We start from the raw sequence: 144,179 nt of genomic DNA on the forward strand, positions 1-144,179 counted from the left end.
ATCAGAACTGGAAGAGGAGGAACCGGAGGAGGAAATAGAACCGGTGGGGGAAATAATAAAACGGTCAAGTAAAAGAAAATCCTCAACCAACCGACCAAGGTTAATTATGGTCAATGGTGTTTCCGCCAAGGAAGCAAAATATTGGGAGGATTACCAATTCTCCGATGAATCGGATTCCGACGAGAATTCCGATGATGTTATAGAAATTACCCCAACTGAATTTAAAAAGGCAAAAGAAAATAATAAGGGAAAGGGCACAAAAATAGAGAAATCTAATTCCAACCCCTATGAACTTTATATGTATCGTCAACCCCCGAAGCCCTTAAGTTGTAACAATGACCCGGGAACCTCTAAACCACCAGGTTTTTCTAAACCAATGTGGAAAACGACGGCTCGTATTAGGGGACATCATATATCCCTAGAAACTTGGCAAAACGAACCAAAACCGAAGAAGAAGAAACGAGCGAGTCGGAATAAGATAGTTGTATTCGTGTGGTGTAATATATGTAATATAGTGTGCTTATGCTTTATGACATATGTAAAAATTGCTTGTATTAATAAGTAATTTTTTTTATGAATCTAACTCTTGTCTATTTTACAGTTTAAAAACACAAAATGGATAGACAACCCAATATTTTAAGAGACCTACCCGGAGACATGATTGATGAAATCTTGTCTAGAGTTGGTCAGAATTCCTCGGCACAACTATTTAAGGCGAAATCAGTTTGTAAGACATTCGAAGAACGTTCCAAGAATGTCTTGGTTTATAAGAGACTTTCGTTTGAAAGATGGGGGATATCACATTGGGAAACCCATAAGTTACGATGTGTTTACTTTGACGCATATATTGCGGGGAACCCAAATGCTATTTTACGCAACGGGTTAAGAAATTATTTTCACTCAATGTATCCGAATATAGGACTTCATGATTTAGAAAAAGCGGCTAACATGCAACATAAAGAAGCATGCTATGCTTACGGGTTAGTAATGTTCGCTTCTCACCAAAGTGATAACAAGAACATCGGGCTACAACTATTAAACAAAACGTTCCCACAAGTAACGGAGTCGGTAATTGGGGTAAGAAATGAGATTTTTAGATTGTTACGGGACTGTTGGACATTACGTAACCCTCGTCCCTTTGATGACGTTACAACACGCTGTCTTATCAACGGCCATAACAGTTATGTTCCACAAGACCAAGGATGGGAAGTAGTCCTAGTAAAACCAGAATGCATGACTTGTTTCTGGACGTATGAATTACGTGTCTTTATTGCCTTTGCTGAACGACTTGTGTACTAGCTAGAATTATCTTCACAACTATCTTGTATCAAAGTTATTGTGTGCTATATTTCATGCTTTATGTAAAATAAGCGGTATTGTAAGTTTGTAAAATATTGTATAAAAGTTTGAACGCGAAATATTATTATAATCAGTTTTTCATATAGAATTGTAGTAGTTGAATTGTATATTAGCTACTAAGTATGAACTTAACGGGTAGGTACTACCCGAATTTAAACTTATAAAATGCTAATATGAAGAAAAAGCTTTTATAAATGAGTTCATATAATGCTACGAAATACTATTAACTACTCTTAATATTCTGTATGATTAACTTGTTCCATTTGACTATTTTGAAGGAAATGGCACCGAGTACTCGACACACCGTGAATATGAATGAAGAGGAATTCCGTACTTTTCTAGCTTCAAACATAGCCGCAGTACATGCTGCGCTACATACCAACAATAACCTTGGATCTAGCAGTACAGGAAATCATGTAGGATGCACCTACAAAGAATTCACTGCCTGCAAACCTTTGGAATTTGATGGAACCGAAGGACCGATCGGATTGAAACGGTGGACCGAGAAGGTCGAATCGGTGTTTGCCATAAGTAAGTGTACTGAAGAGGAAAAAGTGAAGTACGCTACGCATACCTTCACAGGTTCTGCGTTAACATGGTGGAATACCTATCTAGAGCAAGTGGGACAAGATGATGCTTATGCACTCCCGTGGTCAGCATTCAAGCACTTGATGAACGAGAAGTACCGTCCCAGAACCGAGGTCAATAAGCTCAAGACAGAACTTAGAGGGTTACGAACCCAAGGATTTGATATTACCACGTACGAAAGACGATTCACAGAATTGTGCCTATTGTGTCCAGGAGCGTTCGAAGATGAGGAAGAGAAGATCGACGCGTTTGTGAAAGGATTACCGGAAAGAATCCAAGAAGATATAAGTTCACACGAGCCCGCCTCCATACAACAGGCATGTAGAATGACTCACAAACTAGTGAACCAGATTGAGGAAAGAATTAAAGAACAGACGGCTGAAGAGGCCAATGTGAAGCAAGTCAAAAGAAAGTGGGAGGAAAACGGTGATAAGAATCACCAATACAACAACAGCAATTACAATAATAATCGCAACAATTATCTCAACAATCGCAACATCAATCACAACTACAACAAACGGCCCAACAACAACAACAACAACAGCAACTACAACAATCATCCCAACAACAATAACAACCGCAACAACAACAACAATCAGAAGCAGCTATGCCAAAGGTGTGAAAAGTATCACTCGGGGTTCTGCACCAAATTTTGCAACAAGTGTAAACGAAATGGTCATAGCGCGGCGAAGTGTGAGGTATACGGACCAGGGGTTAACAGAACGAAAGGAACAAATGGTGTCAGAACGAGTAATGGCGGAGCAAGTAGTGTCGGAGCAAGTTATGCCAATGTAGTTTGTTATAAATGTGGAAAACCGGGCCACATTATTAGAAATTCCCCGAACCAGGAGAATACGAATGGACAAGGCCGCGGAAGAGTTTTCAATATTAATGCGGCAGAGGCACAGGAAGACCCGGAGCTTGTTACGGGTACGTTTCTTATTGACAATAAATCTGCTTACGTTTTATTTGATTCGGGTGCGGATAGAAGCTATATGAGTAGAGATTTTTGTGCTAAATTAAGTTGTCCATTGACGCCGTTGGATAGTAAATTTTTACTCGAATTAGCAAACGGTAAATTAATTTCAGCATATAATATATGCCTGAATCGAGAAATTAAACTGTAACAACCCAAACCAACCTGCGAACAAACCACGTGAAAATACAAAATAAAAAAAAAAATTGCTGCACAGTGAACTGGCGCGGCGCGCCAGGATGGCCGCGTGGCGCGCCATTCGGGTCTGTCCGGAAAGTCTCAAAATGCGAAAAAGATTGACTAGTTCCCGACACTTTTAGATGAAACGCTTTTTACCATACCTCCAAATATGTAAAACTAACCTGTTTCAAATATAAAATCAATGTTTTACAAGCGGGGCCCACATCGGCCGTTTTACGAGTTTAATACAATTTACGAGTTTCGACCACCAAAAAGTTTAAGTTCCAAACTACACAATGAGCATGGCGTTTGGGATTAAACTACCCAACTATCGGTCAAACTCCAAGAGCTACTAAAGCCAAAAGCGTCCCCTAGCATCAAGCGGGATCTCTAGTCCAAAACGATGCCCTTACCCTTGTCCAAAACCGAACCTATAAAAATAGTAAACAACGAGAGGGTAAGCAAAGCTTAGTGAATGCAATAATTATACGAATACATATATAATTATACCTACTTGCATACACTTACACACCAAACCGCAAACACGCTAGCATACACATTTAGCTTATCGTCACAATAACAAGCTATAAATCTCCAATACCACACGCTAGCATAACAACCGCATATAAATATAACTCGAATAATATAATACGCTTACAACACAAATAACCATGGTTAACCAATAGTACAAGGGAACGGCGCTCGCGAAAACGCCATCGGTGTTCATAACATCCGTTAGGGCACTTAACACCTTGCACCACTAACCCCTATGGTGGCACCTTAACACCTCGGCACATCACCCTGAGTGGCATCTTAACACCTCGATGCATCACTCATTATTTTTACAGAGTGGTGTCTTAACACCTCGACACTACACTCCTAGGTGGCATCTTAACACCTCGATGCTACACCCGAGTGGCATCTTAACACCTCGATGCTACACTCTTCACGTGAAACGTGGTGTCTTAACACCTCGACACTACACATTTCACGCTACAACAAATAGATACATTATATACCTACACATATAATTATTCCACTCACCTTGTCGCCTTGAAGAATGCTACCGAATAATCTGCAACTCGTCAATGGAAAGTACCTATTCCATTATCACAAATTCAACAACACACTTAGATTGGATTTACAAACCAACCCAATTTGACACTTAGTGCAAATTTGACCCAAATGCACTTCCAAGTACAAACCGCGCCCAAAATTAACCAATAATCACTAACACAAGTGAGAATGGTCTTAATACGCCAATTAAACCCAATCATAGGTGTTAAACACCTATCTTTCCCATAAAGACATTTAAACCCTAATTTGACCCATAAGAAGTCAATAACACGCCATTAGCAAGTTTTGACACCAAAACATATTTAACTCGATTTTATACTTCAACTTAATCCATTTTAAGTTTATAAACCTTACTAAATCGACAATTGGGGCATAACCGTCACCAACCCCTAATTTTGACCCATAGTCAAAATTAGTCAACCAAATAACCCTAAATGGGTTCCAATACTTCCGTAATCACTAAACCTAGTGATTAAACCCAAATTTAAGTTCTAAACATAACCAATTTGTTCACCAACCCAAAATCCAACAACACTAACAATAAACCCGATTACTAGCATCACTAAACCCACTTCATGAGTCTAAATGGGTTTATCAACAAATCAAGTTCAGACCCTAACTTTGAATAGCAAAATCAACAATGAAATTCGGAGTTAGAACTTACCAATACCGCCAAAATGATGCTGTTGACGAGTAGAACAACTTTAATGCTTGAGGTTTGACCCGAAACAACCTCCTTCTTCTCCAAATGGAGTTCTCTCTCACTAGAACTCAATCTCTCACTAGGGTTTGAGGATGGGAGTGTTTGTGTGGGTGAGAAATGAGCTCCAATGGAGTTCTAGGTCAGTCTTGATGACCCCAAACCGACCCTAATTGAAAAGACCAAAGTACCCCTCATTTAAACCTTTTAAAAAGGCTGAAAATTGCCTCTGCAGCAATCGGCGCGCCGCGCCAGAAGGTGGAGCGCCGCTCCAAATAACTGGAAATTGTGGTCTAGCCCAAAACAGGTTTCAGCAACTTGTTTTGGCCATAACTTTTCGACCGTAACTCCGTTTTCGATGAATCAAATATCGTTGGAAACGTAATAAGATATTCTATCCAATGGTAAGGCTTTGAAACATCAACTCAAACTTTATTTAGGGTTGAAAAGATACGTACACACCTTGTCACTTCGGACAACGTCCAGTTTCCTTCGACGTTCGAGCAAGCAACACGTACACTTCATACACGCATCGTACACCATAAATATATTATGTACAATAAATATTTGGGTCTTACAACTCTCCCCCACTTAAACTCGATCACATCCTCGTGATCTTCTCCACTTAACCAATTCGGAACTACTCAACGGTCCTCAATTATAAGTCCCAATCCGACTTTTCTAAGCAATTCTTCCCAATGAATCGCCTTTAACAACTAAAATCGTCACCCGCGATTTTATCGAAACTAAAATCCGAGCACTAAAACCTGCTCAATCCCTCATACATCAGGAAAACTCAACCGATCTCGTACCGAGATATCAACCCTATAGTGTACCCTTTCCAAGTACAATGCTAAAAACAACCAAATATCGACCTAAGGTCAACAACCCAAATGATGAAGACCAAGTAAAGACGAATCCTTACGGATAACACTTACCATCTAACACCCTTAGTAGTGCGCAAACATAGCTAACACACAACTACCCAATTACGTGAGCAAAATACGGCTATTACATCACTAATCACACAACATGGTCCTTACGACCGAACCATCAGAGCTTAAAACAACCAGTGGTTCTCAAGTCCAACAACGCGAAGGTTAGTTCATACGAAACCCATGGTGTACAAAAACGGCTATCGTGATATATCCGTAGTGTGCAAAAACGGCTATTGCAACACTACCAACCATATGTGAGCGAAACACGGCTATCGCATCACTATTTATCAACGTGTGAGTAAAAATCGTCTATCACTCACAACCACGAGTGGTTAACGAAGAGCTAATCCTTCCGGATATCCCTCGTCACCTATCTTAAGTCAAACGCGGTCAACATAGAGATAACCCCAAATAAACACCACATAATCACCTTGTAGTTCACAAAATGGCTATTGTGTAACTACCACCCAAAGTATATGATAATGAGGCATCGTAACCTTTCTCAAAGTCCCATTACTCTATTCCCAAAGGTAACCACACGGCTATCACAATCGAGCCAAGAACCACCCACATTACTCATAGACACAACAATAATTCCCTAGAAGAGAATCCGGCATACACATCCCTTTACCGAGGGATCTTACCTTGCTAGTTGAACACGTAAATTATCTCCCAATGAGATTTACCACCTTACCACCGCGGTGATAATTTAAATCCAAAAACCGTAAGTATAATTTATTCCAAATCGTACTTTTACCACAATCGACCAATGTAGGTCTCAACACTAGCTTCGAATCCCTACGAGCATCGTCCAAATATCACTGCAATAGAACACCTTCGTGCAAGAGTACAAACTCCCCCACTTAGGACTCCGCTTCGTAACCACATCATCGAATAATAGCATCCCGTGGAATGACCACTAACCTAACAACTAATGCGCCAAATCGCATTACCGTAACTCCTATGAGAGAGACGAGGTTCACCCATCTTGCATCTCTTAATACGCACGTTACCATAATCTTGCTCCAACCTTGAGCATACGAAGGAATTTAACCTATCCTTAAACTCTTTGAACGAAGAGTCTACCACAATTTACACAAACCTTACACTTGCAATAATCCAATTGATATAGTTTGTCAAATTTCCACCTAGTCACTCATGTACCTAAGGGTTTCTATCCGGTACCCTAAGTACAATGTAGCCGCAACACCATCGGAGTCGAATACCACGCTAGTAGGTATGAAAGAGGCACCTAACGTTGCGTCCCGTAGACTCCATTTCCAACATACATCGAGACCCAAAACACTCGATCTCAAGGGTTCTATCCACCCGTCGAACCTCATGGTTCAACAACTTCAACACGAAAGCAAAACGCTCTAATAATCGAACACCAATGCACATACCTATGGCTTGGTAGAAACATTTCCTAACACTAAAGAATGCTTGGTTGCACCAAGTCTTACGCCATTCGCCCGACAACCAAACGTCATCATAGGGTGTTTCCATTAGGAATGCCACCCATTCTAATACTACGTATTACTGCCATGCATTCGTCCCCAGGGCGCATTTTCACGAGTCAACGACTCAAAAGCTACCCCGGTGCACTATCATCAAAATCGCTAACAAACCGAATCTTCACCGAGTTCACTAATCCTGCACCCTTATGGGTACCTTTGAAACATACACTCACTTGAGACTAATTAGACCACGAAACAAAGTTTAAGTCTCTAATACATACATGAATCCATCGGCACACAATAAACAATAATAAGGCATATTTGTTCCAAAGACGAAAATACCTGAAACATCATCGTTGGACTTCTGTGCTTCACTATCCATCGAATACTCGCGCTCTAACCTCTTAACTCGATCGGCGAACGATTCAGAACACTCCGACCTTTTGTGTCCCTCCTTCCGGCAATTAAAGCACATGATCGTACTTGAAGGCATATTTGCACAATCGCATGTCATATAACCTCGTTGTAGATGATCATAACCCGTAGGCGCGAAATCCCCCAACTTACAATCTCTTTTAGCAATCAATTTAGGACACTTTGGCTTTTGGTGCCCTTCCTTCCAACAGTAAAAACATAACTTCTTGCCCGACGGGCACTCGCGAGCCTTATGTCCCATTTGCCCACATTTGTAACACTTCAACCCACAGGGGCCCGACGCTCCCTTTTTCATGCTACTAGTCACCTCAATTACACCTCTACTTTGATTATTAAACAACTCAGGACACTCCGACTTCCGGTGTCCCTTTCTTCGACACTTGAAGCATATGTCGTCTTTAGGAGGCGCAAGCGTGCAATCACGCGACAGGTGACCCTTTTCAACACAATTATAACACGTAGGTACATGACCACCCTTACTCCTCTTCTTCACGTTTCCGACGCCTTCAGGCGCACTTCTTTTCCTCTTACCAGTAGCACTTGGCTCCAATCTTGCAAGTACATCCTCATTACTACTACCTCGAGGTTTAGAAAACCTCTTCTCAAACTCTTCCCTTACAACCTTAGTCACTTGGTCTCAGACCATTTCGGTTACTCGTCCTTCGATTGACTCTTTGACTACTTGACCAACTCCGTTGGCGAAACCCAAGACGTATTGCTCAATCGCTGCGTCAACCATTACCGCTAACTCGCCCTTCCTTTCATGAGTAGGCCCTTCCGTTCCGTATTCATCTTCCGTCTTCATTCTTAAGAAATGAAATAGATTAACCAATGGAACGAAAAGATATAACACGTATGTATATATATATATATATACATATACCACACTACCCCATCTTGCTCAACAATCGTTGTACATTGCTTGTTTGACATGATTTGCACCCGTAACAACGGTAGCTAGTCGTTGTTACGCGAGCACGTCGCGTTAACTCGCTAGTACAACGTCTATCTCGCTTGATGATTGCTAAACACAACACAAACAATTAGTACATGATTAGTTCACATAAACCTATGCACTAACCAATCCCGTTCCGACTCAAAGTCCTACAAGTCCCGCATAACGCGCACACAAAAAGTCTAAGTTTAGGCGCCTATCTCAAGTCACCTAAATCCCTTAGACCATGCTCTGATACCACTTGTAACAACCCAAACCAACCCGCGAACAAACCACGTGAAAATACAAAATAAAAAAAAAAATTGCTGCACAGTGAACTGGCGCGGCGCGCCAGGATGGCCGCGCGGCGCACCATTCGGGTCTGTCCGGAAAGTCTCAAAATGCGAAAAAGATTGACTAGTTCCCGACACTTTTAGACGAAACGCTTTTTACCATACCTCCAAATATGTAAATCTAACCTGTTTCAAATATAAAATCAATGTTTTACAAGCGGGGCCCACATCGGCCGTTTTACGAGTTTAATACAATTTACGAGTTTTGACCACCAAAAAGTTTAAGTTCCAAACTACACAATGAGCATGGCGTTTGGGATTAAACTACCCAACTATCGGTCAAACTCCAAGAGCTACTAAAGCCAAAAGCGTCCCCTAGCATCAAGCGGGATCTCTAGTCCAAAACGATGCCCTTACCCTTGTCCAAAACCGAACCTATAAAAATAGTAAACAACGAGAGGGTAAGCAAAGCTTAGTGAATGCAATAATTATACGAATACATATATAATTATACCTACTTGCATACACTTACACACCAAACCGCAAACACGCTAGCATACACATTTAGCTTATCGTCACAATAACAAGCTATAAATCTCCAATACCACACGCTAGCATAACAACCGCATATGAATATAACTCGAATAATATAATACGCTTACAACACAAATAACCATGGTTAACCAATAGTACAAGGGAACGGCGCTCGCGAAAACGCCATCGGTGTTCATAACATCCGTTAGGGCACTTAACACCTCGCACCACTAACCCCTAGGGTGGCACCTTAACACCTCGGCACATCACCCTGAGTGGCATCTTAACACCTCGATGCATCACTCATTATTTTTACGGAGTGGTGTCTTAACACCTCGACACTACACTCCTAGGTGGCATCTTAACACCTCGATGCTACACCCAAGTGGCATCTTAACACCTCGATGCTACACTCTTCACGTGAAACGTGGTGTCTTAACACCTCGACACTACACATTTCACGCTACAACAAATAGATACATTATATACCTACACATATAATTATTCCACTCACCTTGTCGCCTTGAAGAATGCTACCGAATAATCTGCAACTCATCAATGGAAAGTATCTATTCCATTATCACAAATTCAACAACACACTTAGATTGGATTTACAAACCAACCCAATTTGACACTTAGTGCAAATTTGACCCAAATGCACTTCCAAGTACAAACCGCGCCCAAAATTAACCAATAATCACTAACACAAGTGAGAATGGTCTTAATATGCCAATTAAACCTAATCATAGGTGTTAAACACCTATCTTTCCCATAAAGACACTTAAACCCTAATTTGACCCATAAGAAGTCAATAACATGCCATTAGCAAGTTTTGACACCAAAACATATTTAACTCGGTTTTATACTTCAACTTAATCCATTTTAAGTTTATAAACCTTACTAAATCGACAATTGGGTCATAACCGTCACCAAACCCTAATTTTGACCCATAGTCAAAATTAGTCAACCAAATAACCCTAAATGGGTTTCAATACTTCCATAATCACGAAACCTAGTGATTAAACCCAAATTCAAGTTCTAAACATAACCAATTTGTTCACCAACCCAAAATCCACCAACACTAACAATAAACCCGATTACTAGCATCACTAAACCCACTTCATGAGTCTAAATGGGTTTATCAACAAATCAAGTTCAAACCCTAACTTTGAATAGCAAAATCAACAATAAAATTCGGAGTTAGAACTTACCAATACCGCCAAAATGATGCCGTTGACGAGTAGAAAAACTTTAATGCTTGAGGTTTGACCCGAAACAACCTCCTTCTTCTCCAAATGGAGTTCTCTCTCACTAGAACTCAATCTCTCACTAGGGTTTGAGGATGGGAGTGTTTGTGTGGGTGAGAAATGAGCTCCAATGGAGTTCTAGGTCAGTCTTGATGACCCCAAACCGACCCTAATTGAAAAGACCAAAGTACCCCTCATTTAAACCTTTTAAAAAGGCTGAAAATTGCCTCTGCAGCAATCGGTGCGCCGCGCCAGAAGGTGGAGTGCCGCTCCAAATAATTGGAAATTGTGGTCGAGCCCAAAACAGGTTTCAGCAACTTGTTTTGGCCATAACTTTTCGACCGTAACTCCGTTTTCGATGAATCAAATATCGTTGGAAACGTAATAAGATATTCTATCCAATGGTAAGGCTTTGAAACATCAAATCAAACTTTATTTGGGGTTGAAAAGATACGTACACACCTTGTCACTTCGGACAACGTCCAGTTTCCTTCGACGTTCGAGCAAGCAACACGTACACTTCATATACGCATCGTACACCATAAATACATTATGTACAATAAATATTTGGGTCTTACATAAACTGGGTAGCGAAATATTTAAGATTGATTTGATACCAGTAGAGTTAGGGAGTTTTGATGTAATAGTTGGCATGGACTGGCTGAAGAAGGTGAAAGCAGAGATCGTATGTTATAAAAATGCAATTCGCATTGTACGAGAAGAAGGAGAACCCTTAATGGTGTACGGAGAAAAGGGCAACATGAAGCTACATCTTATTAGTAATTTGAAGGCACAAAAACTAATAAGAAAAGGTTGCTATGTTGTTCTAGCACACGTCGAGAAAGTACAAACTGAAGAAAAGAGCATCAATGATGTTCCCGTCGCAAAAGAATTTCCCGATGTATTTCCGAAAGAATTACCGGGACTACCTCCACATCGATCCGTTGAATTTTAAATAGATCTTGTACCAGGAGCTGCACCAATAGCTCGTGCTCCTTATAGACTCGCACCCAGCGAGATGAAAGAACTGCAAAGCCAACTGCAAGAACTATTAGAACGTGGTTTCATTCGACCAAGCACATCACCATGGGGAGCTCCTGTTTTGTTTGTCAAGAAGAAGGATGGTACATTTAGGTTGTGTATTGACTACAGAGAGTTGAACAAACTTACCATCAAAAACCGTTATCCACTGCCGAGAATTGATGACTTATTTGATCAACTACAAGGCTCGTCGGTTTATTCGAAGATCAATTTACGTTCTGGATATCATCAAATGAGAGTAAAGGAGGATGATATTCCAAAAATTGCTTTTAGGACGCGTTATGGTCATTACGAGTTTATGGTTATGCAGTTTGGATTGACTAACGCACCAGCTGTGTTCATGGACCTTATGAACCGAGTGTGTGGGCCATATCTTGACAAGTTTGTCATTGTTTTCATCGATGACATACTTATTTACTCAAAGAATGATCAAGAGCACGAAGAATATTTGAGAAAAGTGCTAGAAGTATTGAGGAAAGAAAAACTGTACGCTAAGTTTTCAAAGTGTGCATTTTGGTTGGAAGAAGTTCAATTCCTCGGTCACATAGTGAACAAAGAAGGTATCCAGGTGGACCCGGCAAAGATCGAAACCGTTGAAAAGTGGGAAACCCCAAAAACTCCGAAGCATATACGTCAATTTTTAGGATTGGCTGGTTACTACAGAAGATTCATCCAATATTTCACCAAAATAGCAAAACCCTTGACTGCATTAACGCATAAAGGGAAGAAATTTGAATGGAAGGATGAACAAGAGAAGGCGTTTCAATTATTGAAGAAAAAGCTAACTACGGCACCTATATTGTCATTGCTTGAAGGGAATGATGATTTTGCGATTTATTGTGACGCATCAAAGCAAGGTCTCGGCTGTGTATTAATGCAACGGACGAAGGTGATTGCTTATGCGTCTAGACAATTGAAGATTCATGAGCAAAATTATACGACGCATGATTTGGAATTAGGCGCGGTTGTTTTTGCATTAAAGACTTGGAGGCACTACATATATGGGGTCAAAAGTATTATATATACCGACCACAAAAGTCTTCAACACATATTTAATCAGAAACAACTGAATATGAGGCAGCGTAGGTGGATTGAATTGTTGAATGATTATGACTTTGAGATTCGTTACCACCCGGGGAAGGCAAATGTGGTAGCCGACGCCTTGAGCAGAAAGGACAGAGAACTCATTCGAGTAAAATCTATGAATATAATGATTCACACTAACCTTACTACTCAAATAAAGGAGGCGCAACAAGGAGTTTTAAAAGAGGGAAATTTAAAGGATGAAATACCCAAAGGATCGGAGAAGCATCTTAATATTCGGGAAGACGGAACCCGGTATAGGGCTGAAAGAATTTGGGTACCAAAATTTGGAGATATGAGAGAAATGGTACTTAGAGAAGCTCATAAAACCAGATACTCAATACATCCTGGAACGGGGAAGATGTACAAGGATCTTAAGAAACATTTTTGGTGGCCGGGTATGAAAACCGATGTTGCTAAATACGTAGGAGAATGTTTGACGTGTTCTAAGGTCAAAGCTGAGCATCAGAAACCATCAGGTCTACTTCAACAACCCGAAATCCCAGAATGGAAATGGGAAAATATTACCATGGATTTCATTACTAAATTGCCAAGGACTGCAAGTGGTTATGATACTATTTGGGTAATAATTGATCGTCTCACCAAGTCAGCACACTTTCTACCAATAAGAGAAGATGACAAGATGGAGAAGTTAGCACGACTGTATTTGAAGGAAGTCGTCTCCAGACATGGAATACCAATCTCTATTATCTCTGATAGGGATGGCAGAATTATTTCAAGATTCTGGCAGACATTACAGCAAGCATTGGGAACTCTTCTAGACATGAGTACTGCCTATCATCCATAAACTGATGGGCAGAGCGAAAGGACGATACAAACGCTTGAAGACATGCTACGAGCTTGTGTTATTGATTTCGGAAACAGTTGGGATCGACATCTACCGTTAGCAGAATTTTCCTACAACAACAGCTACCATTCAAGCATTGAGATGGCACCGTTTGAAGCACTTTATGGTAGAAAGTGCAGGTCTCCAATTTGTTGGAGTGAAGTGGGGGTTAGACAGATTACGGGTCCGGAGATAATACAAGAAACTACCGAGAAAATCATCCAAATTCAACAAAGATTGAAAACCGCCCAGATTCGACAAAAGAGCTACGCGGACAGTAAAAGAAAAGATATAGAGTTTGAAATTGGAGAAATGGTCATGCTTAAGGTTTCACCTTGGAAAGGCGTTGTTCGATTTGGTAAACAGGGGAAACTAAATCCAAGGTACATTGGACCATTCAAGATTATAGATCGTGTCGGACCAGTAGCTTACCAACTGGAGCTACCTCAACAACTCGCAGCTGTACATAACACTTTCCACGTCTCAAATTTGAAGAAATGTTTTGCTAAAGAAGATCTCACTATTCCGTTGGACGAAATCCAAATCAATGAAAAACTTCAATTCATTGAAGAACCCGTCGAAATAATGGATCGTGAGGTTAAGAGACTTAAACAAAACAAGATACCGATTGTTAAGGTTCGATGGAATACTCGTAGAGGACCCGAGTTCACCTGAGAGCGTGAAGATCAGATGAAGAAGAAATACCCGCATTTATTTCCAGAAGATACGTCAACACCTCCAACTGCTTAAAATTTCGGGACGAAATTTATTTAACGGGTAGGTACTGTAGTGACCCGAACTTTTCCATGTTTATATATATATTAAATGAAATTGTTATTTACATGATTAAGTGTTTCCAACATGTTAAGCAATCAAACTTGTTAAGACTTGATTAATTGAAATAGGTTTCATATAGACAATTGACCACCCAAGTTGACCGGTGATTCACGAACGTTAAAACTTGTAAAAACTATACGATGACATATATATGGTTATATATATAGTTAACATGATTTTATTATAAGTATGTATCTCATTAGGTATTTTAACAATGAGTTATATACATAAAAATGAGACTATTAATTTAAGAAACTCGAAAACGATATATATAACGATTATCGTTATAACAACGTCTTACTAGGTACATATGAATCATATTAAGATATTGATACACTTGGTTAATTATGTTAAATGATAAGTAAATATATTATTAAGTGTATTAACAATGAAATACATATGTAAAAATAAGACTACTAACTTAATGATTTCAAAACGAGACATATATGTAACGATTATCGTTGTAACGGCATTTAACTGTATATATATCATACTAAGATATATTATATATCATAATATCATGATAATATAATAATTTAACATCTCATTTGTTATAATAAACAATGGGTTAACAACATTCAACAAGATCGTTAACCTAAAGGTTTCAAAACAACATTTACATGTAACGACTAACGATGACTTAACGACTCAGTTAAAATGTATATACATGTAGTGTTTTAATATGTATTCATACACTTTTGAAAGACTTCAAGACACTTATCAAAATACTTCTACTTAACAAAAATGCTTACAATTACATCCTCGTTCAGTTTCATCAACAATTCTACTCGTATGCACCCGTATTCGTACTCGTACAATACACAGCTTTTAGATGTATGTACTATTGGTATATATGAAGGTATTTCATATGCCCGAGAGACATATTAAATTAACGTGGCTAATATGTTTTGATCCAAGTCGGGTCATACCCAATAACAAACTTACTGACACCTTATTTGTATTTGATTTTAACGATTGGTTCATTGATCAAATACGCGACACTTGAACTATAAGAAAAATGGTTTTCTTAAATATTACTTGATGTGTATTTATATAAATTATGGAATAATTTATATAATATGGATTTAATTATTTATAGGTTAAATAATTAGTTAATTTATATTACATTTTATATAAATTGGTTTTATATATATAATGTTTATATAAATTAAAGAATGTAAGTATCATTAAATAGTTTTATAAAAAAAGAAAATTAATCTTTTATAAAACTTATTTTAATGACTTATATGGAAGTGGCATGGGAGTCTTCATAAGCATGCCATTTTGACTTGCTTTTACTTGGTTACTTGTATTCTTAATGCATATAACCAAGGGAATTTTTGGAGACTACAACCCACATGCAAAAACACTCCATTACACATCAAAACTTGCAAATTTTCTGCTCATTCTCTTGCTGCTGCTGCCGTGAGTTTGAAGAGGGAAAAAGAGTTCCAAAATTTGATTTTGCAAGTCACATTCAAGTGTAATTAAATCCTAACCAAAGCTAGGGTGTTGGTGCACAAGTTTGGGGTATAACTACTTGAGGTTTCATACTTTTGGAGCTCCATTCATCATCATCATCTTCATCATTCATTACCTAGCTTGGAATAGGTATAACCTCCTTACTATCTTGTAGTTTGTAAGCATATATCACAACTTGATCCTAATTGGGTTTTAACGTTAAAAGGTTAAAGGAATACAAGTTTTAAATGGTAATACTTACATGCTTCCGCTTTAATTTGTTTCTTAAAATGTTCTAAGTATTATGAAACTTGTTAAATCCCAACAATGGTATCTAGAGCCGAAGTTGTTGAAATATGCTTCGAGATGGTTATTAAACCCACTATAATTTTGCATTCTATGAACATGCATGAAGTAGAATGTAAAATTTTGGGTTTTGGGTGGTTGTCATTTTGGCCAAAATCACTTGTGATTCTGCATTCTGTACTGCCAATCACTTGTGATTCTGTACTGCAAATCACTTGTGATTCTGTGTTGCCGATCACTTGTGATTCTGTGTTGCCGATCACTTGTGATTCTGTGTTTCCGATCACTTGTGATTCTGTATTGCCGATCACTTGTGATTCTGTGTTGCAGATCACTTGTGATTCTGTGTTTCCAATCACTTGTGATTCTGTATTGCCTATCACTTATGTTGATGATGTTCACAATCTAAGCCTTGACCTTGTGTTTGGTTGCATGCATGGTTGATTGATATTTATTCAATTGGTTTGTAATAATATTTATTCATTTGGCATGTAATAATTCATTTGGTTATGTAATTTATTTTATATTTGGTATGTAAAATAGATTAGGTTGTAATTTCATTTTTTAGACAAAATGTATTAGGATATATTTTGTAAAATGATGAAGAATGATGAAGACTTGAAGAACACATGAAGAAGCATTTGGATGCAAGGTTAAGTGGGAGATTTGAAATCTCCTACTTTGTGTAATTACCCCTTATCCGGTGGCATTTGTTTTCGGCTAAACAAATGTCTACCAAAATGGCTTGATTGTGAACATATTTGTTTTGCATGCATGGTTGTTTATTGTATGATTGTGGATTGTATGGTTGTTTGCTACAAGTTAATCACACAAGTTAACAACAAGCAAAATGGAAATTTAATTGGTTAAATTATACATTAATTAACGACATGCAAAACGTCAATTTAAATGGTTAAATTAAAAATGGCTAAAAGGACATTAATAAACGGTTATTAAGATCATGATTAGGATCATATATATATAAATGGTTTATAGACATGAAATTGGCTTTTCATAATGAACTATACACCAAATGCATGTTGGTGTATGACAAATGTTTTCTTAAACTAGAATTTATGAAAACTTAAAATCCCTTAACTAAAACAAGGCAAACAAGTTAAACGCCATCCTTTTGTGGAAACACTTAGACATATTAGGAATCTCTTGATGGGATAAAGGTCACCTAACCGTCATGAGTGAACTAATGTGAATAAGGTACACTTCGCATACATGTGGGATAAAGGTCACCTAACCACTTGTATGTTAAGTCTACATGTCTACACAAGTAGGACGACTTGATTTGGGAATCATGAACTTAGGGTCACCGAAGCATGAGGAACAAATAGGCGTTGATGGGATTAATATGCCATGCAAAAGGATTGCATGATCCCATAACTTAGAAGTTGCAAAAGGATTGCAATTGTCATTAAGACTACCTAGCTAAATCAAATGACGGGATAAAGGTCACCTAACCGAAATTTGATTTACCGTTGGATTCTAATATTTAATAAAACAAATTAAAAGGGTATTGTTTATTAAATTTGAAATCAATACTTAAAAGAACTTTGTTGAATTTTGTAGATGGCCGCTAATAACAACAACAACATGAACAACGCACCACTTAACTTTAACAACCTATCGTTGCGGTCTCTCCTCGAGAAAGACAAACTCAACCATACAAACTTTATGGATTGGTTCCGCAATCTTCGGATTGTCCTCAAACAAGAGGATAAAATGTATGTGCTTGAGGACCCCATTCCCGATCAACCGGATGAGAGTGATGTGGAGGCAATGGCCTCTTACGATAAGTATTGCCACGACTCCCTTCAAGTCTCATGCTTAATGCTTGGGACTATGATACCTGAACTCCAAAAGGATTTCGAGCATCATAGCGCATACGACATGATAACACAATTGAAGGAGATGTTTCTCCAACAAGCACGTGTTAAGCGTTTCGAAACGGTTCGGGCGCTTCATGCTTGTCGTATGGACGACACCCAATCGGTTTCATCTTATGTACTTAAGATGAAAAGCCTTATCGATCGTGCTAACCGTCTTAACCTTAACATATCTAATGAGTTAGCCACCGATCTTATCCTTAACTCCCTATCAAAGAGGTTTGATCAATTTGTAATTAATTACAACATGAATGGGATGGATAAGAGTATAGGTGAGCTTCATGGTATGCTTAGGACGGCGGAAACAAGCATGGGTAAAAGGGCTTTACCCGTGTTAGCAATCGATCAAAGTGGGTCTAAAGGTAACACCTCTAAGCCAAAAGTGGCTAAGAGAAAAGGACTCGCCCATCAAGGCAAAGGGAAGGGGAAGATGGTTACCCCAACCATCAACAAGGCTAAGAAGCAAAAGGTAGCCGAGAAGGCAAACCCCAAGGAAGACCCATGTTTCGGTTGCGGTGAGATGGGTCATTGGAAACGAAACTGTCCGGTCTATCTTAAAGAGTTGAAGGACAAGAGGGATGCAGGGCAAACCTCAGGTAATATATATATGGTATATATAGAGCTTAGTATTACTTCTTCTAATACATGGGTATTAGACACTGGATGTGGAACTCATATTTGCAATTCTTTGCAGGGGTTCAAAAGAAGTGATCATAAGGCGGGAACATCAAGTCTCTATATGGGCAATGGTGCAAAGGTGCATGTTAAAGCTCAAGGAGATTTTATTTTGAAGCTTCCAAGCGGATTGGAACTTATTTTAGAAAATGTTTTGTATGCTCCGGATTTGTGTAGAAACATTATTTCTATTTCTCGCTTAAAACAATGTGGTTACGTTGTTAATTTTATTGATGATGATATTCATGTTTCTAAAGATAATGTATTCTATTTCAAGGCTTCGCCTTCAAATGGAATTTATGAATTGGTTCATGATGACACATCATCTAGTAGCTCAATGTACCATACAAGCACCAAGAAACTCAAAAGGGATTTGAGTGATTCCTACTTATGGCATTGTCGCCTTGGTCACATAAACAAGAACCGAATACATACACTTCAAAAGAATGGACTTTTGAAATCAAATGAAATGGATTCGTTTGAAGTATGTGAATCTTGTTTACAAGGCAAGATGACTAAAACACCTTTCAAAGGGACCTATGAAAGGGCTAAAGATTTATTGGGATTAATACATTCGGATGTATGTGGACCCTTTAAACCCATGACTAGGAAAGGTGAAAGATACTTTGTTACTTTCATTGATGACTTTAGTCGTTTCGGACATGTCTACTTATTAAGACACAAGGACGAAACGTTTGAAGCATTCAAAGAATATCAAAACGAAGTACAAAATCAACTCAATAAGACAATTAAGGTACTACGTACCGATAGAGGAGGTGAATACCTAAGCGATGCCTTCCAAGATCATCTTAGGAGTTGTGGGATTATCTCACAACTTACTCCACCCGGAACACCCCAACTTAATGGAGTTTCCGAAAGGAGGAACCGAACCCTAATGGATATGGTTCGATCTATGATGGCAAGAAGCTCGTTGCCTCTATCATTTTGGGGTTATTGTCTAAGCTCCGCGGCTCGTATTTTAAATATGGCCCCAACCAAGAAGGTGGAACGAACTCCTCATGAGATGTGGTTTGGAAAACCTCCTTCTCTTTCATACTTGAAAGTATGGGGATGTGAAGCTTATCCTAAGCGTTATGTAGCAAATAAGCTACATGCTCGATCCACAAAGTGTATCTTCATAGGATATCCCAAAGATGACATGGGATATTACTTCTATGATCCATCCGAGCAAACCGTATTTGTTGCTCGGAAAGCGGAATTCCTTGAAACCAAGTTCCTTATGAAAGGTGATGGTGAAAGGAAGATAGATCTTGTAGAGGTACAAGATCAAGCCGATGATACACAATTGGTTGGCACTAGTACTCAACATGAGGATGTTGAAAATGATCAAGTGGATGATCAAGGTACACAAGACGTTCGAAGATCTAGTAGGATTAGTAATCCTCCCGAGAGATATGGGTTTCTCGTGGAAGGTTGCTATACGGTTGATTTGGATGAACCGACAAACTACAAAGATGCTTTATCAAGAATTGATAAAGATAAATGGCAGGAAGCCATGAACGCCGAGATGCAATCCATGTATGAAAACCAAGTTTGGGAACTTGTTATGCAACCTCCTAGCTCCAAGCTAGTTGATTGCAAATGGCTTTTCAAAATGAAAACCGACATACATGGAAACTTGGATACATACAAAGCTAGACTTGTAGCAAAAGGTTTCACTCAAACTCAAGGGGTTGATTATGATGAAACTTTCTCGCCAGTGGCAATGCTAAAGTCTATTAGGATATTATTTGCCATTGCTGCTCACTACGACTATGAAATATGGCAAATGGATGTCAAAACCGCTTTCCTAAATGGATATCTTATGGAAGATGTCTATATGGTTCAGCCTGAAGGTTTTGTTGATCCAAAATATCCTAAAAGGGTATGCAAGTTAAAGAAGTCAATCTACGGATTGAAACAAGCATCTAGAATGTGGAATCATCGTTTTAACGAGGAAGCCGAGAAATTTGGCTTCATTAAAAATGGTGATGAAGCTTGTGTATATAAGAAAGCTAGTGGGAGCACTATCATATTCCTTGTACTATATGTGGATGATATATTATTATTTGGGAATGATATTACCACAATGAAAGGAGTCAAAACTTGGCTAAAGAGTTGCTTCTCCATTAAGGATCTTGGAGACGCACAATACATATTGGGGATAGGGATCTATAGGAATAGATCCAAGAGATTGATAGGTTTAAGTCAAAGTACATACATTGATAAAATCTTGAAAAGGTTCAAGATGGAAAACTCTAAGAAAGGTTTGGTACCTATTCAAAGAGGAACCGTTCTCAATTCATCTCAGTGTCCTACCACGAAAGATGAACAAGAGAGAATGAAGAAAGTCCCATACGCATCTGCTATTGGGTCTATCATGTATGCAATGATATGTACTAGACCGGATGTGTCATGCGCTCTAAGCTTGACAAGTAGATACCAGAACAACCCAGGAAACAGTCATTGGATTGCTGTTAAAAGTATATTGAAATACCTTAGGAGAACTAAGGATATGTTTCTAATATACGGGTCTGGTGAGGAGGAACTCGCCGTAAAAGGTTACGTGGACGCGAGTTTCCAAACTGATCGAGATGACTCTCGATCACAATCCGGTTATGTCTTCATGTTGAATGGTGGTGCGGTCTCTTGGAAGAGTTCGAAACAGGAGGTTGTTGCGTTATCCACTACAGAGTCGGAGTACATTGCCGCCTCACTGGCAGCTCAGGAAGCTGCATGGATGAAGAAATTCATCGACGACTTAGGAGTGGTCCCTTCCATTCAGGACCCTCTTGAGATCTTTTGTGACAACGAGGGTGCGATTGCTCAAATCAAGGAACCTCGTGCTCATCAAAAGACTCGTCACATTGAGCGGAGATTCAACTACATCAGGGATGAGGTTGAAAAGGGAAAGATATGTATTCACAAAGTTCACACAGATCATAATGTTGCGGATCCACTCACGAAGCTTTTACATGGGCCAAAACATGAGGGACATGTTTGTGCATTAGGGCTTCGATATTCTAGTGATTGGAATTGATCTATTTTATGTATTGTACCGGAACGAAATTATTCAAACTCATTAATATAACTATGGTGTTAATTTATTTGAGTTATGTTCCTATTTTGCATATTTCATCCATGAATAAGCAATTATTCTAAATTTCCGTAGTCGATCACATTTGTGGGAACAAGTGTGAGGTTTAGACTATTATGAACTCGGATTGGTATACATTCATAGGTTGAATGTGGGGCAAGGTTGCAACCAAGGTTCATAGATATTTGTGGGAAACAAATATTGGAAGACCCGCTCTCAAGAATTACTGTATAGAGCCTTTGTGGTTGATCACATGTAATCTTGAGTAAAGGCGAATATCATTGTATCCTCTGACCTGAGATACATATTGGGTTCAGATATTCACCAAGTACTGTGCCTTGATTCTTTCCTTCGCTATTCTGAAACATGGTAGTACATAAGGAAGAACTCAGGTATATTACAAAGTGTATATCTAGGACGTATGTAGTCAAGATGGAATTTGTCCCTCTTATTCGTTGAGAGTCAGATGTCTAAGGCCTGAAAAGTTAAATCTATAAGAGAGTGATCACTCTGTATCTCTTGGATTTAACATGACATCTAGGATGAAAGGATATAATAAAAGATTCACCTACATATATCAGTTCGAGTAGGGAGCTCGAAAGGGATGATGTTATTGAATGGCACAAAGTCATAACATATTAGGGGTGATGGACGGTGTGTTAGGCTGTATCCATCGCTTGCATTAATTTCTTATGTTTCTCGTGCAAGTGGGAGATTGAAGGTATTTCATATGCCCGAGAGACATATTAAATTAACGTGGCTAATATGTTTTGATCCAAGTCGGGTCATACCCAATAACAAACTTACTGACACCTTATTTGTATTTGATTTTAACGATTGGTTCATTGATCAAATACGCGACACTTGAACTATAAGAAAAATGGTTTTCTTAAATATTACTTGATGTGTATTTATATAAATTATGGAATAATTTATATAATATGGATTTAATTATTTATAGGTTAAATAATTAGTTAATTTATATTACATTTTATATAAATTGGTTTTATATATATAATGTTTATATAAATTAAAGAATGTAAGTATCATTAAATAGTTTTATAAAAAAAGAAAATTAATCTTTTATAAAACTTATTTTAATGACTTATATGGAAGTGGCATGGGAGTCTTCATAAGCATGCCATTTTGACTTGCTTTTACTTGGTTACTTGTATTCTTAATGCATATAACCAAGGGAATTTTTGGAGACTACAACCCACATGCAAAAACACTCCATTACACATCAAAACTTGCAAATTTTCTGCTCATTCTCTTGCTGCTGCTGCCGTGAGTTTGAAGAGGGAAAAAGAGTTCCAAAATTTGATTTTGCAAGTCACATTCAAGTGTAATTAAATCCTAACCAAAGCTAGGGTGTTGGTGCACAAGTTTGGGGTATAACTACTTGAGGTTTCATACTTTTGGAGCTCCATTCATCATCATCATCTTCATCATTCATTACCTAGCTTGGAATAGGTATAACCTCCTTACTATCTTGTAGTTTGTAAGCATATATCACAACTTGATCCTAATTGGGTTTTAACGTTAAAAGGTTAAAGGAATACAAGTTTTAAATGGTAATACTTACATGCTTCCGCTTTAATTTGTTTCTTAAAATGTTCTAAGTATTATGAAACTTGTTAAATCCCAACAATATACACTCCAATGATCAGCTCTTAGAAGTCCATGTGAGTCACCTAACACATGTGGGAACCATCATTTGGCAACTAGCATGAAATATCTCATAAAATTACAAAAATATGAGTAATCATTCATGACTTATTTACATGAAAACAAAATTACATATCCTTTATATCTAATCCATACACCAACGACCAAAAATACCTACAAACACTTTCATTCTTCAATTTTCTTCATCTAATTGATCTCTCTCAAGTTCTATCTTCAAGTTCTAAGTGTTCTTCATAAATTCCAAAAGTTCTAGTTTCATAAAATCAAGAATACTTTCAAGATTGCAAGTTTACTTCCAAGTTTTCTAAATCCATTCCAAGTAATCATCCAAGATCAAGAAACCTTTGTTACTTACAGTAGGTTATATTTCTAATACAAGGTAATAATCATATTCAAACTTTAAATCAATTTCTATAACTATAACAATCTTATTTCGAGTGGAAATCTTACTTGAAATTGTTTTCGTGTCATGATTCTGCTTCAAGAACTTTCAAGCCATCCAAGGATCCTTTGAAACTAGATCTATTTTTCTCATTTCCAGTAGGTTTATCCAAGGAACTTGAGGTAGTAATGATGTTCATAACATCATTCGATTCATACATATAAAGCTATCTTATTCGAAGGTTTAAACTTGTAATCACTAGAACATAGTTTAGTTAATTCTAAACTTGTTCGCAAATAAAAGTTAATCCTTCTAACTTGACTTTTAAAATTAACTAAACACATGTTCTATATCTATATGATATGCTAACTTAATGATTTAAAACCTGGAAACACGAAAAACACCGTAAAACCGGATTTACGCCGTCGTAGTAACACCGCGGGCTGTTTTGGGTTAGTTAATTAAAAACTATGATAAACTTTGATTTAAAAGTTGTTATTCTGGGAAAATGATTTTTATTATGAACATGAAACTATATCCAAAAATTATGGTTAAACTCAAAGTGGAAGTATGTTTTCTAAAATGGTCATCTAGACGTCGTTCTTTCGACTGAAATGACTACCTTTACAAAAACGACTTGTAACTTATTTTTTCCGACTATAAACCTATACTTTTTCTGTTTAGATTCATAAAATAGAGTTTAATATGAAACCATAGCAATTTGATTCACTCAAAACGGATTTAAAATGAAGAAGTTATGGGTAAAACAAGATTGGATAATTTTTCTCATTTTAGCTACGTGAAAATTGGTAACAAATCTATTCCAACCATAACTTAATCAACTTGTATTGTATATTATGTAATCTTGAGATACCATAGACACGTATACAATGTTTCGACCTATCATGTCGACACATCTATATATATTTCGGAACAACCATAGACACTCTATATGTGAATGTTGGAGTTAGCTATACAGGGTTGAGGTTGATTCCAAGATATATATAGTTTGAGTTGTGATCAATACTGAGATACGTATACACTGGGTCGTGGATTGATTCAAGATAATATTTATCGATTTATTTCTGTGCATCTAACTGTGGACAACTAGTTGTAGGTTACTAACGAGGACAGCTGACTTAATAAACTTAAAACATCAAAATATATTAAAAGTGTTGTAAATATATTTTGAACATACTTTGATATATATGTATATATTGTTATAGGTTCGTGAATCAACCAGTGGCCAAGTCTTACTTCCCGACGAAGTAAAAATCTGTGAAAGTGAGTTATAGTCCCACTTTTAAAATCTAATATTTTTGGGATGAGAATACATGCAGGTTTTATAAATGATTTACAAAATAGACACAAGTACGTGAAACTACATTCTATGGTTGAATTATCGAAATCGAATATGCCCCTTTTTATTAAGTCTGGTAATCTAAGAATTAGGGAACAGACACCCTAATTGACGCGAATCCTAAAGATAGATCTATTGGGCCTAACAAACCCCATCCAAAGTACCGGATGCTTTAGTACTTCGAAATTTATATCATATCTGAAGGGTGTCCCGGAATGATGGGGATATTCTTATATATGCATCTTGTTAATGTCGGTTACCAGGTGTTCACCATATGAATGATTTTTATCTCTATGTATGGGATGTGTATTGAAATATGAAATCTTGTGGTCTATTGTTACGATTTGATATATATAGGTTAAACCTATAACTCACCAACATTTTTGTTGACGTTTAAAGCATGTTTATTCTCAGGTGAATACTAAGAGCTTCCGCTGTTGCATACTAAAATAAGGACAAGATTTGGAGTCCATGTTTGTATGATATTGTGTAAAAACTGCATTCAAGAAACTGATTTCGATGTAACATATTTGTATTGTAAACCATTATGTAATGGTCGTGTGTAAACAGGATATTTTAGATTATCATTATTTGATAATCTACGTAAAACTTTTTAAACCTTTATTTATGAAATAAAGGTTATGGTTTGTTTTAAAAATAAATGCAGTCTTTGAAAAACGTCTCATATAGAGGTCAAAACCTCGCAACGAAATCAATTAATATGGAACGTTTTTAATCAATAAGAACGGGACATTTCAAAAATATCCTAAAAAGGTATGCAAGTTAAAGAAGTCAATCTACGGATTGAAACAAGCATCTAGAATGTGGAATCATCGTTTTAATGAGGAAGCCAAGAAATTTGGCTTCATTAAAAATGGTGATGAAGCTTGTGTATACAAGAAAGCTAGTGGGAGCACTATCATGTTCCTTGTATTATATGTGGATGATATATTATTATTTGGGAACGATATTCCGGCAATGCAAGGTATTAAAACTTGGTTAAGTAAATGATTCTCCATTAAGGATCTTGGAGAAGCACAATACGTTTTGGGGATTGGGATCTACAGGGATAGATCCAAGAAACTGATAGGTTTGAATCAAAGTTCATACATTGAAAAGATCTTGAAAAGGTTCAAGATGGAGAACTCTAAGAAAGGTTTGGTACCTATTTAAAGAGGAACGATTCTCAGTTCATCTCAGTGTCCTACCACGAAAGATGAACAAGAGAGAATGAAGAAAGTTCCGTACGCATCTTCTATTGGGTCAATCATGTATGAAATGATATGTACTAGACCAGATGTGTCATGCGCTCTTAGCTTGACAAGTAGATACCAGAATAACCCAGGAAACAGTCATCGGATTGCTGTCAAAAGTATATTGAAATACCTTAGGAGGACTAAGGATATGTTTCTAATATATGGGTCTGGTGAGGAGGAACTCACTGTAAAAGGTTACGTGGATGTGAGTTTCTAAACTGATCGAGATGATTCTCGATCACAATCCGGTTATGTCTTCACATTAAATGGAGGTGCGGTCTCTTGGAAGAGTTCAAAACAGGATGTTGTTGCATTATCCACTATAGAGTCGGAGTACATTGCCACCTCATTGGCAGCTCAGGAAGCTGCATGGATGAAGAAATTCATCGACGACTTAGGAGTAGTCCCTTCCATTCAGGACCCTCTTGAGATCTTTTGTGACAACGATGGTACGATTGCTCAAATCAAGGAACCTCGTGCTCACCAAAAGACCCGTCACATTGAGCTGAGATTTAACTACATAAGGGATGAAGTTGAAAAGGGAAAGATATGTATTCGCAAAGTTCACACAGATCTTAATATAACGGATTCTCTCACGAAGCTCTTACATGAAGCAAAACATGCAGGACATGTTTGTGCATTAGGGCTTCGATATTCTAGTGATTGGTCATGATCTATTTTAAGTATTGTAACGGAATGAAATTTGTTCAAACTCATTAATATAATTATGGTGTTAATTTATTAAGTTTGAGTCATGTTCCTATTTTGCATATTTTATCCATGAATAAGCTATTATTCTAAATTCCGTAGTCAATTACATTTGTGGGAACAAGTGTGAGGTTTAGACTATTATTAACTTGGATTGGTATACATTCACGGGCTGAATGTGGGTCAAGGTTGCAACCAAGGTTCATAGATATTTGTGGGATACAAATATTGGAAGACCCGCCCTCAAGATTTACTAAATGGAGCCTTTGTGGTTGATCACATGTAATCTTGAGCAAAGGCAAATATCATTGTATCCTCTGACCTAAGATACATATTGGGTTCAGATATTCACTAAGTATTGTGCCTTGATTCTTTCCTTCGCTGTTCTGAAATATGGTAGTTCATAAGGAAGAGCTCAGGTGTGATACAAAGTATATATCTAGGACGTATGTAGTCAAGATAGAATTTGTCCCTCTTATTCATTGAGAGTCAGATGTCTAAGGCCTGATAAAGTTAAATCTAAAAGAGAGTGATCACTCTGTGTCTCTTGGATTTAACATGACATCTAGGATGAAAGGATAAATGAAAGATTCACCTATTCATATTCAAGATGGGAATTCGAAAGCGATGATGTTATTGAATGGCATAAAGTCATAACATATTAGGGTTGATGGACAGTCGTTAGGTGGTATCCATCACTTGCATTAATTTCTTATGTTTCTCGTGCAAGTGGGAGATTGAAGGTATTTCGTATGCCCGAGAGACATATTAAATTAATGTGGCCAATGTGTTATGATCCAAGTCGGGTCATACCCAATAACAAACTTACCAACACCTTATATGTATTTAATCTTAACGATTGGATCATTGATTAAATACGCGACACTTGAACTTTGAGAAAAATGGTTTTCTGAAATACTACTTGATGTGTACGTATATATATACATTATGGAATAATTTATACTATATGGATTTAATTATTTATAGGTTAAATAATTAATTAAGTTATGTTACATTTTATAAAATTGGTTTTTATAAAATATACATAACAAATACAAGTTTATAAAATGTGTTTTATAAAATCATGTTTTATAAAAAAAACTGATTTTATAAAATCAATTTTATAAAAACTATATTATAACATGATAATGTGAGTGGAATGGGAGTTACAATAAGCATGCAATTGTTTATTAGTTGCTACCCATGCTTAACCAACACCAAGGTATAGTGTTCTACACTCACACATGAAAAGATACACAACAAAGATAACAAAAAAAACTACACAAAAGCTTGCTACTGCAGCTGTTTGGCCGTGAGGTTTGGGACTCAAAAGGGAGTCCTAAAATTAGTTTTTGGTAGCTTGTTTTCAAGTTTCATTAAATCCTAACTAAAGGCTAGGGTGTTGGTGATAAGTTTGGGGTATAACAACTTGAGGTTTCATAGTTTTGAGGCTTCATTCATCATCATCTCTTAACATAGCTGCTGTCCAAATTTATTGGGTGCAAAAGGAGAGGGTTTCAAGCTTGGTTTTAAGGTGATTAATAGTCTTAAATCCTAACTAAATTAAGGGTGGTGTTGGAGCACAAAATCTTGGGTTTTACACACTTGTTCATCATCTTCATCATCACTTATTAACCTCCTAACTTGGAGAAGGTATAATCTCTAAACATCCTTTTAAATTGTAAGCATATTTCATAACTTGATCCTACTTGGGATTTAACCTTAAATGGTTAATGTATAACAAGTCTAAAATTGGTAATTACATGCTTCCGCTTTAATTTAATTATTAAATGGTTTTAAGATACATGAACTTGTTAAATCCCAACAAATTTTTCGTAGTTAATTTGTTTGTTTCTAGCAAAATATTATTTCGTCAAATGTGTTCTTTATTATTCCACTTGTTGGATTCTGATTGGTCAAAATCCAAATATAAAATTTGAATGAAAATGATTATTCTGTGGTGAACGGATACGTATATCGGTGGTTGTAAGTAGGATAGTAAATGACTGTTGAATCAGATTCGAAGAATGTACAATGTAACTTATTACTGTGAAATCTAAATATTCCTCGGGTATTTCCTACCCGTTAAAATATTTTCACCATTAATAGTTTGTACGAAAGAATTTTTAATTACAATATTTATGAAAATATATATACATATATATTTTTTTTCAGATATAATCATGGATTTAATGAGTTAATGTGATATTAATCTCACTTGATTTACCGTTAGAACAAGAATATATAATCTCTAAAACATTGAAGATTACATAATCATCATGTCGAACGAAGATAAATGATGTAGAACGATTCGTAGAACGATGATTATGCTCGAGGTACAGATTGAGATGTTGAGGCATGTGATGTTGAAACTTGGGTTGTTGGTGGTACTGGTGTTGCCGGTGCTGTTGTTGAAGCTGGTAAATTTTGCACCATATTCTCCAAATTACTCGAGCGCGAAGTTCGTTGACTTCTTCTATTATTTCGGGATGATTGTCAGTTCGAACGAGCGGAGGAATAGGATCTAGTATTTTAGATAGAATATAATCATGGCGAGATACTCTGGAAATAAGTGTGAAAATGGTGTTTCAGATAGGTTCGCCGGTAAGTGCATCAGGTTCTTCACCAAGAGGTGAATTCGGTTGGTGGAAGGGATCACCTTCTTCTTTCCTCCAATGATTAAGTAGGCTACGAACCCATCAGATGAATTGAAGATGACTAGTTGGTTGATCCATTTCATTTACACTGCTTTCGGAGCTTAGGTGAATATCCATGTCGGAATAGCCGTCGGAATAACTATCGAAATAGCTATCAGAATCTGAGGGACTCAAACTAGTTGAGGGATTCACCTCGTACGATCAGATGAAGGATTTTCGATAAGAAATAGATTATAGGATGTAGATTAGTACCTTGCAATACATAATTTACATATGCATATATAATACTAAAATCTCATAAGTTACAGAGGAATCTACGGCTGTCAGGCAAAGTCTACAGTAATAGATACGCTAATATATGAATTTTTGTCTGTACATTATTCATGCAATCCAGGCAGTAAGATATGTATAGATTAAGAATGATAAGCAAGTGATTCCCTAAGAATGATAAGCAGGTAATTTTCGATACGAAATGATAAGCAAAACTTTTGACATGTAGACACGGTCGAAGTCCAGACTCACTAATGCATCTAATCAACTATCAGTTAAACACACTAATGCAAGATCTGGTTCGCTAAGACCACCGCTCTGATACCACATGTCATACCCCGTCCTAATCCATCTGGATGAAGTCACCAACATCTGGTCCCATTGCGATGATCGACTCCAAGTAATGTCTTTAAAATGAGTAAATACACAGCGGAAGATTTCTTTCATACCTGAGAATAAACATGCTTTCAAGTGTCAACTAAAAGGTTGGTGAGTTCATAGGTTTATCATAAAACAATAAAATTCATCATTTTGATAGACCACAAGATTTAAATGCTGCATGGTACAAATGGGCCCGAATCCTATACCTACCTGTAATGTACATGCGATATCTTTTAAATACAGTACACTTTCTCGTGTACGAAATCTTTTTTTTCATAAATCTTAGTAACCGTACACATATCTCGTGCACAAAAACTAATACACATAACCTGTGTATAAAAATTATTCTCTCTACACATAACATTCACATCAATTGGTGGCAATTATCATGTCCACATAATTTAATGGTGACAATTATCATGTCCACATAATTCAATGGTGGCAATTATCATGTCCACATAATTCAATGGTGGCAATTATCATATCCACATAATTCAATAGTAGCAATTATCATTTCCACATAATTCAATGATAATCCGCAGAACTTCTGTCTGTATAATAATTCATTCGAGGAATGTTTTGCTTGTGTCTATCTCGTCAAACATTTATAAAAGCATTGCATGTATTCGCAGTTCAAAATATATTTCAAAAGCATTTAATAAAGCAGTTGTAAAAACAGCGCATGTATTCTGAGTTCCAAAAATGTAAAGAGTAAAAGGGAATCAAATGAACTCACCATACTGTATTTTGTAGTAAAAATACATATGACGTCATTTAACAAGTGTAGGGTTGGCCTCGGATTCACGAACCTATATCAATATATATATATATATATATATATATATATATATATATATATATATATATATATATATATATATATATATATATATATATAACACATAATATGAATCAACTAAGTTATAAATTTTATAATGTGTTATGATTAATATCCTTATATATAATTATATTAATACTTATAATAGGTTATATTATATATATATAATAATAATATATTAGTTAATATATTAAAACATGATAGTTTGTAATATTAGTTATATTTATGTTACATGTAAAAATTATATTTTATGTATATAAAGAATATTTGTTGTAATAATAATAATAATAATAATAATAATAATAATAATAGTAATAATAATAATAATAATAATAATAATAATAATAATAATAATAATAATAATAATAATAATAATAATAATAATAATAATAATAATAATAATAATAATAATAATAATAATCATAAAATTAATAATAATAGTAATTTTCATAAAAATAATAATATTGATAATGATAATAATAATAAGATCATGATAATCATAAATAATTAAATAAATAACTACCTCAACGAAGTAGTCCTTATAAAAAAATATAATGCCTCATCCCAGGTTCGAACCCGAGACCTCTCGCTCAACATCAACACTTCCAACCATTGAACCATCGGTTCTCTTTGGATAAAACTCGCGTCTCTAACTATATAATCTATATGAACTATTAGTCATTCTTCTCTAATCTCATCATCTTCTTTCTCATATGATATCATCATCATACTATACTGCTATTATCAAGATCTTGTACTAATAACACCAAAAAAATATATCGTGAGTTCTTGTTCTAGCCCAAGATTTCTCTGGCCCAACAGAGAAATAGGAGCCCAACGGAAATGCAGAAGTCCAACAAAGCTTCTCGACCCAAAAGGAAATGTTTATTTGGCTGATTCTAAAACAGATGGGTTTGATTAGTTCGCTGGTATCAAATCATGGCACTCTATTAAATAATTAAATTGTAGGCTCCAAAGAAACAAGGAATATGTTAAAGTGTTTCCACTACCAGGAAAAATAATAAGGCGACCCAATCACCAAATGAGCATTTGGAGTTTCAATTTAGTGGCCCAACAAAGTTACACTTGGATTTAAAATTCGGTTTTTAAGAGAAATAAGCAAGTTGCAGTATGCCATGCTACCAATCCCAATATATCCCTTCCATAATGTAAAGTAACAAAAGTAGACGTGGTGTAATAAAAGGTAGAAGTCCTTTATGTATTTTCTTGTCCTCTTATTGCTTTGATCTAGTATCACCAATCCCAAATTACCTCACTTGTTCTACTATCAATAAAAAAATAATACGGCCCAAGTGAAACAAATAGATACACACGTAAAGTAGACTGTTTGGATAAGCAATCCAATATGATAAAGTTTGATCTTGGCCCTACTCGAGATATGCATTGGTTAATTAAATTTAAAGGTGCTGATGAATGTGGAATAGAGTATCCAAGAATGCGTCCCTATCATGATTAAAATTTTAGACATCCCTTTGTTGTATAATAATTTCACCCATGTAATCCCACTAGTGGAAAGGTGTGTGGGTGTCGGTCCAATGAAAGGAAAAAGATTCACGGCCTTTGTATTACCAAAGTTGTCCATCGATTTCTTTTTCATTCATGATCAACAAGTGGGTCTCGATTTATAGCTTCACAATGGGTTTGAGAGTTTTTGGTTTTGATTGAAGATGATGATGAGGGTATCGAAAAGATTGATGGTGCTGCGGTGTTTCTCCATGGTGACGGTTTAAATAGAAAATAATAATAATAGTTTGCCTTGGTTTTGCAAGAAACAACTTGGTTGGTGTTCGGTTTAGTTTTCACGAAAGACAAATACAAGGTGGCTGATGGTTTGTGGTTGTGGTGGTTGAGTGTTGTTACACAATGGTGTTGAGGTGGCGGTTTGGGTGGTTCGAAGTGGTGGACATGGTGGCGGTTGACTGTGGTGATGAAGAAACGAGTGATATTGAGAAGGTGGTGAGTTCGCGTGCATTCTTCCATAACAACAAGAAATTAATTGTTTTAAAGTGATATTGGATTCGACAGGTTCCATCAGAAAAGAAGAAACAAATGAATAAGATAAAAATAAAAAGCAGATAGTGATTTTTATCTAATTCGTACGAAAATTGAGATTTGTAGAATCAATTATAAATAGTTCGATTGAGATGGATACTGGATTTGTTCTATGTTTGTAATATTTGATAGTGGTCGACAACGGATTCACAAGTAAGAAAAGGATTGACAAATACAAGAGAAAGATACAAAAACTTGATTATGATGTTTAACAAAACTTATAATTCAGTGAACTTAGCTACCAATGATGTATACAAATTGAACAGTTTAAACCTGATTTGGATTCTGTAAAAAAAAATACGTATTTGTATAACTATATATTGAACATGTGTATACAGCAGTATATAGAGAAACATAATAATAAACATTAATATTTATTTTTAATCATAATGAAATTAATAATAATAATACTATTAATAACTATATCTTTACTTGCAATTACTTTTAATATATTAATGTTTCAATTTATATGTATATTTTATTTTTTTAAAATAATAATTTTAATGATACAAATATTGATATATGCATCTATAATGAAGATAATGTTAATTATATTCAAACTTGTAATTTATTTAATATAATATAAATTATAAATTTTATCATATTTACTAATTATAATAAATTGAATCTTTAATATCTATTACCTATAATATAACATTATTTATGTATAGAATTTATATATATATATATATATATATATATATATATATATATATATATACATACATATATATATATATACATATATATATATATATATATATATATATATATATATATATATATATATATTTATTTACAATTAATTGTTCGTGAATCGTCGAGAGCAGTCGAAGGTCAAATGAATATATTAAACATAGTTCAAAGTTTTTTTAAGATTTCTACATTACAGACTTTGCTTATCGTGTCGAGATCATATGAAGATTAAGTTTAAATTTGGTCGGAAATTTCCGGGTCGTCACATATTAATTCGGGTTTCAAACCGTTTTAAGCTAAGGAAATATTGGGTATTGTTCGGGGTATTGTTCTTGAATCCAAGGCCAATCAAACAGTCGTCTACCATCATTACGTCTACGCAATTTGCCTACAATATTGAATCTCAATATTGAACTGTGAGTTTATAGTCTCCCTTTTTAAAATACTTTAAATATTTTTGAGCTGAGAATACATGCAATTTATTTTAAACGTAATAAGACACAAGTACATACTAAATTATACACTGAGTTAAACCAAAAATCCCTTAGCTTTGGTAACTAGTAGCTGCCAGTACATAGAATATGGACTGGTAGGCGCGAATAATTGTATATGGATCCATAGGGCTTGACATCCCCGTCTGAGCTAGAGCGCTAGCCTTTTAAAGGACGTATATTATTTGAGTTTATGACACGTTGGTTTGCGTGTATTAAAATTGAATAGGGTAATTATCATTATAGCGTTAAGTTTAGTTACCAGGGTGCTCTGTTACGTAGAATCTATTGATAAACTTTTGATGAAATCTTGTGGTCTATCTTGATATATATTTATGACTCGAGCAATTAAACTTATAATTCACCAACATTCGTGTTGACTTTTTAGCATGTTTTATTCTCAGGTCCTTAGATTGCTTCCGCTGTGATGTGCTTGTTGCCTGCATGAAGTCTCTCATGCTTTGTATAAAGTTTATTGCATTCGAAATAAAACTGCGTTTTGTAATAAATAATTTGACTGTGATGTCAAACTGTATGATAAAAACTTATGTATTTTGGGGATTTGCTTATACCTAAGCACCCACCCACATGTTTATAACTTTCTATGTTTAGAAAGTCACTTATTTTAATGAATGCAATATTTTATCAAAACGTATCATATAGAGGTCAAAACCTCAATGCGGAATCAATGATTAACGTGCCGCGTCAATAGCGATTTTGACGGGTCATTACACGTTGTCACCTTAAACGATTTCTATAAAATTTTCGTTGCTTATTATATAAAAATTTTCGTTGCTTATTCGTATCCAAGTCATCATGAAGAATGACAATTGTCGAAATTGAGAAATTCATGTGTGTGTGTGTGTATGTGATGAAGGCACTTACTACCACGTCATGCAGAGCCTTCGGGCATCCACTAACACTTAAACCATTCAAAGCTATTACGTTACCTCAAGGATCTTATTTGTCACGCCTGTTGGAACGATGCTCTTTCTTACATAACTCGAGGTCCTGACTTATCCCAGGAGATTCTCATCTAGAGATATTAATGTAGTGACCCGTCCTAATCCTCCTGGACGAAGTCTTCAATAGATGGTCCCATTACGATGTTCTGACCTCTATATGCCATGAACGACTCCATGTAATATCCTTAAAATGAGCAAATGCACAGCGGAAGATTTCTTTAATACCTAGGAATAAACATGTTTTAAAAGTGTCAACCAAAAGGTTGGTGAGTTCATAGGTTTATCATAAACAATAAAATTCATCATTTTGATAGACCACAAGATTTAAATACAGTACACCTATCTCGTGTATAAAACCATTTTTTCATAATGCTTAGCAGAGTAGGTTCGTATCCTTTTCTCCCCCGTAGGTTGCCTTGCGATTTTTAATAACCTTACACATATCTCGTGCACAAAATAATACACACATAACCTGTGTATAAAATCATTCTCTCGATACATAACATTCACTTTTCATTCATAACTTGACTTGGTAACCGACCTTAACATATAATGCGCATCAATAATATCCCTAAAACAGAACATCTCGTCTGTATAATATATAAACTTCGAAGTACTAAACACCACGCCCACTAGCTCTTCCGTCTAGTGAACATTCTGGGTGGGGGTGTTAAACCCGGTAGCTACCTTTAGGATTCGCATGAATTAGGGCCATACCCATTTCTAATTCTTAGGTTAACAAGCAATAATAATCAGGGGAAAATATTCACAACAATTAGTGGCAATTATAACGTCCAACTAATTCAATAATAATCCACAGAACTTCTATCTGCATAATAATTCATTCGAGGAATGTTTTGCCTGTGTCTATCTCGTCAAACATTTATAAAAGCATTTCATGTATTCTCAGTTCAAAAATATATTTCAAAAGCATTTAATAAAGCAGTTATAAAAACAGCGCATGCATTCTCAGTCCCAAAAATGTAAAGAGTAAAAGGGAATCAAATGAACTCACATATGATATTTTGTAGTAAAAATACGCATACGGCGAAACTGAACAATGCAAGGTTGGCCTCGGATTCACGAACCTATATCATGTATATATATTATCATATATAATCACATAATTCATTCTATATAATATTTATATATATTTTAAATGTTATAGTTATATACATATATATACTTTATATCTTCAGTTATATTTTACGTATAGTTATTTTGTAAAATAATCAATATTCATACATATAGTTATATATATATATATATATATATATATATATATATATATATATATATATATATATATATATATATATATATATATATATATATATATATATATATATATATATATATATATAAAATCAAAAATCAATAATTTGATAAATGTAATATCTATATAATTAATGTTAATAATAATAATAGTTATAATAATAATAATTTTACTAATGAGGATAACAATAATAATAATAAATATAATGACAATAATAATAATAATAATAATAATAATAATAATAAATAATAATAATAATAATAATAATAATAATAATAATAATAATAATAATAATAATAATGTTAATAATGATAATAATAATAATACTTGAAAAGATAATTTTAATAAAAACACTTTTGTCTATAGTAATAATTTGAAAAAATAATAATATTAATTTTATGATAATACTAATAATAATATTAATAATACTACTAATAATAATTCTAATACCTATGATAGTAATAATAAAAATAGTAATAAGTATAATAAGGATGGCTACCTCATAAAATAAGCCTTTAAAAATAGGATGCCCATGCCCGGGCTCGAACCCGCGACCTCTCGCTTAACCCCCAACATTCCAAACTAGTCCTCTGTACATTCATATTTGTTTTAATTTGCAATCTTATTCTATATTAACCGTATTCTATTTTCATCTTCTTAATTCCATCCTTATTTTCGATTATTACTTCACCACAACATCTTTATTTCGTTTAATGATCACTTATTCGTGATCATCATAAACATCAAAGTAATTCGATCCCATCAGCTAAAAGTCCAACTAATCAAATTATTTGAAACCCAAATATAACCCATTTAATTACCCATTGGTTAAATGCATCTCAAAACAGCCCAACCATTTAACAAGCCTAAGAATTAACTTTAATCAAGCCCAATACTTATTTTGTTATGTTCTCGACCTGGGGCAGAAATAAAATCAGAAAAAAATGAATGGCAGCAACAGGTTACAAAATAGTTTCGGTTCATCTTCATTATCATCCATCGTGTATCATCATCATCTTCATTATATCATCTCTATCATAATCATAACTACATCATCATCATTATTATTCATAATCTCTATCATACGGCTATAATCATAATTCACGGTTAAAACTATTTAACCTAAGTATCTGTTTCTTCTTCTTCAACTTAATCGATATCAACATTCATCCAACAACATGACCATAACATCATTATCTCTTCTTAATCATGTATCATTTAATCACCTACTCTTCATCATATAATACTATTTATTGCTGTGATTTATGAACGCATACCAGAATTTTCCACAGAACTTCATCGTATATTTAATAAACCCTCAGCCCATATTATACACAACACAAGCCCAACAAACTATCAAGTTTTACGGCCCACAATGAAAACCGGAGCCCAACAATAGGAGGAGTGTAAACGTATAGCTGCCAATCAAAAAACTCTACAGCAAGAGGGGTATAGCATGCGAAAAATAAGTGGGGTTTTCTATAGATAATGTCAGCCAATAATTCTTTTAATTCTTCCCACTTATTCATTGGTTGGCAGCTATCATTCGAGTGGGATTGGAATCCAAGAGGGTACACTTTACATTTTTATATCATTATCATTCTTTATATATATTACTTTTGTTTGTGAACTCCCATCATTCTATTGAGCTGAAACAGATACTCAAGTAGTTACGCTTCTCGATTGACCAAGAAAGTATGCAGCAACTTTGTGTGTTGTGGTGTTTGTTATGAAACAGAAAAGAAAAAAAAAATGTAATAGCATCTGTAGGGTTTGGGTAGGGTTGATGAATCGGGTTTTATGGTAATTTGGGGTGGTTCTCGTTTGAAGATGGTAGCGATGGTTGGCAGTTTTTAACACTAAACCATATCAACAACAACAAGAAAAAAAGTAAACAAATGCAGGTGTGGGTTTGGTTATGTAACGATGAGTTTAAGTTGTGTTTTTATTTATGGAGCAGGAACAAAAAAAGGAGAAAGAAAGAAGGATGTGGGTTATGGGTTTCAAGAGGAAGATATAGATAGTGGCACTATGTAGTGGTCGAAGGTGGTGGTGGTTAGTAGCTTGATTGAACAGAAACATAAGGAATAGGAGTGGTAAGTTTGCATGAGGTGATGGTATTCTAACTTGGTTTGTGGATTTGATGAAATAAATAAGAGATCTTGGTGATGGAGAGATCGAATAACTTTTTCCACAATTTGAGGCCATCGTATATTATATAAAGGAAACGTGTGTCGACAGATAGAATCATTCTAGGAAGAAGGAAACAAAGAAATAAAAGTAGAAAGAGATTGGAAACAGATTCGTACAATTAATTGTTATAGCTAGCTAATGAATTCAGACAAGAAATAAAAATCACTAAGGTTTGATCGTGATTGAAAGTGATTCGTAGAAAACTCCGACCAAAACAAAATCACTTACAGCGTGATAGATATAGGTAACAAATTTGTATATTTGTTTATATATTTCTTTTTAATTCTTAATTGCAATTTGTATTATATAGAGTTAAAGTGTACGATTACTACAGCACAAGATTCGATTGTAATTGTTTCGTAGCCCTGATAGGGTTGACAGAAGAATCTCAAGTAGGAAGAAGGTAATAAGAAAATAGAAATAGATAGGGACTTGAAATAGATTCGTACGCTTTAACTGTTATTGACAGCTAACAAATTTTGTATATGTCTGATTGTTTTCTTTTTGCAGAAGGATTTTTATATGAAATGTTTGTTTGTAGTGAAGATATTAAGTCAACAAGAATCTTGAGCAGAATAAGAAATTAAGGGAAAAATATAAAAATGAATAAAGCTGATCACGATGTCTAACTGAATTGGATTGTATCTGATTAATATCTAACAATCTTTGTATCTTTCTGAATTATTATATATGATTTTGATTTCTATGTTTGTGATTTGAATTCGAAGTCTAACAATATCATAATTTGATACAGTAAGATTTTGATATTAAATAAATTTATGATATATATGTATATTTATCTGTTATCATCATTTATTATTAAATATAAACACATATATAATAATATTTTTATTAATAGCAATAATAATAATTAATAATAATGATAGTATTAATAATAATGATAATAATAATAATTAATAATAATGTTACTAATAATAATATTATCAAACTAGTAATGATTATAATAAGAATAATGATAAAAGCAATAAAAATTATTAATGTTATTAATAATCTAAAAATAGTTTTTAATATTCATAATTATGATAATATCTAAAATTATAATCTTACTTCTAATTATGATATTAATAATGATAAAAATGATATTATTAATTATAATAAACTAAATATATCAAATTTCATATTATATATAGTAATATTAATTGTATACAGAATTCATATATATATATTTTTAATAACATCTATTTATTTTGTATATTACTCTACATATTTAATTCAAAAGATTAAATGGTATTATATTAATTTAAATTAATATATACACTTAATCTTTTTATTATAATCATATATATATATATATATATATATATATATATATATATATATATATATATATATATATATATATATATATATATATATATATATATATATATATTATGTATATATTTATTTACACATATTTGTTCGTGAATCGTCGGGTATAGTCAAAGGTTAACTGAATCCAGTAAAATAGTTCAAAAATTTTGAGACTCAACATTAGAGACGTTGCTTTTCGTTTTAGAATCATATAAAGATCAAGTTTAAATTTGGTCAGAAATTTCCGGGTTGTCACAATACCTACACGTTAAAGAAATTTCGTCCCGAAATTTGATCGAGATCGTCATGGCTAACGATAAGAATGTTTTCCTGACGAATATGAGTTGATAAATAGAGTTTTATCATCATTAAGGTAATATGGATAAAACAAATTGATTATTCGAAGAGTACGAGTGAAGTTGTCACAAAAGATTGAGATAGAGGTTTAACTTTTAACGTGGTCACTGTTAAATTCCGGAATTCAATGGATTTAAAGATAATCTTAGAAATCTATATAAGATTTGATTTTTTTTCGGTGATTAAGGAGATTAGTATCCTATATAATTAAATGTGGTACTCTGTCTTGATTGCTACGTCTGATATTTCACTATAAATTCCCATTATTGGTTTCCACACTGTCACCACTCTCATCTTACTTTCCTCCTCCATTCATTCTTCCAAAAATATCTGTTTATATGCTCCATCCTGTTCTTATCCTTGATGTTTTTCTGATATTCATTTCTTTCATTCTTCTTTTTCATTTACCACCAGAGAAATCTGTTCACTTCTACTATTACTTTGGGGTTATAGTATTTTTTATTCTCCCGTTTCTTTATATTGCTATACGCATTGATATACCCGGTTTGTAATTCCTGTGTTATTGTTAGGCTTTATATTCTTCCTTATATTTCGGAGCTCTATGCTTTTGTTTTCTCTTCCCGACTTTAAGTCAAGCGATTAATAGTCCAGAATTCGTAGATATAGTGTTTCGATTGATTATAACGTTCTAAATAGGAAGGAAGGAAATCTCACGATTTGATTTGTTAGATTACCAGAATCACTGAGGATGGAACTATCAAGAATATATTTTCTTGATATGTTCAGAGGTGAAGTAGAATGAAAGAGTTATGTAACATGGCACATGATGATGGTATGATCTGTGAATCATCATGTTTCATTAGAAATTTAGCATGACTTACTGTAATATAATCACATTGGCCAAGCGCATTAAATTATACTAACTCATGCTTCAATTTCCAACACTTCTCCAGAAATCATTCATAATTTAAAATTTGAATTTTTACAGAATAGAGAAACTAAAACAGTTTCCTTTGTGATGTAATACGGATAGCATGAAAAGATAACTAATTTCGGACAAGAAAAGTTATGAAAATATCCTCAGAAATATCGAAGATATTTATGATGATATTTTCAGAATTTCTAAGATCGAAGGTTAATGAAGAAAGATTTTCCACAAGATTTAGCATGAGTATGGAGCAAGATATTCTCTAAATATTTCATCGGATACAGAATTATCTGGATTCTTTGAATATAGGGTTTGGTCCTTATATTTGTCCTTGGTCTCCTTCATGGTTAGCTTAATCCGTTTTTCAGTACCAATTTTCCATTGAGTGTTTCCAACACTCCTTTCTTTATTATCAAACTTTTAGTCATTAAGACCATCTACAGTTTTGCTGTTTCATCAGTATTCAAAGTTATCATAACCGAATCATTGGTTATCAATATGAGGTGTTTCAAGAAGTTCGAAGGATCTGAACGGAGATAGTAATCGTCAAGATATAAAGGATGGTTTAAGATAGAATCAAGTGGCAAACTTAAAGGAATGTTTAACTGTAGAAGGTGTAACGTATTAACGATATTTTAAATCAAAATGTGTTATAATTAATATTTCCTACTCTTTTAATACGTTTTAATTGTCTAATGATAGTAGTCCAATGTTAGTAGTCCAATAGTTCAACCAAGACTAGTATATTATAAAGAAATAGTCAAAACTGATATAGGAACAGTTAGCTAGGAACAGTTAGCTAGGATTTGGTTAGTATAGGTTTAAAGTTTTACGTAGTTAATTAATTGATTACTAATCAGTTTTTATTTTATCCATTATTTTCTTCATTATGCCACTTGTCAAATCTTGACTTGAATTCTGATCGGTCAAAATCCAAATATGAAATTGAATTTGAATGAAAATAGTTGTTCTTTGGTGAACGGATACGTATATGTGTGGATTTGGGCAGTATTGTTAATGACTGCTAAATCTAAATTGAAGAATGTACAGTGTAACTTATTAATGTAAAATCTAAATATTCCTCGGGTATTATCTACCCGTTAAAATATTTTCACGATTAACAGTTTGTACAAAAGAATTTTTAATTATAATCTTTATGAAAATATACTTACATGTATATTTTCTTCAGATGAAATCATGGATTTAATGAGTCAATATGATATTAGACTCATTTGATTTACCGTTAGAACAAGAATATATAATCTCTAAAACATTAGAGATTACATAATCGCCATGTCAAACGAAGATAAATGATGTTGAACGTCATGTAGAACGATGATTATACTCGAGGTACAGAATGAGATATTGAGGCATGTGATGTTGAAACTTGGGTTGTTGGTGGTACTGTTGGTGTCGGTGATGTTGATGAAGCTGGTAAGTTTTGCACCATATTTTTCAAATTGATTATTCAAGAGCGAAGCTCGTTGACTTTTTCCATTATTCCGGGATGATTGTCGGTCGGAACGAGAGGATGAATAAGGTTTAGAATTGTAGATAGAATATAATCGTGACGAGCTACCCTGGAAATGAGGTTGAAAATGGTGTTTCGGATAGGTTCGCCGGTAAGTGCTTCAGGTTCTTCGCCAAGAGTGCAGGGTGGTAGGTGGAAAGGATCGTCTTCTTCTCGTCTCCATTGATTAAGTCGACTACCAACTCATCCCTAATTCATTTAGAATTAATGATGGCAAATTGGTTGATCTATTCCGGTTACACTGCTTTCGGAGATAGAGTGGAAATTCATATCGGAATAGCTGTCGAAATCTGAGGAACTTGAACTAGTTGCGAGTTCCGTCTTGTACAATTAGATAAAGGGTTTTCGATATGAAATGATTTTCGGATATCGGATGATATTATAATTACATAGAATATCTATATATAGAACAAAAGATTTCGTAGATTACAGAGGAATTTACGGAATATGTCAGGCAAAGTTTACAGTAAGCAGATACGTTAAGATATGAATTAGTAGATACGATAAGATATGAATTTCGTCTATACACTATTCTGCAATCAATGCAGTAAGATGTGTCTTGACTAAGAATGATATGCAAGTGATTCCCTAAGAATGATAAGCAGGTAATTTTCGACACGAAATGATAAGCAAAACTTTTGACATGCAGACACGGTCGAAGTCCAGACTCACTAATGCATCCTAACAACTATCAGTTAGACACACTAATGCAAGACCTGGTTCGCTAAGACCACCGCTCGGATACCACCTGTAGTGACCCGTCCTAATCCTCCTGGACGAAGTTATCAACAGATGGTCCCATTGCGAGGTTCTGACCTCTATATGCCATGAACGACTCCATGTAATATCTTTAAAATGAGCAAATGCACAGCGGAAGATTTCTTTAATACCAAAGAATAAACAAGTTTTAAAAGTGTCAACTAAAAGGTTGGTGAGTTCATAGGTTTATCATAAATAATAAAATTCATCATTTTGATAGACCACAAGATTTAAATACAGTACACCTATCTCGTGTACAAAACCATTTTTTCATAATGCTTAGCAGAGTAGGTTCGTATCCTTTTCTCCCCCGTAGGTTGCCTCGCGATTTTTAATAACCTTACACATATCTCGTGCACAAAATAACATACACATAACCTGTGTATAAAATCATTCTCTCGACACATAACATTTACTTTTCATTCATAACTTGGCTTGGTAACCTACCTTAACATATAATGCGCATCAATAATATCCCCAAAACAGAACATCTCGTCTGTATAATATATAAACTTCGAAGTACTAAACACCACGCCCACTAGCTCTTCCGTCTAGTGAACATTCTGGGTGGGGGTGTTAAACCCGGTAGCTACCTTTAGGATTCGCGTGAATTAGGGCCATACCCGTTTCTAATTCTTAGGTTACCAAGCAATAATAATCAGGGGAAAATATTCACAACAATTAGTGGCAATTATAACGTCCAACTAATTCAATAATAATCCACAGAACTTCTGTCTGCATAATAATTCATTCAAGGAATGTTTTGTCTGTGTCTATCTCGTCAAACATTTATAAAAGCATTTCATGTATTCTCAGTTCAAAAATATATTTCAAAAGCATTTAATAAAGCAGTTATAAAAACAGCGCATGTATTCTCAGTCCCAAAAATGTAAAGAGTAAAAGGGAATCAAATGAACTCACATATGATATTTTGTAGTAAAAATATGCATACGACGAAACTGAACAATGCAAGGTTGGCCTCGGATTCACGAACCTATATCATGTATATATATTATCATATATAATCACATAATTCATTCTATATAATATTTATATATATTTTAAATGTTTTAGTTATATACATATATATATATATACTTTATATCTTCAGTTATATTTTACGTATAGTTATTTTGTAAAATAATCAATATTCATATATATATATATATATATATATATATATATATATATATATATATATATATATATATATATATATATATATATATATATATATATATATATATATATATATATATATATTTGTAATCAAAAATCAATAATTTGATAAATGTAATATCTATATAATTAATGTTAATAATAATAATAGTTATAATAATAATAATTTTACTAATGAGGATAACAATAATAATAATAAATATAATGACAATAATAATAATAATAATAATAATAATAATAATAATAATAATAATAATAATAATAATAATAATAATAATAATAATAATAATAATAATAATAATAATAATAATAATAATAATAATAATGGTAATAATGGTAATATGAATGATAATACTTGAAATGATAATTTTAATAAAAACACTTTTGTCTATAGTAATAATTTGAAAAAAAATAAAAATAATAATAATAATAATTTTTATGATAATACTAATAATAATATTAATAATACTACTAATAATAATTCTAATACCTATGATAGTAATAATAAAAATAGTAATAAGTATAATAAGGATGCCTACCTCGTAAAATAAGCCTTTAAAAAAAAGGATGCCCATGCCCGGGCTCGAACCCGCGACCTCTCGCTTAACCCCCAACATTCCAAACCAGTCCTCTGTACATTCATATTTGTTTTAATTTGCAACCTTATTCTATATTAACCGTATTCTGTTTTCATCTTCTTAATTCCATCCTTGTTTTCGATTATTACTTCACCACAACATCTTTATTTCGTTTAATGATCACTTATTCGTGATCATCATAAACATCAAAGTAATTCGATCCCATCAGCTAAAAGTCCAACTAATCAAATTATTTGAAACCCAAATATAACCCATTTAATTACCCATTGGCTAAATGCATCTCAAAACAGCCCAACCATTTAACAAGCCTAAGAATTAACTTTAATCAAGCCCAATACTTATTTTGTTATGTTCTCGACCTGGGGCAGAAGCGAAATCAGAAAAAAACGAATGGCGGCAACAGGTTACAAAATAGTTTCGGTTCATCTTCATTATCATCCATCGTGTATCATCATCATCTTCATTATATCATCTCTATCATAATCATAACTAAATCATCATCATTATTATTCATAATCTCTATCATACGGTCATAATCATAATTCACGGTTAAAACTATTTAACCTAAGTATCTGTTTCTTCTTCTTCAACTTAATCGATATCAACATTCATCCAACAACATGACCATAACATCATTATCTCTTCTTAATCATGTATCATTTAATCACCTACTCTTCATCATATAATACTATTTATTGCTGTGATTTATGAACGCATACCAAAATTTTTCACAGGACTTCATCGTATATTTAATAAACCCTCAACCCATATTATACACAACACAAGCCCAACAAAATATCAAGTTTTACGGCCCACAATGAAAACTGGAGCCCAACAATAGGAGGAGTGTAAACGTATGGCTGCCAATAAAAAAAGTCTACAGCAAGAGGGGTATAACATGCGAAAAATAAGTGGGGTTTTCTATAGATAATGTCAGCCAATAATTCTTTTAAACCACCCCACTTATTCATTAGTTGGCAGCTATCATTCGAGTGGGATTGAAATCCAAGAGGGTACACTTTACATTTTTATATCATTATCATTCTTTATATATATTACTTTTGTTTGTGAACTCCCATCATTTGATTGAGGTGAAACAGATACTCAAGTAGTTACGCTTCTCGATTGACTAAGAAAGTATGTAGCAAGTTTGTGTGTTGTGGTGTTTGTTATGAAATAGAAAAGAAAAAGAAAAAAATGTAATAGCAGCTGTAGGGTTTGGGTAAGGTTGATGAATCGGGTTTTAGGGTAATTTGGTGTGGTTCTCGTTTGATGATGGTGGCGATGGTTGGCGGTTTTTAACACTAAACCGTAGCAACAACAACAAGAAAAAAAGTAAACAAATGCAGGTGTGGGTTTGGTTATGTAACTATGAGTTTAAGTTGTGTTTTTGTTTATAGAGCAGGAACGAAAAAAAGGAGAAAGAAAGAAGGACGTAGGTTATGGGTTTCAAGAGGAAGATATAGATGGTGGCGACTATATAGTGGTCGAAGGTGGTGGTGGTTAGTAGCTTGATCGAACAGAAACATAAGGAATAGGAGTGGTAAGTTTGCATGTGGTGATGGTATTCTAACTTGGTTTGTGGATTTGATGAAGCAAATAAGAGATCTTGGTGATGGAGAGATCGAATAACTTTTTCCATAATTTGAGGCCATCGTATATTATATAAAGGAAACGTGTGTCGACAGATAGAATCATTCCAGGAAGAAGGAAACAAAGAAATAAAAGTAGAAAGAGATTGGAAACAGATTCGTACAATTAATTGTTATAGCTGGCTAATGAATTCAAACAAGAAATAAAAATCACTAAGGTTTGATCGTGATTGAAAGTGATTCGTAACAAACTCCGACCAAAACAAAATCACTTACAGCGTGATAGATATAGGTAACAAATTTGTATATTTGTTTATATATTTCTTTTTAATTCTTAATTGCAATTTGTATTATATAGAGTTAAAGTGTACGATTACTACAGCCCAAGATTCGATTGTAATTGTTTCGTAGCCCTGATGGGGTTGACAGAAGAATCTCAAGTAGGAAGAAGGTAATAAGAAAATAGAAATAGATAGGGACTTGAAACAGATTCGTACGCTTTAACTGTTATTGACAGCTAACAAATTTTGTATATGTCTGATTGTTTTCTTTTTGCAGAAGGATTTTTATATGAAATGTTTGTTTGTAGTGAAGATATTAAGTCAACAAGAATCTTGAGCAGAAGAAGAAATCAAGGGGAAAATATAAAAATGAATAAAGCTGATCACGATGTCTAACTAAATTGGATTGTATCTGATTAATATCTGACAATCTTTGTATCTTTCAGAATTATTATATATGATTTTGATTTCTATGTTTGTGATTTGAATTCGATGTCTAACAATATCATAATTTGATACAGTAAGATTTTGATATTAAACAAATTTATGATATATATGTATATTTATCTGTTATCATCATTTATTATTAAATATAAACACATATATAATAATATTTTTATTAATAGCAATAATAATAATTAATAATAATGATAGTATTAATAATAATGATAATAATAATAATAATAATTAATAATAATGTTACTAATAATAATATCAAACTAGTAATGATTATAATAAGTATAATGATAAAAGCAATAAAAATTATTAATGTTATTAATAATTTAAAAATAGTTTTTAATATTCATAATTATGATAATATCTAAAATTATAATCTTACTTCTAATTATGATATTATTAATTATAATAAACTAAATATAACAAATTTCATATTATATAGTAATATTAATTGTATACAGAATTCATATATATATTTTTTAATAACATCTATTTTTTTGTATATTACTCTACATATATAATTCAAATGATTAAATGGTATTATATTAATTTAAATCAATATATACACTTAATCTTTTTATTATAATCACGTATATATATACATATATATATATATATGTATATATATATATGTATATATATATATATATATATATATATATATATATATATATACACATATTTGTTCGTGAATCGTCGGGTATAGTCAAAGGTTAACTGAATCCAGTAAAATAGTTCAAAAATTTTGAGACTCAACATTACAGACTTTGCTTATCGTGTCGGAATCATATAAAGATCAAGTTTAAATTTGGTCGGAAATTTCCAGGTTGTCACAATTAACACCATCAGTATTTCGACTTTAGTATTAATCATAACCTGTTTGGCATTTTGCAAAGTCAAGAAGCAATTAACCTTTCATCCTCATGCTTTATCCTTCATACCTCACTTTTCAGCAACGGCTTCACACGTGAACATTTTTGGCCCAAAGACTTATGTCCTGAAAATTATCAAAACTACATGTAATTCATTAAGTTTTCATTACCTAGTAACATGTAACTTGATGATTCAAAGATTTTTCACTCAATCTTTTTCAACTCGTAACCTCTGAAATACGAAAAACTATGTTTATCAAAATTTTTACACGTTGCTTATTTGTGCGGTCCTCACGAGATTTATGGACAAATGAAAGTACTAAAAACTTTTCTGTCACTTATGCGATTTATAAAACCATATACGTATAAATTTACCCTTACTCATTTTGGTTAGTACCTACTAAGTTATGTCTGCAAATTATTTAAAAATCACTCCTTTATCGAGTTATTTAACTTAAGTCAAATAGTTTTGTGCAAGATGGTGCATGTTGTACATACTTCTAAGGTTACTAAAAACTTCATTCGTTTATATTGTCACATCAAACGTTTAAAGGTTTTTCAAAACTTCCCTGGTTGATTTTATTAAAGGTTTTTGTATTAGTCTACACCATGTATGGATCACACTTCTTCTCGTCCTCCATTTAGGGATAAAGCTTACGATTAAGATCTTTGTTAAAACCTCTTGAGCCACTCTGGATGGCAGTTTTATAAAATTTGTTAGAAAGTCTTTGCGCTCATAAAAATGTTCCTTTAAGGTTACACATGGCAAAAACGCTGACCGATAAATCAGTTTTCTGAGGTAAACTTAGTGGTCACCCTATCGTAGGAAAGGCACTAGGTGGATTTCTACTCTTAATGTTCCACAACTAATCACAACACCCTCGTAAACATCATCTCTATGAATCAGTATATTGAGGTACAAGGAATTATTTTTGGAGATTCTTCTCATGTAGAGTAAAACATTCTATAGGACTAAGAGTTCACATATCTTCTCATCCGCGCATTCCCTTAAGTATAAGGACAAATTCAGGATGAACCACTCGGAGAGTTCACTCTCATTCAAAGATCACACCTTTCCTTCGATTTTCTTTCAGAATTGTAGTGTAAAATACTTTAGGAATCTATGAATCTTGTTATCCTCTTGGAGGGGACTGCTTAAAACATCTACGACACGGATGTGGTTACTCTACACATTCCTTCCTTCGTTGATTACAACTATATGATGTTCTAGTTAATGTTAACCCTAACTTCAACATGTAACTGAAAGGATAAAGTTACATTATGGAACTGTGCTTTCATTCCATCTAAGGATAAGTTCACCTGCAGTATGGTAAACTGGGTAATATCCTTCATTGTTCGTTCAGACCGTCCTGAAGACACTATAAATAATTATGGCTTGCATTGCATATAAGTTCGATTAGTCACTTTCAGCTAAAATTTCAATTCATTTAGTCAAATGAGACGTTCTTAAATATCGGGTTCTTTATGCCTATGGTCTCCTTTCGAAATCAAGGGGTTAGTAAAATCCATGGCTAACACTATCTAGACATCAAATCGCATGGTTGTGATCACCATGTTTTCCATTCTACCTGTCAGCTTAGAATTGCGACATAAGCGCTCAACGTTTTAGAGGAGTTTGGTAACATTCATGATGCATTTCATGCATCCAGCTTACTGAAGATGCATGTAGGGCTAAAAACATCATTTTTCATTTTGTGGGTATATATTTGGATGACACATTTCGTGTTAGCAAGAAACGAAATAAAATTTGGTTGATCTCTTAGGACAAGAGACTTAATTAATGGCATATACCTAATCTTACTCCCAAGTACCTTTCAAGTTAAATAACTCACTTCTGAGCCCACGTGTCTTACAGAACTTTGGTACGCTCCTTCTTATTCAAAAACGGTACCATTATTGGTCACTCCTCAAAATTTCAGGACAAAATTTTCTTTAACAAGTGGGTAATGTAACGACCCGGCTTTTTAGACTTGCTTTTGCGCTTTGTGCTTTCACAAAACTGCGTATATGTGCGTACTGAGCTAGTTTATGCTCTGGGATCTTATTTAATGATTAATTACTTTGGTTAATATCTTACTACAAGCTATTAAGTGTGTAATCACTTAACTTGATCCCCGAAAGCTTTTACGACCGTTGGTGTCACTTGACGTTTGAAACGAGCTATGTATTTTGGTACACGTTTAACTCTGGTCATAATCGGAATATTATGACTAAGAAACACTAATTGTTATTTTATAATAACAATTACTTGGGTTTTTGGATGCTTAATTACGCTTAGTAATTTACTAGAACACACTAGTTAGTCTTGTTGGACTTTCTACCTTGTTGGACCTTAGCCCGCCCTACTCTGGCTAATGGACTATTTAATTAACCCAATTATAATAAGTTAGTGACCCATAATAATGAAAGACAAATGCACATTTATTAGAGGGAACATACTAGCATTTTTGTTAAGCATTATCCTTACTGTTGCATGGGATCCTAACATAAGCACTAACTTTAGACAACTATTAACCAAAAAGCAAAAGTTGGTCCCCCTTGTCCCCTCCCAAAGGCTACGGTTTTGGAGCCTCTCCACCACCCTCATTTCCTATAAATACTAAGCTATTTCCTCACAATTCACACTTGCTCTCATTTACAAATTACACACACTTACTCTCTAATTCTCTCTCTAGTCTTTCTCACTCTAAAAAGTGTAAGTTTTAAATTTTCTTCTTCTTCTTTTCTTCTTCATAAAGTCGACATCATCATCATCATTTTATGGATCTAGCTTTTAGCTTTTGATCTTGTTATATCTTATAGATTCAAACTTGGGTTTGAATCCTTCAAGAACATGAAAGATTCAAGCTTTCTAGCTAATCTTCATTTACTTGTTAGATCTAGCTTGAGATTTCTTTTTTTTTTGTTATAAAGATCAAAACTTGTGTTTATGATCTTCATGTATCTTAAAGATCCAAGCTTTATGCTTCAAGATCTTCAAGAACACTAAAGATCCAAGCTTTTTAGCTTAGGGTTTCATTATTATGTTAAAGATCTTAGCTTTTTAGCTTATGGTCTCATTACTTTCATTATTTTGTTAAAGATCTTAGCTTTCTAGCTTATGGTCTCATTAATCTTGTAAAGATCCAAGCTTTCTAGCTTAGGGTTTTCTTAATACTTGAGATCTAAGTTATTATTGTAGATCTCACTTACTTGGAACCTTTTTGTGTTTGTTGTGATGATAAAGATCAAGTCTTCATCATCACATGTGATGGAGACGCATAAACTTGTGTAAAAAGGACAAAGGTTGAAGCTTTATTGGATTTATGCAATAAAGAGGCAATCTTGATGTTCAAAACTTGTAGAATGATAGAATGATAGATTTTATTCTTAGTTGTGTGTTGATGGTTGAACCTTGGTCAAATTTATGCTAAAACATTAAAGAGTTGTGCACTTGAAGGTTACAAGCATCAATGATGAGAACCGTGATGAGCATCAAGCACCAAGAACCTCACCGGAGTACTTGCTTACTGTTTTTAGTGGTCTAATCAGACTCCTGGACATCTAGAAAATTTATTTTCAGATAGTTCGTTTCGAGTAGATGAATTTTCGTTTAGGTCTCGACTTAATCCGATATACGGTTTAGGATTTATAGCCTTCCGAAAGTCACTATGCTTTTGTAACGTTGTGCTGAAATTTCTGACCTACTCGCACTTAAACTGTCGTCACGGTCAAACGAAGACGAGTTAGGTTCTGAAAATTGGTCAGAGGTTAGAGGACTCACATACGGAGACAGTCGTAATAGCTGTCTGAAGTCGGCCTTTTATTTTGATCTCTATTCTTGTTAAACTTACCTTAGTGTTGATGAATGATGATGATAATGATGATGTTGATGATGACACTTAAACTTAATTTATGCACTTTTAAACCTTTTGGGACAACATACTGACCTAGTAACCTTTGAATTAGGTTGACGACCTTTCGGACCGACGTACTACCTGCATACATTTCATATCGACTTTTACTGCTTATCCACTGTGAGTTATAGCTTTCCTTTTTCTACTTTACTATTTTTGGGACTGAGAATACATGCGCTTTTTATGTTTTACTTACTTGACACGAGTACTTAAACTTTACATATGTGTGGGTTATATAACGGCATAAAGATTCCCCTTAGCACGGTAACGTTTAATCATTGGTTTTGAACCGGTGAACGCGAATATTAGATATGGATCCATAGGGTTTCACATCCCCACTCGGGCTAGTCGCGCTAGCATTTAACGGGTGTTTGATACTTCGAGAACATACGCACTCGCTAAGTGTACTTTTAGGGGGTATTATTATTACGTTAAGTTAGTTACCGGGTGCCCACGGATAAGCATATACTTTATCATACTGATTCGAATTACTGATTTAAACTGGTTGTTGAAGCACTGAAATCTCGTGGTCTACATTACTGATTACAAACAAACTATAGTTCACCAACATTCGTGTTGACTTTTTAAGCACGTATTTCTCAGGTGCTTAGACGTTGTTGCTTCCGCTGTTAGACTTGTTGTCTTAGTGTTATAGACCTGCTGTTATGGACCTGCTGTGTTAGATTTCCGCTGCATTACTTAGAGATGTCTCAATCATGGAACTTCTCTTTTGCATTCGTAACTTACGTTATTTTTCAAACAATGGCTTTGTAACGACCTTTGGGTCACATACTTATGTTAACGATTCTATTCATAAGAAGCACGTTATCTTTTGTAAAATGCTATCTTTTTATGAATGCAAAACTGGTTTTTAAACAGCATATAGTGTTTGACCTTGTAATGATCCTGTTGTTGATGAACCGTACACGATGGTTTTGTACGGGGCGTCACACGGCTAAAATGAAAGAAAATGGTACACGGCTAAACCATGATCGACCGCAGGTCAGACAGTGGAGACTTGCACCCAGATTTACAAAATCTGAGTTGCACGGTCGACTCCGCGACTGACCGTGGATCGACCGCAGAACCCTACTGTCCGAATTTTGATCAAAAAATGTTTGACCACTTCCGGGCATCTATAATTTATGAAACCTGTTCAAACATGCTTAGGATAGTTTCCTTCTTCATTCCCAAAGGAGTTTTAGTCACTAGAATACTAATCTTGATTAATCACAACTAATGACACCTTTGTTGGTCCCTTGATAAACAACAGGAGTATTGTAGAGGGGGGAGTGAATACAATTCTTTTAATTAACTTAACAGTTAAACACAATTTAGTATTCTAAGTAAATTAAATAGAGTCAAAGGTAATTTTTCAACGGTTATTCTTTATTGATTAAATCACAAAGAATTACAACTATCCTTGGCGGAATGATAGTTGGTTGATACAGATTTACCTAAGTATAGCTACAGAGTGTGTTCTAAGCTATTACACGGTTTGGACTCTAAATAAACAAACCCACACCACTAGTTGTTACAATAGTGGATACATCAATTTATACTAGTCCTATTATCCTTGTAATTTTTCTATTATCCACTGGTATATAGGATGTCTGTACTTGTGGGGACAACTGCATCAGAGAGCGTGCTCTCCTCTTTCCTCTTTGGTAGCTATTTGCAGGAACACCCCAATTTGGTTTGGCACCACTATTTGTTTAAATAAATAGAATGTTGTGATCCCTAGGCGTTGACAAGGTATAACACATGTCTGCACATGCGTTAAACTTCTGCATTCTCACGTGGTCTTGTAAGGTCACTTTTCAGCCGCTGACGCGTGTCCTTTTCTGTTCAACTTTGTCTTTGACTTCTGTTGAATAGTACAATTGATGTAGACTACTCAGGAAACCACTTTGCTTGTAATGGAGCATAACTGTCTTGTGTAGTAAGCTGCATTCCAGCTATGCTGGTTCTTCATTGATGAGTCACTTGATATTCTTGAATTGCTGAGTACACATCTTCTGCTTAATTGAAGAATACTATCTACCTTGTGCTGGTAGACAAGGCAGTAAACTAAATACTCGACACAGCAATATCTGCTGTCTATACATAAATAAACTTGTGTTGGCTGCACATAACATTTTAGTACAAATAAATTACAGTTTTGTCATAATTAAATCCTTAATTATTTTGGGGACTCAACAACCTTAATGATGATTGCCTTGATTAAGGATAACACATAAGTGTTATAGGAAAACATGTACATCTAAAATGTATCTAGACATACTTAGGATGGTCACCAAGTCCCAACCAAGAGTTTCTCTTTCCTTCTACATGTGTTGGATATTAATGTATGCTTATACATTAATCTTGCAAATGCCACTTTGCAAGTAAAACTTACATAGCCTTATTTTAATGCTATATTATCACTATATATAGTGATCTCTTGATAGTCATTACATGAATATTACTTGACTACTTGCTATTAGTACATGTGTATTATTTGACTAAGTGTTAAGTGTGAAATGATAAGTAGTTAGTTAATATGTATATGTATCAATCTTGTCTTGCTATTGTTAAAAGATGAAACTAGTATTTGGGCTACTTCAATTTATGCATGTGTTACTTGGATAGTACTTAGAATGTCATAATCTAGTAAGCTTAAAAGATAATGAAACATTAACACACATAGGTTTGCTTAAGTCTAAAATTAAGTTTATGAATAAGTTTAAACTTGATTAATTTAATGTCTTGCAACATGCTTAATTGTTATTACTTGCTTAATGTGTCAAGACATCATTACCACACTTAATTAATTAGAAACAAGTTCAAATTTGAATACTAGTATGCTTTGTGATTTAAGTGGGTTTGTGTCATCAATGACATGTTGACCAACCAATAGAGATTTAGCAAATGTTTTAATTTCAAATAAAGGATTATGACAAAACTGTGATTGCCTCAAATGATTATCATGACTTGTATCCAAGAATGTTAGACTTTCCACTTTAAGCATGATAAGTCACTATCAAGGCAATACATCTAAGGTAAATGGACATTTAATGCATATAGTACTTGTATATGATGTTGGGTATCTTTATGCAGGTGTTAAATGAAGTAAAGTGTCCAAAGAGTGATGTCCAAAACTAAATCAAACGGCTATACAACGGATACATATTTTGGACTGAACCGCGTTCGTTCGACCCACGGTCGACCGTAGGTCAAGCCGCAGACATGGCTGACTTTTTTTTTATCTCTCCATATAAATAACAAGGCTTGGAGAACTTTGAAGACTTGGACCTCTTGCATACTACAACTCAAAATCATCAGAGAATCACAAGAACATAACATTCATACATATGTTTGTGATTAGCAAGTGAAGTTTTATAATCTCATAGATTATAAGAGGGGTGTTTGTAAACTTACATTCAAATTCTTATCTTTGTAAGTTTGCATAGTGTTGTATTAATCCTTAGAATTGTCTTAGGGTTACATCACTGAAAAAGTGTGAGTCTTTGTACTTTGTAATTAGAAGCATATGCTAGCTTAGCTATCATCTTCCTTAAAGGGAACTAGGGAGTTGATTAATCTCATTTGGGATTAATACTTGTCTAAGATGAAGACAAGTTGATCTAAGTTGGAGGTAATCCTTCAAAGGGATAGAAGGATTAGGTTTGTTGTCTAAGAAGAAGTACAAGGCTTGTAAATTGGATCTCCACCGGATTTGGAGAAAGGCGCTTAGTGAAGTAATAAATCTCGATTAATGAATCGGGAGTAGATTAAGGTGGATTAGTTAACATCCACCCGAACCACTAAAGTTTTAAAAATTGTATTAATTAACTATTCACCCCCCTCTAGTTACTTACACATACACATACACGTATGTATGTATGTATGTATGTATGTATGTATGTATGTATGTATGTATGTATGTATGTATGTATGTATGCATGTATGTATATATATGTGTGTGTGTGTGTGTGTGTGTGTGTGGATTCACAAAGAACTAGACTACGTAGAGAGCTCGAAGAACTAACTGCCTGCTTCCTTTTCTAAAGATTCAGTGCTAATTCAAACTATTTGTTACTCTGCTAACCAGAAATCACATTAAATCGCACCTAATTCTTTTATTTTCAAATCAAAATTCCATTAACAGACGATCTAATTTTTCAACGAAATCTCAATTTCAATTACGGCAAAATGAAGACTGAATATCAAATTCCTTTGTGAAACTGAACGATTTTCAATAATTAAACTACTTTTTGATTCGGTAAAATGATCAAATAAATAGATACGAACAATCAAAAACTTCGTTGTGCAGATTGTGCAAATTTGTTGATTCCATAAATTTCTCGTAGTTTCAAATTTATAACTGCAATTTTGATACGAATCAGATACCGAATAAGTAGGATGAATCTAATGGTGTTGAAAGCTCTTTTCACTATAAAGAAGATTCACAAGGTAATATCGACGTTTAATTTGATTTATTCAATTGATACACATTCATATGCACCTAGTAAATTCACCTAAATATGCATATAGTAAATTCAACTTTATCCATTACCTATTGTGTTTGTTATGAATTATTATTATGATGTTTGTTGTAAACTGAAGTCAACATTCATATGCATGTAGTAAAATTTACGCATTCATTACATTTTTGAAGCCAAATACATGACCAGAAGTTTTGTATTTGCTTACCCAAGGTGACGTTACGAAGAAAGTAGACTAATGTCATATATGGCTGTACGATTTTGGATTAAATATCACCATGTAACTCGGGTCATGTATTGACAAGTTTGTAATGAAAGTTTAGGTTCAAGGCTATGTACAGATTGACAAGTTTGTAATGAAAGTTTAGGTTCAAGGCTATGTACAGATTGACACTCAATCTGGGTACATATTGCCAATCTGGGCCAGATTGTCACTCAATCTGGGCACAAATTGACAATCAATCTGGGCACAGATTAACACTCAATTGTGCACAGATTGACATTATACTGATAGTGAAGTAAGGTAGCAAGATCACCATCTAACTCAGATCATGTATTGACAATTTTGTAATGAAAGTTTAGGTTCAAGGCTATGCGTAGATTGACACTCAATCTGGGCGCATATTTGATACTCAATCTGGGCACAGATTGACATTCACAAACTGATTTTGAAGGTTGCAAGGTTTTAACATTCTTTAACTAACTGATAGTGAAGTAGGGTAACAAGCTTTTACCAAGTTTGTAATGAAAGTTTAGGTTCAAGGCTATACAGATTGATACTCAATCTGGGCACACATTGACACTCAATCTGGGAGCAGATTGACACTCAATCTGGGTAAGATTTACACTCAATATGGGCCATAAATTGACACTCAATTGTGCACAGATTGACATTCACAGAATGATAGTAAAGGTAGCAAGGTTTTAACATTATTTAACTAAATGATAGTGAAGTAAGGTATCAATATTTTAACAAGTTTGTAATGAAAGTTTAGGTTCAAACCTATGCACAGATTGACACTCAATCTAGGTACACATTGACACTTAATATGAGCCAGATTGACACTCAATCTGGGCACGAATGACACTCAATATGGGCACGGATTGACACTCCATCTGGGCACATATTGACACTCATTCTAAGCACAAATTGACACTCAATCTAGCACAGATGACATGCACAGACTGATAGTGAGGTAAGGTAGCAAGATTTTAACATTCTTTAACTAATTAGTCATCTCACCTAATTTTTCACCTATTTACAAGACAATAACAACTTCTTCGAATTTTTTATAACACAAGTAGTCAAACATAAGTGAATTTTATCAATTGAATAGTACTACGTAATCAATCCTTGAAGAACTCATTAATAAGTAAATTTTATATTATATATTTTAAGTGCATATGGTGATTACATTTCATTCTAAAGAAAACACTTGACGCTGAGCTCTCTGGGAACATCTATATTTTTACAACTTGAATTAAGGATTGTTTCATGTTTAAGGATGTTTATTTGAGCTTCATGATGCATCATAACGAATTAAAATTCATTGAATAATTTCAGAATTCAAAGTCCAAGAATTCAAAATGTTTGTTGACTTTTCTATTCGATCGATTGAGTGTATTACATGTTCATTGAATGTTAGTAGAGCATTAACAGAGTAAATTCAAGGAAGTTTTGTTTAAATTTCATCATCTAAAATGCATAGAATTGTTGAATTCAATTTTTGGGTTCATATGGCCACAAACTGTTCTTCATGTACTGGTATTTAATTTCTTGAAATTTGTTAGTAAAGGTGATCGAATCATGTTTCCGTTATATCAATGAGTGATTACGAATTGATTTCATTAATTGATTTCATCAAACCTTCTCAAATCGGTGATGATCGCTTAGGTAGACAGCAACCGAACCTGACAGCATTTTCTCACAAACAGATTACGCTTTTTTATTTTCCTTTGATTTTATGGGTTCCCTCCTATCAAAAGTTCTCTCCGGATCCTTTGTAACACCCCGTCAAAAATCCCTTTAACGAAATGTTAACTCTGGTCCCAGTGCTTGGCTTGACTTCTACGTAACGGCAATAATTTACATCAGAAGGAATTTAATACCTGAGAATAAAACACACAAAATGGATCAACAATAATGTTGAGTGAATCTACAGGTTTTAGGTAAACAATACAGTATGTTTAAGAAACAATATTCTGAAAACGTTTATTAGTGGAAGACCACCAAGGTTTAATGTTAAAAGTTTGTAGACAACACCGTGTCCCATTTCAAAAGCTTGTTGACGCTACCATGTCAAGTTTCAAATAGCTGAAGACAATACCATGTCTAGTTTTATCTCATTTGTTCGTAAACCACAGTTTTAAATAACATTGTATAGTATTTGTGTGACGACCCGGAAATTTCCGACCAAATTTAAACCTAATCTTATTATGATTTCGACACGATAAGCGAAGTCTGTAATGTTGAGTCTCAAAAATTTTGAGCTGTTTCATGTATACATTTACCCTTCGACTGCTCTCGACGATTCACGAACCAGTATTTGTAAATAGATACGTATATATTTAAAATAAATAAATTTGAAATATGAATTAAGATATTATATGACGTAATTGTTAGAATTAATAATGTAAAATAAAATAATATATAATAACTATTATTTAAAATATAACTATATATGTAAATAATGTATAATGAATATATATATAGTTTTGAATTTATTTTGTAAGCAACAATAAAGCTCAATTGTTATTCGATAGATAATAAGTAAGTTAAAATCAAACTTATTTTATTTTAAAATAAATTGTGATTCGAAAATGTGTTTTACAAATTTTAGACTTATTAAAAATGTACTTAGGAACTAATTGTTGAATTTTAAGACTTTTTATATTTTACTTGGGATTGGGAGTGAATAATTAATGTAATTTTTATTTAATAGTTAATGAGCGAATCTTATACCATAATGATCAAAATAAATAAATATAGTTAATTTAGAAATTTGGGATTTTTTCCGAAGACTTTTATTCGCCACTGATTAACAACGAGGTACGAGATATACTGACCGTAACTTAAAAGTGAAATAGTGTCGGTAACTTAAATACAAATTTAAAATCACGGGATGATGGTTTGTTGGTTGTGAGCTGTTATCTACAAATCATTCAAGAAAAATGATTACCTTTAACATGTGTATAGAAATATTAAATTCTATTACTGTTTCTCTCTTTGTTTCATTCATTACAAAAACAATTACATATATCTATATATGTGAGTCTTGATTGAAAGAACAAACCACACATGCCCACTTCATTTGCCAATATTTAGCTTCTTATTATTGTTTTTAAGCAATTACCTTTGAGGTTCATTTGACTAACACCTAGCTTCATCATCATGGCTTACAAACCACCACACATTCGTACATGATAATCACCATCTAATCGTTTTCTGTTTTACTATTTCTGTTCGAAGCCAAGTCACGAAATCATCCACCACCTTTGCTTTTGTTTTTGGTTCCTATTTACAACCATCATCACTAACGACTGCTACTACTACGATTTTTATTTTCTATTTGTGCCCAACGAACAAGGAAACCATTACAACACCAAACCACCACATCATCATAGTTGCTGCAAGTTGATCGAACCACCTACGTTTCTTCTTGTTTCTTTGCCAACAGAGCATCACTCTCAAATAGCCACTATATCACCACCTCCATAACCGTCGGCCAGCACACCCATATCCACCACCACTTGTCACCCTATCTCCGCTTCTCTCTTTTTCTCTCTTACTCTAGTCCGAGAAACACCATCACCTTCATCATCGTTTTATTTCTTCTTCTAACCAGGAAACACCTCACGACCATCACCTCAATCACCTTCGATCACCACTAGATCACTATAACTAACGAAGGTGTTATTATTGTTACAGTCTTCGAACAAACGACCGCCAAAACTCCATCACACTTCTGTTTTCGTTGCTATTTCCTACCCACATCCGCCACCTTCTACCAAAACCCACAATTTTATAGCCTGCTTCTATACGATTATCTTCTGTTCTTTTAACCGCCAACAAACATTTTTTTTTTACGATCACTTCTGTTTGCAGCATTATGAAACTGCATAAATTTTTCTCCTCTTTCAAACTTCCACAACGAACTAAATAAATATTGAAATAATATTAAGAGCTTTATAAAAGAAAGGAGTGCTCGACCTTTTTATGTTGTGGCCGACACATTGTGATCATAAGAACCCCACTTGAATTGATATTGGTACAATAGATATTGGTTGCTGTAAAGAAAAAAATAAAATATCTCGCCTGCACCATATCAAACCCATCGGTATTAGGCCAACAACAAAGGGAGTCGATGTGGGCCGATTGCTATGAATTAATTTCCTTGTTGGATCAATTACGTAATCATAGGTGTTGGATTGGTGTCCCATTTTTTTTCTCGAAGGATATAGGTGCAAGTGGTTATGATTAAAATGATACTTATGATTATGCTGGAATATTAATTTATTCATATAAAGTACCATAATAGCAATGGTGATGTGCTGTGATGATATATTGTTAAATATATTGATGGTTGTTATAGATAGAAAATCAAATGGGGTTAGTGGCAGACAAAGGGAATTGAAAACGGTACAAGCATTAGGTGATATTCATATTCAATTAAGATGAGAATAGACAGATTGGGAGGCAGTAGGGTCGACAGCCACATGCCTATCACTAGTTCATTTATAAAAAAAACGGATACTTAGAAAGAACTGGTCGATTATGCTGAGTTGGTATTCGGCCATTTTTATTTTTTTTGTTGAGTTACTCAGTTGGGCCGAAGGGTTTAGGCATTTAAAAACTTGGGCCACCATAAATTAGTTGGGCCGTTAGTTTGGTTGCAAAAGTGGGTCGAAATTCAGTTGGGCCAATTTTATAGAAGTAATACGAGTTTAAGATACTTGGGTTCGATATATAAATAGAAAAAAGAAAATGGTGCAGTGTTTTGATGGTGTTACGGGTAACCGAGAGGTCTTGGGTTCGAGTATGGGTTGCGACATCTTTTTAGGAAACTATTCTTTAAGGTAGTATACTTATTATTCATATTATTATTATCATTATCATCATTATTATTATTATTATTATTATTATTATTATTATTATTATTATTATTATTATTATTATTATTATTATTATTATTATTATTATTATTATTATTATTGTTGTTGTTGTTGTTATTAAGTATTAAGTATTATTATCAAAACCATTATTTTCATATCATTATTATTAAACATATCATTTTAATTAAAAACCACTATTATTATTAAAAGTATCATTTTTATTAAAATTATCATTTTGATATTATTATCATTATCATTATTATTATTTTGACTACATTATTATTATTAATATTACTATGAATATTATTATAATTATTACAATAGAAATTAGTTATATAAAAATATATTTAACAAGAACTATATTAACGTTCTTATAATAAAAATTAATTACTTATTTAAAAACAAATAAAATAAATATATTAATTAAAGTTATTAAATATATAATTTATTGAGATAACATGTATATCACTAGTAATATATAAATTTGTTTGATTACCATTATATGTGTTAATATATATATAAATGATATAGGTTCGTGAATCCAAGGCCAACCCTACACTTGTTCAATGACGTCATATGTATTTTTACTACGAAATACAGTATAGTGAGTTTCATTACTCCCTTTTTAAATGCTTTTGGAATATATATTTTTGGAACTCAGAACACATGCGCTTTTATAAATATTTTACGAAATAGACACAAGTAATCGAAACTACATTATATGGTTGAATGATCGAAGCTGAATATGCCCCTTTTGCTTGGTAGCCTAAGAATTAGTAAACCAGTCTACTAATTGACGCGAATCCTAAAGATAGATCTATTGGGCCTAACAAACCCCATCTGTTGTAGCGGATGCTTTAGTACTTCGATGTTGTTTTATCATGTCCGATGGATGTCCCGGAATGATAGGGGATATTCTTATATGCATCTAGTTAATGTCAGTTACCAGGTGTTCAATCCATATAAATGATTTTTGTCTGTATGCATGGGACATATATTTATGAGAAATGGAAATGAAAATATTGTGGTCTATTAAAATGATGAAAATGATCGATTATGATAAACTAATGAACTCACCAACCTTTTGGTTGACACTTTAAATCATGTTTATTCTCAGGTATTAAAGAAATCTTTCACTGTGCATTTGCTCATTTTAGAGATCTTACTTGGAGTCATTCATGGCATATTTCGAAAGACGTTGCATTCGAGTCGTTGAGTTCATCAAGATTATTATTAAGTCAATTATAGTTGGATGTATTATGAAATGGTATGCATGCCGTCAACTTTCGTTGTAAAGAAAGTTTGTCTTTTAAAAACGAATGCAATGTTTGTAAAATGTATCATATAGAGGTCAAGTACCTCGCGATGTAATCAACTATTGTGAATCGTTTATAATGTATATGAACGGGTCCTTTCAGTTGGTATCAGAGCAGTGGTCTTAGCGAACCAGGTCTACATTAGTGTGTCTAACTGATAAGTCGTTAGGATGCATTAGTGAGTCTGGACTTCGACCGTGTATGCATGTCAAAAGTTTTGCTTATTATTTCTAGTCGGAAATCATCTGCTTATCATCCTTAGGAAATTACCTCCTTATCATTATTAGTCTAGACACGTCTTGCTACATTAATTGCATGAGTAGTGTATAGACAAAATTCATATCTTAGCGTATCTGCTAAATCATATCTTATCGTATCTGTTACTTTAAACTTTGCCTGACATATCCCGCAAATTCCTCCGTAATCTATGAAATCTTTTGATCCATATATATAGATATCCTATGTAAATAGAATATCACCCGATAGCCGAAAAATCATTTTATATCAAAAAATCCTTTATCCAATCGTACGAAATGGAATTTGTCATCAGTTCAAGTCACTCGGATTCCGAAATGGAATCTCACTCAAGCTCGGAAGGCAGTGTGACCGGAATGGATCAACTAATCAGTCATCACATATTCTGGATGAATTGGGGATGGGTTCGTAGCCTCCTCAATCATTGGAGACAAGAAGAAGGCGATCCTTTCCATCCACCACATTGTCCTCTTGATGAAGAACCTGAAGCACTTACCGGCGAACCAATCCGAAACACCATTTTCTCTCTCATTTCCAGAGTATCTCGACACGATTATATTCTATTCACAATTCTAAACCATATTCATCCGCTCGTTCTGACAAACAATCATCCCGGTGTAATAGAAGAAGTCAACGAGCTTTGCGCTTGAGTTGTAGCCTTGAAAAAAAAATATGGTGCAAAACGTACCAACTTCAGCAACATCACTGGCACCAACAGTACCGCCAACAGCAACATCCGCATCACACACCTCAACATCACAATCTGTCCCACGAGCATCAACATCATATGCACCATAGATACCAAGGAGTACCAACAACAATGAACAATGAAGTATTGATCCATAACTTCATTGAAGAAATATTCTGCGAAGAATATGTGATTCCTAATAGTTAACGATGAAGTATTGATCCATAACTTCATTGAAAAAATATTCTACGAAGAATATATGGTTCCTGATAGTTAACGATGAAATATTGATCCATAACTTCATTAATATTCTGCGAAGAATATGTGGTTCCTAATAGTTTTAGAGATTACTTATTCTAGCTCAAACAGAAAAGCAAATGAGATTAATATCATATTAACTCATTAAATCCATGACTTCATCTGAAGAAAATATATATGCAAGTATATTTTCATAAAGATTGTAATTAAAAACTCTTTTGTACAAACTGTTAATGGTGAAAATATTTTAACGGGTAGGTAATACCCGAGGAATATTTAGATTTCACATTAATAAGTTACACTGTACATTTTTCAAATCTGATTCAACAGTCATTTACTATCCTACTTACATCCACAGATATACGAATCCGTTCACCACAGAATAACCAATTTCATTCAATTTCATATTTGGATTTTGACTTATTAGAATCCAAATCAAGATTTGGCAAGTGGCATAATGAAGAAAATAATGAACAAAATAAAATTTATTAGTAACCAATTAATTAACTACGTAAAATTTTAACCTATACTAACCAAATTCTAGCTGACTGTTCCTAGCTAAGTGTTCCTATATGACTATATCCTTATAATATACTACTTTTGTTTGAACTATTGGACTATTGGACTACTATCAGGAACAATTAAAAAGTATTAAAAGAGTAGGAAATATTAATTACAACACATTTTGACTTAAAAAGATCGTAAATAAATTACATCTACCATAGTTAAATATTTCCTCAAGTTTGCCACTTGATTTAATCTTAAACATCCTTTGTAACTTGATTTCATCTTAAATAGCCTTCGTATCTTGGAGATTACAATCAGCGTTTAATTATCTAAAAACATAATTCTCCTGAAACCACCTCGGATTGATAACTGACGATTCAGATATGGCTGCATTAAATGCAGAGGAAACAGTAAAATTGTAGATGGCTTAAATGGCCAAAAGTTTGATTGTAAAGAATGGGGTGTTGGGAACGCTCGATAGAAAATTTGGTACTAAAAAAACGGATTGAGCTAACCATGAAGGAGATCAAGGACAAATACAATGACCAAACCCTATATTCAAAGAATCCAGGTAATTCTGGATCTGATGAAATCTTTAGAGAATATCTTGCTCTGAAGTCATGTTAAAATCTTGCAAAAAAAATTTCTTCATCAACTTTTAAACTTAGAAATTCCAAAATATCATCATAAATATCTTCGATATTTCTGAAGATATTTTCATAAATATTCGCGTTCAAAATTATATACCTCTTCGTGCTATCTGTATTACATTATATTGGAAACTTCTGTAAAACCTAAGTATAAATTATGAATGAATTCTGGAGAAGTGTAGGAAATTGAAGCATGGGTTAGTATAATATAATGACGCCCGGCCAACGTAATTATATTACAGTAGGTCATGCTGAGTTTCTAATGAAACGTGATGATGGTTCACAGTAGATCATACCATCATCATGTATCATGTTACATAACTCTTTCATTCTACTTAACCTCTAAACATATCAAGAAAATATATTCTTGATAGTTGCATCCTCAGGGATTCTGGTAATTTGACAAATCAAATCGTGCTATTACCTTTCCTTTCTGCAAAGTATATTATGATTATTCGAAACTTCATACATATGAATCCAAGACGTCTTAATCGCTTTACTTAACGTCGAAGAGAAAATAAGAGCATGTAACTCCGAAATATAAGGAAAAATATAAAGCCCGACAACAACACAGAAATTACAAACCGTGTATATCGATACGTATTGCAACGTAAAGACACGGGAGAATTAAAAACATTATAACCCTAAGGTAATCATAGAAGTAAACAAATTCCTCTGGTGATAAATGAAAGAGAAGAATGACAGAAGCGATAGTCAGGAAAATAGAAAGTATTAGAACTGGATTAAGCATTTTCACAACCTTTTGGAAGTATGAATTGAGGAAGAAAGTATAGGAGTGATGAAAATAATGAAACGGAGGAGATCAATTTATAGCGAAATATCAAACGTAGCAACCGAGACAGATTACCGCATTTAATTCAACAAGATCCTAATTTCCTTATTCGCCGAAGAATCAAATCTTTTAGATTTCGAAGATTTTCTTTAAATCCCTTGAATTCCGTAAATCAACCGTGACTACATCACCGATTAAGACGAACCTGCATTTACTCATTTCACTCTCTTGTGATAGCTTCACTCGTACGCTTCATATAAACAAATTATCTTATCCATATTTCTCACTGATGATTAAACTCTAATTTTCAGCTCGTATGCGTCATGAAAACATATTTATTGTCAGCCATAACCATTCCAATCAAATTTCGGGACGAAATTTCTTTAACGGGTAGGTATTGTGACGACCCGGAAATTTCTGACCAAATTTAAACCTAATCTTATTACGATTTTGACACGATAAGCAAAGTCTGTAATGTTGAGTCTCATTAATTTTGAGCTGTTTCATGTATACATTTACCCTTCGACTGCTCTCGATGATTCACGAACCAATATTTGTAAATAGATACGTATATATTTAAAATAAATAAATTTGAAATATGAATTAAGATATTATATGACGTAATTGTTAGAATTAATAATGTAAAATAAAATAATATATAATAACTATTATTTAAAATATAACTATATATGTAAATAATGTATAATGAATATATATATATATATATATATATATATATATATATATATATATATATATATATATATATATATATATATATATATATATATATAGTTTTGAATTTATTTTGTAAGCAACAATAACGCTCAATTGTTATTCGATAGATAATAAGTAAGTTAAAATCAAACTTATTTTATTTTAAAATAAATTGTGATTCGAAAATGTGTTTTACAAATTTTAGACTTATTAAAAATGTACTTAGGAACTAATTGTTGAATTTTAAAATATTTTATATTTTACTTGGGATTGGGAGTGAATAATTAATGTAATTTTTATTTAATAGTTAATGAGTGAATCTTATACCATAATGACCAAAATAAATAAACATAGTTAATTTAGAAATTTGGGATTTTTTCCGAAGACTTTTATCCGCCACTGATTAACAACGAGGTACGAGATACTGACCGTAACTTAAAAGTGAAATAGTGTCGGTAACTTAAATACAAATTTAAAATCACGGGATGATGATTTGTTGGTTGTGAGCTGTTATCTACAAATCATTCAAGAAAAATGATTACCTTTAACATGTGAATAGAAATATTAAATTCTATTACTGTTTCTCTCTTTGTTTCGTTCATTACAAAAACAATTACATATATCTATAAATGAGAGTCTTGATTGAAAGAACAAACCCCACATGCCCACTTCATTTGCCAATATTCAGCTTCTTATTATTGTTTTTAAGCAATTACCTTTGAGGTTCATTTGACTAACACCTAGCTTCATCATCATGGCTTACAAACCACCACACATTCGTACATGATAATCACCATCTAATCATTTTCTGTTTTACTATTTCTGTTCGAAGCCAAGTCACGAACTCATCCACCACCTTTGCTTTTGTTTTTGGTTCCTATTTACAACCACCATCACTAACGACTGCTACTACTACGATTTTTATTTTCTGTTTGTGCCCAACGAACAAGGAAACCATTACAACACCAAACCACCACATCATCATAGTTGCTGCAAATTGATCGAACCACCTACATTTCTTCTTGTTTCTTTGCCAACCGAACATCACTCTCAAATCGCCACTATATCACCACCTCCATAACCGTCGGCCAGCACACCCATATCCACCACCACTCGTCACCCTATCTCCACTTCTCTCTTTTTCTCTCTTATTCTAGTCCGAGAAACACCATCACCATCATCATCGTTTTATTTCTTCTTCTAACTAGGAAACACCTCACGACCATCACCTCAATCACCTTCGATCACCACTAGATCACTATAACTAACGAAGGTGTTATTGTTGGTACAGTCTTCGAACAAACGACCGCCAAAACTCCATCACACTTCTGTTTTCGTTGCTATTTCCTACCCACATCCGCCACCTTCTACCAAAACCCACAATTTTATAGCCTGCTTCTATACGATTATCTTCTGTTCTTTTAACCGCCAACAAACATTTTTTTTTTACGATCACTTCTGTTTGCAGCATTATGAAACTGCATAAATTTTTCTCCTCTTTCAAACTTCCACAACGAACTAAATAAATATTGAAATAATATTAAGAGCTTTATAAAAGAAAGGAGTGCTCGACCTTTTTATGTTGTGGCCGACACATTGTGATCATAAGAACCCCACTTGAATTGATATTGGTACAATAGATATTGGTTGCTGTAAAGAAAAAAATAAAATATCTCGCCTGCACCATATCAAACCCATCGGTATTAGGTCAACAACAAAGGGAGTGGATGTGGGCCGATTGCTATGAATTAATTTCCTTGTTGGATAAATTACGTAATCATAGGTGTTGGATTGGTGTCCCATTTTTTTTTTCTCGAAGGATATAGGTGCAAGTGGTTATGATTAAAATGATACTTATGATTATGCTGGAATATTAATTTATTCATATAAAGTACCATAATAGCAATGGTGATGTGCTGTGATGATATATTGTTAAATATATTGATGGTTGCTATAGATAGAAAATCAAATAGGGTTAGTGGCAGACAAAGGGAATTGAAAATGGTACAAGCATTAGGTGATATTCATATTCAATTAAGATGAGAATAGATAGATTGGGAGTCAGTAGGGTCGACAGCCACATGCCGATCACTAGTTCATTTAAAAAAAATAAATAAATAAATAAAGAAAACGGATACTTAGAAAGAACTGGTCGATTATGCTGAGTTGGTATTCGGCCATTTTTTTTTTTTAGTTAATCAGTTGGGCCGAAGGGTTTAGGCATTTAAAAACTTGGGCCACCATAAATTAGTTGGGCCGTGAGTTTGGTTGCAAAAGTGGGTCGAAATTCAATTGGGCCAATTTTATAGAAGTAATACGAGTTTAAGATACTTGGGTTCGATATATAAATAGAAAAACGAAAATGGTGCAGTGGTTTGATGGTGTTACGGGTAACCGAGAGGTCTTGGGTTCGAGTCTGGGCTGCGACATCTTTTTAGGAAGATATTCTTTAAGGTAGTATACTTATTATTCATATTATTATTATTATTATTATTATTATTATTATTATTATTATTATTATTATTATTATTGTTGTTGTTGTTGTTGTTGTTGTTGTTGTTGTTGTTGTTGTTGTTAAGTATTAAGTATTATTATCAAAACCATTATTTTCATTATCATTATTATTAAACATATCATTTTAATTAAAAACCACTATTAGTATTAAAAGTATCATTTTTATTAAAATTATCATTTTGTTATTATTATCATTATCATTATTATATTATTATTTTGACTACATTATTATTATTAATATTACTATGAATATTATTATAATTATTACAATAGAAATTAGTTATATAAAAATATATTTAACAAGAACTATATTAACGTTCTTATAATAAAAATTAATTACTTATTTAAAAACAAATAAAATAAATATATTAATTAAAGTTATTAAATATATAATTTATTGAGATAACATGTATATCACTAGTAATATATAAATTTGTTTGATTACCATTATATATGTTAATATATATATAAATGATATAGGTTCGTGAATCCAAGACTAACCCTACACTTGTTCAATGACGTCATATGTATTTTTACTACGAAATACAGTATAGTGAGTTTCATTACTCCCTTTTTAAATGCTTTTGCAATATATATTTTTGGGACTGAGAATACATGCGCTTTTATAAATGTTTTACGAAATAGACACAAGTAATCGAAACCACATTATATGGTTGAATGATCGAAGCCGAATATGCTCCTTTTGCTTGGTAGCCTAAGAATTAGTAAACCAGTCTACTAATTGACGCGAATCCTAAAGATAGATCTATTGGGCCTAACAAACCCCATCCGTTATAGCGGATGCTTTAGTACTTCGATGTTGTTTTATCATGTCCGATGGATGTCCCAGAATGATAGGGGATATTCTTATATGCATCTAGTTAATGTCGGTTACCAGGTGTTCAATCCATATGAATGATTTTTGTCTCTATGCATGGGACGTATATTTATGAGAAATGGAAATGAAAATCTTGTGGTCTATTAAAATGATGAAAATGATCGATTATGATAAACTAATGAACTCACCAACATTTTGGTTTACACTTTAAAGCATGTTTATTCTCAAGTATTAAAGAAATCTTCCCCTGTGCATTTGCTCATTTTAGAGATCTTACTTGGAGTCATTCATGGCATATTTCGAAAGACGTTGCATTCGAGTCGTTGTTTTCATCAAGATTATTATTAAGTCAATTATAGTTGGATGTATTATGAAATGGTATGCATGCCGTCAACTTTCATTGTAAAGAAAGTTTGTCTTTTAAAAACGAATGCAATGTTTGTAAAATGTATCATATAGAGGTCAAATACCTCGCGATGTAATCAACTATTGTGAATCGTTTATAATGTATATGAACGGGTCCATTCAATTTGAAAAACAGTTATCAGAAAAATAGTTTGGTTTCCTTGACCACGAGATTTTACAAGTACAACCCCAAGTTGCAAAATGTTTGCATAATCTGAGCACCTGGATACTAGCAATGACCCGAGTATAGAAACCACTATACCCGCCCTTACCTCGTAAAATGTTATACATGTAGTGACCCGAACTTTTCCATGTTTATATATATTAATTGAGATTGATATTTACATGATTAAATGTTTCCAACATGTTAAGCAATCAAACTTGTTAAGACTTGATTAATTGAAATATGTTTCATATAGACAATTGACCACCCAAGTTGACCGGTGATTCACGAACGTTAAAACTTGTAAAAACTATATGATGACATATATATGGATATATATATAGTTAACATGATACTATGATAAGTAAACATATCATTAAGTATATTAACAATGAACTACATATGTAAAAACAAGACTACTAACTTAATGATTTTTAAACGAGACATATATGTAACGATTATCGTTGTAAAGACATTTAATGTATATATATCATATTAAGAGATATTAATACATGATAATATCATGATAATATAATAATTTAAAATCTCATTTGATATTATAAACATTGGGTTAACAACATTTAACAAGATCGTTAACCTAAAAGTTTCAAAACAACACTTACATGTAACGACTAACGATGACTTAACGACTCAGTTAAAATGTATATACATGTAGTGTTTTAATATGTATTTATACACTTTTGAAAGACTTCAATACACTTATCAAAATACTTCTACTTAACAAAAATGCTTACAATTACATCCTCGTTCAGTTTCATCAACAATTCTACTCGTATGCACCCGTATTCGTACTCGTACAATACACAGCTTTTAGATGTATGTACTATTGGTATATACACTCCAATGATCAGCTCTTAGCAGCCCATGTGAGTCACCTAACACATGTGGGAACCATCATTTAGCAACTAGCAAGAAATATCTCATAAAATTACAAAAATATGAGTAATCATTCATGACTTATTTACATGAAAACAAAATAACATATCCTTTATATCTAATCCATACACCAACGACCAAAAACACCTACAAACACTTTCATTCTTCAATTTTCTTCATCTAATTGATCTCTCTCAAGTTCTATCTTCAAGTTCTAAGTGTTCTTCATAAATTTCAAAAGTTCTAGTTTCATAAAATCAAGAATACTTTCAAGTTTGCTAGCTCACTTCCAATCTTGTAAGGTGATCATCCAACCTCAAGAAATCTTTGTTTCTTACAGTAGGTTATCATTCTAATACAAGGTAATAATCATATTCAAACTTTGGTTCAATTTCTATAACTATAACAATCTTATTTTAAGTGATGATCTTACTTGAACTTGTTTTCGTGTCATGATTCTGCTTCAAGAACTTCGAGCCATCCAAGGATCCATTGAAGCTAGATCCATTTTTCTCTTTTCCAGTAGGTTTATCCAAGGAACTTAAGGTAGTAATGATGTTCATAACATCATTCGATTCATACATATAAAGCTATCTTATTCGAAGGTTTAAACTTGTAATCACTAGAACATAGTTTAGTTAATTCTAAACTTGTTCGCAAACAAAAGTTAATCCTTCTAACTTGACTTTTAAAATAAACTAAACACATGTTCTATATCTATATGATATGCTAACTTAATGATTTAAAACCTGGAAACACGAAAAACACCGTAAAACCGGATTTACGCCGTCGTAGTAACACCGCGGGCTGTTTTGGGTTAGTTAATTAAAAACTATGATAAACTTTGATTTAAAAGTTGTTATTCTGAGAAAATGATTTTTATTATGAACATGTAACTATATCCAAAAATTATGGTTAAACTCAAAGTGGAAGTATGTTTTCTAAAATGGTCATCTAGACGTCGTTCTTTCGACTGAAATGACTACCTTTACAAAAACGACTTGTAACTTATTTTTCGGACTATAAACCTATACTTTTTCTGTTTAGATTCATAAAATAGAGTTCAATATGAAACCATAGCAATTTGATTCACTCAAAACGGATTTAAAATGAAGAAGTTATGGGTAAAACAAGATTGGATAATTTTTCTCATTTTAGCTACGTGAAAATTGGTAACAAATATATTCCAACCATAACTTAATCAACTTGTATTGTATATTATGTAATCTTGAGATACCATAGACACGTATACAATGTTTCGACCTATCATGTCGACACATCTATATATATTTCGGAACAACCATAGACACTCTATATGTGAATGTTGGAGTTAGCTATACAGGGTTGAGGTTGATTCCAAAATATGTATAGTTTGAGTTGTGATCAATACTGAGATACGTATACACTGGGTCGTGGATTGATTCAAGATAATATTTATCGATTTATTTCTGTATATCTAACTGTGGACAACTAGTTATAGGTTACTAACGAGGACAGCTGACTTAATAAACTTAAAACATCAAAATATATTAAAAGTGTTGTAAATATATTTTGAACATACTTTGATATATATGTATATATTGTTATAGGTTCGTGAATCAACCAGTGGCCAAGTCTTACTTCCCGACGAAGTAAAAATCTGTGAAAGTGAGTTATAGTCCCACTTTTAAAATCTAATATTTTTGGGATGAGAATACATGCAGGTTTTATAAATGATTTACAAAATAGACACAAGTACGTGAAACTACATTCTATGGTTGAATTATCGAAATCGAATATGCCCCTTTTTATTAAGTCTGGTAATCTAAGAATTAGGGAACAGACACCCTAATTGACGCGAATCCTAAAGATAGATCTATTGGGCCTAACAAACCCCATCCAAAGTACCGGATGCTTTAGTACTTCGAAATTTATATCATATCCGAAGGGTGTCCCGGAATGATGGGGATATTCTTATATATATGCATCTTGTTAATGTCGGTTACCAGGTGTTCATCATATGAATGATTTTTATCTCTATGTATGGGATGTGTATTGAAATATGAAATCTTGTGGTCTATTGTTACGATTTGATATATATAGGTTAAACCTATAACTCACCAACATTTTTGTTGACGTTTTAAGCATGTTTATTCTCAGGTGATTATTAAGAGCTTCCGCTGTCGCATACTTAAATAAGGACAAGATTTGGAGTCCATGCTTGTATGATATTGTGTAAAAACTGCATTCAAGAAACTTATTTTGTTGTAACATATTTGTATTGTAAACCATTATGTAATGGTCGTGTGTAAACAGGATATTTTAGATTATCATTATTTGATAATCTACGTAAAGCTTTTTAAACCTTTATTGATGAAATAAAGGTTATGGTTTGTTTAAAAATGAATGCAGTCTTTGAAAAACGTCTCATATAGAGGTCAAAACCTCGCAACGAAATCAATTAATATGGAACGTTTTTAATCAATAAGAACGGGACATTTCAATACACTTGTTTGAGCGTATCTAATGTTCAATGTAAATGCACCACAGTTAATATTATAGGGTGAGGTTGTCAACCTAACAGATCCGTTCATCTAAATTGTGCTTACACCGATGGTATTAAAATTATTCAAGCTAGAGGCTTTTTGAACAAACTCAATATGCATATATAGTACTCGTGTCAATACAAAAGCATTTGATAATGAAGGTATAACAGCATGTATTCTCATCCCTGAAAACATGTAAAAAGAGAGACTGTAGACTCACCTTTGAATAAAGCTCGGATTGAAAGACAAAACTTGTACGGATTATAGCTGAGTAATGCAACCTAAGTATACGTATTTAGGTCGGTCAATATATGTATCTTAAATAGTTTGGTTTCATAGTATAAGTTGTCTCATTGCTCGACTCGACGCGTTTCAAAGTAAAAGTCAACAAATAGTCAACTAGATCATGCAAGTCAAACAAAGTCAATCGAAGTCAAACCGAAAGTCAAACTTGGTCAATGTGGTCAAATAAAGTCAACATCAGTAGGTTCATGTCAAATGTTGGTCAACATGTCAAACCTAAGTCAAACAACACATTTCAGGTCATAAATGGTCAATTTCACAATTTCAGTTTATCGTTGTGCACAAAGTTCGTGAACACGTATCATACTTAGCACATTATCTCATAGTGAAAAATTCAAGTAAACATGGAAAACTCCAGATCATAAGTCTACTCAAAATCAATTCCAAAAAGTCCAGCCAGGGTCTCATATGATAAATAAAAGTCAGGAATCAGAAGGGATACATTTGTAGTTTGCCAAGTCAGTTTCTGACCGCGCACTGATTTCATTTTGACTATAACCAGAGCTAGGAATATGCAATTGATACAAGACCAGTGGCCATAGTTCAAGGACAAGTTAAAATAACACATATAAAAAATAGAGCAATTTTTGTTTAGCCAATTCGTACAGTTTATTCATGAAATTTGAATGTTCAGTTTTCAGCTCAAATCAGAATTTACATAAAGTATGGCCCTATTGTGCCCAATTCATAAGGTTTTAGAGATTGACATTAACTAACCATAAGTCAAATATTATGTTAGGTTTCATTTTCTAGAAGCATTCATGCTAAATCAAAAAATACAAACCACAGAGTATAAAACAGAGAGCAATTTGCAGATTCGATTCTAGTTTAGCTAGTCACATTCGCACGCGATTATCCGAAGATCTAGATACAATTAGCCTATGATATCTACATGAAAGGTGAATTAATTTTTGTGTAATTTTCAAATATGCAAAGATTTAAACACAGAAGTCAACACATTTTATCATACAAGGCTATTTTCATGCAAGTGCTGTATAATTCCACTTTTACACTAAATTAAGCATATCTCAAGTTATACATAAGCAAAAGACATGATATCCTAGTGTAACTTGAGTGTTTTTAAATTATCTTTCCAGTGGTATAAGTTTCACAAGCCAATTCGTGGTCTATCAAACCCAGATTTCTGATTACACAACAAAAACACAACGTTAATTTCAATTGGCCATAACTTGGTCATCCGGAAACGAAATCAAGCGAATCCAAAGCCTAAAATCAATAGTTTTTCGCAAGGATTCTGAATATAATATAATATCATGCATTTGAAAAAGTAAAATTACTGTACACATCAATATCAAATTCGGTTTTCGCAACAAACATTCAAGACGAGTGATTAAACGCATCTAACAACCATTAATCATCAAGACTTGAGCAATAGACAACCTAATTCATGAAACCTTTATAAAAATAAGATTTTAAAGATTAGGGTTTAGCTATTTATACATTTGATCACAAAATTGTTTATACCAATGGATAGAGAACGATAAGATGAACGCGATTCGTGTAGAACACTTTTGCAAATTTTGAAAGATGAAGATGTGATGGTGGTGGTGAGTGTCGACGTGAGGGAGAGAGCAGGGAGGGAGAAGCAGTCGACCTTTTTTAGTATAAGTGAGGGTTTCTGCTAAATTTAGGTTTACACTCTAATTTATATTAGGGTTTAACTATCACAAAATACAATTAAGTCCCTTAAGTTGCAAAATTTTAAAATAAAAGGGGTGGGGTTGGGGGTTTCGGCCGAATGGCCCATGTGGTGAGTTCATAGGCTCGTGTTTTGCAAAAGCTTGTACTCGTGGCTCGTTTCAAGTGCCGTTTAGTCGTACCTAAGGCCCGGAACGCTAAACCGATCGCTAAAACGCAACCAAACGTTAATTTATTAAAAACCCAATAAATTAATTGTTTTTAAAAAGTTAATAATTAATAAATTAATTATTAAAATAAACTTGAGCGTTTCGTTGTTCAAAAAGCAGTTATCAAAACCGTATCGTTTTTATCGTATTTCTTTATCCGAAATATTTATTCGAATTAATATCAACCCATATTAATTATTGTAACCCTCCAGGAATCAAGTATGTATTTATTACACATAAACACACAAAAGTTAAGTAATCGCCGTTAAACAAACTAACGGAAGGTTAACGGAAGTAACGGAAAAAGCAGGGTTATTACATCCTTTCACTATATATATGTGTGTGTATGTGTGTGTGTGTGTAAGGATCCAAAGATCATGAGTTACAGACGTCAAACTTAAAATCATGTGTGAAAGATTTGATGATCTACAACAATACAATATTGTATAAACCAAAACAGACGTCTGATAACAACCTCGCTCCTTTAAACCTAACCTATTGCAACAACGTACCAACCAACCAAATGCAACATCACATCGCCAATGAAACTAAAGAGACTAAATAACAAGCCCTACTGACCACAAAGAGGAGCCCAACCATAACATATTGAAAACAAACCAAATTCGCCTTTAATAACTCAAAAGAACTCCATAACCACAAGAATACCCACCTCTACTTAAGCTAACCATCCACAAGAACTATAAAATGCAATACCAAAAACACACACCCTCCGTACCGTCTAAAAGCCACGACAAAGAAACCCGTACCATAAACCATCACATATACTCACAATCCCCAACTCTAGTAACCGATCGAAGAGCAAACTCGATCACCAGGAACATACAAAGGTCCAGTTCGGTGGCCAAAAAAAGACCCACAACTAACTCATGAGAAATGAGAACAAATCGGGCGGCGGTGCACGACAATCGGGTTTACAAAACCACGACCAAGGAAACTTGAGAAAACGGGAGAAGGTGGAAAGAAACAAAAAAAGAGGACACCCAGCAACACGGAAGACTAACAGATCGACAAAAATCCACAAACATCATATTGATGTTTTTATCAAATTCGATAAACTCGCTAGAAATGTGCATAAAGTATTTGTACCATACAAATACTTAATGTATGGTTGAACTGTATTTATCAACTAGTTGAAAAATAAGCATCCTAATATTACTAATCTTAAAATTATTAAATATACTACTCATTCTAAAATAAATAAATAATAAATCTTTTGTAAGCACCAAGAATTGATTGGGAAAGTCCCTATGTGTGCAAAATTATGAATTTGTTGGATGTTAAATTATTAACATGAATAAGCAATGACAAGTTAAACCAACCGCCAGTCAAAGGCTTGGTGTTGGTTGGCGTTCAACTACGAGACCCACTGTCCTTTGTAATTATCATTCCTTAATACATATTATATTTAGTGTATATATATTTGTAGGTATTAGTGAAAGATATGTCGGGTTTAATGAAATGACTGAAAGGTAAGTAATAATGATTGGTGCTGATGTGGCGTTGATGCTGATGAGATAAATTTAGTTAAAAATAAGATAGGGAGTGACGTTATTAAAGTGATGATTTTTACTTCTTGTAAAATAAATTATAGAAATGAAAAAACTCTCAAACTTTATGTGTAAAATAATGTATGTCGTTTCAAAAAAGGTACAAAAAATATATGTATGATAAAAAAAAAAAAAAAAAAAAAGAGAGTAGACATACTTAGCAAATATTGACATATGCATCATACTCATGTCGGTCATCTCATACATTAGGAAATGCATGAAATGTGTGCCTGTCACAGTCATACCCAGAGAGAGTAGCTCTATAACCAAGTAAATTCAATATATGCACGAGTCACGTGTCCATCACACATCAAGAGGCTAAGACTTTCATATCAACTAAAACAATCATCAAAGCTGCCCAAAGAGATGCACGAGCTACTTGGCTCTCACAACTCGAGAGGTAACCATCCGATACCAACAGAACAGACCCTCAAAGTTAATGTTGGTGATTTTATTGTTATCCAACATCGTTTTGGTTAATCGGAATTTACTTGAAAGCAAGAGTGAGCTAGTTATACTTAACAACGAGTTCAGAGAGTATAGAATACACGCTCGTAAAAGTTGGCTAGACACTGTCGCGAATATAGCGGGGGTCAAGGTGGTTGCGCCCCCTTGCGGGGTCAGCGCCCCTCGCGGGGTTCAAGGGGCAGCGCCCCGAAACCTCAACCGAAAAGGCACTGTTGTCTACATTGAAAATTTGCCTTCCAACCGGTTTTTCCGCCAGAAGGCATGACTGTTTTATAACGGTTTTTCCCGCCAAATAAAAGGGTTGCATCCCTTCAATTTTAACTGCCAAATTAATATATCCATTTTTTTGGCATACTTGCTTTTATATACGAAAAATATACAGAAAATAATTCTTAATACACATAGATTTGAATCTTCTAGCCTGGAATCAAATCGTGTTCTTGTCTAAGGCTTTTAGGGTCGAAATACTTAGTCGATAAAGTGATTACATGATTCAAGAACCAATCGGATTATCAATTACAACCCTATTTTCTAACTGTTAACTCAAGAGATGTACGGGACGTGTGCCCATCACACCTAGAGAGTCTATTGCCCTCAAGGCTAGAGAACTAACTGGATATCTGAAATGTCCTGTTCTTATTGATTAAAAACGTTCCATATTAATTGATTTCGTTGCGAGGTTTTGACCTCTATATGAGACGTTTTTTTCAAAGACTGCATTCATTTTTAAAACAAACCATAACCTTTATTTCATAAATAAAGGTTTAAAAAGCTTTACGTAGATTATTAAATAATGATAATCTAAAATATCCTGTTTACACACGACCATTACATAATGGTTTACAATACAAATATGTTACATCGAAATCAGTTTCTTGAATGCATTTTTTACACAATATCATACAAACATGGACTCCAAATCTTGTCCTTATTTTAGTATGCAACAGCGAAAGCTCTTAGTATTTACCTGAGAATAAACATGCTTTAAACGTCAACAAAAATGTTGGTGAGTTATAGGTTTAACCTATATATATCAAATCATAACAATAGACCACAAGATTTCATATTTCAATACACATCCCATACATAGAGATAAAAATCATTCATATGGTGAACACCTGGTAACCGACATTAACAAGATGCATATATAAGAATATCCCCATCATTCCGGGACACCCTTCGGATATGATATAAATTTTGAAGTACTAAAGCATCCGGTACTTTGGATGGGGTTTGTTAGGCCCAATAGATCTATCTTTAGGATTCACGTCAATTAGGGTGTCTGTTCCCTAATTCTTAGATTACCAGACTTAATAAAAAGGGGCATATTCGATATCGATAATTCAACCATAGAATGTAGTTTCACGTACTTGTGTCTATTTTGTAAATCATTTATAAAACCTGCATGTATTCTCATCCCAAAAATATTAGATTTTAAAAGTGAGACTATAACTCATTTTCACAGATTTTTACTTCGTTGGGAAGTAAGACTTGGCCACTGGTTGATTCACGAACCTATAACAATATATACATATATATCAAAGTATGTTCAAAATATATTTACAATACTTTTAATACATTTTGATGTTTTAAGTTTATTAAGTCAGCTGTCCTCGTTAGTAACCTACAACTAGTTGTCCACAGTTAGATGTACAGAAATAAATTGATAAATATTATCATGAATCAATCCACGACCCAGTGTATACGTATCTCAGTATTGATCACAACTCCAACTATATATATATTTTGGAATCAACCTCAACCCTGTATAGCTAACTCCAACATTCACATATAGAGTGTCTATGGTTGTTCCGCAATATATATATAGATGGGTCGACATGATAGGTCGAAATATTGTATACGTGTCTATGGTATCTCAAGATTACAAAATATACAATATAAGTTGATTAGGTTATGGTTGGAATAGATTTATTACTAACTTTCACGTAGGTAAAATGAGTAGTTTTTATCAATCTTGTTTTACTCGCCATTTCTTCGTTTCTAATCCGTTTTGAGTGATTCCAGTGGCCACGGTTTCGTATTGAACTTAACTTTATGAATCTAAATAGAAAAAGTATAAGTTTATAGTCGGAAATACAAGTTACAAGTCGTTTTTGAAAGAGGTAGTCATTTCCGTCGAAAGAACGACATCTTGATGACCATTTTGAAAAACATACTTTCACTTTGAGTTTAACCATGATTTTTGGATATAGTTTCATGTTCATAAGAAAAATCATTTTTCCAGAAGTATAGCTTTTAAATCAAAGTTCTTCTTAGCTTTTAATTATCCCAACCAAAACAGCCCCCGGTTTTACTACGACGGCGTATATCCAGTTTTATGGTGTTTATCGTGTTTCCGGGTTTTAAATCATTAATTTAGCATATCATATAGATATAGAACATGTGTTTAGTTGATTTTAAAAGTCTAGTTAGAAGGATTAACTTTATTTGCGAACAAGTTTAGAATTAACTAAACTATGTTCTAGTGATTACAAGTTTATAACGTTGAATAAGACAGCTTTTTATGTATGAATCAAATGATGTAATGAACATCATTACTACCTCAAGTTCCTTGGATAAACCTACTGGAAATGAGAAAAATGGATCTAGCTTCAAAGGATCCTTGGATGGCTTAAAAGTTCTTGAAGCAGAATCATGACACGAAAACAATTTCAAGTAAGATTTCCACTCGAAATAAGATTGTTATAGTTATAGAAATTGAATTAAAGTTTGAATATGATTATTACCTTGTATTAGAAAGATAACCTACTATAAGTAACAAAGGTTTCTTGATCTTGGATGATTACTTGGAATGGATTTAGAAAACTTGGAAGTAAACTTGCAATCTTGGAAGTATTCTTGATTTTATGAAACTAGAACTTTTGGAATTTATGAAGAACACTTAGAACTTGAAGATAGAACTTGAGAGAGATCAATTAGATGAAGAAAATTGAAGAATGAAAGTATTTGTAGGTGTTTTTGGTCGTTGGTGTATGGATTAGATATAAAGGATATGTAATTTTGTTTTCATGCAAATAAGTCATGAATGATTACTCATATTTTTGTAATTTTATGAGATATTTCATGCTAGTTGCCAAATGATGGTTCCCACATGTGTTAGGTGACTCACATGGGCTACTAAGAGCTGATCATTGGAGTGTATATACCAATAGTACATACATCTAAAAGCTGTGTATTGTACGAGTACGAATATGGGTGCATACGAGTAGATTTGTTGATGAAACTGAACAAGGATGTAATTGTAAGCATTTTTGTTAAGTAGAAGTATTTTGATAAGTGTCTTGAAGTCTTTCAAAAGTGTATGAATACATATTAAAACAGTACATGTATATACATTTTAACTGAGTCGTTAAGTCATCGTTAATCGTTACATGTAAATGTTGTTTTGAAACCTTTAGGTTAACGATCTTGTTAAATGTTGTTAACCCAATGTTTATAATATCAAATGAGATTTTAAATTATTATATTATCATGATATTATGATGTACGAATATCTCTTAATATGATCTATATACATTAAATGTCGTTACAACGATAATCGTTACATATATGTCTCGTTTCAAAATCATTAAGTTAGTAGTCTTATTTTTACATATGTAGTTCATTGTTAATACACTTAATGATATATTTACTTATCATTTAACATAATTAACCAAGTGTATCAATATCTTAATATGCTTCATATGTACCTAGTAAGACGTTATAACGATAATCGTTATATATATCGTTTTCGAGTTTCTTAATTTAATAGTCTCATTTTTATGTATATAACTCATTGTTAAAATACCTAATGAGATACATACTTATAATAAAATCATTTTAACTATATATATAACCATATATATGTCATCGTATAGTTTTTACAAGTTTTAACGTTCGTGAATCACCGGTCAACTTGGGTGGTCATTTGTCTATATGAAACATATTCCAATTAATCAAGTCTTAATAAGTTTGATTGCTTAACATGTTGGAAACACTTAATCATGTAAATATCAATTTCATTTAATATATATAAACATGGAAAAGTTCGGGTCACTACAATATCTTCAGGTTTCAACTAAATATCATGGTGAACGATATCATTTTACCCATATTTTAAGCTTCAAAATTTCATTGGGTTACACAAATATTCTTCAAATCATGATGATTAATGCTTATAAATATCATTATATTATTGAGTAGGAAGAATAACTTACATTGTAGTCAAAACATACCAATACAACCACATACAACTTGCAGCTATCAGCAACATACACTAAACAACTAATATACATAAACAAAGTTGCATTGCAGACGAGATATTGAAGTAAACTAACTCGAAAACAACGACCAACCATCATCAAACTACAAAACCTCCGAGTCCGACCTAAAAACCCGCACCGACCCACCACTCTTCATATGCAAGCGAACAAGAGTCCTAAGCCCGTGAAACACCACCACAAGAGACAAACTCTCAGAAATGTCATCTCAACCATAAGATTTGCCCCCAAAAACACCCACTTCGATACCATTTCTTGAAAACCGTAGAGAACCCTCGTTAATCAACAAAACCTCGCGAAATCGCCAACTGAGACGGATCACCAAGAAATATTAGCCAGTCGAAAATCATCTACGGACAGAAGGAGAACCATCCTACCTTTTTTTAAGAACTGGAAGAGGACTAGCAATCGCTCATTTTTCATTCCTTTTTTCGGTGCTATGCGAATGAAGTACCAACCTTGAGAACCATAAAAACCATATCCATAAACAACCCGATTATGGTGGCAACAACGCCGACATCGCTCGCACAGAAATCGACAATGAAGTGGATGAAACGAACAGAACCAGACTAAAATGACAAGAGTGAAAAAATGGTGGTGAAACAGTGAAAATGAAATTTCGATAATCTACAAGGAAGTGGATGAATATGAATAGTGTTCATATGAAAAATTTAAGATAATAAATTATTATTGTGTTAAAAATGTGCAAGTATCTTAGACCACTCCCAACCATAACATACTTTTTAACTGTCACATCAGCGTCACATCAGCTTTCTCTCTCCACTTCCTCACCTCCTCCTCCCATGACATTTTCATAACACACCATTGCCAACCATGACATCCTTCCTCGTATTTTATTATTTATTTATTATTTTTATTATTATTATTATTATATTATTATTATTATATATTATTATCATTTATTCTCAATTGTTATTATTATATTATACTATTTGTAATATTTAATTATTTAATATTTAATATTACATTACACAAGATTTACGATACGTGCATTATCTATAAAAAAAAAATCAGGGCGAAATGGGTTTCAGCTTTCGAGGGTGGCCCAGGACAATGGGAATGCCAATGGCTGTAAAGACCCATCCTAATCCATAAGGACGAATACAATAACATTTGGTTACATTGCGAGGTATTTGACCTCTATATGATACATTTTACAAATATTTCATTCGTTTTCAAAAGACAACCTTCCATTATAATGAAAGTTGACAGGTATGCATACCATTTCATAATATCCAAACTGTAAATGACCTAATCTATCATTTACTTAATAATAATATTTATTGAACTCAATGACTTGAATGCAACGTCTTTTGAAATATGCCATGAATGACTCCAAGTAATATCTTTAAAATGAGCAAATGCATAGCGAAAGATTTCTTTAATACCTGAGAATAAACATGCTTTCAAGTGTTAACCAAAAGGTTGGTGAGTTCATTAGTTTATCATAACAATCATTTTCATTAATTTAATAGACCACAAGATTTTCATTTCATTTCTCATAAACATCATCTCATATCAGGCATTTCGCAAACTGCATAGAGATAAAAAAAAATTCATATGGTGAACGCTTGATAACCGAACTAACAGGATGTATATAGAATAGCCCCATCATTTTGGGACTCTCATCGGACATGATAATCGAAGTAATAAAGCATTCGTAACCCGAATGGGACGTGTCAAGGTCCATAGATCTATCTTTAGGATTCGCGTCAATTAGGGGCCATTTCCCTAATTCTTAGGCTACCAAGCTAAAAAAGGGCATATCCGATTCGATAATCCAACCATAGAATGTAGGTTCGATTACTTGTGTCTATTTCGTAAAACATTTATAAAAGCAGCGCATGTATTCTCAGTCCCAAAAATATATATTGCAAAAGCATTTAAAAAGGGAGCAAATGAAACTCACGATACTGTATTTCGTAGCAATTAAGCATATGATGGCATTGAACAAGTGCAAGATTGGCCTCAGATTCACGAACCTAAATTAAGTATATATATTTGTATGTTGGTCAATATCTGTTTAACAATTTAAGTCAAGTCGTAGTGTATCACAATCCTAATACTCGAGACTAATATGCAAAAGTCAACAAAAGTTAATTTGACCAAAATGACTTCCAAAATCTATTCATGATTATTATATAACTCAATATAATCGTTTTATATATTTAAATATTTTAAACAGATTTTATTAGAGTAAATAATAAATTCATTTATTAATAAAATTTTATATTAAAATTTATATAATAAAAATATACTTTTATATATCTTAAATAATAAAATTTATAAAATTCATTTAATATCATAAAAGTATAATGGTAGGTATTATTAATGTAATTATATTACATGTAGTAAAATATCTTTGTATCACATATTTATTTGATAAAATAATATCGATAATAATAATAGTAAGTAAAAGTTGTATTATTTTGTAATAATAATTATTATTTTTCTACTAATAATAATAACAATATTTATATTTACTAAAAATGATATTGTGACAATGATAATTTTTGTTACTAATAATACTAAAATGATAATAATAATGATATTTTATAATAACAATGATATTTCTATTGAAAATAATACTCCAAATGATGAAAATGATATTTTTATCTAAATCAATAGCTTACAATATTTTTATTTCATCATAATACTTATACTCATTATTTCCTAATGGATTCGTTTAATAGCTTTTAGTTCTCTTTTATATCGCATTCATAATAATGATAATAATAGCAATCATAATAATTAGATGATACTAATATTAGTTTTAATGATAATAACACTAATAATAATAAATATTATAATAATATTAATGATAATACTAATAACTATTTTAATGATAATAATAATAATAAAAATAATAATAATAATAATAATAATAATAATAATAATAATAATAATAATAATAATAATAATAATAATAATAATAATAATAATAATAATAATAATGATAATGTTAATAATAATCTTAATGATAATAACAATAGTAATACTAATAAAAATGATAATTTTTAATGATAACACTTATAACGATAATGATAATAATAATAATAATAATAATAATAATAATAATAATAATAATAATAATAATAATAATAATTATAATAATAATAATAATAGTAATAGTAATAATAATTATAATAATAATTAGATAATAATTATAACGACGATAATAACACGATAATAATAATCATTTTTAATAATAATAATACAAAAATTTAATTAACTATAACTTCTAATCCGTTCATCGAAACCATTCGATATCTAAATGAAAAGTTCTTAATTTTTTGCTAGCTTTCCAATGACATGCATATCATATACCTTATCTTAATAGCATATGTATCTAATTCAAGATTCAACCTAACCTATCTAACGACAATAACGAACGTATAAGCATGCATAATCCTATATACTCGAGCACTAGTCAGGGATACACTAATAATATATAAAAGTTAAGTTATGAGTGCTCACGTATCAATATTGCAGGAAAGGTATGTAGACGCAACGGAGATGATAAACACTAAATTGACCTCATGAGCATGCCCATGAACCATACCCATAACCTCCACAGCTATAACACATAGTTTCCTTAGCCCTATCCTACTCGAAAACCAGTTTTGAAAACCCATTTTAGATCACTCGAGCAGCACTCCGTCGTAGTATTTTAGGTATAATTATCAATAATAGTAATAATAAGATTAATAATAATATTAATAATAATAATTATAATATGTATATAGAGAGATTTGAGAGACAGAGGGATAGAATGGAAATGAATTCGAGACAGATCGTGTGAGCTTTATACATGTGTCATCTACTTTCACCCCATGTGATCGCATGGGGTTGAAGTTGTTTAGTCATACGGTCGCATGACCACCTTTGCCAGCCCATAATTGATTGTCTTGATATGCCGACGATTTTATATTAATAATTTATTTATAATATATTTAATTTATCTAATTATTTATATATTATATAATATTTACATACTTAACTAGTTTGTAATTTTTATCCCGATGATGCGTACGTTGTCAATCGACTTATGTCCTGGTTCCGGTTTTTCGAAAGCATTTTCGTACGCTAAGAAAACTAGCACTTTATGTTTGGTGACTCGTACCCTTATCAAAATATAGATTTAAATCATTAGTAAGCTATATTACACGAAGTGTAACTTATACATTTTAGTGTTTTGATCATTTGCTTCTATAAATCCTCGTCTCGTTGTCTATACATATTATCGAAACGTTTTATGACTAAGTTAAAATATATATATATTTATATATTCATTTTGAAATATAAATTTGAAATATTTATTTAACAATATATAATATATAGTTTTTCAACAACTAATGATATTCGAAACTTATATATTTTGAAATCGTTTAAATAATAAGAAATATTATTTTGTAACATTTGTATTTTTAAAGTTTAAAATTGATATACTTCATTTATATACAAACGTTTACAAATACATTTTAATAATCAAATTATTTTATATTCAAAATTCATTTTATTACAAAGGTTATAATAGTAGAATTTGTTATGTCATATACGTCCTTAATAATAAAAGTCTATTATATCGAAAAAAACTTTTTCGTTTAAGGAACACTATATATATACCTTTATAATATAAAGCTTAAATTCTGCTAATTCTATATAATCAATTTACCTTTATAAATTACATATTTCAATAATTCAGTTTTTGAAATTGTTTTCTTACGTTTGAAAATATGTCAGTCGAATATTATGAAATCCAGTTCTCCACCAACTTTTGTATAACCTTCGTCAATTGACACATTTGTTCTTACATGTAAATTACTTTACCAAATTTTCCAGATACCATTAAAGAGAGGTTTCCTAAATCAAAGTGGACCTCTCAACAGAGACTCGTAATCATAATTCAATGTATCTGATAATTCAACTTATCTTTTAGTTTCGTCAATAATTATTTTAAATATATTTTGAAACAAATACATTCATGTAAAGTATTATACGTCTAATACTTTGTTAACGTTTTCAAGTTATAATATATATATATATATATATATATATATATATATATATATATATATATATATATATATATATATATATATATATATATATATATAATCATATTCATTTAATGGTTCGTGAATCGTTGGGAACAGTTGAAGGGTAATTGGTCATATGAATATAATTCAAAGTTTTTGAAATTTCAACATTACAGACTTTGCTTATCATGTCGGAAATATATAAAGATCAAGTTTAAATTTGTTCAGAAATTTCTGGGTTATCACAGTACCTACACGTTAAAGAAATTTTGTCCCGAAATTTGATTAGAATGGTCATGGCCGACAATAAGTATGTTTTCATGAGGCATATTAGCTAAAAATTTGAGTTTTATCTTCACCGAGGAATATAGATAAAATAATTTGATTTTGTGAAGAGTACGAGTGAAGCTATCATTAAAGAGTGAGGTGAGTAGGTATAGATTCATCATATCTTTTGACATAGATAGGATTAATTTTCGGAGTTCAAGGAATTTAGAGAAAATCTTCATAATAAGATTTGATTCTTCGGTAGTTAAGGAGATTAGGATCCTTCTAATTAAATGCAGATTCTGCTTTGATTTCTTTATCGGATATTTCACTATAAATTAGCTTCTTCCGTTTCATTATTTTTACCATTCCTACACTCAATTCCCAAATTCACAAGATTGTGAAAATGCTTAATCCAGTTCTGATCTTTGTCTTTATCCTTACAATCTCAACAATCATTCTCCTTTTCCAACTTCCACCGGAGGAATCTGTTTTCTTCTACTTCGCCCTTGGGGTTATAGTGTTTTTAATTCTCTCGTGTCTTTATGTTACGATAAACATTGATATACATGGTTTGTAATTTATGTGTTGTTATCAGGATTTATATTCTCCTTTATATCTTGGAGTTCCACGTTGTTGTTTTCTCTTCCCGGCTTTTGGTTAAGCGAATAATGGTCCATAATTTGTAGGTATGAAATTCGTAATGAACATAGTTAATGTTCTAAGAAGGAAATTGTAAGGACACGATCTTGATTTGTCAAATTACCAGAATATCCTGGAAAAGACCGAATCATCAAGAAAAATATTTTCTTGATATGTTTAGAGGTAAGTAGAATACAAGAGTTGTGTAACATGGCACATGATGATGTTATGATCTGTGAATCATCACGTTCCATTTAGAAACTCAGCATGACTTACTGTAATATAATCACGTTGATCAAGTGTCATTATATTATACTAACTCATGTTTCAGTTCCCGACACTACTTCAAAAGCATTCATATTTTTAAACTTGAAGGTTTCAAAATTTAGAAACTAAATTAGTTTCTTTTATGATGTAACACAAATAGCGCGAAGAGGTAAATGATTTCAGATAAGAATAGTTATGAAAATATCTTTAGAAATATCAAGAATATTTATAATGAAAGATATGATGGTATCTAAGATCTGAGGATAATGAAGAATATTGTCCGCAAGGGTTTAGAATCAGGAGTAAGGTATTCGTTAATAATATCAGTAGATACTGAATCATTTGGATTCTTTGAAGGCAGCTTTAGTCTTTGTGATTTATCCACAGCCTCCTTCATAGTTTGCTCAATTCGATTTCCAGTTCCAAACCTTCTCTTTTTCTGAGCTTTGCCAACACACTATTCTTTATCATCAAACTTTTGACTGTTAAGGTCTTTTACAGTTTTTGCTGCTTCATCAGCATTTTCAAAATTTCGAGATCTAGTTCGCAGTTTTTTTTGGGTGTTTTTCAGAAACTTCACATTCAAAGTATATAAGTCCAGGAGATAGACGTTATATGTGCACATATAACTGTTGGCGTAGACATACTGCGAGATTTTCAAAATACTGATTGCTGATTCCCGATGATTCGTATGGCAATTCTTGTTACAAGATGCAGATGAGTAAATGATGGGGTTTTGATAAATATAATGATTTTTCGGAAAATCCTAGATCATTACAGTTGCTGATAAGTTTACTGCTAATGTGGTGGAATATAAGCGGTTCCCCAGTAACGATGGTGAAAGGGCAACGTATATATCGAGGTTATAATAAGACTGTTTCGACTGAAAAGTCGAAGTTGACTTGTTGGACCTATGATAAAACTGGCTACTTTGGAAAAGGATTGCAAGTAATTTTTGCTAATAAATGCCAAAGGATCTAACACAGATAAGTGTTAAAATTTTACTCAGGTTTCGAGAGTTTTCTGGGTGCATAACTGTGAATAAAATGTAGTTGGATCATCTTCTCGATTGTTCATTAGTTGAGGTATCTTTAGGAATTTTGAAGAGTTTTATGAATAGAAGTGATATTCTAGCACAGTTTGGAAGTCAAAGTGTAGCTTTGAAAGCTGTAAGAATCTAAGAGTGATGTCTTCTGTTAAATCTCGACTTGAATTTTGATTTGTCAAAATGAGAATATGTTATCAAATTTGGATGAGGATGGTTGTTTTGATTTCTATAAAAGAATGTATATTGTTATGAAAATAGTGAGTATAGTTGATGATTGCTGAATCAGATTTGAAGAATGTAACATATTAATTGTGAATTTATATATTTCTCGGGTATTACCTACCCGTTAAAAAAAAATTTCACAATTAATATTTTGTACAAAAGAATTTTTATTACAGTCTTTATGAAAATATATATATGTATATAGTTTCTGTAGATGTATCATAGATTTAATGAGTTAATATTAAATTAAACTCATTTGATTTACAGTTGAAATTAGAATTGAATAGTCCCTAAAACTTTAAAAATTACATAAGTATTTCTTCAATGATTTATGAATCAATACTTTGTTATTTATTGATGCATGATGTTGGTTTTCGTGAAATTCTTGTGAATTTCGCAAGGTACGAATGGTGTTATTTGAAAAGTTTCGAGTACATCGATGATGAAAGTGTAAAATCAAACATATATTTGAATAATACACTTATTCTATTATGAATTGAAATTTATTGAATTGAGACAGAGATTATCGTTAACGATGGTTATGTTGCGGACGAAGGACGTACATTATTGCATATTAATAATATGAATTAACCGAGTAGTTAAGATTCACACATAATAGCTTAGTACGGAAAGATTTATTATGGTTTAAAAATTTATATATATAAGATATACATATAAATCCTTTAGTGGAAATGAGTTAATACTTCATAACTCGTTGATATGACATACTTGTTGTTGATTCGTAATGATGTCCACGGTGATTCTTGAACTGACGGAGTTTGTGATGTTATAGGTGTTGTTGATTCTGATGATGCTGACGGCACTGACTGTGCTGGTGATGCTAACGGTACTGTTGATGCTGTTGGTAAAACAAGTCTAGCTTCTAAATCACACACCATTCTTGTCAGGGTTTCTAATCCTCCTACTATCATTTTGGTTCACTCATCTGATTTATGGTAAGGACTAGAATAGACAATCTCTAAGACTTTAGAGACTACATAATCATCGCAGAATGTTTCTCCAACGAAGTGATGAATTAATACTTCATCGGTTATTGTTGTTGATACTCCTTGGTATCTATAGGGCGTATGATGTTGATGCTTGAGGTATAGATTGTGATGTTGTGGTGCAGATGTTGTTGTTGTTGGTGGTGATGGTACTGTTGGTGTTAATGATGGTGGTACTGGTTATGCTGCTGATGCTGCTGCCGATGTTTGTAAACTTTACACCATATTCTCCAAAGCCACTACCCGAGCGCGAAGCTCGTTGACTTCTTCTATTACACTGGGGTGATTGTCAGTTCGAACGAGTGGATAAATAAGATCTAGTATTTGATGTAGTATATAATCGTGATGAGATACTCTGGAAATGAGAGAGAAAATGGTGTTTCGGACAGGTTCGCCGGTAAGTGCTTCAGGTTCTTCACCAAGAGGACAATGTGGTGGATGGAAAGGGTTGCCTTCCTCTTGTCTCCAATGATTAAGAAGGCTACGAACCCATCCCCAATTCATCCAGAATAGATGATGGCTGATTGGTTGATACATTCCGGTCACACTACTTTCGGAGCTTGAGTGAGATTCCATTTCGGAATCCGAGTGACTTGAACTAATGACGAATTCCATTTTGTACGATTGAATAAAGGATTTTTCGATATGAAATGATTTTTCGGCTATCGGGTGGTATTCTAATTACATAGAATATCTATATATATAGAGCAAAAGATTTCGTAGATTACGGAGGAATTTACGGGATATGTCAGGCAAGGTTTACAGTAACAAATACGCTAAGATATCAATTAGCAGATACGCTAAGATATGAATTTTGTCTATACACTATTCATGCAATCAATGCAATAAGATGTGTCTAGACTAAGAATGATAAGCAGGTAATTTTCGATAAGAAATGATAAGCAAAAACTTTTGACATGCAACTAAGGTCGAAGTCCAGACTCACTAATGCATCCTAACAACTATCAGTTAGACACACTAATGCAGACCTGGTTCGCTAAGACCACCGCTCTGATACCATATGTAAAGACCCGTCCTAATCCATAAGGACGAATACAATAACATTTGGTTACATTGCGAGGTATTCGACCTCTATATGATACATTTTAAAAACATTGAATTCGTTTTCAAAAGACAACCTTCCATTATAATGAAAGTTGATAGGTATGCATACCATTTCATAATATCCAAACTGTAAATGACCTAATCTGTCATTTACTTAATAATAATCTTCATTGAACTCAACGACTTGAATGCAACGTCTTTGAAATATGCCATGAATGACTCCAAGTAATATCTTTAAAATGAGCAAATGCACAGCGGAAGATTTCTTTAATACCTGAGAATAAACATGCTTTCAAGTGTCAACCAAAAGGTTGGTGAGTTCATTAGTTTATCATAACAATCATTTCCATTAATTTAATAGACCACAAGATTTTCATTTTATTACTCATAAACATCATCTCATAACAGGCATTTCGTAAACTGCATAGAGATAAAAAAAAATCATTCATATGGTGAACGCTTGATAACCGAACTAACAGGGTGCATATAGAATATCCCCATCATTCCAGGACTCTCATCGGACATGATAATCGAAGTACTAAAGCATTCGTAACCCGAATGGGACATGTCAAGGTCCATACATCTATCTTTAGGATTCGCGTCAATTAGGGGCCATTTCCCTAATCCTTAGGCTACCAAGCTAAAAAGGGGCATATTCGATTCGATAATCCAACCATAGAATGTAGTTTTGATTACTTGTGTCTATTTCGTAAAACATTTATAAAATCAGCGCATGTATTCTCAGTTCCAAAAATATATATTGCAAAAGCATTTAAAAAGGGAGCAAATGAAACTCACGATACTGTATTTCGTAGCAATTAAGCATATGATGGCATTAAACAAGTGCAAGATTGGCCTCAGATTCACGAACCTAAATTAAGTATATATATATATTTGTATGTTGGTCAATATCTGTTTAACAATTTAGGTCAAGTCATAGTGTATCACAATCCTAATGCTCAAGACTAATATGCAAAAGTCAACAAAAGTTAATTTGACCAAAATGACTTCCAAAATCTATTCATGATTATTATATAAATCAATATAATCGTTTTATATATTTAAATATTTTTAACAGATTTTATTAAAGTAAATAATAAATTCATTTATTAATAAAATTTTATATTAAAATTTATATAATAAAAATATACTTTTATATATCTTAAATAATAAAATTTATAAAATTCATTTAATATCATAAAAGTATAATGATAGGTATTATTAATGTAATTATATTACATGTAGTAAATATCTTTGTATCACATATTTATTTGATAAAATAATATCGATAATAATAATAGTAAGTAAAAGTTGTATTATTTTGTAATAATAATTATTATTTTTCTACTAATAATAATAACAATATTTATATTTACTAAAAATGATATTGTGACAAAATGATAATTTTTGTTACTAATAATACTAAAATGATAATAATAATAATAATAATATTTTATAATAACAATGATATTTCTATTGAAAATAATACTCCAAATAATGAAAATGATATTTTTTTCTAAATCAATAGCTTACAATATTTTTATTTCATCATAATACTTATACTCATTATTTCCTAATCGATTCGTTTAATAGCTTTTAGTTCTCTTTTATATCGCATTCATAATAATGATAATAATAGCAATCATAATAATTAGATGATACTAATATTAGTTTTAATGATAATGACACTAATAATAATAAATATTATAATAATATTAATGATAATACTAATAACTATTTTAATGATAATAATAAAAAATAATAATAATAATAATAATAATAATAATAATAATAATAATAATAATAATAATAATAATAATAATAATAATAATAATAATAATAATAATAATAATGTTAATAATAATCTTAATGATAATAACAATAGTAATACTAATAAAAATGATAATTTTTAATGATAACACTTATAACGATAATGATAATAATAATAATAATAGTAATAATAATAATAATAATAATAATTAGATAATAATTATAACGACGATAATAACGACGATAATAATAATCATTTTTAATAATAATAATACAAAAATTTAATTGACTATAACTTCTAATCCGTTCATCGAAACCATTCGATATCTAAATGAAAATTTCTTAATTTTTCACTAGCTTTCCAATGACATGCATATCATATACCTTATCTTAATAGCATATGTATCTAATTCAAGATTCAACATAACCTATCTAACGACAATAACGAACGTATAATCATGCATAATCCTATATACTCGAGCACTAGTCATGGATACACTAATAATATATAAAAGTTAAGTAATGAGTGCTCACGTATCAATATTGAGATTCAAAATTGCAGGAAAGGTACGTAGATGCAACGGAGATGATAAACACTAAATTTGTAGTGACCCGAATTTTTCCATGTTTATATATATATTAAATGAAATTGTTATTTACATGATTAAGTGTTTCCAACATGTTAAGCAATCAAACTTGTTAAGACTTGATTAATTGAAATAGGTTTCATATAGACAATTGACCACCCAGGTTGACCGGTGATTCACGAACGTTAAAACTTGTAAAAACTATACGATGACATATATATGGTTATATATATAGTTAACATGATTTTATTATAAGTATGTATCTCATTAGGTATTTTAACAATGAGTTATATACATAAAAATGAGACTATTAATTTAAAAAACTCGAAAACGATATATATATAACGATTATCGTTGTAACAACGTCTTACTAGGTACATATGAATCATATTAAGATATTGATACACTTGGTTAATTATGTTAAATGATAAGTAAATATATTATTAACTGTATTAACAATGAAATACATATGTAAAAATAAGACTACTAACTTAATGATTTCGAAAAGAGACATATATGTAACGATTATCGTTGTAACGACATTTAACTGTATATATATCATACTAAGATATATTATATATCATAATATCATGATAATATAACAATTTAACATCTCATTTGTTATAATAAACAATGGGTTAACATCATTCAACAAGATCGTTAACCTAAAGGTTTCAAAACAACATTTACATGTAACGACTAACGATGACTTAACGACTCAGTTAAAATGTATATACATGTAGTGTTTTAATATGTATGCATACACTTTTGAAAGACTTCAAGACACTTATCAAAATACTTCTACTTAACAAAAATGCTTACAATTACATCCTCGTTCAGTTTCATCAACAATTCTACTCGTATGCACCCGTATTTGTACTCGTACAATACACAGCTTTTAGATGTATGTACTATTGGTATATATACTCCAATGATCAGCTCTTAGTAGCCCATGTGAGTCACCTAATACATGTGGGAACCATCATTTGGAAACTAGCATGAAATATCTCATAAAATTACAAAAATATGAGTAATCATTCATGACTTATTTACATGAAAACAAAATTACATATCCTTTCTATCTAATCCATACACTAACGACCAAAAACACCTACAAATACTTTAATTCTTCAATTTTCTTCATCTAATTGATCTCTTTCAAGTTCTATCTTCAAGTTCTAAGTGTTCTTCATAAATTCCAAAAGTTCTAGTTTCATAAAATCAAGAATACTTCCAAGATTGCAAGTTTACTTCCAAGTTTTCTAAATCCATTCCAAGTAATCATACAAGATCAAGAAACCTTTGTTACTTACAGTAGGTTATCTTTCTAATACAAGGTAATAATCATATTTAAACTTTAATTCAATTTCTATAACTATAACAATCTTATTTCGAGTGGAAATCTTACTTGAAATTGTTTTCGTGTCATGATTCTGCTTCAAGAACTTTCAAGCCATCCAAGGATCCTTTGAAGCTAGATCTATTTTTCTCATTTTCAGTAGGTTTATCCAAGGAACTTGAGGTAGTAATGATGTTCATAACATCATTCGATTCATACATATAAAGCTATCTTATTCGAAGGTTTAAACTTGTAATCACTAGAACATAGTTTAGTTAATTCTAAACTTGTTCGCAAATAAAAGTTAATCCTTCTAACTTGACTTTTAAAATCAACTAAACACATGTTCTATATCTATATGATATGCTAACTTAATGATTTAAAACCTGAAAACACGAAAAACACCGTAAAACCGGATTTACGCCGTCGTAGTAACACCGCGGGCTGTTTTGGGTTAGTTAATTAAAAACTATGATAAACTTTGATTTAAAAGTTGTTATTCTGGGAAAATGATTTTTATTATGAACATGAAACTATATCCAAAAATTATGGTTAAACTCAAAGTGGAAGTATGTTTTCTAAAATGGTCATCTAGACGTCGTTCTTTCGATTGAAATGACTACCTTTACAAAAACGACTTGTAACTTATTTTTCTGACTATAAACCTATACTTTTTCTATTTATATTCATAAAATAGAGTTCAATATGAAACCATAGCAATTTGATTCACTCAAAACGGATTTAAAATGAAGAAGTTATGGGTAAAACAAGATTGGATAATTTTTCTCATTTTAGCTACGTAAAAATTGGTAACAAATCTATTCCAACCATAACTTAATCAACTTGTATTGTATATTATGTAATCTTGAGATACCATAGACACGTATACAATGTTTCGACCTATCATGTCGACACATCTATATATATTTCGGAACAACCATAGACACTCTATATGTGAACGTTGGAGTTAGCTATACAGGGTTGAGGTTGATTCCAAAATATATATAGTTTGAGTTGTGATCAATACTGAGATACGTATACACTGGGTCATGGATTGATTCAAGATAATATTTATCGATTTATTTCTGTACATCTAACTGTGGACAACTAGTTATAGGTTACTAACGAGGACAGCTAACTTAATAAACTTAAAACATCAAAATATATTAAAAGTGTTGTAAATATATTTTGAACATACTTTGATATATATGTATATATTCTTATAGGTTCTTGAATCAACCAGTGGCCAAGTCTTACTTCCCGACGAAGTAAAAATCTGTGAAAGTGAGTTATAGTCCCACTTTTAAAATCTAATATTTTTGGGATGAGAATACATGCAGGTTTTATAAATGATTTACAAAATAGACACAAGTACGTGAAACTACATTCTATGGTTGAATTATTGAAATCGAATATGCCCCTTTTTATTAAGTCTGGTAATCTAAGAATTAGGGAACAGACACCCTAATTGACGCGAATCCTAAAGATAGATCTATTGAGCCTAACAAACCCCATCCAAAGTACCGAATGCTTTAGTACTTCGAAATTTATATCATATCCGAAGGGTGTCCCGGAATGATGGGGATATTATTATATATGCATCTTGTTAATGTCGGTTATCAGGTGTTCACCATATGAATGATTTTTATCTCTATGTATGGGATGTGTATTGAAATATGAAATCTTGTGGTCTATTGTTACGATTTGATATATATATATAGGTTAAACCTATAACTCACCAACATTTTTGTTAACGTTTAAAGCATGTTTATTCTCAGGTGAATACTAAGAGCTTCCGCTGTTGCATACTAAAATAAGGACAAGATTTGGAGTCCATGTTTGTATGATATTGTGTAAAAAATGCATTCAAGAAACTGATTTTGATGTAACATATTTGTATTGTAAACCATTATGTAATGGTCGTGTGTAAACAGGATATTTTAGATTATCATTATTTGATAATCTACGTAAAGCTTTTTAAACCTTTATTTATGAAATAAAGGTTATGGTTTGTTTTAAAAATGAATGCAGTCTTTGAAAAACGTCTCATATAGAGGTCAAAACCTCGCAACGAAATCAATTAATATGGAACGTTTTTAATCAATAAGAACGGGACATTTCAGTTGGTATCCTAGCGTTGGTCTTAGAGAACCAGAAAATTTGCATTAGTGTGTCTTATCGAGTTTGTTAGGATGCATTAGTGAGTCTGGACTTCGACCGTGTTTTCTTTAAAAATGATTGCTTAACATTTTTGTTGAAAACTATATATTATTAACATGTATATATTATGTGATATATTAATCTCTTAACATGTTTGATATTGTGTGATAGATGTCTACCTCTAGCACAAATCCCATTGACTCACCTAATAATAATGAAGAGTCGAATATATATTGGACTAATTCACAAGTTCCCGAAGAAGAACCGGAAGAAGAATCAGAACCGGAAGAAGAATCAGAACCGGAAGAGGAGGAACCGGAGGAGGAAATAGAACCGGTGGGGGAAATAATAAAACGGTTAAGTAAAAGAAAATCCTCAACCAACCGACCAAGGTTAATTATGGTCAATGGTGTTTCCGCCAAGGAAGCAAAATATTGGGAGGATTGCCAATTCTCCGATGAATCGGATTCCGACGAGAATTCCGATGATGTTATAGAAATTACCCTAACTGAATTTAAAAAGGCAAAAGAAAATAATAAGGGAAAGGGCATAAAGATAGAGAAATCTAATTCCAACCCCGATGAACTTTATATGTATCGTCAACCCCTGAAGCCCTTAAGTTGTAACAATAACCCGGGAACCTCTAAACCACCAGGTTTTTCTAAACCAATGTGGAAAATGATGGCTCGTATTAGGGGAACGTCATATATCCCTATAAACTTGACAAAACGAACCAAAACCGAAGAAGAAGAAACGAGCGAGTCGGAATAAGATAGTTGTATTCGTGTGGTGTAATATATGTAATATAGTGTGCTTATGCTTTATGATATATGTAAAAATTGCTTGTATTAATAAGTATTTTTTTTTTTATGAATCTAACTCTTGTCTATTTTACAGTATAAAAACACAAAATGGATAGACAACCCAATATTTTAAGAGACCTACCCGGAGACATGATTGATGAAATCTTGTCTAGAGTCGGTCAGAATTCCTCGGCACAACTATTTACGGCAAAATCAGTTTGTAAGACATTCGAAGAACGTTCCAAGAATGCCTTGGTTTATAAGAGACTTTCGTTTGAAAGATGGGGGATATCACATTGGGAAACCCATATGTAGTGACCTGAACTTTTCCATGTTTATATATATTAATTGAGATTGATATTTACATGATTAAATGTTTCCAACATGTTAAGTAATCAAACTTGTTAAGACTTGATTAATTGAAATATGTTTCATATAGACAATTGACCACCCAAGTTGACCGGTGATTCACGAACGTTAAAACTTGTAAAAACTATATGATGACATATATATGGATATATATATATAGTTAACATGATACTATGATAAGTAAACATATCATTAAGTATATTAACAGTGAACTACATATGTAAAAACAAGACTACTAACTTAATGATTTTTAAACGAGACATATATGTAACGATTATCGTTGTAAAGACATTTAATGGATATATATCATATTAAGAGATATTCATACATGATAATATCATGATAATATAATAATTTAAAATATCATTTGATATTATAAACATTGGGTTAACAACATTTAACAAGATCGTTAACCTAAAGGTTTTAAAACAACACTTACATGTAACGACTAACGATGACTTAACGACTCAGTTAAAATGTATATACATGTAGTGTTTTAATATGTATTTATACACTTTTGAAAGACTTCAATACACTTATCAAAATACTTCTACTTAACAAAAATGCTTACAATTACATCCTCGTTCAGTTTCATCAACAATTCTACTCGTATGCACCCGTATTCGTACTCGTACAATACACAGCTTTTAGATGTATGTACTATTGGTATATACACTCCAATGATCAGCTCTTAGCAGCCCATGTGAGTCACCTAACACATGTGGGAACCATCATTTGGCAACTATCATGAAATATCTCATAAAATTACAAAAATATGAGTAATCATTCATGACTTATTTACATGAAAACAAAATTACATATCCTTTATATCTAATCCATACACCAACGACCAAAAACACCTACAAACACTTTCATTCTTCAATTTTCTTCATCTAATTGATCTCTCTCAAGTTCTATCTTCAAGTTCTAAGTGTTCTTCATATATTCTACAAGTTCTAGTTACATAAAATTAAGAATACTTTCAAGTTTGCTAGCTCACTTCCAATCTTGTAAGGTGATCATCCAACCTCAAGAAATCTTTGTTTCTTACAGTAGGTTATCATTCTAATACAAGGTAATAATCATATTCAAACTTTGGTTCAATTTCTATAACTATAACAATCTTATTTCAAGTGATGATCTTACTTGAACTTGTTTTCGTGTCATGATTCTGCTTCAAGAACTTCGAGCCATCCAAGGATCCGTTGAAGCTAGATCCATTTTTCTCTTTTCCAGTAGGTTTATCCAAGGAACTTAAGGTAGTAATGATGTTCATAACATCATTCGATTCATACATATAAAGCTATCTTATTCGAAGGTTTAAACTTGTAATCACTAGAACATAGTTTAGTTAATTCTAAACTTGTTCGCAAACAAAAGTTAATCCTTCTAACTTGACTTTTAAAATCAACTAAACACATGTTCTATATCTATATGATATGCTAACTTAATGATTTAAAACCTGGAAACACGAAAAACACCGTAAAACCGGATTTACGCCGTCGTAGTAACACCGCGGGCTGTTTGGGTTAGTTAATTAAAAACTATGATAAAATTTGATTTAAAAGATGTTATTCTGAGAAAATGATTTTTATTATGAACATGAAACTATATCCAAAAATTATGGTTAAACTCAAAGTGGAAGTATGTTTTCTAAAATGGTCATCTAGACGTCGTTCTTTCGACTGAAATGACTACCTTTACAAAAACGACTTGTAACTTATTTTTCCGACAATAAACCTATACTTTTTCTGTTTAGATTCATAAAATAGAGTTCAATATGAAACCATAGCAATTTGATTCACTCAAAACGGATTTAAAATGAAGAAGTTATGGGTAAAACAAGATTGGATAATTTTTCTCATTTTAGCTACGTGAAAATTGGTAACAAATCTATTCCAACCATAACTTAATCAACTTGTATTGTATATTATGTAATCTTGAGATACCATAGACACATATACAATGTTTCGACCTATCATGTCGACACATCTATATATATTTCGGAACAACCATAGACACTCTATATGTGAATGTTGGAGTTAGCTATACAGGGTTGAGGTTGATTCCAAAATATATATAGTTTGAGTTGTGATCAATACTGAGATACGTATACACTGGGTCGTGGATTGATTCAAGATAATATTTATCGATTTATTTCTGTACATCTAACTGTGGACAACTAGTTGTAGGTTACTAACGAGGACAGCTGACTTAATAAACTTAAAACATCAAAATATATTAAAAGTGTTGTAAATATATTTTGAACATACTTTGATATATATGTATATATTGTTATAGGTTCGTGAATCAACCAGTGGCCAAGTCTTACTTCCCGACGAAGTAAAAATCTGTGAAAGTGAGTTATAGTCCCACTTTTAAAATCTAATATTTTTGGGATGAGAATACATGCATGTTTTATAAATGTTTTACAAAATAGACACAAGTACGTAAAACTACATTCTATGGTTGAATTATCGAAATCGAATATGCCCCTTTTTATTAAGTCTGGTAATCTAAGAATTAGGGAACAGACACCCTAATTGACGCGAATCCTAAAGACAGATCTATTGGGCCTAACAAACCCCATCCAAAGTACCGGATGCTTTAGTACTTCGAAATTTATATCATATCCGAAGGGTGTCCCGGAATGATGGGGATATTCTTATATATGCATCTTGTTAATGTCGGTTACCAGGTGTTCACCATATGAATGATTTTTATCTCTATGTATGGGATGTGTATTGAAATATGAAATCTTGTGGTCTATTATTATGATTTGATATATATAGGTTAAACCTATAACTCACCAACATTTTTGTTGATGTTTTAAGCATGTTTATTCTCAGGTGATTATTAAGAGCTTCCGCTGTCGCATACTTAAATAAGGACGAGATTTGGAGTCCATGCTTGTATGATATTGTGTAAAAACTGCATTCAAGAAACTTATTCTGTTGTAACATATTTGTATTGTAAACCATTATGTAATGGTTGTGTGTAAACAGGATATTTTAGATTATCATTATTTGATAATCTACGTAAAGCTTTTTAAACCTTTATTGATGAAATAAAGGTTATGGTTTGTTTTAAAATGAATGCAGTCTTTGAAAAACGTCTCATATAGAGGTCAAAACCTCGCAATGAAATCAATTAATATGGAACATTTTTAATCAATAAGAACGGGACATTTCAGTTGGTATCAGAGCGTTGGTCTTAGAGAACCAGAATTTTGCATTAGTGTGTCTTATCGAGTTTGTTAGGATGCATTAGTGAGTCTAGACTTCGACCGCGTTTACTTGAAAAATGATTGCTTAACAAATTTTGTTGGAAACTATATATTTTTAACATGTGAATATTATGTGATATATTAATCTCTTAACGCGTTTGATATTATGTGATAGATGTCTACCTCTAGAACAAGTCCCATTGACTCACCTAATAATAATGAAGAGTCAAATGTAAATTGGAATGATTCGTGGACTGATTCACAAGTTCCCGAAGAGGAACCGGAAGAAGAGTCGGAACCGGAAGAAGAATCGGAACCGGAAGAAGAATCGAAACCGGATGAAGAAATAGAACCGGTGGGGGAAATAATAAAATGGTTAAGTAAAAGAAAATCCTCAACCAACCGACCAAGGTTAATTATGGTCAATGGTGTTTCCGCCAAGGAAGCAAAATATTGGGAGGATTACCAATTCTCCGATGAATCGGATTCTGACGAGAATTCCGATGATGTTATAGAAATTACCCCAACTGAATTTAAAAAGGCAAAAGAAAATAATAAGGGAAAGGGCATAAAAATAGAGAAATCTAATTCCAACCCCGATGAACTTTATATGTATCGTCAACCCCCGAAGTCCTTAAGTTGTAACAATGACCCGGAAACCTCTAAACCACCAGGTTTTTCTAAACCAATGTGGAAAACGACGGCTCGTATTAGAGGAACATCATATATCCCTAGAAACTTGGCAAAACGAACCAAAACCGAAGAAGAAGAAACAAGCGAGTCGGAATAAGATAGTTGTATTCGTGTGGTGTAATATATGTAATATAGTGTGCTTATGCTTTATGATATATGTAAAAATTGCTTGTATTAATAAGTATTTTTTTTTATGAATCTAACTCTTGTCTATTTTACAGTATAAAAACACAAAATGGATAGACAACCCAATATTTTAAGAGACCTACCCGGAGACATGATTGAAGAAATCTTGTCTAGAGTCGGTCAGAATTCTTCGGCACAACTATTTAAGGCGAGATCAGTTTGTAAGACATTCGAAGAACTTTCCAAGAATGCCTTGGTTTATAAAAGGCTTTCGTTCGAAAGATGGGGGATATCACATTGGGAAATCCATAAGTTACGATATGTTTACTTTGACGCATATATTGCGGGGAACCCAAATGCTATTTTACGCAATGGGTTAAGAAATTATTTTAACTCAATATATCCGAATATTGGACTTTGTGATTTAGAAAAAGCGGCTAACATGCAACATAAAGAAGCATGTTATGCTTACGGATTAGTAATGTTCGCTTCTCACCAAAGCGAGAACAAGAACATCGGGCTACAACTATTAAACAAAACGTTCCCACAAGTGACGGAGTCGGTAATTGGGGTAAGAAATGAGGTTTTTAGATTGTTACGGGACTGTTGGACATTACGTAACCCTCGTCCCTTTGACGACGTTACAACACGTTGTCTTATCAACGACCATAACGGTTATGTTCCACAAGACCAAGGATGGGAAGTAATCCTAGTAAAACCAGAATGCATGACTTGTTTCTGGACGTATGAATTACGTGTCTTTATTGCCTTTGCTGAACGACTTGTGTACTAGCTAGAATTATCTTCACAACCATCTTGTATCAAATTTATTGTGTGCTATATTTCATACTATATGTAAAATAAGCGGTATTGTAAGTTTGTAAAATATTGTGTAAAAGTTTGAACGCGAAATATTATTATAATCAGTTTTTCATATAAAATTGTAGTAGTTGAATTGTATATTAGCTACTAAGTATGAACTTAACGGGTAGGTACTACCCGAATTTAAACTTATAAAACGCTAATATGAAGAAAAAGCTTTTATAAATGAGTTCATATTATGCTACGAAATACTATTAACTACTCTTAATATTCTGTATGATTAACTTGTTCCATTTGACTATTTTGAAGGAAATGGCACCGACTACTCGACACACCGTGAATATGAATGAAGAGGAATTCCGTACTTTTCTAGCTTCAAACATAGCCGCAGTACAGGCTGCGCTACATACCAACAATAACCTTGGATCTAGCAGTACAAGAAATCGTGTAGGATGCACCTACAAAGAATTCACTGCCTGCAAACCTTTGGAATTTGATGGAACCGAAGGACCGATCGGATTGAAACGGTGAACCGAGAAGGTCGAATCGGTGTTTGCCATAAGTAAGTGTACTGAAGAGGACAAAGTGAAGTACGCTACGCATACCTTCACAGGTTCTGCATTAACATGGTGGAATACCTATCTAGAGCAAGTGGGACAAGACGATACGTACGCACTACCGTGGTCAGCATTCAAGCACTTGATGAACGAGAAGTACCGTCCCAGAACCGAGGTCAATAAGCTCAAGACAGAACTTAGAGGGTTACAAACCCAAGGATTTGATATTACCACATACGAAAGGCGATTCACAGAATTGTGCCTATTGTGTCCGGGAGCATTCGAAGATGAGGAAGAGAAGATCGACGCGTTTGTGAAAGGATTACCGAAAAGAATCCAAGAAGATATAAGTTCACACGAGCCCGCCTCCATACAACAGGCATGTAGAATGGCTCACAAACTAGTGAACCAGATTGAAGAAAGAATTAAAGAACAGACTGCTGAAGAGGCCAATGTGAAGCAAGTCAAAAGAAAGTGGGAGGAAAATGGTGATAAGAATCACCAATACAACAACAACAGCAATTACAACAATAATCGCAACAATTATCCCAACAATCGCAACATCAATCGCAACTACAACAAACGGCCCAACTATAACAACAACAACAGCAACTACAACAATCATCCCAATAACAATAATAACCGCAACAACAACAACAATCAGAAGCAGCTATGCCAAAGGTGTGAAAAGTATCACTCGGGGTTCTGCACCAAATTTTACAACAAGTGTAAAAGAAATGGTCATAACGCAGCGAAGTGTGAGGTCTACGGACCAGGGGTTAATAGAACGAAAGGAACAAATGGTGTCGGAACGAGTAATGGTGGAGCAAGTAGTGTCGGAGCAAGTTATGCCAATGTAGTTTGTTATAAATGTGGAAAACCGGGCCACATTATTAGAAATTGCCCGAACCAGGAGAACACGAATGGACAAGGCCGCGGAAGAGTTTTCAATATTAATGCGGCAGAGGCACAGGAAGACTCGGAGCTTGTTACGGGTACGTTTTTTATTGACAATAAATCTGCTTACGTTTTATTTGATTCGGGTGCGGATAGAAGCTATATGAGTAGAGATTTTTGTGCTAAATTAGGTTGTCCATTGACGCCTTTGGATAGTAAATTTTTACTCGAATTAGCAAATGGTAAATTAATTTCAGCAGATAATATATGTCGGAATCGAGAAATTAAACTGGTTAGCGAAACATTTAAGATTGATTTGATACCAGTAGAGTTAGGGAGTTTTGATGTGATAATCGGTATGGACTGGTTGAAAGAAGTGAAAGCAGAGATCGTTTGTTACAAAAATGCAATTCGCATTATACGAGAAAAAGGAAAACCCTTAATGGTGTACGGAGAAAAGGGCAACACGAAGCTACATCTTATTAGTAATTTGAAGGCACAAAAACTAATAAGAAAAGGTTGCTATGCTGTTCTAGCACACGTCGAGAAAGTACAAACTGAAGAAAAGAGCATCAATGATGTTCCCATTGCAAAAGAATTTCCCGATGTATTTCCGAAAGAATTACCGGGATTACCCCCACATCGATCCATTGAATTTCAAATAGATCTTGTACCAGGAGCTGCACCAATAGCTCGTGCTCCTTACAGACTCGCACCCAGTGAGATGAAAGAACTACAAAGCCAATTACAAGAACTTTTAGAGCGTGGTTTCATTCGACCAAGCACATCACCGTGGGGAGCTCCTGTTTTGTTTGTCAAGAAGAAAGATGGTACATTCAGGTTGTGTATCGACTACCGAGAGTTGAACAAACTTACCATCAAGAACCGCTACCCACTACCGAGAATCGACGACTTATTTGATCAACTACAAGGCTCGTCTGTTTATTCAAAGATTGATTTACGTTCCGGGTATCATCAAATGCGGGTGAAAGAAGATGATATTCCAAAGACTGCTTTCAGAACACGTTACGGTCATTACGAGTTTATGGTCATGCCATTTGGTTTAACTAATGCACCAGCTGTGTTCATGGACCTTATGAACCGAGTGTGTGGACCATACCTTGACAAGTTTGTCATTGTTTTCATTGATGACATACTTATTTACTCAAAGAATGACCAAGAACACGGTGAACATTTGAGAAAGGTGTTAGAAGTATTGAGGAAGGAAGAATTGTACGCTAAGTTTTCAAAGTGTGCATTTTGGTTGGAAGAAGTTCAATTCCTCGGTCACATAGTGAACAAAGAAGGTATTAAGGTGGATCCGGCAAAGATAGAAACTGTTGAAAAGTGGGAAACCCCGAAAACTCCGAAACACATACGGCAGTTTTTAGGACTAGCTGGTTACTACAGAAGGTTCATCCAAGACTTTTCCAGAATAGCAAAACCCTTGACTGCATTAACGCATAAAGGGAAGAAATTTGAATGAAATGATGAACAAGAGAAAGCGTTTCAGTTATTGAAGAAAAAGCTAACTACGGCACCTATATTGTCATTGCCTGAAGGGAATGATGATTTTGTGATTTATTGTGACGCATCAAAGCAAGGTCTCGGTTGTGTATTAATGCAACGAACGAACGTGATTGCTTATGCGTCTAGACAATTGAAGATTCACGAACAAAATTATACGGTGCATGATTTGGAATTAGGCGCGGTTGTTTTTGCATTAAAGACTTGGAGGCACTACTTATATGGGGTCAAAAGTATTATATATACCGACCACAAAAGTCTTCAACACATATTTAATCAGAAACAACTGAATATGAGGCAGCGTAGGTGGATTGAATTATTGAATGATTACGACTTGGAGATTCGTTACCACCCGGGGAAGGCAAATGTGGTAGCCGACGCCTTGAGCAGGAAGGACAGAGAACCCATTCGAGTAAAATCTATGAATATAATGATTCATAATAACCTTACTACTCAAATAAAGGAGGCGCAACAAGGAGTTTTAAAAGAGGGAAATTTAAAGGATGAAATACCCAAAGTATCGGAGAAGCATCTTAATATTCAGGAAGACGGAACCCGGTATAGGGCTGAAAGGATTTGGGTACCAAAATTTGGAGATATGAGAGAAATGGTACTTAGAGAAGCTCATAAAACCAGATACTCAATACATCCTGGAACGGGGAAGATGTACAAGGATCTTAAGAAACATTTTTGGTGGCCGGGTATGAAAGCCAATGTTGCTAAATACATAGGAGAATGTTTGACGTGTTCTAAGGTCAAAGCTGAGCATCAGAAACCATCAGGTCTACTTCAACAACCCGAAATCCCGGAATGGAAATGGGAAAACATTACCATGGATTTCATCACTAAATTGCCAAGGACTGCAAGTGGTTTTGATACTATTTGGGTAATAGTTGATCGTCTCACCAAATCAGCACACTTCCTACCAATAAGAGAAGATGACAAGATGGAGAAGTTAGCACGACTGTATTTGAAGGAAGTCATCTCCAGACATGGAATACCAATCTCTATTATCTCTGATAGGGATGGCAGATTTATTTCAAGATTCTGGCAGACATTACAGCAAGCATTATGAACTCGTCTAGACATGAGTACTGCCTATCATCCACAAACTGATGGGCAGAGCAAAAGGACGATACAAACGCTTGAAGACATGCTACGATCATGTGTTATTGATTTCGGAAACAGTTGGGATCGACATCTACCGTTAGCAGAATTTTCCTACAACAACAGCTACCATTCAAGCATTGAGATGGCGCCGTTTGAAGCACTTTATGGTAGAAAGTGCAGGTCTCCGATTTGTTGGAGTGAAGTGGGGGATAGACAGATTACGGGTCCGGAGATTATACAAGAAACTACCGAGAAGATCATCCAAATTCAACAACGGTTGAAAACCGCCCAAAGTCGACAAAAGAGCTACGCTGACATTAAAAGAAAAGATATAGAATTTGAAATTGGAGAGATGGTCATGCTTAAAGTTGCACCTTGGAAAGGCGTTGTTCGATTTGGTAAACGAGGGAAATTAAATCCAAGGTATATTGGACCATTCAAGATTATTGATCGTGTCGGACCAGTAGCTTACCGACTAGAGTTACCTCAACAACTCGCGGCTGTACATAACACTTTCCACGTCTCGAATTTGAAGAAATGTTTTGCTAAAGAAGATCTCACTATTCCGTTAGATGAAATCCAAATCAACGAAAAACTTCAATTCATCGAAGAACCCGTCGAAATAATGGATCGTGAGGTTAAAAGACTTAAGCAAAACAAGATACCAATTGTTAAGGTTCGATGGAATGCTCGTAGAGGACCCGAGTTCACCTGGGAGCGTGAAGATCAGATGAAGAAGAAATACCCGCATCTATTTCCAGAAGATTTGTCAACACCTTCAACAGCTTAAAATTTCGGGACGAAATTTATTTAACGGGTAGGTACTGTAGTGACCCGAACTTTTCCATGTTTATATATATTAATTGAGATTGATATTTACATGATTAAATGTTTCCAACATGTTAAGCAATCAAACTTGTTAAGACTTGATTAATTGAAATATGTTTCATATAGACAATTGACCACCCAAGTTGACCGGTGATTCACGAACGTTAAAACTTGTAAAAACTATATGATGACATATATATGGATATATATATAGTTAACATGATACTATGATAAGTAAACATATCATTAAGTATATTAACAGTGAACTACATATGTAAAAACAAGACTACTAACTTAATGATTTTTAAACGAGACATATATGTAACGATTATCGTTGTAAAGACATTTAATGGATATATATCATATTAAGAGATATTCATACATGATAATATCATGATAATATAATAATTTAAAATATCATTTGATATTATAAACATTGGGTTAACAACATTTAACAAGATCGTTAACCTAAAGGTTTCAAAACAACACTTACATGTAACGACTAACGATGACTTAACGACTCAGTTAAAATGTATATACATGTAGTGTTTTAATATGTATTTATACACTTTTGAAAGACTTCAATACACTTATCAAAATACTTCTACTTAACAAAAATGCTTACAATTACATCCTCGTTCAGTTTCATCAACAATTCTACTCGTATGCACCCGTATTCGTACTCGTACAATACACAGCTTTTAGATGTATGTACTATTGGTATATACACTCCAATGATCAGCTCTTAGCAGCCCATGTGAGTCACCTAACACATGTGGGAACCATCATTTGGCAACTAGCATGAAATATCTCATAAAATTACAAAAATATGAGTAATCATTCATGACTTATTTACATGAAAACAAAATTACATATCCTTTATATCTAATCCATACACCAACGACCAAAAACACCTACAAACACTTTCATTCTTCAATTTTCTTCATCTAATTGATCTCTCTCAAGTTCTATCTTCAAGTTCTAAGTGTTCTTCATATATTCTACAAGTTCTAGTTACATAAAATTAAGAATACTTTCAAGTTTGCTAGCTCACTTCCAATCTTGTAAGGTGATCATCCAACCTCAAGAAATCTTTGTTTCTTACAGTAGGTTATCATTCTAATACAAGGTAATAATCATATTCAAACTTTGGTTCAATTTCTATAACTATAACAATCTTATTTCAAGTGATGATCTTACTTGAACTTGTTTTCGTGTCATGATTCTGCTTCAAGAACTTCGAGCCATCCAAGGATCCGTTGAAGCTAGATCCATTTTTCTCTTTTCCAGTAGGTTTATCCAAGGAACTTAAGGTAGTAATGATGTTCATAACATCATTCGATTCATACATATAAAGCTATCTTATTCGAAGGTTTAAACTTGTAATCACTAGAACATAGTTTAGTTAATTCTAAACGTGTTCGCAAACAAAAGTTAATCCTTCTAACTTGACTTTTAAAATCAACTAAACACATGTTCTATATCTATATGATATGCTAACTTAATGATTTAAAACCTGGAAACACGAAAAACACCGTAAAACCGGATTTACGCCGTCGTAGTAACACCGCGGGCTGTTTGGGTTAGTTAATTAAAAACTATGATAAAATTTGATTTAAAAGATGTTATTCTGAGAAAATGATTTTTATTATGAACATGAAACTATATCCAAAAATTATGGTTAAACTCAAAGTGGAAGTATGTTTTCTAAAATGGTCATCTAGACGACGTTCTTTCGACTGAAATGACTACCTTTACAAAAACGACTTGTAACTTATTTTTCCAACTATAAACCTATACTTTTTCTGTTTGGATTCATAAAATAGAGTTCAATATGAAACCATAGCAATTTAATTCACTCAAAACGGATTTAAAATGAAGAAGTTATGGGTAAAACAAGATTGAATAATTTTTCTCATTTTAGCTACGTGAAAATTGGTAACAAATCTATTCCAACCATAACTTAATCAACTTGTATTGTATATTATGTAATCTTGAGATACCATAGACACGTATACAATGTTTCGACCTATCATGTCGACACATCTATATATATTTCGGAACAACCATAGACACTCTATATGTGAATGTTGGAGTTAGCTATACAGGGTTGAGGTTGATTCCAAAATATATATAGTTTGAGTTGTGATCAATACTGAGATACGTATACACTGGGTCGTGGATTGATTCAAGATAATATTTATCGATTTATTTCTGTACATCTAACTGTGGACAACTAGTTGTAGGTTACTAACGAGGACAGCTGACTTAATAAACTTAAAACATCAAAATATATTAAAAGTGTTGTAAATATATTTTGAACATACTTTGATATATATGTATATATTGTTATAGGTTCGTGAATCAACCAGTGGCCAAGTCTTACTTCCCGACGAAGTAAAAATCTGTGAAAGTGAGTTTTAGTCCCACTTTTAAAATCTAATATTTTTGGGATGAGAATACATGCATGTTTTATAAATGTTTTACAAAATAGACACAAGTACGTAAAACTACATTCTATGGTTGAATTATCGAAATCGAATATGCCCCTTTTTATTAAGTCTGGTAATCTAAGAATTAGGGAACAGACACCCTAATTGACGCGAATCCTAAAGATAGATCTATTGGGCCTAACAAACCCCATCCAAAGTACCGGATGCTTTAGTACTTCGAAATTTATATCATATCCGAAGGGTGTCCCGGAATGATGGGGATATTCTTATATATGCATCTTGTTAATGTCGGTTACCAGGTGTTCACCATATGAATGATTTTTATCTCTATGTATGGGATGTGTATTGAAATATGAAATATTGTGGTCTATTATTATGATTTGATATATATAGGTTAAACCTATAACTCACCAACATTTTTGTTGATGTTTTAAGCATGTTTATTCTCAGGTGATTATTAAGAGCTTCCGCTGTCGCATACTTAAATAAGGACGAGATTTGGAGTCCATGCTTGTATGATATTGTGTAAAAACTGCATTCAAGAAACTTATTTTGTTGTAACATATTTGTATTGTAAACCATTATGTAATGGTTGTGTGTAAACAGGATATTTTAGATTATCATTATTTGATAATCTACGTAAAGCTTTTTAAACCTTTATTGATGAAATAAAGGTTATGGTTTGTTTTAAAATGAATGCAGTCTTTGAAAAACGTCTCATATAGAGGTCAAAACCTCGCAATGGAATCAATTAATATGGAACGTTTTTAATCAATAAGAACGGGACATTTCACCATAAGTTACGATGTGTTTACTTTGATGCATATATTGCGGGGAACCCAAGTGCTATTTTACGCAACGGGTTAAGAAATTATTTTGACTCAATGTATCCGAACATAGGACTTCATGATTTAGAAAAAGTGGCTAACATGCAACATAAAGAAGCATGTTATGCTTACGGGTTAGTAATGTTCGCTTCTCACCAAAGTGAGAACAAGAACATCGGGCTACAACTATTAAACAAAATATTTCCACAAGTAACGGACTCAGTAGTTGGGGTGAGAAACAAGGTTTTTAGGTTATTACGAGACTGTTGGTCATTACGTAACCCTCGTCCCTTTGACGACGTTACAACACGCTGTCTTATCAACGGCCATAACGGTTATGTTCCACAAGACCAAGGATGGGAAGTAGTCCTAGTAAAACCAGAATGCATGACTTGTTTCTGGACGTATGAATTACGTGTCTTTATTGCCTTTGCTGAACAACTTGTGTACTAGCTAGAATTATCTTCACAACTATCTTGCATCAAAGTTATTGTGTGCTATATTTCATGCTTTATGTAAAATAAGCGGTATTGTAAGTTTGTAAAATATTGTATAAAAGTTTGAACGCGAAATATTATTATAATCAGTTTTTCATATAGAATGGTAGTAGTTGAATTGTATATTAGCTACTAAGTATGAACTTAACGGGTAGGTACTACCCGAATTTAAACTTATAAAACGCTAATATGAAGAAAAAGCTTTTATAAATGAGTTCATATTATGCTACGAAATACTATTAACTACTCTTAATATTCTGTATGATTAACTTGTTCCATTTGAATATTTTGAAGGAAATGGCACCGACTACTCGACACACCATGAATATGAATGAAGAGGAATTCCGTACTTTTCTAGCTTCAAACATAGCCGCAGTACAGGCTGCGCTACATACCAACAATAACCTTGGATCTAGCAGTACAGGAAATCGTGTAGGATGCATCTACAAAGAATTCACTGCCTGCAAACCTTTAGAATTTGATGGAACCGAAGGACCGATCGGATTGAAAAGGTGGACCGAGAAGGTCGAATCGGTGTTTGCCATAAGTAAGTGTACTGAAGAGGACAAAGTGAAGTACGCTACGCATACCTTCACAGGTTCTGCGTTAACATGGTGGAATACCTATCGAGAGCAAGTGGGACAAGATGATGCGTACGCACTACCGTGGTCAGCATTCAAGCACTTGATGAACGAGAAGTACCGTCCCAGAACCAAGGTCAATAAGCTCAAGACAGAACTTAGAGGGTTACGAACCCAAGGATTTGATATTACCACGTACGAAAGACAATTCACATAATTGTGCCTATTGTGTCCGGGAGCGTTCGAAGATGAGGAAGAGAAGATCGACGTTTTTGTGAAAGGATTACCGGAAAGAATCCAAGAAAACATAAGTTCACACGAGCCCGCCTCCATACAACAGGCATGTAGAATGGCTCACAAACTAGTGAACCAGATTGAGGAAAGAATTAAAGAACAGACGGCTGAAGAGGCCAATGTGAAGCAAGTCAAAAGAAAGTGGGAGGAAAACGGTGATAATAATCACCAATACAACAACAACAGCAATTACAATAATAATCGCAACAATTATCCCAACAATCGCATCATCAATCGCAACTACAACAAATGGCCCAACAACAACAACAACAACAACAACAACAGCAGCAACTACAACAATCATCCCAACAACAATAACAACCGCAACAACAACAACAATCAGAAGCAGCTATGCCAAAGGTGTGAAAAGTATCACTCGGGGTTCTGCACTAAATTTTGCAATAAGTGTAAAAGAAATGGTCATAGCGCGGCGAAGTGTGAGGTCTACGGACCAGGGGTTAACAGAACGAAAGGAACAAATGGTGTCGGAACGAGTAATGGCGGAGCAAGTAGTGTCGGAGCAAGTTATGCCAATGTAGTTTGTTATAAATGTGGAAAACCGGGCCACATTATTAGAAATTGCCCGAACCAGGAGAACACGAATGGACAAGACCGCGGAAGAGTTTTCAATATTAATGCGGTAGAGGCACAGGAAGACCCGGAGCTTGTTACGGGTACGTTTCTTATTGACAATAAATCTGCTTACGTTTTATTTGATTCGGGTGAGGATAGAAGCTATATGAGTAGAGATTTTTGTGCTAAATTAATTTGTCCATTGACGCCATTGGATAGTAAATTTTTACTCGAATTAGCAAACGGTAAATTAATTTCAGCAGATAATATATGCCGGAATCGAGAAATTAAACTGGGTAGCGAAATATTTAAGATTGATTTGATACCAGTAGAGTTAGGGAGTTTTGATGTAATAGTTGGCATGGACTGGCTGAAGAAGGTGAAAGCAGAGATCGTATGTTATAAAAATGCAATTCGCATTGTACGAGAAGAAGGAGAACCCTTAATGGTGTACGGAGAAAAGGGCAACATGAAGCTACATCTTATTAGTAATTTGAAGGCACAAAAACTAATAAGAAAAGGTTGCTATGCTATTCTAGCACACGTTGAGAAAGTACAAACTGAAGAAAAGAGCATCAATGATGTTCCCGTCGCAAAAGAATTTCCCGATGTATTTTCGAAAGAATTACCGGGACTACCTCCACATCGATCTGTTGAATTTCAAATAGATCTTGTACCAGGAGCTGCACCAATAGCTCGTGCTCCTTATAGACTCGCACCTAGCGAGATGAAAGAACTGCAAAGCCAACTACAAGAACTATTAGAACGTGGTTTATTAGACCAAGCACATCAACATGGGGAGCTCCTGTTTTGTTTGTCAAGAAGAATGATGGTACATTTAGGTTGTGTATTAATGCAACGAACGAAGGTGATTGCTTATGCGTCTAGACAATTGAAGATTCACGAGCAAAATTATACGACGCATGATTTGGAATTAGGCGCGGTTGTTTTTGCATTAAAGACTTGGAGGCACTACTTATATGGGGTCAAAAGTATTATATATACCGACCACAAAAGTCTTCAACACATATTTAATCAGAAACAACTGAATATGAGGCAGCGTAGGTGGATTGAATTGTTGAATGATTACGACTTTGAGATTCGTTACCACCCAGGGAAGGCAAATGTGGTAGCCGACACCTTGAGCAGAAAGGACAAAGAACTCATTCGAGTAAAATCTATGAATATAATGATTCACACTAACCTTACTACTCAAATAAAAGAGGCGCAACAAGGAGTTTTAAAAGAGGGAAATTTAAAGGATGAAATACCCAAAGGATCGGAGAAGCATCTTAATATTCGGGAAGACGGAACCCGGTATAGGGTTGAAAGAATTTGGGTACCAAAATTTGGAGATATGAGAGAAATGGTACTTAGAGAAGCTCATAAAACCAGATACTCAATACATCCTGGAACGGAGAAGATGTACAAGGATCTTAAGAAACATTTTTGGTGGCCGGGTATGAAAGCCGATGTTGCTAAATACGTAGGAGAATGTTTGACGTGTTCCAAGGTCAAAGTTGAGCATCAAAAACCATCAGGTCTACTTCAACAACCCGAAATCCCGGAATGGAAATGGGAAAACATTACCATGGAAGTGGTTATGATACTATTTGGGTAATAGTTGATCGTCTCACCAAGTCAGCACACTTCCTGCCAATAAGAGAAGATGACAAGATGGAGAAGTTATCACTACTGTATTTGAAGGAAGTCGTCTCAAGACATGGATTACCAATCTCTATTATCTCTGATAGGGATGGCAGATTTATTTCAAGATTCTGGCAGACATTACAGCAAGCATTGGGAACTCGTCTAGACATGAGTACTGCCTATCATCCACAAACTGATGGGCAGAGCGAAAGGATGATACAAATGCTTGAAGACATGCTACAAGCTTGTGTTATTGATTTCGGAAACAGTTGGGATCGACATCTACCGTTAGCAGAATTTTCCTACAACAACAGCTACCATTCAAGCATTGAGATGGCGCCGTTTGAAGCACTTTATGGTAGAAAGTGCAGGTCTCCGATTTTTTGGAGTGAAGTGGGGGATAGACAGATTACGGGTTCGGAGATAATGCAAGAAACTTACGAGAAAATCATCCAAATTCAACAAAGATTGAAAACCGCCCAGAGTCGATAAAAGAGCTACGCGGATAGTAAAAGAAAAGATATAGAGTTTGAAATTGGAGAAATGGTCATGCTTAAGGTTTTACCTTGGAAAGGCGTTGTTCGATTTGGTAAACAGGGGAAACTAAATCCAAGGTACATTGGACCATTCAAGATTATAGATCGTGTCGGACCAGTAGCTTACCAACTGGAGCTACCTCAACAACTCGCGGCTGTACATAACACTTTCCACGTCTCAAATTTGAAGAAATGTTTTGCTAAAGAAGATCTCACTATTCCATTGGACGAAATCCAAATCAATGAAAAATTTCAATTCATTGAAGAACCCGTCAAAATAATGGATCGTGAGGTTAAGAGACATAAACAAAACAAGATACTGATTGTTAAGGTTCGATGGAATGCTCGTAGAGGACCCGAGTTCACCTGGGAGCGTGAAGATCGGATGAAGAAGAAATACCCGCATTTATTTCCAGAAGATACGTCAACACCTCCAACTGCTTAAAATTTCGGGACGAAATTTATTTAACGGGTAGGTACTGTAGTGACCCGAACTTTTCCATGTTTATATATATATTAAATGAAATTGTTATTTACATGATTAAGTGTTTCCAACATGTTAAGCAATCAAACTTGTTAAGACTTGATTAATTGAAATAGGTTTCATATAGACAATTGACCACCCAAGTTGACCGGTGATTCATGAACGTTAAAACTTGTAAAAACTATACGATGACATATATATGGTTATATATATAGTTAACATGATTTTATTATAAGTATGTATCTCATTAGGTATTTTAACAATGAGTTATATACATAAAAATGAGACTATTAATTTAAGAAATTTGAAAACGATATATATAACGATTATCGTTATAACAACGTCTTACTAGGTACATATGAATCATATTAAGATATTGATACACTTGGTTAATTATGTTAAATTATAAGTAAATATATTATTAAGTGTATTAACAATGAAATACATATTTAAAAATAAGACTACTAACTTAATGATTTCGAAACGAGACATATATGTAACGATTATCGTTGTAACGACATTTAACTGTATATATATCATACTAAGATATATTATATATCATAATATCATGATAATATACCAATTTAACATCTCATTTGTTATAATAAACAATGGGTTAACATCATTCAACAAGATCGTTAACCTAAAGGTTTCAAAACAACATTTACATGTAACGACTAACGATGACTTAACGACTCAGTTAAAATGTATATACATGTAGTGTTTTAATATGTATTCATACACTTTTGAAAGACTTCAAGACACTTATCAAAATACTTCTACTTAACAAAAATGCTTACAATTACATCCTCGTTCAGTTTCATCAACAATTCTACTCGTATGCACCCGTATTCGTACTCGTACAATACACAGCTTTTAGATGTATGTACTATTGGTATATACACTCCAATGATCAGCTCTTAGCAGCCCATGTGAGTCACCTAACACATATGGGAACCATCATTTGGCAACTAGCATGAAATATCTCATAAAATTACAAAAATATGAGTAATCATTCATGACTTATTTACATGAAAACAAAATTACATATCCTTTATATCTAATCCATACACCAACGACCAAAAACACCTACAAATACTTTCATTCTTCAATTTTCTTCATCTAATTGATCTCTCTCAAGTTCTATCTTCAAGTTCTAAGTGTTCTTCATAAATTCCAAAAGTTCTAGTTTCATAAAATCAAGAATACTTCCAAGATTGCAAGTTTACTTTCAAGTTTTCTAAATCCATTCCAAGTAATCATCCAAGATCAAGAAACCTTTGTTACTTACAGTAGGTTATATTTCTAATACAATTTAATAATCATATTCAAACTTTAATTCAATTTCTATAACTATAACAATCTTATTTCGAGTGGAAATCTTACTTGAAATTATTTTCGTGTCATGATTCTGCTTCAAGAACTTTCAAGCCATCCAAGGATCCTTTGAAGCTAGATCTATTTTTCTCATTTCCAGTAGGTTTATCCAAGGAACTTGAGGTAGTAATGATGTTAATAACATCATTCGATTCATACATATAAAGCTATCTTATTCGAAGGTTTAAACTTGTAATCACTAGAACATAGTTTAGTTAATTCTAAACTTGTTCGCAAATAAAAGTTAATCCTTCTAACTTGACTTTTAAAATCAACTAAACACATGTTCTATATATATATGATATGCTAACTTAATGATTTAAAACCTGGAAACACGAAAAACACCGTAAAAACGGATTTACGCCGTCGTAGTAACACCGCGGGCTGTTTTGGGTTAGTTAATTAAAAACTATGATAAACTTTGATTTAAAAGTTGTTATTATGGGAAAATGATTTTTATTATGAACATGAAACTATATCCAAAAATTATGGTTAAACTCAAAGTGGAAGTATGTTTTCTAAAATGGTCATCTAGACGTCGTTCTTTCGACAGAAATGACTACCTTTACAAAAACGACTTGTAACTTATTTTTCTGACTATAAACCTATACTTTTTGTATTTAGATTCATAAAATAGAGTTAAATATGAAACCATAGCAATTTGATTCACTCAAAACGGATTTAAAATGAAGAAGTTATGGGTAAAACAAAATTGGATAATTTTTCTCATTTTAGCTACGTGAAAATTGGTAACAAATCTATTCCAACCATAACTTAATCAACTTGTATTGTATATTATATAATCTTGAGATACCATAGACACGTATACAATGTTTTGACCTATCATGTCGACACATCTATATATATTTCGAAACAACCATAGACACTCTATATGTGAATGTTGGAGTTAGCTATACAGGGTTGAGGTTGATTCCAAAATATATATAGTTTGAGTTGTGATCAATACTGAGATACATATACACTGGGTTGTGGATTGATTCAAGATAATATTTATCGATTTATTTCTGTACATCTAACTGTGGACAACTAGTTGTAGGTTACTAACGAGGACAGCTGACTTAATAAACTTAAAACATCAAAATATATTAAAGGTGTTGTAAATATATTTTGAACATACTTTGATATATATGTATATATTGTTATAGGTTCGTGAATCAACCAGTGGCCAAGTCTTACTTTCCGACGAAGTAAAAATCTGTGAAAGTGAGTTATAGTCCCACTTTTAAAATCTAATATTTTTGGGATGAGAATACACGCAGGTTTTATAAATGATTTACAAAATAGACACAAGTACGTAAAACTACATTCTATGGTTGAATTATCGAAATCGAATATGCCCCTTTTATTAAGTCTGGTAATCTAAGAATTAGGGAACAGACACCCTAATTGACGCGAATCCTAAAGATAGATCTATTGGGCCTAACAAACCCCATCCAAAGTACCGGATGCTTTAGTACTTCGAAATTTATATCATATTCGAAGGGTGTCCCGGAATGATGGGGATATTCTTATATATGCATCTTGTTAATGTCGGTTATTAGGTGTTCACCATATGAATGATTTTATCTCTATGTATGGAATGTGTATTGAAATATGAAATCTTGTGGTCTATTGTTACGATTTGATATATATAGGTTAAACCTATAACTCACCAACATTTTTGTTGACGTTTAAAACATGTTTATTCTCAGGTGAATACTAAGAGCTTCTGCTGTTGCATACTAAAATAAGGACAAGATTTGGGGTCCATGTTTGTATGATATTGTGTAAAAACTGCATTCAAGAAACTGATTTCGATGTAACATATTTGTATTGTAAACCATTATGTAATGGTCGTGTGTAAACAGGATATTTTAGATTATCATTATTTGATAATCTACGTAAAGCTTTTTAAACCTTTATTTATAAAATAAAGGTTATGGTTTGTTTTAAAAATGAATGCAGTCTTTGAAAAACGTCTCATATAGAGGTCAAAACCTCGCAACGAAATCAATTAATATGGAACGTTTTTAATCAATAAGAACGGGACATTTCAAAATTGACCTCACGAGCATACCGATAAACCATACCCATAACCTCCATAGCTATAACCCATAGTTTCCTTAGCCCTATCCTACTCGAAAACCAGTTTTGAAAACCCGTTTTAGATCACTCGAGCAGCACTCCGTCGTAGTATTTTAGGTATAATTATCAATAATAGTAATAATAAGATTAATAATAATATTAATCTTAATAATAATAATAATAATAATAATAATAATAATAATAATAATAATAATAATAATTATAATAATAATTATAATATGTATATAGAGAGATTTGAGAGACAGAAGGATAGAATGGAAATGAATTCGAGACAGATCGTGCGAGCTTTATACATGTTCCATCTACTTTCACCCCATGTGATTGCATGGGGTTGAAGTTGTTTAGTCATGCAGTCGCATGACCACCTTTGCCAGCCCATAATCGATTGTCTTGATATGCCGACGGTTTTATATTAATAATTTATTTATAATATATTTAATTTATCTAATTATTAATATATTATATAATATTTACCTACTTAACTAGTTTATAATTTTTGTCCCGATGACGCGTACGTTGTCACTCGACTTATGTCCTGGTTCCGGTTTTTCGAACACATTTTCGTACGCTAAAAAAACTAGCACTTTATGTTTGGTGACTCGTACCCTTATCAAAATATAGATTTAAATCATTAGTAAGCTATATTACACGAAGTGTAACTTATGCATTTTAGTGTTTTGGTCATTTGCTTCTATAAATCCTCGTCTCGTTGTCTATACATATTATCGAAACGTTTTATGACTAAGTTAATATATATATATATATATATATATATATATATATATATATATATATATATATATATATATATATATATATATATATATATATATATATATATATATTTCATTTTGAAATATAAATTTGAAATATTTATTTAACAATATATAATATATAGTTTTTCAACAACTAATGATATTCAAAACTTATATATTTTGAAATCGTTTAAATAATAAGAAATATTATTTCGTAACATTTGTATTTTTAAAGTTTAAAATTGATATACTTCATTTATATACAAACGTTTACAAAGACATTTTAATAATCAAATTATTTTATATTCAAAAATCATTTTATTACAAAGGTTATAATAGTAGAAGTTGTTATGTCATATACGTCCTTAATAATAAAAGTCTATAAAATCGAAAAAAATGTTTTCGTTTAAGGAACACTATATATATACCTTTATAATATAAAGCTTAAATTCTGCTAATTCTATATAATCAATTTACCTTTATAAATTACAGATTACAATAATTCAGTTTTTGAAATCGTTTTCTTACGTTTGAAAATATGTCAGTCGAATATTATGAAATCCAGTTCTCCACCAACTTTTATCTAACCTTCGTCAATTGACACATTTGTTCTTAAATGTAAATTACTTTACCAAATATTCCAGATACTATTAAAGAAAGGTTTCCTAAATTAAAGTGGACCTCTCAACAGAGACTCGTATTCATAATTCAATGTATCTGATAATTCAACTTATCTTTTAGTTTCGTCAATAATTATTTTAAATATATTTTGAAACAAATACGTTCATGTAAAGTTTTATACGTCTAATACTTTGTTAACGTTTTCAAGTTATAATATATATATATATATATATATATATATATATATATATATATATATATATATACATACATACATATATATAATCATATCCATTTAATGGTTCGTGAATCGTCGGGAACAGTCGAAGGGTAATTGGTCATATGAATATAATTCAAAGTTTTTGAGATTTCAACATTACAGACTTTGCTTATCGTGTCGAAAATATATAAAGATCAAGTTTAAATTTGTTCGGAAATTTCTGGGTTATCACAACGGCTGTAGTGACTCGAACTTTTCCATGTTTATATATATTAATTGAGATTGATATTTACATGACTAAATATTTCCAATGTGTTAAGCAATCAAACTTGTTAAGACTTGATTAAATGAAATAAGTTTCATATAGACAATTGATCACCCAAGTTGACCGGCGATTCACGAACGTTACAAAATTGTAAAAACTACATGTTGTGGTATATATAGACATATATATATTGTTGACATGATATTATGATGAGTAAGTATCTCACTAAGTATATTAACAATGTGTGATATACATAAGAAATAAGATTACTAAGTTAAGAAACTCGAAATGATATATATAACGATTATCGTTATGATAACGTCTACTAAATATATATGTATCATATTAAGATATTGATACACTATATTTAACATGATAAAATGATACTTAAATATATCATTAAGTGTGTTAACAATAAACTATATATGTAAAAACAAGACTACTAACTCAAGAAATACGAAACGAGACTTATATGTAACGATTATCGTTGTAACGATATTTTAATGTATATATCATATTAAGAGATATTCATACATCATAATATCATGATAATATAATAATTTAACATCTCATTTGATATAATAAACATTGGGTTAACAACATTAATTGAGATCGTTAACTTAAAGGTTTCAAAACAACACTTACATGTAACGACTAACGAAGACTTAACGACTCCATTAGAATGTATATACATGTTGTGTTTTGATATGTATTATTACACTTTTGAAAGACTTTAATACACATATCAAAGTACTTCTACTTAACAAAAATGTTTACAATTACATCCTCATTCAATTTCATCAACAATTCTACTCGTATGCACCCGTATTCGTACTCGTACAATACACAGCTTTTAGATGTATGTACTATTGGTATATACACTCCAATGATTAGCTCTTAGCAGACCATGTGAGTCACCTAATACATGCGGGAACCATCATTTGGCAACTATCATGAAATATCTCATAAAATTACAAAAATATTAGTAATCATTCATGACTTATTTACATGAAAACAAAATTACATATCCTTTATATCTAATCCATATACCAACGACCAAAAACACCTACAAACACTTTCATTCTTCAATTTTCTTCATCTAATTGATCTCTCTCAAGTTCCATCTTTAAGTTCTAAGTGTTCTTCATAAATTCCATAAGTATAGTTTCATAAAAATCAAGTATACTTCCAAGTTTGCAAGTCTAATTCCAAGCTTTCTAATCCATTCCAAGTAATTATCTAAGATCAAGGAACCTTTGTTATTTACAGTAGATTATCTTTCTAATTCAAGGTAATATTCATATTCAAACTTTGATTCATTTTCTACAACTATAACAATCTTATTTCGAGTGAAAATCTTACTTGAACTGTTTTCGTGTCATGATTCTGCTTCAAGAACTTTCATGCCATCCAAGGATCCTTTGAAGCTAGATCCATTTTTCTCATTTCCAGTAGTTTTATCCAGAAAACTTGAGGTAGTAATGATGTTCATAACATCATTCAATTCATACATATAAAGCTATCTTATTCGAAGGTTTAAACTTGTAATCACTAGAACATAGTTAAGTTAATTCTAAACTTGCTCGCAAACAAAAGTTAATCCTTCTAACTTGACTTTTAAAATCAACTAAACACATGTTCTATATCTATATGATATGCTAACTTAATGATTTAAAACCTGGAAACACGATGAACACCATAAAATCGGATATACGCCGTCGTAGTGAAACCGGGGGCTGTTTTGGTTTGGATAATTAAAAACTATGATAAACTTTGATTTAAAAGTTGTTCTTCTGGGAAAATGATTTTTCATATGAACATGAAACTATATCCAAAAATCTTGGTTAAAATCAAAGTGAAATTATGTTTTTCAAAATGGTCATCAAGATGTCGTTCTTTCGACGGAAATGACTACCTCTTTAGTAATTGACATGTAACTTAAATTTCCGACTATAAACCTATACTTTTTATGTTTGGATTCTTAAATTAGAGTTAAATATGAAACCATAGCAATTTGATTCACTCAAAACGGATTTAAAATGAAGAAGTTATGGGTAAAACAAGATTGGATTTTTTTGACCTTTTTAGCTTCGGGAAATGTTTAACAAATCTATACAAATCATATCCTAGCTAACTTATATTGTATTATACATGTATTCTAATATATTATGTAATCTTGGGATACCATAGACACGTATGTAAATGTTTTGACATATCATATCGACTCATGTATATATATTATTTGGAACAACCATAGACACTCTATATGCAGTAATGTTGGAGTTAGCTATACAGGGTTGAGGTTGATTCCAAAAATATATATACTTTGAGTTGTGATTTAGCCTGAGACGTGTATACACTGGGTCGTGGATTGATTCAAGATAATATATATATCGATTTATTTCTGTACATCTAACTGTGGACAACTAGTTGTAGGTTACTAACGAGGACAGCTGACTTAATACACTCAAATCTTTAAAACATAATAAAAATGGTTGTAATTATATTTTGATCATACTTTGATATATATGTACATATTTGTATAGGTTCGTGAATCGATCCGTGGCCAAGTCTTATTTTCGAGGAAGGAAATATCTGTGAAAGTGAGTTATAGTCCCACTTTTAAAATCAAATATTTTTGGGATGAGAATACATGCAGGTTTTATAAATGATTTACAAAATAGACACAAGTACGTGAAACTACATTCTATGGTTGAATTATCAAAATCGAATATGCCCCTTTTTATTAAGTCTGGTAATCTAAGAATTAGGGAACAGACACCCTAATTGACGTGAATCCTAAAGATAGATCTATTGGGCCTAACAAACCCCATCCAAAGTACCGGATGCTTTAGTACTTCGAAATTTATATCATATCCGAAGGGTGTCCCGGAATGATGGAGATATTCTTATATATGCATCTTGTTAATGTCGGTTACCAGGTGTTCACCATATGAATGATTTTTATCTCTATGTATGGGATGTGTATTGAAATATGAAATCTTGTGGTCTATTGTTACGATTTGATATATATAGGTTAAACCTATAACTCACCAACATTTTTGTTGACGTTTAAAGCATGTTTATTCTCAGGTGAATACTAAGAGCTTCCGCTGTTGCATACTAAAATAAGGATAAGATTTGGAGTCCATGTTTGTATGATATTGTGTAAAAACTGCATTCAAGAAACATATGTCGATGTAATATATTTCTATTGTAAACCATTATGTAATGGTCATGTGTAAACAGTATATTTTAGATTATCATTATTTGATAATCTACGTATTGCTTTTAAAACCTTTATTGATAAAATAAAGGTTATGGTTGTTTTAAAAATGAATGCAGTCTTTGAAAAACGTCTCATATAGAGGTCAAAACCTCGCAACGAAATCAATTAATATGGAATGTTTATAATCAATATGAACGGGACATTTCAGTTGGTATCTGAGCGTTGGTCTTAGAGAACCATAAAATTTGCATTAGTGTGTCTTATCGAGTTTGTTAGGATGCATTAGTGAGTCTGGACTTCGACCGTGTTTTCTTTAAAAATGATTGCTTAACATTTTTGTTGGAAACTATATATTATTAACATGTAAATATTATGTGATATATTAATCTCTTAACATGTTTGATATTGTGTGATAGATGTCTACCTCTAGCACAAATCCCATTGACTCACCTAATAATAACGAAGAGTCGAATATATATTGGCAAGATTCACAAGTTCCCGAAGAACCGGAAGAAGAGGAAACGGAACCGGAAGAAGAGGAACCGGAAGAAAAGGAACCAGAAGAAGAGGAACCGGAAGAAGAAGAGGTTCCGGAGGGGGGAATAGTAGGAACCACAGAAAACCGGTCAAATAAAAGAAAATTCTCAACCAATGGACCAAAGTTAATAATGGTCAATGGTGTTTCCGCTAAGGAAGAAAAATATTGGGAAAATTATCAATTTTCTGATGAATCGGATCCTGATGAAGATTCTGATGATGTTATAGAAATTACCCCTACCCAATTTAATGAGGCAAAAGAAAATAATAAGGGAAAAGACATCAAAATAGAGAAATCTGATTCCGACCCCGATGAACTTTATATGTACCTTCAACACCCGTATTTTCAATATCGTGACAATAACCCGGGAACCTCTAAACCACCAGATTTTTCTAAACCAATGTGGAAAATGACGGCTCGTATTAGAGGAACATCATATATCCCTATAAAATTAGGAAAAAGAACCAAGTCCGAAGAAGAAGAAACCAGTGATTCAGATTAGAGGGGTGTGAGCATGTTGTGTAATAAATGTATTTTAGTGTGCTTGTACTTTTATGTTCTATGTAAAAATTGCTTGTATTGTTTGTAATTACGAATCTAATCCTTGTCTATTTTACAGTATAAAAACAAAATGGACGTTAAGGGTAGACAACCGAATATTTTAGAAGACCTACCAGAGGATATGATTGAGGAAATCTTGTCTAGAGTCGGTCAGAATTCATCAGCACATTTAGTTATGGCGAAATTAACTTGTCAAACATTAGAAAGACTTTCCAGAAATGCCTTAGTTTATAAAAGGCTTTCCTTTGATAGGTGGGGTATATCACATTGGGGAGACTTTAAGTTACGCCGTGTTTTCTTTAAAGCGTTAAATGCGGGGAACCCAAATGCAATTTTACGCTACGGGTTAAGAACCTATTTTGACTCAACATATCCCAACATAGGATTTCGTGAATTAGAAAGAGCTTCTAACATGCAACATAAAGAAGCATGTTATGCTTACGGGTTAGTGATGTTCGCTTCTTATCAAAGTGAGAAAAAGAATATCGGATTGCAGCTTTTAAATAAAACTTTTCCACAAGTGACGGATTCAGTAGTTGGGGTGAGAAACAAGGTTTTTAGATTATTACGGGGCTGTTGGACATTACGAAACCCTCGTCCTTTTGACGACATTACAACATGCTGCCTAGCCAATGGTCATAACGGTTATTTTCCACAAGACCAAGGATGGGAAGTCGTCTTAGTAAAACCAGAATACATGACTTGTTTCTGGACTTATGAATTACGTGTCTTTATTTCCTTTGATGAACAACTTGCGTATTAACTAGATTTATCTTCAAAACTGTCCTGTATCATAGTGTATTATATTTCATGTTATATGTAATATAGCGAAGTTGTAAGTTTGAAGAATATTTGTATGTGATATATTATTATAATCAGTTTTTCATATGGAATTGTAGTAGTTGAATTGTATATTAGCTACTAAGTATGAACTTAACGGGTAGGTAGTACCCGAATTTAAACTTATAAAACGCTAATATGAAGAAAAAGCTTTTATAAATGAGTTCATATTATGCTACGAGATACTATTGACTACTCATAATATTCTGTATGATTAACTTGTTTCATTTGACTATTTTGAAGGAAATGGCACCGACTACTCGACACACCTTGAATATGAGAGAAGAGGAATTTCGTGCCTTTCTTGCTTCAAACATATCCGCAGTACAGGCCGCGCTACATACCAACAATAACTCTGAATCTAGCAATACAGCTAACGGCGCAAGAAATCGTGTAGGATGCTCCTACAAGGAATTCACTGCCTGCAAACCTTCAGAATTTGATGGGACCGAAGGACCAATCGGATTGAAACGGTGGACCGAGAAAGTTGAATCGGTGTTTGCCATAAGTAAGTGTGCTAAAGGAGACAACGTGAAGTACGCTATGCATACCTTCACAGGTATTGCGTTAACATGGTGGAATACCTATCTAGAGCAAGTGGGATAAGATGCTGCTTACGCGCTACCGTGGTCAGCATTCAAGCACTTGATGAACGAGAAGTACCGTCCCAGAACTGAGGTCTATAAGCTCAAGTCAGAACTTAGAGGGTTACGAACACAGGGATTCGATATTACTTCGTATGAAAGACGATTCACAGAATTGTGCCTATTGTGTCCGAGAGCGTTCGAAGATGAGGAAGAGAAGATCGACGCTTTTGTGAAAGGGTTACCGGAGAGAATCCAAGAAGATATAAGTTCACACGAGTCTGCCTCCATACAAAAGGCATGTAGAATGGCTCACAAACTAGTGAACCAGATTGAGGGAAGAATTAAAGAATAGGCGGCCGAAGAGGCCAACGTGAAGCTAGTCAAAAGAAAGTGGGAGGAAAACGGTGATAAGAGTCACCAAAACAACAACAACTATCCAAACAATCGCAACATCAATCGCAACTACAACAAACGGCACAACAACAACAACAACAACAACAACTACAACAATCATCCCAACAACAATAACAACCGCAACAACAACAATCAGAAGTAGCTATGCTAAAGGTGTGAAAAGTATCACTCGGGGTTCTGCAACAAGTGTAAAAGAAATGGTCATAGTGCGGCGAAGTGTGAGGTCTACGGACCAGTGATTAACAGAACGAAAGAAACAAATGGTGTCGGAACGAGTAATGGCGGAGCAAGTAGTGTCGGAGCAAGTTATGCCAATGTAGTTTGTTATAAATGTGGAAAACCGGGCCACATTATTAGAAATTGCCCGAACCAGGAGAACACGAATGGACAAGACCGCGGAAGAGTTTTCAATATTAATGCGGCAGAGGCACAGGAAGACCCGGAGCTTGTTACGGGTACGTTTCTTATTGACAATAAATCTGCTTACGTTTTATTTGATTCGGGTGCGGATAGAAGCTATATGAGTAGAGATTTTTGTGCTAAATTAAGTTGTCCATTGATGCCGTTGGATAGTAAATTTTTACTCGAATTAGCAAACGGTAAATTAATTTCAGCAGATTATATATGCCGGAATCGAGAAATTAAACTGGGTAGCGAAATATTTAAGATTGATTTGATACCAATAGAGTTAGGGAGTTTTGATGTAATAGTTGGCATGGACTGGCTGAAGGAGATGAAAGCAGAGATCGTATGTTACAAAAATGCAATTCGCATTGTACGAGAAGAAGGAGAACCCTTAATGGTGTACGGAGAAAAGGGCAACACGAAGCTACATCTTATTAGTAATTTGAAGGCACAAAAACTAATAAGAAAAGGTTGCTATGCTGTTCTAGCACACGTCGAAAAAGTACAAAGTGAAGAAAAGAGCATCAATGATGTTCCCGTCACAAAAGAATTTCCCGATGTATTTCCGAAAGAATTACCGGGACTACCTCTACATCAATCTGTTGAATTTCAAATAGATCTTGTACCAGGAGCTGCACCAATAGCTCGTGCTCCTTACAGACTTGCACCCAGCGAGATGAAAGAACTGCAAAGCCAAATGCAAGAACTATTAGAACGCGGTTTCATACGACCAAGCACATCACCATGGGGAGCTCCTATTTTGTTTGTCAAGAAGAAGGATGGTACATTTAGGTTGTGTATTGACTACAGAGAGTTGAATAAACTTACCATCAAAAACCGTTATCCACTGCCGAGAATTGACGACTTATTTGATCAACTACAAGGCTCGTCGGTTTATTCGAAAATTGATTTACGTTCTGGATATCATCAAATGCGAGTAAAGGAGGATGATATTCTAAAAACTGCTTTTAGGACGCGTTATGGTCATTACGAGTTTATGGTTATGCCGTTTGGATTGACTAACGCACCAGCTGTGTTCATGGACCTTATGAACCATGTGTGGGTCATATCTTGACAAGTTTGTCATTGTTTTCATCGATGACATACTTATTTACTCAAAGAATGATCAAGAGCACGAAGAACATTTGAGAAAAGTGCTAGAAGTATTGAGGAAAGAAAAACTGTACGCTAAGTTTTTAAAGTGTGCATTTTGGTTGGAAGAAGTTCAATTCCTCGGTCACATAGTGAACAAAGAAGGTATCCAGGTGGACCCGGCAAAGATCGAAACCGTTGAAAAGTAGGAAACCCCAAAAACTCCGAACCATATACGTCAATTTTTAGGATTGGCTGGTACTACAGAAGATTCATCCAAGATTTTTCCAAAATAGCAAAACCCTTGACTGCATTAACGCATAAAGGGAAGAAATTTGAATGGAAGGATGAACAAGAGAAGGCGTTTCAGTTATTGAAGAAAAAGCTAACTACGGCACCTATATTGTCATTGCCTGAAGGGAATGATGATTTTGTGATTTATTGTGACGCATCAAAGCAAGGTCTCGGTTGTGTATTAATGCAACGAACGAAGATGATTGCTTATGCGTCTAGACAATTGAAGATTCACGAGCAAAATTATACAACTCACGATTTGGAATTGGGTGCTGTTGTTTTTGCATTAAATACTTGGAGGCATTATTTATATGGAGTCAAAAGTATTATATATACTGACCACAAAAGTCTCCAACATATATTTAATCAGAAGCAACTGAATATGAGACAACGCAGGTGGATTGAACTGTTGAATGATTATGATTTTGAGATTCGATACCACCTGGGGAAGGCGAATGTGGTAGCCGACGCTTTGAGTAGAAAGGACAGAGAACCTATACGGGTAAAAGCTATGAATATAATTATTCGTACTAACCTTACTACTCAAATAAAGGAGGCGCAACAGGGGGTTGTAAAAGAAGGAAAGTTAAAGAATGAGATACTCAAAGGATTAGAGAAACATCTTAATATTCGGGAAGACGGAACCCGATATAGGGCTGATAGAATTTGGGTACCAAGGTTTGGAGATGTGAGAGAAATGGTACTTAAAGAAGCACATAAAACCAGATATTCAATACATCCTGGAGCGGGGAAGATGTATAAAGATCTCAAGAAACACTTTTGGTGGCCGGGTATGAAAGCCGATATTGCTAAATATGTAGGAGAATGTTTGATGTGTTCTAAGGTTAAAGCTGGACATCAGAAACCATCAGGTCTACTACAACAACCTGAAATCCCGGAATGGAAAAGGGAAAACATTACCATGAATTTCATTACTAAATTGCCAAGGACTGCAAGTGGTTATGATACTATTTGGGTAATAGTTGATCGTCTCACCAAATCAGCACACTTCCTGCCAATGAGAGAAGATGATAAAATGGAGAAGTTGGTGCGATTGTATTTGAAGGAGGTTGTCTCCATACATGGAATACCCGTCTCTATTATCTCTGATAGGGATGGTAGATTTGTTTCAAGGTTCTGGCAGACGTTGCAACAAGTATTGGGGACTCGTCTAGACATGAGTACTGCCTATCATCCACAAACTGATGGGCAGAGTGAAAGGACGATACAAACGCTTGAAGACATGCTACGAGCATGTGTTATTGATTTCGGAAACAGTTGGGATCGACACCTACCGTTAGCAGAATTTTCCTACAACGACAGTTATCATTCTAGTATTGAGATGGCGCCATTTGAGGCACTTTATGGTAGAAAGTGTAGGTCTCTGATTTGTTGGAATGAAGTGGGGGATAGACAGATTACGGGTCCGGAGATAATACAAGAAACTACCGAGAAAATCATCCAAATTCAACAACGATTGAAAACCGCCCAGAGTCGACAAAAGAGCTACACGGACAGTAAAAGAAAAGATATAGAGTTTGAAATTGGAGAAATGGTCATGCTTAAGGTTTCACCTTGGAAAGGCGTTGTTCGATTTGGTAAACGAGGGAAACTAAATCCAAGGTACATTGGACCATTCAAGATTATAGATCGTGTCGGACCAGTAGCTTACCAACTGGAGCTACCGCAACAACTCGCGGCTGTACATAACACTTTCCACGTCTCGAATTTGAAGAAATGTTTTGCTAAAGAAGATCTCACTATTCCGTTGGACGAAATCCAAATCAATGAAAAACTTCAATTCATTGAAGAACCTGTCGAAATAATGGATCGTGAGGTTAAGAGACTTAAGCAAAACAAAATACCGATTGTTAAGGTTCGATGGAATGCTCGTAGAGGACCCGAGTTCACCTGTGAGCATGAATATCAGATGAATAAGAAATACCCGCATCTATTTCCAGAAGATTCGTCAACACCTTCAACAGCTTAAAATTTTGGGACGAAATTTATTTAACGGGTAGGTACTGTAGTGACCCGAACTTTTCCATGTTTATATATATTAATTGAGATTGATATTTACAAGACTAAATGTTTCCAACATGTTAAGCAATCAAACTTGTTAAGACTTGATTAAATGAAATAAGTTTCATATAGACAATTGATCACCCAAGTTGACCGGCGATTCACGAACGTTACGAAATTGTAAAAACTACATGTTGTGGTATATATAGACATATATATATGGTTAACATGAGATTATGATGAGTAAGTATCTCACTAAGTATATTAACAATGTGTGATATACATAAGAAATGAGATTACTAAGTTAAGAAACTCGAAATGATATATATAACGATTATCGTTATGATAACGTCTACTAAATATATATGTATCATATTAAGATATTGATACACTATATTTAACATGATAAAATGATATTTAAATATATCATTAAGTGTGTTAACAATGAACTACATATGTAAAAACAAGACTACTAACTCAAGAATTACGAAACGAGACTTATATGTAACGATTATCGTTGTAACGATATTTTAATGTATATATCATATTAAGAGATATTAATACATCATAATATCATGATAATATAATAATTTAACATCTCATTTGATATAATAAACATTGGGTTAACAACATTAATTGAGATCGTTAACTTAAAGTTTCAAAACAACACTTACATGTAACGACTAACGAAGACTTAACGACTCCATTAGAATGTATATACATGTTGTGTTTTGATATGTATTCTTAAACTTTTGAAAGACTTCAAGACACATATCAAAGTACTTTTACTTAACAAAAATGCTTACAATTACATCCTCGTTCAGTTTCATCAACAATTCTACTCGTATGCACCCGTATTCGTACTCGTACAATACACAGCTTTTAGATGTATGTACTATTGGTATATACACTCCAATGATCAGCTCTTAGTAGCCCATGTGAATCACCTAACACATATGGTAACCATCATTTGGCAACTAGCATGAAATATCTCATAAAATTACAAAAATATTAGTAATCATTCATGACTTATTTATATAAAAACAAAATTACATATCATTTATATCTAATCCATATACCAACGACCAAAAACACCTACAAACACTTTCATTCTTCAATTTTATTCATCTAATTGATCTCTCTCAAGTTCCATCTTCAAGTTTTAAGTGTTCTTCATAAATTCCATAAGTATAGTTTCATAAAAATCAAGAATACTTCCAAGTTTGCAAGTCTACTTCCAAGCTTTCTAATCCATTCCAAGTAATCATCTAAGATCAAGGAACCTTTGTTATTTATAGTAGTTTATCTTTCTAATTCAAGGTAATATTCATATTCAAACTTTGATTCAATTTCTACAACTATAACAATCTTATTTCGAGTGAAAATCTTACTTGAACTGTTTTCGTGTCATGATTCTGCTTCAAGAACTTTCAAGCCATCCAAGGATCCTTTGAAGCTAGATCCATTTTTCTCATTTCCAGTAGTTTTATCCAGAAAACTTGAGGTAGTAATGATGTTCATAACATCATTCGATTCATACATATAAAGCTATCTTATTCGAAGGTTTAAACTTGTAATCACTAGAACATAGTTTAGTTAATTCTAAACTTGTTCGCAAACAAAAGTTAATCCTTCTAACTTGACTTTTAAAATAAACTAAACACATGTTCTAAATCTATATGATATGCTAACTTAATGATTTAAAACCTGGAAATACGATGAACACCATAAAATCGGATATACGCCGTCGTAGTGAAACCGGGGGCTGTTTTGGTTTGGATAATTAAAAACTATGATAAACTTTCATTTAAAAGTTGTTCTTCTGGGAAAATGATTTTTCATATGAACATGAAACTATATCTAAAAATCTTGGTTAAACTCAAACTGAAAGTATGTTTTTCAAAATGGTCATCAAGATGTCGTTCTTTCGACGGAAATGACTACCTCTTTAGTAATTGACATGTAACTTAAATTTCCTACTATAAACCTATACTTTTTCTGTTTGGATTCTTAAATTAGAATTCAATATGAAACCATAGCAATTTGATTCACTCAAAACGGATTTAAAATGAAGAAGTTATGGGTAAAACAAGATTGGATATTTTTGATCTTTTTAGCTACGGGAAATGTTTAACAAATCTATACAAATCATATCCTAGCTAACTTATATTGTATTATACATGTATTCTAATATATTATGTAATTTTGAGATACCATAGACACGTATGCAAATGTTTTGACATATCATATCGACCCATGTATATATATTATTTGGAACAACCATAGACACTCTATATGCAGTAATGTTGGAGTTAGCTATACAGGGTTGAGGTTGATTCCAAAAATATATATACTTTGAGTTGTGATTTAGCCTGAGACGTGTATACACTGGGTCGTGGATTGATTCAAGATAATATATATATCGATTTATTTCTGTACATCTAACTGTGGACAACTAGTTGTAGGTTACTAACGAGGACAGCTGACTTAATACACTCAAATCTTTAAAACATAATAAAAATGGTTGTAATTATATTTTGATCATACTTTGATATATATGTACATATTTGTATAGGTTCGTGAATCGATCCGTGGCCAAGTCTTATTTCCGAGGAAGGAAATATCTGTGAAAGTGAGTTATAGTCCCACTTTTAAAATCTAATATTTTTGGGATGAGAATACATGCAGGTTTTATAAATGATTTACAAAATAGACACAAGTACGTGAAACTACATTATATGGTTGAATTATCGAAATCGAATATGCCCCTTTTTATTAAGTCTGGTAATCTAAGAATTAGGGAACAGACACCCTAATTGACGCGAATCCTAAAGATAGATCTATTGGGCCTAACAAACCCCATACAAAGTACCGGATGCTTTAGTACTTTGAAATTTATATCTTATCCGAAGGGTGTCCCGGAATGATGGGGATATTCTTATATATGCATCTTGTTAATGTCGGTTACCAGGTGTTCACCATATGAATGATTTTTATCTCTATGTATGGGATGTGTATTGAAATATGAAATCTTGTGGTCTATTGTTACGATTTGATATATATAGGTTAAACCTATAATTCACCAACATTTTTGTTGACGTTTAAAGCATGTTTATTCTCAAGTGAATACTAAGAGCTTCCGCTGTTGCATACTAAAATAAGGACAAGATTTGGAGTCCATGTTTGTATGATATTGTGTAAAAACTGCATTCAAGAAACATATGTAGATGTAATATATTTCTATTGTAAACCATTATGTAATGGTCATGTGTAAACAGTATATTTTAGATTATCATTATTTGATAATCTACGTAATGCTTTTAAAACCTTTATTGATAAAATAAAGGTTATGGTTGTTTTAAAAATGAATGCAGTCTTTGAAAAACGTCTCATATAGAGGTCAAAACCTCGCAACGAAATCAATTAATATGGAACGTTTATAATCAATATGAACGGGACATTTCAACGGCGCCCTCCCAAACTTGTTTTAGGGTGGCTTGAGTGCGCCACCGTTGGAATGGTCTTATAAAAGAAGCATGTTTATGTCTTTGGAACAATCTAATTACCTTCCAATCCCGAAATATGCTCTTCAAACAGTCCAAGCCCATGTTGTTTCTGTTTTTGTATGTTGCAAGCAACATGTCTATGATTAGAAAATATATATGCCAAAAATATATTTCCCCTATAATACTAACTAGTCCGGATCCGGCCCGCGCGATGCGGTGGGAGCTTTCGGCCTATATATTCATATTTAACGTAGCGTTGTGTATTTACAGAGGGGAAAACGGCGCATGTCTTAAGCGCCATTTTAAATGTCGTTATCTTAAGCATTTTTTAAAAGTGTCCGTTTCGAACGTAGTTAGTTTCGTTTTGTTCATAAAAAAATTTCGAGTGTAACGGTGCTGTCGGGAAAATTTAACTTGCGACGAACAGAAAGATACGGGTTGTAGTTGTGTTAAGCGTTTTTTAAAAAGTGTCTGTTTCGTGTATAGTTAGTCACGTTGGGTTCGTGAGACTTTTTCGAGTTGAACGGTGATCTCGGAAAAATTTAACTCGCACCGAGAAAGAAGATAGGGCCCTTTATAAATTTGGGGGAAATTAGTTTCTTTTATTTTTAAAAAATTATTATATGTTTACACTTTTTACCCTTGAAAAAATGTAAACTTGAGGGGCTGTTGTGTAAATTGAGGTGAATTTGAGGGACCGATTGTAGTGTGAACGTAAACTCGAAACTACAATCTAAATAAACTAAAACTACATAATTAGACATGAGTTTTAGTATATAAGGGTTAATTCCCATGGGAATTTTGGTCATATAAAAGACCGATTCAATTTTCCAAACGACATATTCTCCCACCACTTCATTTTTCATTTTCTCTCCCTCTTATAGGGTGTATTTGGTAACTTTTTAGGGATGTAAAATGTAAATTCAATTTTTAATTTAAAAATAAAAAATAAACCTCACCAAAAACTTCTACGAGCCTTATCTTCCTAATCGTCTCGAGTTATTTTTCACCGACCTCGCCATTAAACTCGAAATAATTATACGAACAAAATGAAACTAACTGCGTTCGAAACGGATGCTTTTTAGAAAATACTAACCACACTGACATCTTAAACGAGACTTATCTTTCTATTCGTCGAGACTTAATTTTCACTGCCACCGCCATTTACCTCGAAATAACTTTATGAACACAACGCAACTAACCATATTCAAAACGGACACATTTTTAAAAATGTTAACCATTTCGGGTGTGACAATCCGGAAATTTCCGACCAAATTTAAACTTTATCTTTATATGATTTAATATTTCCGACACGATAAGCAAAGTCTGTAATATTGAAATTTCAAAAACTTTGAACTGTGTTCATGTAATCAATTACCCTTTTGAATGTGCTCGACGATTCACGAACATTTATGTGTATATAGATATGTATATGTAATATATAGTTGTATTAATTAAAAACGTTAATAAAGTATTAGATGTATGATACTTTTCATGAACGTATTTGTTTCAATATATGTTTAATATATTTATCGACGGAATTAAAAAGATAATATCAAGTAATTGAATTATCAGACACATTGTGATTATGATTACAAGTCTCTATTATGAGGTCCACTATGATTTAAGAAATCTGTTCTTTTTAACAATATTCGGAAAATGGTAAAGGGATTTACATGTAAGAACAAAAGTGTCAATTAACAAGAACTAGACAAAGGTTAATGGAGATCCCTGCTTAACTTTTAATGCATGATTTACAATGATTGTCTCGTATCTCTTGATAAGTTAGTTATTTAGTTTTCATAGTATTGAAAACGTTTTACGATATAGATGAAACCTTTTTAAATAATGATTTGGAATATAACTGATTCTGGAAAAACCAAATTTATAATTACTCGATTTAGTTTCAAACGTATGAAAATGATTTTCTATCTAAAAGAACCTTGTTACAAAAACGTTTTGATTATATAAAAGGGAACAATATTAATTTTCTTGTAATATATATATATATATATATATATATATATATATATATATATATATATATATATATATATTAAATTAAATAGTATAAATGCCGAGGAGTAGGAACATATTAAACTTTAAGATTATTAAAATTATACCATTATCTTTTATTGTTAGAAATTTTATAAACTATATAAAACGATTTGAGTGTCACGTCTTCTTTAAAACGAATATAATTTTATAAATATCTAGAACCACTTTTGACAATTTGTTATTGAGTCATTATGATAAGAATAAAGGTTTTAACATTATCTTAAAATTTAGAATCTTTCTAGAAATATTTTGACAAATTACAAATGATAACGGTCCGTGATTTAATTACATATAAATATATAAATAACTTGCAACGTGTAATTAAAAACATGTTTATATATTTCAAATTAATTAATAAATGATATTAGTATTCATTTAGTGACTCGATTGATATTTAAATAAGTTAATTGGAATACTTGACAAGTCAGAGTAAAAGCTAGTACATAAATGATTCATACCAATTTATGTTATATTATGAAAACGATTTTTAACTTTGAAATATAATTAGTTTTGAAAAACTAAATAATATCTTATTAAATAAATATTTTAATTAGATATAACATGTACCAATTATATATTGTAAATAAAGATATATATATATATATATATATAGTTATATATAGTTATATATTTTACAAAATGATTAAATATAATATTAACTAGATAGTTTTGATTAATATTATCATATATATATATATATATATATATATATATATATATATATATATATATATATATATATATATATATATATATATATATATATATATAAGCAAATGACCAAAACACTCAAATGAATAAGTTACATTTCAATTAGTATAATTATTGGTGAAATAAGTTTAATTATTGATAAAGGTACGTGTCGCGAGACGAAAAGTACAAGTTTTCTAAGCGTACGAAAGGATGTTCGAAAAACCGGAACTGGTACGTAAGTCAAACGTCAATGTACAATTCATCGGTGCTAAAATTACAAATCAACTATGCACGAGAATATAATATAATATTTAATTAATTCTAAAGATTAAATATATTATATATTAAATTATATATATATATATATATATATATATATATATATATATATATATAAATTGTGTCGGCAGTCTCAAATTTTCGATTGTGTGCTATAATTAGGACTCATGCACTCGCATGAGATCCCTCTCACAAACTCATGTGAGTGCATGGGAGGGTTAGGTGGGTGAGATGTCTTTAAATACGATCGAATTCAGGCTCAGTTTCATTCATCATCTCTCTCGCACATATATACTTACATAATAATAATAATAATAATAATAATAATAATAATAATAATAATAATAATAATAATAATAATAATAATAATAATAATAATAATAATAATAATAATAATAATAATAATAATAATAATATTATTATTATTATTATTATTATTATTATTATTATTATAAAGATTAATATTATTATTAATCTTATGATTATGAGTATTATTATTAGTAGTATTATACATAAAATAGTACGACGGAGTGCTGTCCAAGTGATTTCAAAAAAATTATTTTTCTAGTGGGATAGAGTTAAGGAAATTATGGGTTATAGCTATGGAGGTTATGGGTATGGTTCGGGGATATGCTCGTGAGTCAAACCCAGTGTTTATCATCTCCGTTGCGTCTACGTACTTTCCTTCAATATTGAATCACAATATTGATACGCGACCATTCATATCTTATCTTTTATATATTAATAGTGTATTCCTGACTAGTGCTCGAGTATAGATGATTATGCATGCTTGTATGATTAATTACGTCGTTAGATAGTTTATGATAAATCATGAATTTAATACATATGCTACGGAGATAAGGTATATGATATGCATGTCGTTGGGCTGGCGAAAAATTAATAACTTTTCATTTAGAAATCGTGTGCTTTCGATGAACGGATTAAAAGATATAGTCAACTGAATTATCATTAATTTTAGTATTATTATTAAAATGATTATTATTATTATTATCGTCGTTATTATTATCTAAAAATTATTATTATTATTATCATTATTATTATCATTATTATTATTATTATTATTATTATTATCATTATAGAAATTATTAGTATTATCATTAGTATTATTATAATTATTATTATTAGTACCATTATCATAAAAACTAATATTAGTATCATCTAATTCTTATGATTACTATTATTATTATTATTATTATTATTATGAATACGATATAAAAGAGGGCTAAAAGCTATTAAACAAATCGATTATGAAATAATGAGTATAAGTATCATAATGAAATATTGTAAGATATTGATTTAGATAAAAATATCGTTTTTACTATTTTTATCATTATTATTATTAGTAAAAGTATCATTGATATTAAAATTATCATTTTTATTAAAATTATCATTTTTAATAGAAATATCTTTGTTATTTTAAAATATCAATGTTATTATCATTTTAGTATTAATATTATTAAAAATTATCATTTTGTATAGAATTATTATTTTTTATATAAAATATTATTATTATAGTTAATATTAAAAGGTATCGTTATTATTAAAATTATCATGATTAGAATTACCATTTTATTATAATCAAAATCATCATTTGTAAATATAAATATTGTTATTATTATTAATAGAATAATAATAATTATTATTATACAACTTTTATTTATTATTATTATCAATATTATCTTATCAAATAAATATGTGAAACAAAGATATTTTTACCACATGTAATATAATAATACATACCACTATATTTTTATGATATTAAGGGAACTTTATAAATTTTATTACTTGAGATATATAAAAGTATATTTTTTATCATATATAAATTTTAATATAAATTTTAGTTATTAATAAATGACTTGTATTATTTACTCTGATAAAATCTGATAAATATATTTAAATATACATAACGACCATATTTAAGTTATATAATAATCATATATAGATCTTAGAAGTCATTTTGGGTCAAGTTGACTTTTGTTGACTTTTGCATATCAGTCTCGAGCATTAGGATTGTGATAAACTATGATCTGACCTAAATTGTTATATAGATATTGACCAATATATAAATATATGTAATTAATATAGGTTTGTGAATCCGAGGCCAACCTTGCACTTGTTCAATGCCGTCATATGTATTTTTACTACGAAATACAGTATTGTGAGTTTCATTACTCCCTTTTTAAATGCTTTTGCAATATATATTTTTGGGACTGAGAATACATGCGCTTTTATAAATGTTTGACGAAATAGACACAAGTAATCGAAACTACATTATATGGTTGGATTATCGAAATCGAATATCGCCCTTCAAGTCTGGTAACCTAAAAATTAGGAAAATGGCCCCTAATTGACGCGAATCCTAAAGATAGATCTATTGGGCCTAACAACCCCCATTCATGTCTATGGATGGCTTTAGTACTTCGAGATTATTATTATACAGACGAGATGTCTGTGGGGATATTCTATGCATTATGGTTAATGTCGGTTACCAGGTGTTCAATCCATATGAATAATTTTTATGCAGATGGCTATATGCATGCATGATCTTTATGAGAAATGAAAATATGAAATCTTGTGGTCTATTAAAAATGATGGAAATGAATATTGAGGATAAACTAATGAACTCACCAACCTTTTAGTTGACACTTTAAAGCATGTTTATTCTCAGGATTGAAAGAAATCTTCCGCTGTGCATTTTCTCATTTTAAAGATATTACTTGGAGTCATTCATGGCATATTTCAAAAGATGTTACATTCAAGTCGTTGAGTTCATTAAAGATTATGATTAAACAAATGACAGATTAGGTCATTTATATTTAGATATTATGAAATGGTATGCATGCCTATCAACTTTCGATGAAATGAAAGTTTGTCTTTTAAAATGAATGCAATGTTTGTAAAATTTATCATATAGAGGTCAAATACCTCGCAATATAATCATATGTTATTGTATTCGTCTTTATGGATTAGGACGAGTCGTCTCATGTGGTATCAGAGCAGTGGTCTTAGCGAACCAGGTCTTGCATTAGTGTGTCTAACGGATAATTATTAAGATACATTAGTAAGTCTGGACTTCGACCTTAGCTGCATGTCAAAAAGATTTACTTATCATTTCTTGTCGGAAATTACATGCTTATCATTCTTAGTCTAGACACATATTATTGCATTGATTGCATGAATAGTGTATAGACAAAATTCATATCTTAGCGTATCTGCTAATTCATATCTTAGCGTATCTGTTACTGTAAACTTTGCCTGATATATTTCATAAATCCCTCCGTAATCTACGAAATCTTTTGTTCTATATATATATATATATATATATATATTCTATGTAATTAAAATACCATCCGATAATCGGAAATCATTTCATATTGAAAAATCCTTTATTCAATCGTACAAAATGGAACTCGCCACTAGTTCAAGTCCCTCGGATTCCGATATGGAGTTTCACTAGAGCTCCGAAAGCAGTGTGACTGGAATGGATCAACCAATTAGCCATCATCTATTCTGGATGAATTGGGGATGGGTTCGTAGTCTACTTAATCATTGGAGACAAGAAGAAGGTGATCCCTTCCATCCACCACATTGCCCTCTTGGCGAAGAACCTGAAGCACTTACCGGCGAACCTATCCGAAGCACCATTTTCTCTCTCATTTCTAGAGTATCTCGTCACGATTATATACTATTTCAAATTCTAGATCTTATTCACCTGCTCGTCCGAACCACCGATCATTCCGGTGTAAAAGAAGAAGTTAACGAGCTTCGTGCTAGAGTGGTGGCTTTAGATAATATGATGCACAGCTTGCAAGCATCACAAGCACCACAAGCACCACCAACATCAGCACCATCACCACCAGCAACACCACCAACAACATCCGCATCGCAAGCCTCAATACCACGAACATCAGCAGCATCACCGGCATCAACAGTACCACCACCATCAACATCAACAGTACCATTACCACCACCAACAACAACATCCGCATCCCACACTTCAACATCACAATCTGTGCCTTGAGCATCAACGTCACACACACCATAGATACCAAGGAGTACCAACAACAATAACTGATGAAGTATTAATCTATAACTTCATGGGAGAAACATGGCGATTATGTAATCTCCAAAGTCTTTGAGATTACCTATTCTTTCTTTAGCCATAAATCAGATGTGTAGACCAAGATGATAAGAGGAAGAGTAAAAATCCTGATCGGAATGGTGCACGATTTACAAGCTAGACTTGTTTACCTAGCAGCATCAACAGTACCGTTAGTATCACCAACATCGGCAAAACCTGTAGCACAATATACTCCGCCAATTCCATAATCACCGCAAACATCATCACAAATCAACAACGCGCATATTGTATCAACGATTTTTGAAGTATTAACTCATTTCCTCTGAAGAATTTATATGCATATTTTATATATATAAATTTTTAAACTACAAA

The sequence above is a fragment of the Rutidosis leptorrhynchoides genome, chromosome 10 (genome assembly GCF_046630445.1).
Source record: "Rutidosis leptorrhynchoides isolate AG116_Rl617_1_P2 chromosome 10, CSIRO_AGI_Rlap_v1, whole genome shotgun sequence".
Lineage (NCBI taxonomy): Eukaryota > Viridiplantae > Streptophyta > Magnoliopsida > Asterales > Asteraceae > Rutidosis > Rutidosis leptorrhynchoides.